The sequence below is a fragment of the Sorex araneus genome, chromosome X (assembly GCF_027595985.1).
Source record: "Sorex araneus isolate mSorAra2 chromosome X, mSorAra2.pri, whole genome shotgun sequence".
Classification (NCBI taxonomy): domain Eukaryota; kingdom Metazoa; phylum Chordata; class Mammalia; order Eulipotyphla; family Soricidae; genus Sorex; species Sorex araneus.
The window spans coordinates 158,502,280-158,641,038 of record NC_073313.1 but is presented as its reverse complement, the minus strand read 5'-3'; the positions used below and the strand labels follow the sequence as shown (position 1 = coordinate 158,641,038).

The following is a 138,759-nucleotide window of genomic DNA, read 5'->3' as shown; positions in this document are numbered from 1 at the left end:
CCCTGATAAAGTTCAAAAGGTGGCACCTTTTTCCATCCTTGGCACTACCCTCTGGCTCGACCATGCCACCCCTCTAAAGCCCCAGCTCAGTGTACAGGAAGCCTGTTCTCCCCCAGAGTTGCAGAGACTCTTAGGAGAGATTAACTGGCTCCGGGCGTGGACCCCTATCTCCTCAGGACGGCTTGCCCCCTTGTCCTCAGCACTGAGGGGACGAGAGCTGGCAGATGTTATTGAACTAGGGCCTGCGGAAAGAGCTACGCTAGGAGAAGCTCAGAGGGCTTTAAACAGGGCTTCTCTGAGCAGGTTTGACTCCAGAAAAGAGCCGGAGCTCTGGATAATAGCAGGCAAAGGAACTCTGTTAGCAATAACCGTCCAGAAAGAGGATTCCCTCCAGTGGGTACACCTGTCACTTGGGGGATGTCCCGAGTTTATTCCCCTAGGGATCAGATGGCTGACCTCTCCGACAGGGACATCAGGGATTTCTCAAGATGACTGATGGAGGTCTTGGTCCTCTCCAAGTCCTCATCGATGGCCACTTGGAGGGTTGAGAGTCCGCTCTGCTGGGTCGCGTGAAGCGATGCCGGTCCCAGCTCCTGCCAGTCCAATTCGAAACAGCGTGGCTATGGTTAGAGGCTGTGGTTAGAGGTTCCCGGAGGCTTTTCAGATGACAAACACAGGGGGGTTCCAGGGGCTAGTTGGCTGCCTGAGATGCCCCTGGGTCAGTTGTTCATCAACAAGCTCCCTTAAAGCTTTTAGTTTTTCTAAGCTTAGCGGCCAGCGAGGCAGGGACCTAGCACTTTGGCGTTATGCCCAAGAGCCACATACAATAAGTGTCCCAACTGCAGCAATGGGACACGAGGGTGCTCTTGCGAAGGTGGGAGGCACCGGCCCCTCCCGCTGCCAAGATGTGATCCCGGGGGCCGCACGTGTGTGAGGCCTCTCCGCAGCTGCACGAGCGTGACTCCAGACGCCAGCTAAATTTTTCGGCATGGGCAGCTCCTCACAGAATGTCTCCAGACTGAGAACTAAGCCGCGGCCCCATGCCCGCCCAGGAGGGGAAAGATATTTCTCTCTCTCTCTCCCCTCTTCCTTGCCGGGGGTGAAGGGCGTGGTGACCGCCATATTATGACAACCACAGATGGGGTTTACAAGCTTGCAATGATCCAATATCTGGAAGAAATCTCCATGGACTTAGTTGCTAAAGTACAGAAATCCAAAACCTCTTTTCTCGGGGCTGGAGCAATAGCACAGCCGGTAGGGCATTTGCCTTGCACTGCGGCCGACTCGGGTTCGATTCCCAGCATCCCATATGGTCCCCTGAGCACCGCCAGGGGTAATTCCTGAGTGCAGAACCAGGAATGACCCCTGTGCATCGCCAGGTGTGACCCAAAAAGCAAAAAACAAAAACCAAAACAAAACCTCATTTCTCTTCACAACAGGTCTGACTAGTGGGGATCTCCTAACAATAATAGTGAGGTTTGTGTTGAAATATTGAATGTAACCATAGTAAATAGAAAGTAAAGTGAAATTTATCAGTTACATGGCGGGGAGGTTCGGGGGGGGTGGGATGTGTGCTTTTTTTTCCTTTTTTTTTTTGGTGGTGGGATATGGGCACTGGTGAAAGGATGGTTGTTTCAGCATTGTATAACTGAGACTTAAGCCTGAAAGCATTGTAATTTTTCACATGGTGATTCAATAAGATAAAATTCTTAAAAAAAAAAATTGTCTCCTCCCGGCTTGGAGATCTGCAATGGGTAATGCGTAACAACGATAGGGTGGCAGTAGCCCTCGAAGGGTTCCAAGGAAAGATTGATTGTCACTATGGGCCATATAAATGGGTGTCCGCCTTCTCCTGCCTAGACTGGAAAGAGCTACTTGATTTCAAAACAAACCCATTAAGGGTGGTACAGAAGTGTAGGCTGATGGCGGGCAGAGAGGAGCGGCTGTTATCATTAGAGGGGCTGAGGTTATCTCTTACTCACATGAGTGCACAGGCTAAGTACAATTCAGAGAACTCTTTGCCGTGGTCCTAGCCTTACAGAAAATTCCGCAGCCAATGAATTTGCTTACAGATTCTTTATATGTGGCTAATTTGCTGCCAGGCCTACCATTTTCTTATATCCGGCTAGATGACAACCCCATTACACCACTTATGATCCAGGCAAGGACTGAATTGCAAAAGAGAGAGAACACCCTCTTTTCGTTCATCACCTAACAGGGCACCGAGGGCTTCCTGGGCTGTTACCTGAGGGAAACTCCCAGGTAGACCAACAGGCCTCTTCGGTGACGTGGCAGAATAGGCCAGGAGACCAGGCCGAGGCCCTGCATCAACTTACCCACAGCAACTGGAGAGGGCTGAAGGCGCGTTTTCCAAATATAGCTGTGTCAGAACTAAAGCGAATTGTCAGAACTTGTGCCTCCTGCAAACCTTTTTTTACAAGTCCCACCTTTGCAAGGGCCTGGGGTCAACCCATGAGGGTTCAAGCCCAACACCCTTTGGCAAACGAATGTTATGCACTATGCAGCATTTAGCAAACTAAAATACATCTTTGTGAGTATGGATACATGCTCTAAGGCCTGCTGGGCTACTGCCCACACCGGAGAGGACAAAGCACGCCATCTCCCATTACCTACAGTAATTTGCCACCCTGGGGCTACCAGCTAAAGTTAAAACTGATAACGGCCCTTGCTTCACTGATAAAACATTTCAGGATTTCCTGAAAAAAAATGGGACATTCAGCATTCTACCGGCATCCATACAGCCCACAGGGCCAAGCAATTGTAGAGCAATGTAATCAAGCCCTGAAAAACCAGCTTATAAAACAAAAAGGGGGATGGGGAGGTGGGGGTGTGGGGGGGAGGTATACTGTGATTCTTGGTGGTGGAATATGTGCACTGGTGAAGGGATGGGTGTTCGAGCATTGTATGACTGAGACTTAAACCTGAAAGCGTTGTAACTTTCCAACATGGTGATTCAATAAAAGAATAAATTAATTAATAAAAAATAAAAAAAAATAAGAAGGGGGAGCCAGTTCCCACCAGCAGTTAGGGCTTTCACTCTTCACATTAAATATATTAAATTTTTCAAAAGAAGATTCCCGCACGCCTTTTCACTGGCACTGGCAACAACAGGAGGCACGGCCAGAAATTCTGGTCCGATGTAAAGACCCCTCCGTAGGGCAGTGGAGAGACCCAGACCCACTCATTACCTCTGGCGGAGGTTTTGGTGTGTGTTCCCTATCTCTGTGTCCCAACCTATCTGGGTGCCTGCAAGGACCCTCAAATATGTAGACCCTGACAATACCCAGGGGTGTGATAGTGCCCCTGAGGAATATATCCCTTCTGCTTAATCTCTAGACGGCAATCCCCTTCTGGCCTGAGGTATTCCTTGTGGATGCTGCGGGATATCAGCCATACAATCTCACCTGGGAGCTCAGCCGAGTGGGGAGCGACAGACTGGTGGTCTCAGTCACGGAACAACATCCGGTTGGGACCTGGTTCCCCAAGAGGTGATTTGACCTGTGTGACCTGATAAAGCACACTCGAGTGGGATATGTCTATCCAAGACCCAAGATCATTGGACTATGGGTGCCCAAATCCAGGCCTAAAGTGGGGATTCAGAGGCACTATTTTTATGTGTGCCCTGGAACAAGACACCATGGGAAATGCGGGGATGTACCAGACTACTTTTGCAAAAGCGGGACTGTGTTAGTACTGGACATATACTGGCAGCCACCATACAAAGATGATCTTATTAAGGTTGCAAAGAAATGGGCTGGAAAAAATTGGGAAAAATGTAGGGACAGTGTTTAGCTGTAGAAGGGAGCTGTCCTGAGCTAGGGGAGAAGGCTGCCAGCTGGTACGTAGGAGGTCCCTGGGGACTGAGATTGTATGCCACAGGCGCTGACCCGGGCGTGGTGTCTATGCTGAAACTTAGAGTGTTACTGCTTGGATTGCTGCTAATGTTGGGCCAATAAGGAGAGTTGCCTGACCTCCAGCTCTCCCCTCTGCGTGGTTCTTTCTCGGTGTTGGCGGTGCGGGTGACCGCGGTGCGCAGGGGGGCGGGGTGGAAGCTTCTCCCTCTCCCACTCCCTCTCCTACAGGGAGTAAGTCCTGGGGGGGTCCCACCCCAGTGTGCCAGGGTCGGCTGGCCCGGACCCTGACATCCCTCTGTGCAGATGTGTGTCACACGTGTGCCCTGTGTGCAGCTCTCACACATGTGCCTACCTGCAGGTGTGTGTCAAATGTCACACATGTGCCCTACATGTAGGCGTGTGTCACACATGTGCCCTGTGTTCAGCTGTGTCACACGTGTCCCTCTGTGCAGCTGTGTCACACGTGTGCCCTGGGGCAGGTGTGTGTCCCACGTGTGCCCTCCATGCAGGTGTGAGTTCACCATCCCTGGACGTCACGGCTGACACAGGCTCACCCCCCCAGGCCCACATGGGCTCAGGAACAGCATCTGAGGGACTGAGGCCATGATCTCCTGACCTTGGGGGCTGGGTCACTCCCAGGCCTGCTCTTTCTGGGGGCTTATGGTGGTGAGCCCTGAGCTGGTGCGGCCTGGTGACCCTGGCCTCAGGATGGGGGTGGGCACGAGCCCCCCGATCCCCGTGTCAGAGGCTCCTTAGGACCCAGGAGAACCCTGGTTTCCGCTTTAACAGTCCAAGTGTCTTCAACAGACCCTGGGCTCTTCCTGGGGGGCTGCGAACTTGTCACAAAGTCTTCCTTTGTGTGACCCCAGCCTGGTCGCCCCTAAGAAGAACCCCTTTGTAGGACCCCCAGCTGGGCCTGCTGTCTCAGAGTCACACTTGGTCAATGCCCGCCCCCCCCCCCGCCACCTCTGAGGCCCCCCGTTCTGGACAGTGACTGCTCCTCTCTCCTGCCACCCCCCCGATCCCAACCCTGGCTCCTTTCCTCCTTCAGGACCCTCACCCCCTTCCCGTGGGCGTCCAGGGCAGAGAGGGTGGAGGGCCAGACGGGGCCGGCTGCGGGGGCCTTGCCTCCTGCTTCTGTGGACTGTCCGTGCTCTGCTCCCTCAGCCTCCTCCTGGTACTTCCATCCCCAAGTTTCTGCAAGTGGGGACCCCCTGCAGGGTCCTGACGGTGACTGCCCCCTACAAGCACTCCTGGGGTCAGGGGTCGCCCACCTGCTGCTGTCAGCGCTGAGGCCAGGGTGGAGGGACCTTGAATTATCTGATTAAACTGGACCCTCCCTGGTCTCGTGTCTTGGAGCACTGTGGGCTCTTCTCTCTGACCTCCAGGGGCCCAGACTTCTTCTCTCCCCCGATAGAAGGTAAAATTCCACCCTGTCCAGCAGGTGAGACTGGACTGGACTTTTGCTGCCTGTCTTGCTTTACTGCAGGTCTCGCCTTCCGTGGCCGCCCCAACGAGTTATTCCAAGTCTCTGGTGCCATCTCGTGGCCATATTGATGTACTGCACCTGGTCGCACCCTAGCAGCCCAGACACGTTCTGTTCCCGGTCTCTGCTGCCCTCCTGTGGCCACATTTTGGGATTGCAGACTTGCCTTGTCTGGGACGGAGCCTGCTCGCAGAGCAAATGAAACACCTTCTTTCCAGTTCCAGTCTAACTTGGTCTTCCCAGGTGCTGCGTCCGAGGGCTCACCCTTCTCACGTCTCACCAACACGGATGCCCTCAGTCCTCGGTGCCCCAGACAGCCACCCCTGCATGTTAAGAGTTTGCACCTTCCCTCTTCTCTGACAAGGACCCAGAGGCAAGATGCAGCCGGACACAAGCAGGTGGACCCGAGCCCGGTGTGTAGGGATTGCCACATTGTGGCCCATGTGACATGTGGATGAGGGGGCGAGGGTGGGAGGGCTTGCAGGGGAGCTGAGTTGTTGGAGAACTCTTTGAGGGAAGGACTCAGAGGGGGAGGAGAACTCTGCATACAGTGCTCCTGCCCAATTCCTTCCATGCTCTAGCTTTTTTTTTTTAAATTTTAATTTTTTATTAATGAATCACCGTGGGGTACAGATACAGGTTTACATATTCTCATGCTTGTGTTTCAGTCATATACAGCTTAAGTATCTATCCCTCCATCAGTGCCCGTTCTCCACTGATGACCCCATCATCCCTCCCACCCCCTCCCACCCCATTCCCTTCACCACCCCCCCTCTTTGGCAGAGCATTCCCCTCTGTTCCCTCTCTCCCTTTGGGCATTGTGGTTAGTAATGGAGGTCTTGGGTGGCCAATGTGTTTGGTCTATAGTCTGCTCCGTGCACGCCTCTCCCATCCGAATGGGTCCTCCCACCACATTTTTGCTTGGTATTCCCTTCTCTATCTGATCTGCTCTTTCCCCCAGCATGTGAGGCTGGCCTCCAAGCCATGGAGCAAATCTGGTACTTATTTCTGTTATTCTTGGGTGTTAGGCCTCCATTATGTTGTTTTATATTCCGCAGATGAGTGCAATTCTTCTATGTCTGTCTCTCTCTTTCTGACTCATTTCACTTAGCATGATACTTTTCATGTTGATCCACTTGTATGCAAAGTTCATGACTTCATCTTTTCTGACAGCTGCATAGTATTCCATTGTGTTAGATGTACCAAAGTTTCTTTAGCCAGTCATCTGTTCTTGGGCATTCGGATTTTTTCCAGATTTTGGCTATCGTAAACAGTGCTGTGATGAACATACATGTGCAGATGTCATTTTGACTATATCTTTTTGCCTCTCCGGGGTATATTCCCAGAAGTGGTATTGCTGGGTCAAATGGGAGCTTGATTTCTAATTTTTTGAGGAGCAAGCATATTGTTTTCCAGAAGGGCTGAACCAGTTGCCATGCTCTAGCTTTTTAAAAAAAAATTATTTTTTGAATCACCATGGGACTGGAGTGATAGCACAGTAGGTAGGGCATTTGCCTTGTGCGCGGCTGACCCGGGTTCCATTTCTCCATTCCTCTCGGAGAGCCCGGCAGGCTACCGAGAGTATCCCATCTGCACGGCAGAGCCTGGCAAGCTACCCGTGGTGTATTCGATGTGCCAAAAACAGTAACAAGTCTCACAATGGAGACATTACTGGTGCCCACTTGAACAACTGGAAGATAGTGCGAGAAGATAGTGTGACAGTGCTACAGTGAATCACTGTGAGAACAGTTACAAAGTTTTGCAGTTTAAGCCTCAGTCATACAATGATCAAACACCCATCCCTTCACCAGTGCACACTTTCCACCACCAGGAACCCCAGTATGCCCCCATCCCACCCCTCCCCTTGCCTGTGTGGCAGATGATTTCCACTTCACTCCCTCTCCACTTCGATCACATTCAATATTTGACAAAAGACCCACCATTATTATTTGCAATTTCCCCCAACAATCAGACCTGCTGAAAACACTCATTAGATAATTTGTTTTATATTGCTGATTATGAAGAACATATGATGTCACGCGGATGCAAAGCGGCCACTCGATTTTTGATTTCTGATATTTTAGTAATAAGTCTGGAGGGATTTCTGCCCAAAGCCTCCGGGTTCAGAGATTGGTCTGTGTGTCTCTGGGGTCACGGCTGTTCAGGAGCCAGGAGCCAATTCCTGGGCAGCAACTCGGGACCTCGTCTGGACAGGGAGAGGGATGGTTCCACCACCCATCCCATGAGGCCTCGAGTGTCACGTCACTGCAGTTTCATGCCTGGTTTTCCAATAGGCTCTGAAAAGGTGGTGGCCACCATGCCACCAGGGAGAAAAGGTGGAAAGGACAAACACATTTCCCCTCCTGGGATGGCACGGTGCCATAGTTTTTTTTCTTTTTCTTTTTTTTTCTTTTTGGGTCACACCTGGCGATGCACAGGGGGTTACTCCTGGCTGTGCACTCAGGAATCACCCCTAGCAGTGCTCAGGGGACCATATGGGATGCTGGGAATCGAACCTGGGTCAGCCACGTACAAGGCAAACGCCCTCCCCACAGTGCTATCGATCCAGCCCCCAAATTTCTTTTTCTTTTTTCTTTTTTTTTGCTTTTTGGGTCACACCCAGCGATGCACAGGGGTCACTCCTGGCTGTGCACTCAGGAATTACTCCTGGCGGTGCTCAGGGGACCATATGGGATGCTGGGAATCGAACGCGGGTCGGCCGCGTGCAAGGCAAACGCCCTACCCGCTGTGCTATCGCTCCAGCCCCTATGGTGCCGTAGTTTAATGGTCAGTCCAGATGCATTTCTGCCAAAAGCCTCTGGGTTCCGAGATTGGTCTGGGTGCCTCTGGAACCATCAAGCCCCAGCTTTGATGGGAGTTTGGCAGCATGTGGCTTTAGGGACGAGAGGGGCTAGTGGGTCTGTAGAACCTGGTGGCTTTTCTCTGGTCAGGGAGGGTGCCCGGTGCTGCTCTGTCCTGGCCCTGCATGAGGTCAGGGACAACATTGTCTGGTTGGTCGGGCCCTGAGCCTGTGCCACGCCTGTGTCATGCCTCCTCTGAGCCTCTGTCATCACGTTTACTAAGAGGGAGAGTGGCCGTATCTTCTCACATAATACGAGCCACATTTACAAGGAGTCAAGATGTCTCTGTCTGACCCTCCCACCCCTCCTCATCCGGAACTGGACTCTGGTTCAGAGGCCTCCTGCCAAGAGGCCTCACCAGAATTCTGGACCGAGGGGAAGAGGCTGCTTTCCTGTGTCCTTGGACAGGCCTGGTTGCCATGAGTGGACATGACCAGGGCCTGGACATGGCCAGCCCCTGACACCCCCAGGTCTGCAGTCCAGCAGGGAAGAGGGTCAGGCTGGGGGAAGGTCAGAGACCTGCGTGGCTGGAGCCAGACACTCAGCTGGGGTTGGAGCGGGCTTCTGCTTAGCTCACGGGCAGTGCTTGGGGCTCTGCCTGACTCTGAGGGCCAAAGTGTCCTGGTGAGACAGAGGCTGTGTTTCACGGTCGGGCGTCCAGGAGGAAGGACAGCAGGGAGCGGGGTGGGCAGGGGGCCACGGAGTGGCGAGGACCCTCTGTTTCCCTTAGGAGCTGCTGCTGCCCTACCCAGTTACGCTCGCACCAACATGCGGACACAAGTGTACACTAACGTATATGCTTGCACACCAGCAGGCACACACGCGCGCGTGCTCACACTCACGTACACTCACCCTCCCAAGCTCACGTGTACACACCACACTGCACGCAGACACACACTCACCAACATGCGGACGCATGTGTACACTAACATATATGCTTGCACACTAGCAGGCACACACGTGCGCGTGCTCACACTCACGTACACTCACCCTCCCAAGCTCACGTGTACTCACCTCACTGCACGCAGACACACACTCACATGTGTGCTCCCCAGTGCACACACACTCACAATTACCACTGCCCTGCCGCCCCCCCCCCACTCAGTTCTGACCCTCGCGTGCATGTTGAGGTGTCCACGCTGGTGTCTTCCCGGCCAGCCCTCAGCTTCCTGCACACACGCTGTCCTGAGCTCGCCCCGCTGGACAGAGCTTCTGATGCTGAGCTGGGCTTGGTGCTAGGGCCGAGCCTCCTGGCTCACCCGCCGCTGTCCAGGGAAGCAGCCCTTGTCTGCCTGGAAGGTTTGCAGGAGCTGCCTCGTCCCCGGCTTCTCTCCCAGGGAGGTGACCCTCCGTGTGCCTGCGTGGAAGGCTCCGGCGCTGCCTCTCCGCGCAGCCCTGGCAGAGACCAGGCTGGGATGCTCCTGCAGGCTGGAGCCAGGATGGTCCTCTCTGCCGGGCTGGGCTCTCTGCAGAATCAGCCCCAGACGCAGCCCGCAGTGCCCCGAGGGAGGGAGCCGGGGCAGCCGGGCCCTGTCCTCCGGCACGGAGGGGCTAAGGGCTGGAGCCGTCCTCTCTGAGCCTGGGACTCGGGACCAGGTGCCGGCTGCTTCCCGGGCGCGGGAGGCGGCGGCTTCCACTCCGGGTTTTGCAGCCGCCCGGCGGCAGTGGAGGCAGGGTGCGGGGCTGGTGGGTGATGCGGAAGGTAAGTGCTTTTTCAGTTCTGGTGCTGATGCTGCGTGCGCGCTGAGGTCTCTGTGGCGCAATGGACGAGCGCGCTGGACTTCTAATCCAGAGGTTCCGGGTTCGAGTCCCGGCAGAGATGGTCACTCCCTCTTTTGTTTTAGGAGCTGTGCTAACGGAGCTGCAGGTCACATTTAGCCCTCCCTGGAGGTTCAAGGAGGCGAGGAAGCCCCCTCGCCTCTTTTCTCCTCCTTCCGGCTCTCAGCTCTTCTCCACTTGCCCGTGTCCCCCCACACTGCCTTGTGCCCTGGTGGGTCGAGGGGGGCCCAGCTGCACTGTCCAGCTCAGCTACACTTTCACCCCCAGCCCTCGGCTCCTGGACGGCACCTAGCTCAGGTGGGACCTGGGGCCCGGGACTCGGACCCCAGAATAAACTCAAGGCAGCTCTAGCCATCCTGAGCCCTGCGGCGGGGCAGGTGACTTTGGAGAGGAGAGGTCAGAGGTCAGCACCCACCCCACCAGGTCCGGCTGGGCCTGTGGGGACTGTCCAGCTTCTTCCCTGGGGACAGCTGGCCTGCGCCTCCTCTGCCTGAGAGTAACGCAACCAGCTGCATCTCCCCACCTCATCCCTCCTCCTACGCGCCCCAGGGTTTCCTCAGAGGCAGCTGCCCTGTCCTCAGGGACCCCCAAACTGGCAGCACGGGGGCCTGAGGCCCGAGGGCCATTGGATGGACGCCGTGGGGGTGTGGGTTGCGGGTGGTGGAACACGAGCTTGTGAGAGGCAGCTGCTGGCTCGGCTGCTCAAAGCCACTCTCGCAGCCTGTCCTGTCCTGGCCGCCTGTCACAGTGGCCCTGGGGGTGTCCACAGGGCAGCGACAGGAAACTGGGTCCCAGGGTCCCGCCAGCTGGTGGCCACTCCTTTCTGCTTAAAAGAGGGTTCGGCCCGGGGTTCGATTCCCAGCATCCCATAGGGTCCCCTGAGCACCGCCAGGAGTATTTCCTGAGTGCAGAGACAGGAGGAACCCCTGTACATCGCCGGGTGTGACCCAAAAAGCAAAAAAAAAAAAAAAAAAAAAAAAAGAGGGTTTGGCGTGTCACGTCCAAGCGATGCAGAGACCCTGGGGTGCCAGTAAGTGAGAGTGGAGGTGGGTGGGCACGGCACGACATCGCTGAGGTGGGGTGCATGCCCCCGGAGAGAGTCCGGGTACAAGGAGGTGCAGGCCCTGGGGAGATCTCTGCTGATCTCAGAGTCCAAGGCACGAGGGGAGGTCCCTGAGTCTGAGCTCTCGGGGTCCCTGAGGGTCCCGCGGAAGCTGGCACCTGTGGGGGCAGCAGTGGCCCAGCCTGTCCAGCCTACCTTGAGCATCTCACTCGCAGGCAGGGGCAAGTTCTGCCTGTTTGGGCCACAGCCTAGACCCTCTTGAAGCAGGAGCAGAAAAGCTCTTCTGCCCTGGGGAGCCTCGGTCAGGGCCTGCAGGGATGAGGGGGTCCCGGACCCCAGAGCCCTGGCCTTGCTTCGGGGCCTGCCCCATGCTCAGGAGGGCCAGCGCCCAGGAGCAGTCCCCCAGGGATGGCGGCTCCAGTGGCCAAACCCGCCACATGTCAGGCCCAACTCGGTTGCGCCCCTGCTGAGGGGCCACATCTGGCCTCTCTCATGTTTATTTTTCCAATGGACGTGTCCGGGACAGCAAACGGGCTGGCGCAGGGCCAGGAAGTGCCAGGAGACATGAGCAGTGCTGAGCTTCAAGCTGATGGTTGGCTCCTGTGTGGTGGTCCCTCTGCCTGGGCATCACGGCCAGTGTGGTGGTCAGTGCCACGGTCAGCACTTGAGCTGAGGTCACTCACCTGGACACCAGGCCCGCATCACTGTCAGCCTCTCGGCCAGTGCCGTGGTCGGCGTTACTGTCAGCGTCAAGGTCAGGGTCAGGCTCAGCCTCATGTCAGCGTTGTGGTCAGCATCAGGGTCACTGTGGTCAGTGTCCCTGGGGTGGTCAGCATCACGGCGAGCAGAGTGCGTGGGCTGGCGGTGCTTGTGCCGCTCCTGTCCTGATTACCTTGGGAGGGGGAAGGACACTTGAGCGTCTCCTCATGTCCAGGCCCCTCCTCCCCGGCCCCTGTCCAGGCGTGTCCTTCCCTCTGACACGGCGCCCAGTGAGGGCTGTGCCTGCCCGTGTGTTCGAGCAGGTCCCTGAGCAGCTCGGGGTGTCGGGGGTCCGACTGGGAAGGAAGGGGGGAGGGCCCGCCTCAGAGGAGCTTGGATGGTGCTGGAGGAGATGGAGGGGGCGGGGCAGGGTCGCTCCTGGGTCGTCCGTGCTCTGCGGAGGGTCCCCTTGCACTGAGCACCTCTGCTGTGTCAGGACACCCCGGCCCCCAGCCTGGTGAGTGTGTGAAGCAGTGCTCTGGGACGGAGACCCCAGCTGCTGTGAGGTCCCACCAGAGGTGGCGCTTGGTGTTCTGGGTGCCCAGGGACCTCGGGGCCATCCTGGGGAGCCTTTGGCAGCATCCTGAGAGGGAAGATTCTCCCCATTTCAGAGGAAGGAGACTGAGGCCTGGCATCTGCGTCCCTCAGTGAGACTGGAACACGGGCTCCTTGAGCCCCCACCCTGCCGGTCACTCTGGTGCTGTGATAAATGCCCCAGGCCCAAGGAGTCGGTATCCATCCGCCGAAGGGCCCTCACGGGTCCCTCTCCTCACCAAGATTAAGGTTTCCTTAAGCGTCTGCCAAACGGGCAGTCAAGGGCTGGGAGTATGGGGGAGGGTAGGGTTCCGGGAAACCCACACTGGAGGAGCAGCAGGCTGGCTTGAAACTCAATCAGGAGTGAAATGTTCTAAAAAATAATTTAAAAAATTAAAAATATCGAGGCCAGAGCAATAGTACAGCGGGTGGGGCGTTAGCGTTTCACGCAGCCAACCCGGGTCCGATTCCCAGCATCCATAGGGTCCCCCAAGCACCGCCAGGAGTAATTCCTGAGTGCAGAGCCAGGAGTCAGCCCTGAGCTTGGCCGGGTGTGACCAAAAAAGAAAAAAAAAATTTATAAATCCGTTTGTCAGGGACCAGGTTGCGTCTTGGAAGGCTGGACACAGACTTTGCATGCGGGAGCCCTGGATTCTGTCCCCAGCACTTCCAGGTCCCCAAACCCCTTCAGAAAGTCTCGAGCTCCGAGCCAGGATGAGCCCCTGAGCACTGCCAGGTGTGACCCCTGAAAGCTAGAGGGAAAACCGTCCTGTCCGGATACAGGGAAAGAGCAACGGATTGGGGGGTTGGGGGGCAGGCGCTCCGCCCTGACCAAGGTGTGGTAGCTGCCTCACAGTTTAGGAGGGCCCAAGCAGTGCTCGGGGTGTCAGGGATGTGGCTCTTGGCAGTGGATCGAGCCTGGCATTGCTGGGGCTTCAGGCCTGCTGGTGCTTGGGTGGTGCCAGGGATCAGACTCAAGACCCCGTGTCCACGGCTGGTGATCCAGCCCTTGGTCCTTCTCCCTGGCCCCATCTCACAGCTTCAAAGTTCTGCTTTGGAAGGATGACGTTCCCCAATTCCCACCTTGAGAAAGCTGTGCATCAAAGATCTTATCTGATGCTGCTCTTCTCCTCGCTCAAAGCAGATGAGTCGGATCCTGTTGCCGCTCTCACAGGGGATGCCGGTCAGACGTCCGTACACCACCACTTCCATGGTGCCTGTCTTGTCCTGGACCTCATAGTAGACACAGGGGTCCCGCACAGTTTTCTGCAAGAGAGAATGGGCATCCGCCTGCTGAGCGGGGCCCCGGGGAGGAACCCATGTCTCCACAGCTGAAGGAGGGGCCACCCAGAGCTTCAACTATTTTATGGAGGAGAACCCCCTTTTTGAACCCCCAGTCATTTCCCTTTTTCTAGGTGTGTGTCTGCATGTTTCTCCAGGACTAGAGAGGAGGGTTGACATTTGCTGAGGGGCTGGGCGCAAGGGGCTGCGGGGAGCCCAGGAGAAAGGCAGGTGACGCCATCCTGAGTCGGGGGAAGGGAGGCCGTAGTGACTCCTCTGTGCTCTGCCATCTTCGCTGCGTTACTCCTTGCTCTCCAAGCTACACTGAAGCCAAGCCTCGCACCTCAGTCCCTTTGTGCTAACCGTAGCTCTCTCCTCACCAATGATGCAATAGCCTGTGTGTTCCTGCCCTTCACAGAGGCCAGAAAGGAGCAAACTCACAAGGCAGGGGACAGGCCCTCAAGGGACAGGGGAAGACAAGGCAGGGGGGCCTGAGAGACCGGCCTGACAAGGGACTGGCAAGATGCAGTTCATGCTCTGAGAGGGCTCCCCCCACCTCACAGGACTCCATGAGTCCTGTGGCTAGGAACTTAGTTCCTAGTTCAAACTTAGTTAAAACTTAGTGACTAGGAACTTAGTGAAAACTTGTGATTCTGGGGCTGGAGCGATAGTACAGTGGAATGGGTATTTTCCTTGCACGTGGCTGACCAGCGCTCTATCCCCAGAATCCCATTTGGTTTCCTGAGCACTGTCAGGAATAATTCCTGAGTGCAGAGCCAGGAGAAAACTTGAGTATTGCTGGGAAACCAAAAAGAAAAAAAGACCAAAAAACACAACAGCTTGTGATTCTGGGGCGGGGGGAGGGGTTGATGTAGTGGGTCAAACTCTTGCTTTGCTGTATGGGACTTTGATTCTCGTCTTGGTCGTGCCCAGATTACTGAGTAGAGTCCAGGGCCCTGTGGTTAGGATTTGTACCCGTCTTGCCCACGGTGGCCAAGCGAGTGCGTGACCCTTAACCATTAAAACAACGATGGGGGATGAGGGTAGCAAAGCCCTTTAGTTAGCACCATGCATCCTCCCATGACGTGAGCTAACCGCCATCCCAAAGGCTCTTAAGTCCTGGGTTCGCAGAGAAAATATTACAAAACACTGACGTGGGTTTACCTTTGTCACCAAGAACACCCCATTCACAACGGTGTATGGAGCCTCCTGGCGCAGGTGACTGATTTTTGGAGTCTCTGTGACCCTGTTGATCAGCGCTCTGGGGACCTGTTCGTACCCCACCTTCTCCACCGAGGTGCATTTGTACACTTCCAGGAACCCACGGTTACTGACGTAGTTTGAGAGGACCAAGATGTTTCCGAGGACAAACTGTGTCTTGAAGTCCTCGTGGAAGACCTTCACACGGATGATCTGATCCTGTGCCTGGTTCTTTATGGCCACGATGGCATGGAACATTCTGCAATCCTCTCGGTACCTGAAGGGCTCGGTCACGTCCAGCACCTGCATCGCCTTGTGCTGATCCTGTGGGCCCTCCTCTTCGAAAGTGCCCACAAACCTAGTTGCAGACTGAGAAGAAAGACCAGATAGTTAGCTAGAGTCCGACTTCAGGAGCAAGAGACGGGGCAGGCTGGGGATGGAGGCTGAGATGGTGGTCGTGCGGGAATGAGCCGAGGAAAGAGAGGAGACGGTGAGAACACGAAGGCCGGTGGTCTTTCTTTTCTTGTTCCCCATGTTCTTAGTTTGGAAGTGGAATGTTTTACTTTCATAAGGGTTATGCCCATTTCTCACAGAGCTCTGTGGTTGGCCTGGCAATGTGTTGGAAAGTGATTGTGAAAGAGATAAGGAGCAAAATTGCCTTTTCAGCTCCTTTGAGAAGTGAGCAAAGAGGGCAGAAGTTGGGAATCAAGCCAGAGACTCCCAAGGCCCTGAGTAGGATGCATCACATCTGCACCCCCAGCACTGCAAGGAGCCTGGAGCCTCCCAAGTCCCGAGGCAAACCCCTCTTTCCAGGAGACCCTCAGTTGAGGATTAGCAGGAGCCCCCAAATCCTCTGCAGGGGAAGGCCCGGGCAGCAAACACCTTGAGTGCGTCATGCTCTGCATGGCCGCCCTTCCCTCCACAGAACCCCCAATGCTGGGGGTCCCCATGGCAGGAGTCGGGGCTGCCAGCCATGCAGGAGGGGGGTGATGTCCTGCTCCCCAGTTACCACCCCCTAGTCATGCCAGGACCCCCTAGTCATGTCTGCATCCCCAGTAGCCCGGGGCACAGGACAAGGAGGCGGGAGCAGTGACTCTGGACACAGCTGTGTGTGGGTGCAGGGAGGAGGAAGGCGGCTCTGGGTCAGAGCTTGGCATTGGATTCCAGAGCGATGCCCAGGATGTGGCAGGGGTGCCAAGAGAGCCAGGCTGTGGCAGACAGGATTGGTGTGCAGACCCTGAGTGGCATAGGCAGGCCCCAGTGGGCTCATGGCAATGGCATGGGGGCCAAGATTTGGTGTGGGAGTCCCCACTTGTCCCTCCCAGAGCACAGGACAATGACCCTGGGATACCAGAAGCATCCCCAGCAGGCGGTGTTTCAGGTCAGACATGGCAGAGGATCACGCGACTTCATCAGAGAGAAGAAATGGAGGAGGGATGGGAGATGAGCTGTGGGCTGATCGGGGGGTGCCAGACGTGGTACCTGGGTAAAAGTTGTGCTCCCAGCTGAAGAGGATGGGCCAGGATGTGGTACCTGGGCTGAGGTTGTGCTTCTGGCTGACGATGGGGGACCAGGACGTGGTACCTTGACCAAATTCTTGCTTCTGGCTGATGATGGAGGACGTGGAGGTGGTAGTGGGGCAGATGTGGTGGTTCCGGCTGATGAGGGGGGACCAGGACACAGTACTTGGGCCAAGGTTGTGCTCCCGACTGATGAGGGTTGACTAGGATGTGGTAGTTGGATAAAGATTGTGCTCCCAGTTGATGAGGGGGGGCCAGGACGAAGTAGCTGAGTGGAGGTCACACTTCCGGCTGATGAGGGGGCACCAGGACGCAGTAGCTGGGCTGTGGTCGTGCTCTTGACTGATGGGGGGCATCCAGGATACAGTAGCTGGGCGGAGGTCGCACTGCCGGCTGATAAGGGGGCACCAGGACATGGTAGCTGGGCGGAGTTCGTGCTTCTGGCTGACGAGGGGACACCAGGACTCGGTACCTGGGTGGAGCTCGACCTCTGGGATGATGAGGGAGGAGCAGAATGTAGTTCCTGGGGGGAGGATGAACTCTGGGCTGATGAGATGGGACCAGGACGTGGTACCTGGGTAAGAGTTGCGCTCCCGGCTGAAGGGGATGGACCAGGATGTGGTACCTGGGCTGAGGTTGTGCTTCCGACTGATGATGGGGGACCAGGACGTGGTACCTTGACCAAGTTCTTGCTTCTGGCTGATGATGGGGGACCAGGAGATGGTAGTGGGGCAGATGTGGTGCTTCCGGCTGATGAGGGGGGACCAGGACACAGTACTTGGGCCGAGGTTGTGCTCCCGACTGATGAGGGGGGACCAGGAGATGGTAGCTGGAGAAAGATGCTCCCAGCTGATGAGAGGGGGCCAGGACGAAGTAGCTGGGTGGAGGTCACACTGCCGGCTGATGAGCGGGGACCAGGACACGGTAGCTGGGTTGTGGTCATGCTCTTGGTTGATGGGGGGAGGCCAGGTTGTGGTAGCTGGGTGGAGGTCACACTGCCGGCTGATGGGGGGGCACCAGGAATCGGTAGCTGGGCCGATATGCTCCCGACTGATGAGGGAGGGCCAGTATGCTGTAGCTGGGTGGAGTTTGTGCTTCTGGCTGACGAGGGGACACCAGGACTCGGTACCTGGGTGGAGCTCGACCTCTTCGATAATGAGAGGGGAGTAGAAGGTGGTTTCTGGGGGGAGGATGAGCTCTGGGCTGATGAGATGGGACCAGGATGTGGTAGCTGGGTAAAGACTGCACTTTCGGCTGAAGAGGAGGGACCAGGATGTGGTAGCTGGGTGGAGGTCGTGCTTCTGGCTGACAAAGGGGCACTCAGATGTGGTAGCTGGGTGGAACTCGACCTCTGGGATGATGGTGGGTGAGTAGGATGTGGTACCTGGGTGAAGGATGAGCTCTGGGCTGATGAGTGGGGACCAGGACACAGTTGGTGGGTGGAGGTTGAGATGCAGGCGGATGAGTTGGGATGAGGACATGGTACCTGGGCGGAGGATGAGCCCTGGGCTGATGAGTGGGGACCAGGACACGGGAGCCAGGCGGAGGCTGAGCTCTGGGCTGGTGAGTGCTGAGCAGCAGGTGGCAGCGGGGTGGAGGAGCTGCTGGTGGCAGCTGCAGGAGGTGGAGGAGGGTGATGGAGCAAGGCTGTGTCCAGGAGAGCTCTGGCCACCTGAGCAGCTGGACATGGACCCTGCCGAGAACAGAGCAGATTCTTACCCAGGGGCTCAGAATTCCCACAGGGACTTGCTGTGGGACCCACTCATCTCAGCCCCCCGGCCCCGCTGTGATGATCCCGTGACCCTGTAGGAGCTGAAGTCGCAGCTTGGGCAGGAGCTCACCTGCACAGGTGAGTGTGTCTCCTCCCACAGGGAGGCTGCGTGCAGTGGGGCTGGGGGAGGTCTTGGCCGCGGGGAAACCCATCATTCATACATGGGGGATGGTACCTCCGTCTGGGCGCTGGTGGACAGGGGCTTCTGCGGGGTCTGAATAGGCGTGGGGGTCAGGTTGGCCGTAGATGTTTCTGGAAGAGTTGAGCTCTGGGAACGCTGGCTTTTCTTTACCTGAAAGTGTTATTTTCTTCTTAGCATTTGATGAGGCTCATCTTTTCATTTCTGAAATGAATGTCGTGCTTGAAGCCCTTAGCCCAGGCACGCACTCCCCTTGCTGCCTCTGTCCAGTGCCTTCCGACAGACGGGAGACACACATGAAGCCTGGACCAGAGGGGAGACACATGTGTGTGGAGCTGTAGCCGGGCTCAAGGAAGGACACACGCGTAGCAGGGGACAGAAGGGAGACACACATGTAGTGGGGGCCAGCGAGGAGACACACATGTAGCTGAGACCAGAGGGGAGACACACGTGTAGCAGGGCCAGACACACGTGTAGCAGGGCCAGAGGGGAGACACACGTGTAGCAGACCTCGGGAAGTCCTGGCACCCGGGCCCTGCTGGAGAAAGCACTCCCGGCAGTGACTCTCATTTGGAGAACGAGTTCACTACACGTCAGAGCCACTGGGTCTGGATTTCCAGTCGTGACTCTAGTATCTGGGAAGGGGCTAGAAAGCACCTGGGTTGAGGCTGCCAAGGACACATCCGGGGCAGAGGCTGGTGACGGGGGGCTCCTGGGGGTGCAGGGCTGTACTCCAGGGGCAGAGGCTGGTGACGGGGGGCTCCCGAGGGTGCAGGGCTGTGCTCCAGTCACAAGAAGAGGGTGCTCGGGGGTGCAGTGTGCTGTGCTCCTCTGGGGCTCGCCTTGTTTTTGAGCGCACCTCTTCCTTTTCTGAAAGGTGAGAGATGTTAGTGGCTTTTGTATGGGAAGGAGGTGGCTTCCTCCTGACCGAGCTTCCTCTGGGCACACGGGCGCGACTGCACAGCTGGTACCCACACACCTCCCTGCTGACCTGGGCCCCGGGTGCCTCTGCAGCTCCTTGAGTTTCTCCTGGGCCACCGGAGCTGCATGCAGGTGCTGAGGGGCCCATCCTGTCCATCTGCTTCTTTCTCTTTGGTGCTGCTGCTGCTCCCGCTGTGAGTCTCCTACTCACTGAGACACAGGAGAACTGTCAGCACGCAGTGGTCAGGCCCCGATGGTCCCAGTATCAGGTCAGCCCAGGGAGACCACCCAGCTCCACACAAACCCCGGCCCATAGAGCTTCCTGGGAGTGAACAAGCCCACCCACCCACGTGTTCATCCTGCCACCCTTCTGTCCATCCATCCCTTCATCCGTCTTCCCACCCATCCACCCATCCATTTGTCCGTCCATCCATCTATCCATTCATTTGTCCATCCATCCATCCATCTATTCGTCCATCCATTCGTCCATTTGCCCATCCACCCATCCACCCGTCCATCTGTCCATGTGTCCATCTGTCCCTGGAGCCCTAGTCTCAGCAACCCCTGCTCCTGCCCCCTGGCCTGCCCTACAGAGCTCAGGCCCTTGGGTATCAATCACTCTGGGAATAGTGAGGAAAAAGTAGGAATTATTTCCGAGAGAAAGTTTGGCCTTTGAATTTAATATTTTGTTTGTTTCTCCAGCCCAAACCCAGAGGTTTCAAAGAGAATTTCCTCAGACCTCGGAGGAAACAATCTCACCCAACTATCTCCTTAACATCCTGGAAGGAAGAGAAGATGGATAACAGGTCTTTTTTGGGGGGCCACACCTGGTGATGCTCAGGGATTCCTCCTGACTCTGCACTCAGGAATCACTCTTGGTGGTTCTTGGGGGGCCGTATGGGATACCGGGACAGAATCTGACTGGCCACGTGCAGGGCAGCACCTTCCCCACTGTCCTCTCTCTCTGTCCCCAAACAGGTCTTACTAGAGGATGAGGGAGGACTGGGGATAGTTCCAGGTGCTGCAGTGGGGGCTCACGTGCAGGGTGCCCAGGGTCTGCCCCAGACCACGTCAGCACAAACCCACAACCGTGTCCAGATGCAGGATTGCGCACTGCCTGATGTGGTCCCGAAACCCAAAAAGAATTGGCAAAATGCAAGTATGTAGAGAAAAGAATCAAAGTTTGGTTATTTTGTTTTGCTGTTTTCAATGCTTTTTTTTTAATGTCCTGGCATCTCGGCCATTTCTTAACTCTCTTCCTTTTGCTCCCAGGCAGCCCCCACGTACCCCTCATTGTGTTTGCAATGACGCTGGCATCACAGTGGCCCAAGGCCAGGAGAAGGGCTGAGGTGCCACTGGGACGAGGGTAGAGTGTTGGGTGGGATTGCACTTACCTTCCCGCACCTGTCGCTGCAAGGACTTGACAAGACCCTCCAGTTCTCTGTCACCTTTAATGGCCTCGATGAGCATGATCACACATTTAATACCCGAGAACCGGGAAAACGTCCAATTTGTAATCTGGATTCTGTCATAATCCTCCTGCATTTTGGGCGTCAGTCTGAGAGGCGTGGCCAGTAAGGACTTGACTGTTCGGAACTGGTAATCACTGAGCATCTCCAGCCCTTTCTGCAGGAAGAGTATCTTGTACTGCGTCTCCATCTGTGTCAGAGAGCGAGCCTGGGAGAGGGACAGGGTGTCACATGGACTGGGACAGCCGGAGTCGGCCTGGCACCACCTGTTTGAGTGCTGTGGACTCTCAGGACCCAGCGCAGTGCTCACGGGGGTGTGGAAGAGGCATCAGAGAGGCTCATGCCCAGGAGACAGGCCTGGCAGAGCACCCGTGGGTGCCGACTCTAAAGTCCACCCCAATGTAGTCAGCCTCAACTTTCCAGAGTGCCCCGTGGGGGTAGGAATGGGGGCTCAGTCTCTGCCTGGTGCCCAGGACGTCCCCAGGTCTTGATGTGCAGAGGGCATCTTGCCTAGCTCCAAAATCCTCCTCTCAAAGTTATTTGCCTGCTAGAGAGGCTGCAGGCTCCTGGCTGGAAGCCTCGGGGACACCCCAACTCTGGATTGCGCCTGTGGGAGCCTGAGGGGCTCCAGGAGCCCAGAGAGGGGGAAGCTCAGAGGCCCGGAGGATTCAGAGAAGAGCTGATGGTTCTGCGCAGCCTCACAGGCAGACCTGTCCCTGCTGTCTGCTGAGGAGTTGACTCTCGCGGGCAGCAAACAAGATCCTGGTTTCTGGTCTCTTGTGCAGGGGCAGCGGTGGGTCTGGCGCTGTCATGGGTGCCCCCCCTCCCGTGACTCAGCCGTGGGGCTCAGTATGGCTGCATCTGCATCTCAGGGACTTTCAGAGGTTCCGGTCACTTCCAGGAAACCTCCTGTGGGTCCTTCATTCCGCTGCCAGCACTGGCCCAGCAGGGAGCTCAGGGCCCCTCCTCCAGCCTGAGCCCTCCCCCACGGGGGCAGAGATGACTCTTCCTGGGCAAGAGGAGGAGGCTGGCTCCAACTGGCTCCTGGCTAACAGGAGAGAGCAGAGAGTGGACAGGGCTCCTTGCCAGGCGAGAGGGCCCCATTGGCCACCACGGGGGAGTGTGGAGGGAGCGACCTCTCCTTGGCAGAGGGACCAGGGAAACAAGTGTCCTGCCCCAGACTCCTCCTAGTCAGCCCCTGATCCCTAGGAAGCCGAGTCCGTGTTCAAATGCACCCACAAGAACGTGCAGAAGGTTCAAGAGTTGACACGATTTTAAGATTTGCTTCTGCAAACAAAAGTGGAACTGAACTCCCTCTGGTAGGGTCCTGCCACTCTGTCTCAGGAAAGGGTCCCCCGATCTCCCGAAGAATTAACAAGCGGCCCTGTGGGGAGGAGCTTCTGCCAGGCTGAGCCCACTCTGGAACTGCCTTCTGGGCACGCAACGCCCCTTCTCCAGCCCTCTGCACTCTGTGCCAGCTGTCCCAGCACCCACCTGGGGTATGTCAGGACTCCTGGGCCCTCCCCCAGCCACTGAGCACAGCCCTGGGGGTCTCCCCTGCCAGCCCAGAAGGCCCAGCACAGGCTCTTCTGAGCAGAGTCTCGTCCTGGGGACAGGAGATGCTCACTGGGTCTCTCTGGCTTTGCTCTGGTCAGAGAGGTGGTCTAGGTGGGACCCTAGAGGACAAGCCCTCTGCCCCTCCCTGAGTGATGCAACCCTTCCTGCCCTCTCCCAGGAGGACAAGGGTCAGTTCCCTCTCAGTCCTGGGTCCGGGAGTTCTGGCAGGACTCACCCTCTTGTGTGTTCTGGTGCCTGGGTCCCGGGTCTCCCAGCCTGAGGAGAACTGAGTCGGCGGTGGCTGAGGCTGTCCGGGGAGGCAGGACCAGAGTCGGACAAGAGTCCTGGAGCTTCGCTTTGGGGCAGAGGAGAGAGGGAGAGAGCCAGGACCAGCTGGGGATCCGAGTTGTGCAAGACTCCAGTGCTGAGCCTCCCTCTCTGCAGGCTGACTCCTCCCCGCCTAGGGTAGAAGTTTCGGTTTCCTGGGCAGAGGGACTGAAGCGTTTCCCACAAAGCCTGCGTGGCCCGCCACCCCGCCCTTCCTGTCAGCGCTGGCTGGGCTGAGGGACGCCTCCTCCTCCTCGGTGCTGGTGCCCGGGTCCTCGTGCGGGACCCTCCCTCTCCAGGGCCTGTGTGTCCCCCGGGCTCTGCTCTGCGCCTCCTTCCCGGCTCTGTGTGGAAGGAAACGGGCCCAGGACGACAGTCCATGTCTGCGTGGGGAAGGAGGACGGGCCTGCTGCATGCTCTGCACACAGGGTTGTTCTCCCTCCGCGAGGGTCACGGGAGCAAGGGCGTCCCTGAAGCCCCTTCAGGCTTCAGCCAGCAGGGGGTCTTTCCTAGTAAGAGAACCACAGGGGGAGTGATAGCACAGCGGGGAGGGCATTTGCCCACCAGGGTTCGATTCCAGCATCACATATGGTCCCCCAAGCACCACCAGGAGTAATTCCTGAGTGCAGAGCCGGGAGTAAGCCCTGTGCAATGCCGGGGTTGACTCAAAAAGCTAAAACAAAAAAAAAGTTACCCAGAGATCCACAGGGCTTATGATTTCTGCCTGGGCTGGAGCAGGCTCTGACCCTGGTGTGGCTGCTGGACAGATGTGAATACTCTTATTGCTACTAGGGTCCCCTCACTCTTTTACCTCACCCGCGTGCCCCTCTTCCCGTGGTCTCAGCTGTGCCCCTCACATGCCCCTTACTCTGCCTTACTCCTGGATACCTCTCATGTGCCCATGCCCTCACCATGCCCCCTCTGCCCTGTGCACCACACAGTCACTGTCACTGTCACTGTCATCCCGTTGCTCATTGATTTGCTCAAGCAGGCACAAGTAATGTCTCCACTGGTCCCTGTCGGTGCGAGTGTAGCCCAATGGCGTCTGCTCTCTCCAGGAGCATGAAGAGTCTCCAGCCATTCGTTCAGGGTCTTGACAAAGAAGTCTGACCATCGCGTAGGTGGGCGGGCAAGCGTTCTTTTGACGTCCCGTGGTCTCATCTCGGTCAGTCTAATGACGTCGTACTTGATCTTCTGCTCTTGCACTATCAGGTCCTCAATGGATGCTTCTGAGTCCAGTGTATGTGCACAGACAGTCATTTTAGTCCTTCTTCGTTTTGGCAGCCTCGCTCGGCTCTGAGATTTTAGCAGTCTCTCCTTACTCGTCCTTCCCAAGGCTGCCATGTTGGGGGCTCTTTCAGAGTCAGGAAAATGAGGCCTGTTACTGTTATTGTTATCGTTTTTGGCATGCTAGAGCGATTCCTCCGCCCCTCTTGGAGAGCCCGGCAAGCTACCGAGAGTATCGCACCCACACGACAGAGCCTGGCAAGCTCCCCGTGGCATATTCGATATGCCAAAAATAGTAACAATAAGTCTCACATTGAGAGACATTACTGGTGCCCGCTCAAACTAATCGATGAACAACGGGATGACAGTGACAGTGACAGTGATTGTTTTTGGCATGTCAAATATGTCACGGGGAGCTTGCCAGGCTCTGCCACACAGTGTGCCCCCACTATTTCCCCCTGTGACCACTCGGGGCCCCAGCTGCCTCCTCCAGCCACTCACTCTAGTCCAAGAGACCAAACACTCGCCTTTTTAGTTAATTGATTTATTTTTTTGTTTGTTTTTGGGTCACACCCGGCGATGCTCAGGGGTTACCCCTGGCTCTGCACTCAGGAATTACCCCTGGCGGTGCTTGGTGGACCCTCCTGTGCCTGAGATTTATGCAACCCGCTGCACTCCTACCTCATCCCTCCTTATACCTTCCCCATGGTTTCCTTGGAGGCAGCTGTCCTGTCCCTCAAGGAACACCAAACTGGGAGCACGGGGGCCTCAGGATTGAGAGCCAGTGGGATGGACGCTGTGGGCAGGTAGTCTGCGGGTGGTGGGAATGCGAGCTTGTGAGAAGCAGCTGCTAGCTCGGCTGCCCAAGCCACTCCCGCAGCCTGTCCTGTCTTGGCCGCCTTCACAGATGGTCATTCAGCGGTCCATGGGGCAGAGAAAGGAAACTGGGTGCCAGGGCCCCTCAGCCTGTGGCCACTCCTTTCTGCTTAAAAGAGAGTTTGGAGTGTCACATCTAAGTGATGCCTGGTGTTAATCTTCTGTCTGGTGCGTGGACAGCAGAGACCCAGGGGTGCCCAGGGGTGATTCAGCTGGAGGTGGATGGACACAGTATGGCACTGCTCGGGGATGCATCCCTCCAGAGAGAGGCCAGGTACGAGGAGGTGCAGGCCCGGGGGAGAATTCCGCTGATCTTGGCTCAGAGCCAACGGCACGAGGGAGGTCCCTTGGGAGCCCACCTGGGTCTGAGCATTGGGGGTCCTGAAGGTCCTGCGGAACCAGGCACTTGTGGCGGCAGTAGGGACCCAGCCTGCCCAGGCCCACTCTGAGCATCTGACTCGCAGGCAGAGGCCAGTTCTGCCCGTTTGGGCCACAGCTTAGCACCTCTCGAAGCAGGAGCAGAAAAGCTCTTCTGCTCTGGGGAGCCTGGGGAGGATCAGGCAGGGCTGAGCCTCGTCAGGGCCTGCAGGGACGAGGGGATCCCGGACCCCAGAGCCCCGGCCATGCCTCAGGACCTGCTCCATTCCCTAGAGGGCCAGCACCCAGGAGCAGCTCCCCGGCAAAGATCGCTCGGTGGCCACACCCAACACATGTCGTGCCCCGCTGACGGGGCCGCATCTGGCCTCTCTCATGTTTAGTTTCCAATGGACGCGTCCGCATCCATGACACCAAATGGCTGGGGCAGTGTCAGGGTCCTGGCCAGTCGACACCAACAAACTGGAGTATGATCCCCCAAGCCACCGGACTTACTCCATATGGGAGAGGGAGTGGGAGAGGGAGAAGCCTCTGCCGAGCCCCTCTGCGCACCGCGGACACCCCACCGCCGCCACCGAGAAAGAACCACGCAGAGGGGGGAGAGATGGAGGTCAAGCAGCTCTCATTTTATTAGCTCTCACACAAGATATTTATACACAAATTTCAGGGTGGCTTAGATATCCTGAAAACCTGGTCATCACGCTCGTCACGTACACTTTGCCGGGCCATTACACATGTTTGCTAATGATTTCTATTTCCCGCTCTCAAGGCCGGGTGTGTTAGCTCAGACAAGTGGTGACTGTCAGGTCTCTCATCCCAGTATCTCCTCAACCAGAGCGTCTTTCTGGGTGGAGTGCCGGCACAGGGCCTTAGGCCCCTGTGAATAGAGTCTGCTCCTGTGTCTAGGGGCAGGGGACGTGACCAGGGTCTCAGGCTGGCTGCTGAGACCCCAACAGGGCAGGGCCAGGAAGTGCCCAGAGACATGAGCAGTGCTGAGCTTCAAGCTGATGGTTGGCTCCTGTGCGGTGGTCCTTCTGTCTGGGCATCACGGCCAGTGTGGTGGTCAGTGCCACGGTCAGCACTTGTGATGAGGTCCCTCTGCCTGGACACCAGGCCCGCATCACTGTCAGCCTCTCGGCCAGTGCCGTGGTCGGCGTTAGTGTCAGCATCAAGGTCAGGGTCAGGCTCAGCTTCATGTCAGCGTTGTGGTCAGCATCAGGGTCACTGTGGTCAGTGTCCCTGGGGTGGTCAGCATCACGGCGAGCAGAGTGCGTGGGCTGGCGGTGCTTGTGCCGCTCCTGTCCTGATTACCTTGGGAGGGGGAAGGACACTTGAGCGTCTCCTCATGTCCAGGCCCCTCCTCCCCGGCCCCTGTCCAGGCGTGTCCTTCCCTCTGACACGGCGCCCAGTGAGGGCTGTGCCTGCCCGTGTGTTCGAGCAGGTCCCTGAGCAGCTCGGGGTGTCGGGGGTCCGACTGGGAAGGAAGGGGGGGAGAGCCCGCCTCAGAGGAGCTTGGATGGTGCTGGAAGAGACGGAGGGGGCGGGGCAGGGTCGCTCCTGGGTCGTCCGTGCTCTGCGGAGGGTCCCCTTGCACTGAGCACCTCTGCTGTGTCGGGACACCCCCGGCCCCCAGCCTGGTGAGTGTGTGAAGCAGTGCTCTGGGACGGAGACCCCAGCTGCTGTGAGGTCCCACCAGAGGTGGCGCTTGGTGTTCTGGGTGCCCAGGGACCCCGGGGCCATCCTGGGGAACTCTTGGCAGGATCCTGAGAGGGAAGATTCTCCCCATTTCAGAGGAAGGAGACTGAGGCCTGGCATCTGCGTCCCTCAATGAGACTGGAACACGGGCTCCTTGAGCCTCCACCCTGCCGGTCACTCTGGTGCTGTGATAAATGCCCCAGGCCCAAATAATCGGCATCATATTACACCTACCGAAGGGTCCTCAGAGGTCCCTCTCCTCACCAAGATTAAGGTTTTCTCAAGCGCCCGACAAAGAGACAGGCAGGGGTGGGGGGGTGAAGGGAGGGTGCCAGGAAGCCTGCACTGGTGGAGGAATGGGTGTTAGAACCTTGTATAGCTGAAATTCAATCACGAATGGCTTTGTAATGCTCTAAAAATTAATGACAAAACAAAATTAGGGCAGAGCAGTAGTACAGCGGGTATGCTGTTTGCCTTGCACGTGGCCAATCCGGGTTCGATCCCCTGCATCCCACAGGGTTCCAAGCACCCCTGCATCCCAAACCGCCAGCATTAATTCCTGAGAGCAGAGTCAGGAGCATTGTCGGGTATGACTCAAAAAGAAAAAGTAATTTAAAAAATCCTTTTGTCAGGACCCGGGTTGCGTCTTGGCAGACTGGACACAGACTTTGCATGCGGGAGCCCTGGATTCTGTCCCCAGCACTTCCAGGTCCCCAAACCCCTTCAGAAAGTCTCGAGCTCTGAGCCAGGATGCGCCCCTGAGCACTGCCAGGTGTGACCCCTGAAAGCTAGAGGGAAAACCGTCCTGTCCGGATACAGGGAAAGAGCAACGGATTGGGGGGTTGGGGGGCAGGCGCTCCGCCCTGACCAAGGTGTGGTAGCTGCCTCACAGTTTAGGAGGGCCCAAGCAGTGCTCGGGGTGTCAGGGATGTGGCTCTTGGCAGTGGATCGAGCCTGGCATTGCTGGGGCTTCAGGCCTGCTGGTGCTTGGGTGGTGCCAGGGATCAGACTCAAGACCCCGTGTCCACGGCTGGTGATCCAGCCCTTGGTCCTTCTCCTGGCCCCATCTCACAGCTTCAAAGTTCTGCTTTGGAAGGATGACGTTCCCAATTCCCACCTTGAGAAAGCTGTGCATCAAAGATCTTATCTGATGCTGCTCTTCTCCTCGCTCAAAGCAGATGAGTCGGATCCTGTTGCCGCTCTCACAGGGGATGCCGGTCAGACGTCCGTACACCACCACTTCCATGGTGCCTGTCTTGTCCTGGACCTCATAGTAGACACAGGGGTCCCGCACAGTTTTCTGCAAGAGAGAATGGGCATCCGCCTGCTGAGCGGGGCCCCGGGGAGGAACCCATGTCTCCACAGCTGAAGGAGGGGCTGCCCAGAGCTTCAACTATTTTATGGAGGAGAACCCCCTTTTTGAACCCCCGGTCATTTCCCTTTTTCTAGGTGTGTGTCTGCATGTTTCTCCAGGACTAGAGAGGAGGGTTGACATTTGCTGAGGGGCTGGGCGCAAGGGGCTGCGGGGAGCCCAGGAGAAAGGCAGGTGACGCCATCCTGAGTCGGGGGAAGGGAGGCCGTAGTGACTCCTCTGTGCTCTGCCATCTTCGCTGCGTTACTCCTTGCTCTCCAAGCTACACTGAAGCCAAGCCTCGCACCTCAGTCCCTTTGTGCTAACCGTAGCTCTCTCCTCACCAATGATGCAATAGCCTGTGTGTTCCTGCCCTTCACAGAGGCCAGAAAGGAGCAAACTCACAAGGCAGGGGACAGGCCCTCAAGGGACAGGGGAAGACAAGGCAGGGGGGCCTGAGAGACCGGCCTGACAAGGGACTGGCAAGATGCAGTTCATGCTCTGAGAGGGCTCCCCCCACCTCACAGGACTCCATGAGTCCTGTGGCTAGGAACTTAGTTCCTAGTTCAAACTTAGTTAAAACTTAGTGACTAGGAACTTAGTGAAAACTTGTGATTCTGGGGCTGGAGCGATAGTACAGTGGAATGGGTATTTTCCTTGCACGTGGCTGACCAGCGCTCTATCCCCAGAATCCCATTTGGTTTCCTGAGCACTGTCAGGAATAATTCCTGAGTGCAGAGCCAGGAGAAAACTTGAGTATTGCTGGGAAACCAAAAAGAAAAAAATAAAACACAACAACTTGTAATTCTGGCAGCGGGGGAGATGTGGGTCAAACTCTTGCTTTGCTGTATGGGACTTTGATTCTTGTCTTTGTCGTGCCCAGATTTCTGAGTTGAGTCCAGGGCCATGTGGTTAGGATTTGTACCCGTCTTGCCCACAGTGGCCAAGCGAGTGCGTGACCCTTAACCATTAAAACAACGATGGGGGATGAGGGTAGCAAAGCCCTTTAGTTAGCACCATGCATCCTCCCATGACGTGAGCTAACCACCATCCCAAAGGCTCTTAAGTCCTGGGTTCGCAGAGAAAATATTACAAAACACTGACGTGGGTTTACCTTTGTCACCAAGAACACCCCATTCACAACGGTGTATGGAGCCTCCTGGCGCAGGTGACTGATTTTTGGAGTCTCTGTGACCCTGTTGATCAGCGCTCTGGGGACCTGTTCGTACCCCACCTTCTCCACCGAGGTGCATTTGTACACTTCCAGGAACCCACCGCGGCCAATGTACTTTGAGAGGACCAAGATGTTTCCGAGGACAAACTGTGTCTTGAAGTCCTCGTGGAAGACCTTCACACGGATGATCTGATCCTGTGCCTGGTTCTTTATGGCCACGATGGCATGGAACATTCTGCAATCCTCTCGGTACCTGAAGGGCTCGGTCACGTCCAGCACCTGCATCGCCTTGTGCTGATCCTGTGGGCCCTCCTCTTCGAAAGTGCCCACAAACCTAGTTGCAGACTGAGAAGAAAGACCAGATAGTTAGCTAGAGTCCGACTTCAGGAGCAAGAGATGGGGCAGGCTGGGGATGGAGGCTGAGATGGTGGTCGTGCGGGAATGAGCCGAGGAAAGAGAGGAGACGGTGAGAACACGAAGGCCGGTGGTCTTTCTTTTCTTGTTCCCCATGTTCTTAGTTTGGAAGTGGAATGTTTTACTTTCATAAGGGTTATGCCCATTTCTCACAGAGCTCTGTGGTTGGCCTGGCAATGTGTTGGAAAGTGATTGTGAAAGAGATAAGGAGCAAAATTGCCTTTTCAGCTCCTTTGAGAAGTGAGCAAAGAGGGCAGAAGTTGGGAATCAAGCCAGAGACTCCCAAGGCCCTGAGTAGGATGCATCACATCTGCACCCCCAGCACTGCAAGGAGCCTGGAGCCTCCCAAGTCCCGAGGCAAACCCCTCTTTCCAGGAGACCCTCAGTTGAGGATTAGCAGGAGCCCCCAAATCCTCTGCAGGGGAAGGCCCGGGCAGCAAACACCTTGAGTGCGTCATGCTCTGCATGGCCGCCCTTCCCTCCACAGAACCCCCAATGCTGGGGGTCCCCATGGCAGGAGTCGGGGCTGCCAGCCATGCAGGAGGGGGGTGATGTCCTGCTCCCCAGTTACCACCCCCTAGTCTCCTGACATGCCAGGACATCGGTCTGCATCCCCAGTAGCCCGGGCACAGGACAAGGAGGTGGGAGCAGTGACTCTGGACACAGCTGTGTGTGGGTGCAAGGAGGAGGAAGGCAGCTCTGGGCCAAAGCTGTGCATTGGATTCTGGAGCGATGCCCAGGACGGGGCAGGGGTGCCAACAGAGCCAGGCTGTGGCAGACAGGATTGGTGTGCAGACCCTGAGTGGCATAGGCCAATGGCATGGGGGCCAAGTTCTGGTGTGGGAGCTCCCAATGTCCCTTCCAGAGCACAGGACAATGACTCTGGGATACTAGAAGCATCCCCAGCAGGCGGTGTTTCAGGTCAGACATGGCAGAGGATCACCCGACTTCATCAGAAAGAAGAAATGGAGGAGGGATGGGAGATGAGCTGTGGGCTGATCGGGGGGTGCCAGGACGTGGTACCTGGGTAAAAGTTGCGCTTCCAGCTGAAGAGGATGGACCAGGATGTGGTACCTTGGCCGAGATCTTGCTTCTGGCTGATGATGGGGGACCAGGACGTGGTACCTTGACCAAATTTTTGCTTCTGGCTGATGATTTGGGACCAGGAGGTGGTAGTTGGGCAGATGTCGTGCTTCTGGCTGATGAAGGGGGACCAGGACACAGTACTTGGGCCGAGGTTGTGCTCCCGACTGATGATGGGGGACCAGGAGATAGTAGCTGGATAAAGGTCGTGCTCCCAACTGATGAGGGGGGACCAGAATATGGTAGTTGGATAAAGGTCGTGCTCCCGACTGATGAGGGGGCGCCAGGACAAAGTGGCTGGGTGGAGGTCACACTGCCGGCTGATAAGGGGGCACCAGGATGCGGTAGGTGGGCCGAGGTTGTACTACCGACTGATGAGGGAGGGCCAGTATTCTGTAGCTGGGTGGAGGTCGTGCTTCTGGATGACAAGGGAACACCAGGACTCAGTTCCTGGGTGGAGCTCGACCTCTGGGATAAAGATGGGGGAGCAGAATGTGGTTTCTGGGGGGAGGATGAGTTCTGGGCTGAAGAGGAGGGACCAGGATGTGGTAGCTGGTTGGAGGTTGTGCTTCCTGCTAACAAGGGGGCGCCAGGACGCGGTACCTGGGTGGAACTCGACCTCTGGGATGATGAAGGGGGAGTAGGATGTGGTTTCTGGGGAGACAATGAGCTCTGGGCTGATGAGTGGGGACCAGGACACGGGAGCCAGGCGGAGGCTGAGCTCTGGGCTGGTGAGTGCTGAGCAGCAGGTGGCAGCGGGGTGGAGGAGCTGCTGGTGGCAGCTGCAGGAGGTGGAGGAGGGTGATGGAGCAAGGCTGCGTCCAGGAGAGCTCCGGCCACCTGAGCAGCTGGACATGGACCCTGCCAAGAACAGAGCAGATTCTTACCCAGGGGCTCAGAATTCCCACAGGGCCTTGCTGTGGGACCCACTCATCTCAGCCCCCCGGCCCCGCTGTGATGATCCCGTGACCCTGTAGGAGCTGAAGTCGCAGCTTGGGCGGGAGCTCACCTGCACAGATGAGTGTGTCTCCTCCCACAGGGAGGCTGCGTGCAGTGGGGGCTGGGGGAGGTCTTGGCCGCGGGGAAACCCATCATTCATACGTGGGGGATGGTACCTCCGTCTGGGCACTGGTGGACAGGGGCTTCTGCGGGGTCTGAACAGGCATGGGGGTCAGGTTGGCCACAGATGTTTCTGGAAGAGTTGAGCTCTGGGAACACCAGCTTTTCTTCACCTGAAAGTGTTATTTTCTTTCTTAGCATTTGATGAGGCTCATCTTTTCATTTCTGAGAATGTCGTGCTTGGAAGTGCCCAGGCGCGCACTCCCCTTGCTGCCTCTGTCCAGTGCCTTCCGAGACCATCTGCCCACCGGCTCAGCAGGACCTGAGCAGGTGTCTCTGTTCCCACGGGACAGCCTCCTGCTCTCTGGCATCACTTTCCACGAGGGCAGGTGCCTCAGCTCCTTGCCCTTGGCCAGCTTGAGTGTTTTCCTCTATTCAGATGGGTTTGGAGTCTTCCCCAAGCCAGAAGAGAGCCTGCAGCTTGGACTTCTCTCAAGGATGGGACCACGTGGAAAATCTGGAATGCTTGATTGGGTCTAACACTCATGGAAACTTGGATTGGGTCTCCTGAGGTGTATTCACTCCTTGGCACTTGGCATCACCACAAAGCTCCTGACTTGCGATTACTACCTGGAATTTGTCCCTGGGCTCTTGATAAATTCTTTTCTTATTTAGAAGCCACAGAGATAGTTCTGGGGTGAGAGTGTTTTCCTTGCCCTTTGGCTGACTTTCAATGCCCAGTTCTGCCAGGGGGAGCTCAACCCCCCCACATATTTTTCCAGTTAGGACAGACTGTGGGCCCTTTTAAAGCCTAGAAAGTTCTTTCAGAACTTTCATGCTTAAGGGGCTCGAGCAGTAGTTCAGCAGGGAGGGCATTCACCTTGCATATGGCTGATCCTGGTTCGATCCCAGCAACCCACATGGTCTCTGGAGCACCGCCAGGAGTAATTCCTGAGTGCAGAGTCAAGAGAAACCCCTGAGCACTGCCAGGTGTAACCCAAAAAAGATCAAAAAAGAAAAATTTAAAAAAAGGCCAACTTTGTGCTTAAGCTCATGACAAGCTAGGTTTCTTTTTCTGCTGCATTGTTTGGGGGATGCAGAAATCCAACTTTTCTAAAGCCACCACTGAATTCCCTCCCAGGAAGCAATTGTCTCAGTTTCTGTTTATTTATTTTATTTATTTTTTTTTAGAAGCAGCTTCAAGTTTTATTTTTGATAAAAACATGCATTAAAAAGCACTATAGTACTGTTGTCCCATTGTTCATTGATTTGTTCAAATGGGCACCAGTAACGTCTCCATTGTGAGACTTCTTATTACTGGTTTTTTTTTTTTTGAGGTACCAAATTATTTAATATTTTTTTTGAATTCCAAACCAATTACTTTATTTGAATATAGCCATTAGCTAACGTTTCTAATTAGCCATTAGCTAAAATGAAATAATTTAGTATTGAGTGGAAGTCCTTTTTACTGACTCATAGGTGTTATTTTTCTTGATATAAGTGGCATTGTGCTTTTTTTTTTTAATAATTTATTTATTTTTAATTAGAGAATCACCGTGAGGGTACAGTTACAGATTTATACACTTTTGTGCTTATACTTCCCTCATACAAAGTTCGGGAACCCATTCCTTCACCAGTGCCCATTCTCCACCACCCGTAAACCCAGCGTCCCTCCCACCCTCCCCAATCCCATCTCCCCCCCAACCCACCCTGCCACTGTGGCAGGGCATTCCCTTCTGTTCTCTCTCTCTAATTAGCTGTTGTGGTTTGCAATAAAGGTGTTGAGTGGCCGCTGTGCTCAGTCTCTCGCCCTCATTCAGCCCGCAACTCCCTTCCCCCACATGGCCTTCGACTAAAAAGCTTCTGCACCGCAAGAGATACAGTGACCAGAATACAAAGACTATCCACAGAATGGGAAAGGATATTTACACAATACCCATCAGATAAGGGGTTGATATCAATGGTATATAAAGCACTGGTTGAACTCTACAAGAAGAAAACATCCAACCCCATCAAAAAATGGGGCGAAGAAATGAACAGAAACTTTACCAAGGAAGAAATACGAATGGCCAAAAGGCACATGAAAAAGTGCTCTGCATCACTAATCTTCAGAGAGATGCAGATCAAAACAGCCATGAGATACCACCTCACACCACAGAAATTAGCACACATCCAAAAGAACAAAAGCAACCGCTGTTGGAGAGGATGTGGGGAGAAAGGGACCCTTCTTCACTGCTGGTGGGAATGCCGACTGGTTCAGCCCTTCTGGAAAACAATTTGGACGATTCTCAAAAAATTAGATATTGAATTCCCATTTGACCCAGCAATACCACTGCTGGGAATATATCCCAGAGAGGCAAAAAAGTACAATCGAAACAACATCTGCACATGTATTTTCATCGCAGCACTGTTTACAATAGCCAGAATCTGGAAAAAACCCGAATGCCCCAAAACGGATGACTGGTTGAGGAAACTTTGGTACATCTATACAATGGAATACTATGCAGCTGTTAGAAAAAAGGAAGTCAAGAATTTTGTAGTTAAGTGGATGGGCATGAAAAGTTTCATGCTGAGTGAAATGAGTCAGAAAGAGAGAGACAGACATAGAAAGACTGCACTCATCTATGGTATATAGAATAGCAGAGTGGGAGACTAATACCCAAGAACTGTAGAAATAAGTACCAGGAGGTTGACCCCATGGCTTCGAGGCTGGCCTCACGTTCCGGGGAAAGGGCAACTCAGAGAAGCGATCACCAACTACATTGTAGTTTTTTTTTTCTTTTTGGGTGACACCCGGCAATGCACAGGGGTTAGTACTGCCTCATGCACTCAGGAATTACTCCTGGTGGTGCTCAGGTACCATATGGAATGCTGGGAACCGAACCTGGGTCAGCTGCATGCAAGGCAAACGCCCTCTTGCTGGGCTACCGCTCTAGCCCCTTGTCTCAGTTCCTTACTTTTGGTTTTGGGGCCACACCTGGCAGGGCTTGGAGACACAGGGTGTCTGGGACAGGCCCTGGACCCCTGCACAGGGGGCTCAGCCCTTGGTGCCGTGCCCCCAAGCCCAGGCATTTGTCCTGCTCACCTGGATGAAACTGTCCTCCTCCGAGTGCAGTTCTCTCTTCTGCTGGTGGATTCTCAGTCGGAAGCCGAAGAGCCTGAGCTTGTCCCCCCTGTGGCAGGACAGGTCATGGAACTGTCCTCTGCATACCACGTCCATGACCCCCGTCTTGTCCTCGATTTCATAGATGGTCTTGGTCCTCTTCTTGGATTTCTGCAAATCCAGCATGCCCTTGGGACCTGGACGGCGGGGGAGAGGCGGGGTGGGAGAGGCGGAGGGCAGGACTCACCTTACTCAGTGTGAAGAGGCCACTCAGCACTGTCCCTGATGTCAGCGTGTGCAGGGTGCGGATCTGGGGGCGTAGCTTGGCTTTTTCCAGAATAGCCTTTGGGACGCTGACTTCTTGATTCACTTCAGTGACTGAAGACTCTTCTGTGACCTCCAGGAAGCCCTTGACCCTGATGTAGTGGGATATGCACAGGACTTTCTTGCAGATAAATTTGCCCTTAAGCTGGGGGTTGAAGACCTTCACGGGGAAGAACTTGGCCGTCGTGGCCACAGTGGTGTGGAACAGGCGCCTCTCCTCGCCACTCGGGGCCTTGCTCACAAACAGCTTGGAGACTTGCAGGACCTTCGCCAGTATTGGGGTCTCCTGGAGGACGTGGCTGTTGACTTTTGCCTTGGGGGGTGCCTGGGGTCTTGCATTCTGGGGGGAGTAATAAGGAAAAGGAAGCCTTTGCATTAAGGAGCAAAGACTCCAAAATCTGTCAGCAACCTCAGGGGCAACCCCGGGACCCTGGCCACCAGATGCAGGAGAGGGACAGCAGAAAGGACGTGGACAGGATCAGGAGGAGGAGCTGGAGCAGGAGGAAACAGCTTAAGGGGCAGCGCCAGATGCAGCCCCAAAAGTCAAAAAGTTAAGAAAAAGAAAAAAGAAAAAGGACTGAGAAGCAAGAGCGAGGAACAGGAACGTGAGACAAGAACGGAGAGCAAGAACAAGGGGTGAGAAGAAGGAGCTTGAGAGACTGTGCAGGGCCACAAGCAAAGTGCAGAGAGCCAGGTCACGAGAGATACATAAGGAGCAGAGGCCAGTGGGAAGACACACGTGTAGTGGGGGACAGAGGGGAGACACGTGTAGCGGGGCCAGCGGGGAGACACATGTGTAGTGGGAACCAGTGAGGAGACACACATGTAGCGGGGGACAGAGGGAGACACACATGTAGCAGGGCCCAGAAGGGAAACACAAATGTAGCTTGGCACAGGGGAGAGACATACATGTAGTGGGGCCCAGAGGGAGACACACGTGTCGAGGGGCAGAGGGAAAATCCTGGCACCCGGGCCCTGCTGGAGAAAGCTCTCCTGTCAGTGACTCTCATTTGGAGAACGAGTTCACTTCATGTCAGGGCCACTGGGTCTGGATTTCCAGTCGTGACTTCAGTATCTGGGCAGGGGCCAGAAAGCACCTGGGCTGAGACAGTCGAGGACAGATCTGGGGCAGAGGCTGGTGACGGGGGGCTCCCGGGAGAGCAGGGCTGTACTCCAGGGGCAGAGGCTGGTGACGGGGGGCTCCCGAGGGTGCAGGGCTGTGCTCCAGTCACAAGAAGAGGGTGCTCGGGGGTGCAGTGTGCTGTGCTCCTCTGGGGCTCGCCTTGTTTTTGAGCGCACCTCTTCCTTTTCTGAAAGGTGAGAGATGTTAGTGGCTTTTGTATGGGAAGGAGGTGGCTTCCTCCTGACCGAGCTTCCTCTGGGCACACGGGCGCGACTGCACAGCTGGTACCCACACACCTCCCTGCTGACCTGGGCCCCGGGTGCCTCTGCAGCTCCTTGAGTTTCTCCTGGGCCACCGGAGCTGCATGCAGGTGCTGAGGGGCCCATCCTGTCCATCTGCTTCTTTCTCTTTGGTGCTGCTGCTGCTCCCGCTGTGAGTCTCCTACTCACTGAGACACAGGAGAACTGTCAGCACGCAGTGGTCAGGCCCCGATGGTCCCAGTATCAGGTCAGCCCAGGGAGACCACCCAGCTCCACACAAACCCCGGCCCATAGAGCTTCCTGGGAGTGAACAAGCCCACCCACCCACGTGTTCATCCTGCCACCCTTCTGTCCATCCATCCCTTCATCCGTCTTCCTACCCATCCATCCATTTATTTGTCCATCCATTCATCTATCCATTCATTCGTCCATCTGCCCATCCACCCATCCACCCGTTCATCTGTCCATGTGTCCATCTGTCCCTGGAGCCCTAGTCTCAGCAACATCTGCTCCTGCCCCCTGGCCTGCCCTACAGAACTCAGGCCCTTGGGTATCACTCTGGGATAGTGTGAAAAATGTAGGAATGAGTTTTGAGAGAAGTTTTGGCCTTTGAATTTAATATTTTGTTTGTTTCTCTAACCCAAAAACAAAGGTTATAGAGAGAATTTCCTCATATCTCAGAGGAAAAATCTCATCCAACTATCTTCTCCAAATAATCATCCAACTATCTCCTCAACATCCTTGGAGGAATAGATGATGGAGAACAGGTCTTTTGGGGGCCACACCCGGTGATGCTCAGGGATTCCTCCTGCTCTGGACTCAGGAATCACTCTTGGCGGTTCTTGGGAGGCCGTATGGGATACCGGGACAGAATCCAGAGTGGCCACGTGCAGGGCAGTGCCTTACCTACTGTCCCCTCTCTCTGTCCCCAAACAGGTCTTACTAGAGGAGTGAGGCAGGACCTGGGGACAGTTCTGGGTGCTGCAGTGCGGGCTCGCGTGCAGGGTGCCCAGGATCTGCCCCAGACCACGTCAGCACAAACCCACAACCGTGTCCAGAAGCAGGATTGCGCACTGCCTGATGGGGCTCCAAAACCCAAAAAGAATTGGCAGAATGCAAGTATGTAAAGAAAAGAATCAGTTTGGTTATTTTGTTTTGCTGTTTTCAATGTTTTTTTTTTTTTTAATGTCCTGCCGTCTTGGCCACTCCTTGACTCTCTTCTGTTTGCTCCTCTCATCGTGTTTGCAATGACGTTGGCATCACAGTGGGCGGGCTCAGGGTACACTGGGACGAGGGTGGAGAGTTGGGTGGGATTGCACTTACCTTCCCGCACCTGTCGCTGCAAGGACTTGACAAGACCCTCCAGTTCTCTGTCGCCTTTAATAGCCTCGATGAGCATGATCACACATTTAATACCCGAGAACCGGGCAAACATTCGATTTGCAATCTGGATTCTGTCATAATCCTCCTGCATTTTGGGTGTCAGTCTGAGAGGCGTGGCCAGTAAGGACTTGACTGTTCGGAACTGGTAATCACTGAGCATCTCCAGCCCTTTCTGCAGGAAGAGTATCTTGTACTGCGTCTCCATCTGTGTCAGAGAGCGAGCCTGGGAGAGGGACAGGGTGTCACATGGACTGGGACAGCCGGAGTCGGCCTGGCACCACCTGTTTGAGTGCTGTGGACTCTCAGGACCCAGCGCAGTGCTCACGGGGGTGTGGAAGAGGCATCAGAGAGGCTCGTGCCCAGGAGACAGGCCTGGCAGAGCAGCCACGGGCGCCAACCCTGCAACCCACCGCAATGTAGTCAGCCTCCACCTTCCAGAGTGCCCCGCGGGGGTAGGAGTGGGGGCTCAGTCTCTGCCCGGTGCCCAGGACGTTCCCAGGTCTTGACGTGCAGAGGGCATCTTGCCTGGCTCCAAAATCCTCCTCTCAAAGTTATTTGCCTGCTAGAGAGGCTGCAGGCTCCTGGCTGGAAGCCTCGGGGAAAACCCAACTCTGGATTGAGTCTGTGGGAGCTGGAGGGTCTCCGGGAGCCCAGAGAGAGAGAGAGAGAGAGAGAGAGAGAGAGAGAGAGAGAGAGAGAGAGAGAGAGAGAGAGAGAGAGAGAGAGAGAGAGTGGGCGAGTGGGGTGGGGGCTCAGAGACCCGGGAGGACTCAGAGAAGAGCTGATGGTTCTGCGCAGCCTCACAGGCAGACCTTTGATGTGTGGGCGGACAGTTGGTCCTCAAATTCCTGTTATCTGGTCACTTGTGCAGGGGCAGCGGTGAGTCTGGCACTGTCATGGGTGCCCCCCCCCCGTCCCGTGACTCAGCCGTGGGGCTCAGTAAGTACTGCTGTGTCTGCATCTCAGGGACTTTCAGAGGTTCCGGTCACTTCCAGGAAACCTCCTGTGGGTCCTTCATTCCGCTGCCAGCACTGGCCCAGCAGGGAGCTCAGGGCCCCTCCTCCAGCCTGAGCCCTCCCCCACGGGGGCAGAGATGACTCTTCCTGGGCAAGAGGAGGAGGCTGGCTCCAACTGGCTCCTGGCTAACAGGAGAGAGCAGAGAGTGGACAGGGCTCCTTGCCAGCCAGAGAGCCCCATTGGCCACCACGGGGGAGTGTGGAGGGAGCGACCTCTCCTTGGCAGAGGGACAGGGAAACAAGTGTCCTGCCCCAGACTCCTCCCAGCCAGCCCCTGGTCCCTAGGAAGGCGAGTCCCTGTTCAACTGCACCCACAGGGATCTGCAGAAGGTTCAATAGTTGACAGGATTTTAAGATTTGCTTCCTGTAAACACAGATGGAGCTGAACTCCCTGTGACATGCCCCTGTGACCCGGGGTCAGGAAAGGGTGTCCCGAAGGATTTACAAGCAGCCTTGTGGGGAGGAGCTTCTGCCAGGCTGAGCCCACTCTGGAACTGCCTTCTGGGCATGCAACGCCCCTTCTCCAGCCCTCTGCACTCTGTGCCAGCTGTCCCAGCACCCACCTGGGGTATGTCAGGACTCCTGGGCCCTCCTCTACCACCTGATCACAGCCCTGGGGTCTCCTGTGCCCCCTGAAGACACAACACAGGCTGGTCTGAGCAGCCTCGTCCTGGGGACAGGAGATGCTCACTGGGTCTCCCTGGCTCTGTTCTGGTTGGAGGGGTTCTAGGTGTGGCCCTAGATGGGGTGGGGGCAGAGACAGCCCCTCTGCCCCTCCCTGAGTGATGCAACCCTTGCCCCTCCCTTCTTGTCCTCCCCCAAGGAGGACAAGGTCAGTTCTCCCCTAGCCCTGGGGTCCGGGAGGTCTGGCGGGACTCACCCTCTTGTGTGTTCTGGTGCCTGGGTCCCGGGTCTCCCAGCCTGAGGAGAACTGAGTCGGCGGTGGCTGAGGCTGTCCGGGGAGGCAGGACCAGAGTCGGACAAGAGTCCTGGAGCTTCGCTTTGGGGCAGAGGAGAGAGGGAGAGAGCCAGGACCAGCTGGGGATCCGAGTTGTGCAAGACTCCAGTGCTGAGCCTCCCTCTCTGCAGGCTGACTCCTCCCCGCCTAGGGTAGAAGTTTCGGTTTCCTGGGCAGAGGGACTGAAGCGTTTCCCACAAAGCCTGCGTGGCCCGCCACCCCGCCCTTCCTGTCAGCGCTGGCTGGGCTGAGGGACGCCTCCTCCTCCTCGGTGCTGGTGCCCGGGTCCTCGTGTGGGACCCTCCCTCTCCAGGGTCTGTGTGTCCCCCTGCTCTGCTCACTGCCTCCTTCCATCTCTATGTAGAGGAGAGTCCATGTCTTTGAGGGGAATGAGGACAGGCCTGCTGGACAGTTCTCTCTGCACACAGCTTGTTCTCCCTCCGTGAGTGTACCAGGAGTGAGGGCGTCCCCCAAAGCCCCTTCAGGACTGTGGACAGCAGGGGGTCTTTCTTAGTCAGAGGACCACAGGGCTTATGATTTCTCCCTGGGCTAGAGCAGGCTCTGACCCTGCTGTGGCCGCTGGAGAGATGTGAACACTCTAATTTGTGCTACTAGGCTCCCCAAACCCTTTTACCTCACCCTGTGCCCCTTAACCCGTGTTCTCAGCTGTGCCCCTCACATGCCCCTTACTCTGCCCCACTCCCTGGGTACTTCACCTTGTGCCCACACCCTCCCAGTGTCCTTTCTGCCCTGTGCAATACCTCCAACACCCAGTATGCCCCCACTATTTCACCCTGTGACCACTGGGGACCCAGCTGCCTTCTCCAGTCACTCACTCTAATCCAGGAGACCAAACACTCACAAATATAATAAATAAATAAAATATAAATAAATGAATATAAATAAACAGTTCTACAATGAATTTGGCCATATCATATTCAATCAAAGGTTTTACCTGACCTATGTCGCTGTTGTCCCAAAATTCCAAATGGTATCGGACCACCGTCTCCTTTGTGCAAAATTCTACTCACAGAGCGGGGAGAAAGGTCTGCAAAGTTTAAGTTTAGAAGAGAACTCCCTGAATGACCACCAACTAGGAGCTCTTTGGCACTATTGTGGCAACTGGGAAGATGCTGTCCTTGACAACATCGACGAGGAATACAATCGACTGGTTCAGCACCTTCATAACTGCATGAATGATGCCGAGAGTGGGAAAGCCACAAACAGATGCCTGTCTTCGGAAACTCTCGAGCTCATTCGCCAACTCGGTTTGGCACGAGTCTCAGGCAACCACAAGTTAACATCTGAGCTCACAAAGCTGTGCAAAGAAGCGATAAAGGAAGACCTCAAAGAGAGAACAGCAGCAGTGTTGGCTGATGTGGCAGAAGCTGGGAAAAGTATTCGCCTGTTCTTCGCCAAGTACAAGACCAAGATGACTGTCCTCTGACATTCTGATGGATCTATCACATCTTCCAGAAGGGCAATGGAGAGGATTATTCATGACTTCTGCTCAGATCTCTTTGACAGCCATGTCCACCTGCCCACATATCAAATTCCGCAGGATGGATATGTCATTCGCAATGTCCTCCCGTCTGAAATCCGACATGCCATTTCGTTGGTAAAGATGCGCACAGCACCTGGTCCAGACAAGGTCAGACCCGAACACCTGAAGAATCTGCCTCCAGTACTCGTCAATACACTGGCTCGACTCTTCACACGCTACCTGTCTGAATGCAAGGTTCTGTCCCATTGGGAAACCAGCAGGACCGTTCTGTTGTACAAGAAGGGAGACATTCATGACATTGGCAACTATCGCCCAGTCTGCCTGTTTTCTGTCGTCTACAAGTTGTTCACTCGAGTCATCCTGAATAGAATATGCAGAACACTAGATGAAGGACAACTGTGCAAGCAAGCCAAGTTCCGAAAAGGATTCAGCATGATTGACCATATCCACAGTGACCAAATTCATTGAAGTTTCGAGAGAGTTCAAGATGCCGCTCTATCTAACGTTCATCGATTTAAAGAAGGTCTTCAATTCTGTCGAGACTGAAGTGGTCATCAAAGCCCTAGCCAAACAGGGCATTCAAACTCAGTACGTCAAGATCCTCCTTGAGCAGTATTACGGATTCACCACCAGGATCTCACTATTCTACAAGGAAGTGATGTAAAGAGAGGGGTTCAGCAGGGTGATACCATTTCACTGAAACTCTTCAGTGCCATCCTCAAGAATGTCATGCGACGATTGGAATGGGAAGGAATGGGAATGAAGATAGACGGTCGGCGACTACACCATCTCTGCTTCACTGATGACATTGTTCTCATAACACCAAACATTAGCCAAGCAGCACAAATGCTGGCTGACTTCAACCGCGAGTGTGGAAAGGTCAGACTGCAGCCGAATCTCAGCAAAACGATGTTCATGAAAAACAAACCAGTCCCTGACATTCCACTTGCTCTAAATGGCATGAACATCTGCGAATGTAGCAGCTATGTGTACCTGGGTCGAGAACTCAACATGAGGAACGACTTGACGCCAGAACTGCACAGGAGGAAGAGAGCAGCATGGAACACCTTCAAGAGCATTGAAGAAGTGGTTAAGAGAATGAAGAGCCTCCGGCTCTGGGCACATCTTTTTTATTCCACCGTTCTTCCTGCACTAATATATGCCTCAGAGACCTGAGCCCTACGCAAACAGGATGAGAATGCTATTCAGGTATCCCATAGAAGAATTGAAAGAGCTATGCTTGGATTATCACGTTTCACTTAAGTGAGAGAAGGAATCAGGAGTTCCGACCTCCGTCGATGGTCAAGAATCAAGGACACTGTCTCTTTGCCAAGGCATCAAAAGTCAGATGGGCCAGATGTAATGCGATTCAGAGATGACCACTGGACTAGAGCTGTTACTGACTGGATTCCACAAGATGTCAAAAGACCGCGTGGCCGCCCACCAATGAAATGGTCAGACTTCTTCATCAAAATCCTGAATGAACGGTTTGAGGCTCTTCCTGTTCCTGGAGCAGATATTATTGGGCTACACTAGCACGCGACAGGGATGAATGGAGATACTACTGGTGCCCGCTCGAGCAAATCAAAGATCAACAGTGTGACAAGTGATACAAGTGATTATTTATTTATCATTTTTGCTTTTGAGTCTCATTTGGCTATGCTTAGGGTTACTTCTGGCTTTGAACTCAGGAATTACTCCTGGTGGTGCTCGGGGAACCCTGGGAATGCTGGGAATTAAACTTGGGTCGGCCGTGTGCAGGGCAAATGCCCTCCTGCTATGCTGTCGCTCTAGCCTTAAACTCTCACCTTTTGCACAGAAATTTTTTTTATTGTTTTTTTTTAAATTTATTTATTTTTAATTAGAGAATCACCGTGAGGGTACAGTTACAGATTTATACACTTTTGTGCTTATACTTCCCTCATACAAAGTTTGGGAACCCATCCCTTCACCAGTGCCCATTCTCCACCACCCGTAAACCCAGTGTCCCTCCCACCCTCCCCAATCCCATCTCCCCCCCACCCCACCCTGCCACTGTGGCAAGGCATTCCCTTTTGCACAGAAATTTTAGTCCAAGTTACTTCCTGAGGCTGGAGCGCTAGCAGGCAGGCATCGGGCAGGGCCCTTGCCTTGTGGACAGCTGACCCGAGTTCAATCCCCTGCTCCCACACGGTCTCCTGAGCCCTGCCAGAAGTGATTCCTAACACAGAGTTGGAGCCCTGAGCACCACTTGCGTGACCCCCACCCCCAAATTCAATTCACTTCCCGAGCTTGATGGAAGCAAACGCAGAATGCATAGAAAAATACAGACAAAAAGAAGAAAGGCTTTTATTAAAAAAAGAAACACTGTGATCAGGAACTAGACTGCCCATAGCACCGCCTGTCCCCAGGGACACAGCAGGGAGGCTCGGTGACTCAGGGACCCTTGTGGCCCTCATGGGGCGACGTCATCAGCTGGACCTGCATGTTGATTGTATCCTGGCACCTTGTGTTATTTTTTTCAAATTTTGCTTTTTGGGTCACACCCGGTGATAGGTGGGGTTACTCCTGGCTTTGCACTCAGGAATCACTCCTGGAGGTGCTCGGGGTACCATATGGGATGCTGGGAATCGAACCCGCGTCGGCCGCCTGCAAGACCAACGCCGTACCCACTGGACAATTGCTCCAGCCCCCGCACACTGGGTTCTTGGTCTTCTTACTCTTGACCACCTGAGGAGAAACGAGAAGACCAATGAGAGCTTGTTGCTGCCTGGGCTCTGCTGACCCCTGTCCACCTACAAAGTCCCCTTCCCCCGCTGACCCCTTCTCCTCTCTCCCTACGCCCTCGTAAGCCTTTGCCCCTCTCTCCTTTCCTTCTAGTTAGAGTCCTTCACTCCATCATCTGGAGCCTGGTGTGCGTGTGTCCTATGTCCAGTTCAGGAAGGCGGTGGCTGGCCTCCAGGGCTGAGCATTGGGAGAACCCTAAGGCCGAGCTCAGCAGCTCCCTCCTGATTGGGCTCCGGGGTGAGGGTCACGAGGTGTCTGTGTGTTGGACCCACAGCCCCCTGTCGCTGTGCCATGCATGCACGTGGCGGGGTTCTGGTGGAGGGATTGCTGGAATCTTTGTTTGGATTCATGGCTTGAACCCTCCCGGGCACCCTGACTGTGTCTGCGTGTCCTCACTGCCCGCGTGCCTCCTTCTCTCTGGCAGCCGGCACGCAGCAGGGGAGCTGCTCCGTGTGAATCACCACCCGTCTGCAGCCCGGACCCGAGATGCGTGTCTACCTCAGCACCCAGGCCCTTGTCCACAGATGAGTTATTTTCTGAGCTCAGCGTATGCTTCTTCTTTACCTTGGTCTCCCTGTGTAGGATAACATTGGTTTGTCCTCTCTGCCTTGCCGCAGGGAGCTTAGGTTTATTGGGTTACTCCCATCATAGTGCTCCCATACCTCTGTGTTTATTTGTAACTTCTTTCTTTGTGCTCTGTTAACTTGGAAATATTGTTTTCCTCTTCTCCTGAGTCCAATAACTTAATTAAAATCTTAACATCTACTTCTTAATATTAGTTATTTTTGTATGGGCACAGTAAGAGATACATTGAGGCTTGTAGGGAGGCTCTCCCGGGAACATCTTGTCACGAACTCAGACTACAGTGCTCAAGCCAGATTAATCTTTCCTAACCCTAGCAGGGTCCGAATTAGTTATTACTTTTTTGGACCATGACAGAATTTGTCCATAACCATGCTCTTAACTTATACTTAAGCATTATGGCACTTTGGCCAGACCCATTTTAATGCCAGGGTAGCACATAGCTCACTGCTTGCCCGTGGGTTCATTCAGTCCCTCATTGGAACCCTGCTTTTGGGCTGCTAGGAAGTAAGGGCAATTGAGGCTTAAGTGGAGAGAACAGATGTCCAGGAGGTAAATACCATTCAGAGTCAGTTGACTCCCAAGTTACTAGAGTATACCATTAACTGTCTTCCTTTGTCCATACAAAAAGGACATTGATCTGAATTAACTATGCAAAGGACTTAAGGAGAAGAGAAAAACAATACAATATTTCCAAGTCAACAGAGCACAAAGAAAGAAGTTACAAATAAACACAGAGGAATGGGAGCACTGTGATGGGAATAACCCAATAAACCTAAGCTCCCTGTGGCAAGGCAGAAAGGACAAACCAATGTTAACCTACATCTCTGCACTTTCTGGAATACCCAGAGATGATTCATCCCTCACTCTGTGTGTGTGTGTGTGTGTGTGTGTGTGTGTGTGATTAAGGCATGACATGCAAGAATTTGTACAGATTGAAGCATCCCTGTAAGAACCTTACTTGGTCATGAACTATTTTCCTGATATGTTGCTGCATTTGATTCGCCCAAATGTTGAGAATTTTTGCATTGATATTTATGAGAACTGTTGATCTGTTTTTCTTATGTGTGCTGTTAGTAGACTAACGGCTGTAGTGTTTAGGTAACAGTGTGAGAAAGTGTTCTTCAGTGTGAAATCTCCCACAGAGTACTTGTCCCATGCGCTTACTTGTGACAAAGGTGGGTCTAGGGTCCCACCTCCCATCCTGGCCCCTGACCCTGCAGGCAGAGCACCGCCTACTGCTTGCGCCCTGCTGGGTACCCTGTGCCTTCCCCATGGTCTCCTCCAGAGCCCTCACCTGCTGGGTAAACAGTCCTTAGATACTGCCTCTGTGCTGGGGGTGGAGATGAGCGCGGACCCCCAGTAGCTCCAACATGCACCTGGGCTGTGGAGGCGCCAGGAAGCTGGACCCTGACTCTGGGCATCGGGAGGGAACTGAGCCTGCTCTGATCATCCATCTGAACTGAGCCTAACTCCTCAACAACTCCTCAAAAATGAGTTGAGTGTACTGCACACATTAGATGTCTTCAAATATTTTCTTTTCTCTCTCTCTTTTTTTTTTTACTGGAAAGATTTTATAAATGGATGGGGGCTGGAGCAATAGCACAGTGGGTAGGGCGTTTGCCTTGCACGCGGCCAACCTGGGTTCGATTCCCAGCATCTCATATGGTCCCCTGAGCACTGCCAGGGGTAATTCCTGAGTGCATGAGCCAGGAGTAACCCCTGTGCGTTGCTGGGTGTGACCCAAAAAACAACAAAAAAAAATTTAAAAAATGGAATCACTGTGAGATAGGCCCTTATGAAGCTGTTCATGATCGGGTTTCAGTCATACAGGGTTCCAACACCCGTCCCTCCACCAGTGTACGTTTCCCAGCATCAGTGTCCCCTGGTTCCCTCCCATCACCCCCCTCCCCTCCCAAAGCCTGCCTCTATGGGAGGCACTTTTCTTCCCTCTTTCTCTTTCTCTCTCCCTTCCCCTCTCCCTCTTCCTTCTTTTGGACATTGTGGCCCTGCAGAATCTTTTTCAAACTCCCTGTAGGATGGGAACTGGAGGTCTGTGGACAGACCTTCTGATACCTAAATACCACCATTGCCTCCCCGGAGAGCCCTCCCAAAGCATCCCCACCTGGATGAGGCTGTGTTTCTCGCATGTCAGGATCGCCTTCTGTTTGATGGTTCTCACTCGGAGGCAGAAGAGCTGCAGCTGGTCCCCCGGCCCACAGGGCAGCTGGTGCCACTGTCCGCTCCCCACCACGTCCATGCTCCCCGTCTTATCCTTAATCTCGTAGATGGTGTTCTTCTTGTTCTCTGTCTTCTGCAACAGAGCAGGACATTGGTTTCTAGGGGGCAGTAACCTCCCTGTGTATGAGGAAGAGGCGCCTGTGAGGCAAACAGTCAGAGCGGCTGTGAGACGGGGGGACTCAGGCTGTCTTCCTCACACACTTGCGTCTTGATTTTTTTTCTGCTGCCATTCTAGTGTTTCTATCTGCTAATTCTTAATTTTTTTTCTTTTTGGCTTTTTGGGTCACAACTGGCGATGCTCAGGGGTTACTCCTGGCTCATGCACTCAGGAATTACTCCAGGCGGTGCTCGGGGGACCATATGGGATGCTGGGAATTGAACCCGGGTCGGCCGCGTGCAAGGCAAATGCCCTACCCGCTGTGCTATTGCTCCAGCCCCATGCTAATTCTTAATTTTCCTACTTCCTGACTTCTACCCAGGGGAGGCTGGTTCCTGAAAACCAATCAGGGGAATTAGAAACTCCTGGAGGTGTCTTTGGTGCTTGCCCCTTTGCAGAGATTATTGGGCTACAAGCGTTCATTCGGCAGATTGATTGCAAGAGTTCCTAGACAAAGAAGGCCCACGGAGATTCTTCCCCAGCCTCTTCTGCCCTCCGTCCCCTGATATTTATCCTTTTGGCCAAGACCTGTGGGTCACATTTCTACCTTACTGAAGCTGTCCCTGATCAAGTTCATGAGAGAGTGTGGGGTGGGAGTGGATGGCGGTTAAGGACAATGTCGAAAAGCGGTGGAGAGTGACAGTCTCTCGGGAGACAGAATGAGGTTGGTGCAGCGGGTCCTGTGTGAATGAGTGGTGGTGTGTCTGCTTGGGAGGATTAAATATATCCCACTACCTTGTACCTTGCATGTGAGCAAGTCAGTAGCACTCTTGGCCTTTTTTCTTTGGGGGGGAATGGGTGAGGTTTGACCTCACCTGATGGTGCTCAGGGCTTACTCTGTGCTCGGGGATGACTTTTGGTGGTGTTTGGGCATCAAACAGGGTGGGCTGCATGCAATGCAAGTGCACTGCTCACTGTGCTATCTCGCCAGCCTCCATCTTTTTGCCTTTATATTTTGGTAAACAAGAGAATTTGCAGGGGCTGGAGCAATAGCACAGCGTGTAGGGTGTTAGCCTTGCCAGCGGCCAACCCGGGTTCGATTCCCAGCATCCCATATGGTCCCCTAAGCACCACCAGGGGTGATTCCTGAGTGCAGAGCCAGGACTAAATCTTGTGCATTGCCAGGTGTGACCCCAAAAAGAAAAAAAAGAAAAAAAGAGCATTTGCAGAACATAGATCTGAACTATCACGAAGTTCACTACTTTTCAGTACTCAATCACCTGATCATGAAGAATCAGAGAATGAGTGTGTAACGGTGACAGTATCAAAAAGCTGTGCCCTGTGCTTATCTGTGAGGGCACAGTCCAGTCTGCCCAAAGTCCCACCCTAGTGGTGACTGAGACCGGGCAGTTTAGACACTGCACCCCCGGCCTGGCACGTGCTCTTAGGAGCCGTCTCCGTCCTGTTTGTGCAAGTGGAGACAGGTCACCAGAGCAGGCCTTGACCCAGTAGATCTTTTGCAATAAATTCACAGGGAGGCAGTCGTGTGCCCCATGAGAAGTCTTCCCTCCCGTCAGGAGGGAGCAGAGCGTGGCCGGGAGACAGGCCAGCACAGGTGTTGCTGGAGGCGGCACAGAGCCCTCAAGCACTTACCTTGACCACCTTGAACCGCCCGTATACGGGCGTCCCTGACACAGCCTTGCACAGGTCGTCAATCTTGGGAGACTCGCATGCCCTCTTCATGACGCTGTTTGGGACCTGGATCAGGTCAGAAGCGGGAGACACTAGCGAGGTCCCACTGACCTCCAGGGTCCCTCTGCACTCAGAGTGACCAGAGATGACGAGGACCGAGCCCTCTTTGAATAGGTCCCACAGATTGGCGTCAAACACCTTCACCCGGAAGAACTGACTGGCAGTGGCCACTGTCGCGTAGAACATGGCAGCGTGGGCCTGTTCCCCAGACTCGTAGCTGAAGAGCTGGCTATGTTCCAGCACCAGGACGGTCACGGAGCTCGGGGAGGGGTTTCTTCTGTCTTCAACGACTTTAGCTGCAGATGACGGCCCCTGAATTTGGGATGGACAGAAACAGAACAATACACCTCCGGGCTCGAGCAGAGATGCAAGTTTGCATTTCTGCTCGAGCAATTTGGAGCTAGAGCAGGTAGAGGAGGGGGAAGGGCTGGCAGGTGGGGACTCAGAGCCTGATCTGAGGGTCCCCGTTTCAACAGAATCAGCTCTGAGTTAACAGGGGTACCAGTTAGAGCCCGTGAAGAAGGGTGAGGCCCACCAAGTATCAAAAGAAGAGTCAAGCAGGGGCTGGAGCGATAGCACAGCGGGGAGGGCGTTTGCCTTGCACACAGCTGATCCAGGTTCAATTCCCAGCATCCCATATGGTGCCCTGAGCACCGCCAGGAGTAGTTCCTGAGTGCATGAGCCAGGAGTGACCCCTGTGCATCACTGGGTGTGACCCAAAAAGAAAAAAAAAGAATCAGGCATACTGACATGAGCAGACACCCTGCCAGTGGGAGATCCAGGCTCGATCCCTCCCATGAAAGGGCACCCCAGTACTGCCGGGAGTGACCTCTGAAAACAGAACTCTGGGGCTGGCCCAGAAGAGTCCCGGAGAACTTCCTGAGCAATGTTGTTTGGAGGTGGCCAACCCAAGGGACCAATGACCCTGACTGAGTCCCCATTCCCAAGCAGCTTGACTTACACCTGGGGAGTCAGGCCTGTGTCACTGTCCCTGGGTCTGAGGGAGATGGATGGATATACCTTGGTCAAGGATCTGGAGGGTGTCATGGACACTGAGCTTGGGGTGGCTGGTGGGACACTTGGCGCAGCTACTGGGACCCTGGGCGTGTCAAGTTGGAAGATCAAGTTGGCTGTTGAGAATTTTTTGGTGTCTGGTGAGAAGTGTTCGGTGGCCATTTGGGTTCCTGCAGGGCTGGCACCAACAGGACAGGGGGCCTTGCTGGACTTCTGGGCTCCCTTATTCCTTTTCACATCTTTTTCTCCTTCCATGTTGTGTTTTCTTTTCTGGAAGTGATGACATTTTCTCATGAATAGTTCTCAGCTCTAAAAGCACAGAACTGGGTGCTAGTACAGCAGGGAGGGCATTTGCCTTGCATACAGCTAGCCTAGGTTCAATCCCCAGCATCCCATATGGTCCCCTGGGCACTGCCAGGGCTTATTACTGAGTGCAGAGCCTGGAGGAACCCCTGAGCATCGCCAGGTGTGACTACCACCAAAAATAAATAAAAGCGCAGGACTCTGATTTCACTTTGTGACGTTTCTCTTGGACAAACTTGAGATCCACTGTGGGGAACCCTACCCCATCCCCAGGGGAAGCCTAGGAGAGGGTCACAGAAACAATTGGGAAAGGGGCTGCCTAGAGGGCTCTTGGTCCCCCCACCCGTCTGCCATGCAGAAGGCACCGAGCTAAGACAGCGTCTAGGTGTGTGAACAGGGCTCACTGCACAGCTGTCTCCTGAGGGCCTCCCTCAGCCTCGACTCAGACCCAGGCCCAAAATCATATGGCTGTCTCTGCTCTCTCTGGGCTGTTGGTCTGTCTGTCTCTATCTATGTCTGAGTCTCTCTATCTCTGTCACTCTCTCTGTCTTTGTCTCCTTGTCTGTCTCTCTCTCTCTCCCTGTCTCTGTCTATCCATCTGTCCCTGTCTCTCTCTCTCTCTCTCTGTTCCTATGTATCTCTCTGTTGTCTGTCTGTCTCTATGTCTCTCTATTTCTGTCTCTCTCTCTATGTCTGTATCTCTCTGTCAGTCTGTCTGTCTCTGTTTCTCTATGTATCTCTCTGTCAGTCTGTCTCTATGTCTCTATTTCTCTGTCTCTGTCTCTATGTATCTCTCTGTCTATCTGTCTCTCTCTATGTATCTTTGTCTCTCTCTCTCTGTTTCTATGTATCTCTCTGTTGGTCTGTCTCTATGTCTCTATGTATCTCTCTGTCTCTCTATGTCTCTATGAATCTCTCTGTCAGTCTGTCTGTCTCTATGTCTCTATGTATCTCTCTATCTCTCTGTCTCTCTCTGTCCTTATGTATCTCTCTGTCTCTATATCTCTATCTCTCTGTATGTCTGTCTCTATGTCTTTATGTATCTGTCTGTCTGTCTCTGTCTCTCTCTATGTCTGTCTCATCTGTATCATCAGTTAATGTCTGTCTGTTTCTGTACCTGTCTCTGTTTCCCTGTCTCTGGCTCTGTCTCTCTGTCTCTCTCTGTTTCTTTATCTATCTCTGTCTGTCTCTGTCTATTGCTGTTTTTCTTTGTGTCTCTCTGTCTCTGTGTCTCTGTCTCTGTTTATCTGTTTTTTTCTGTCTCTACCTGTCTCTCACTGTGTCTGTCTTTCTGTTTGTCTCTATTGCTGTTTCTCTGCCTTTCTCTCTGTCTGTCTGTCTCTGGGGTAGTGTGTGGGAGGAGATGCTCCACTGAGATGTCCCTAGCCCTGAACCTCTCCTGCCAGGTGTGGGGAGCTGGGCCCTTGTTCCTCTGCTTGGTGTCCTGTGCTGTGACTGCCCTCCTGGGGACCCGGGGATACCCCCAGGCTGACCTGGGCCACAACGTCCTCTGCTGCTCCCGGGGGTGGCCGTGGGCCAACTGGGCTTCTCAGAGGTGCTGAGGGCCCCGCTCTGTTCTGCTGCTGCTTGCTCCTTGCTTTTAGTTCTGCAGTCTTCAGTCTCCTTGAAACTGACAACGAGAGGGCAGGTGAGCGTGGAAGGGGGCAGCCATGGTGATCTCCGTGTCGGCCAGCTCAGCCCCAAGGGCTGTCTACCCCCAACTTTCTATCTGGAGCCCAGGCACACCTGCCCGCCCTCTGCCCCGCCCTTCCCCACTCAGGCCCTGGTGCTGCCAGAGATCCCACCGCAAAACCTACCGAGAGCGGAAACCAGTGGGCGGGCCCTGCTGCCGATGCACGGGGACCCCTGGGGACCCCGGTTCAAGCATGCAGCCAGACCTCAAGCTCAGCGGCCTTCCCTTCACCCCAAACACCCACACAGCATCCCGACACAGCCGGTTCCAGGGCCACTGTCCCACCCGAGGCTGAGCTGTTACGATGACCCCCAAGTCATTGCACCTCTCGCCCTCCCCCACACCTGCCCCCCTATATGAGTGGGGTGCAGGAGGCTCCGTTACCGTTTTGCTTCTCCTTTCTCAAGGACTCCACAAGCTCCTTGAGACTTGGATCTTCCTTGATGGTGTCGATGAGCTTGACCACAGATTGGGCGGCTGGGAACTTGGAGAACATCTGGTCTGCAATCTTGATTCTGTCTGCGTCATCCCTCAGTTTTGCAGTCAGCCCTAACTCATCAGCCAGTAAAGATTTGACTGCTCGGAACTGGTAATCAGTGAGGCTCTCCAGCCCTTTGTGCAGGAGGATTTTCTTGTACTCTATCTCCATCTGTCACAGTGAGCGAGCCTGGGAGAGGGACGAGGGTGTCACGGGGACTGGGACAGCCTGAGCCGGCCTAGTGCCACCTGCCCTGGATTTTCAGGACCCAGCACAGCCCCTTGCAATGACGCTGGGAGAGGCAGCAGTGAGGCTTGTGCATAGGAGATGGGCCCAGAGAGCACCCATGGGCGCCAGGGCCTGCACCCCCGCCGGGGTTGAGACTGAGTTCTGGGGTAGAGTGGAGGGGCTCTGTCTCTGCTCATGCCCAGAATGTCCCCAGGGGTCTCCGCAGCCCTCAGGGACTGACTGGGTACTAGGTCCCCTGGTCCCTCTCCTAAGGACAGATTGCTCCTTGACATTCCCCCTTGGCAGCAAGGACGCCTGTCCACTCTCCACCTCTCTCCTGTTTGCATGGAGCTACTTTGAGCAAGCTCGTCTTTACCAGAAAGTGTCATCTCTGCCACCAACCTGAGTCCATCCATCAGGACCATGGACTCAGGGCTCGATGGCCCAACCTGGGCCACTTCAGGACCTCGCCGTGTCCCCACTGTGAAGGACATTTCTGTGTCATGGGGTTCCTCTCCCAGAAAGCTTCCTTCCCACCCTGACGCAGGATATGGCCCTCAGAGCAAATAAATTAGCATTTGGCCCAAAGGGCTGGTTCCAGACTAATATTTGGATAAGCAGAATGCTCGGAAATCAAACTGAAAACCAGGTTCACTGACCGGGAGCCAGGAGGGCTTAGGAAAGAGAAAATGCTACCCAAACAGAGAGGGTCAACAGTCAAGGTCCATTGCAGAGCAGAAGTTGCCCTGTGTTTGCTAAAGGAGACAAAGTGCCTAATGGGAGGGAGAAAGGGCCAGTCCTCCCAGACGGAGCCCTCCCCCCTTTCCTCTGGCCCTTGGGTGGGCTCCGTCTGGGAGGAGGGGCTCTGGGCTCCCAGCTGGAGGCAGAGGGAAGGACCCACAGGCGGTTTCCTGGAGGGAACCGGAACCTCTGAAAGTCCCTGACACAGCAGCATTGGGCCCCATGGCCCAGTCACGGGAGAGGGGGTGCCCATGACAGTGCCCAACCCAACGCTGCCCCTGCACAAGAGACCAGAAAACAGGATCTTGTTTGCTGCCCACGAGGACCAACTCCTCGGCGAACATCAGGGGCAGGCGTCTGCCTGTGAGGCCGCGCAGAACCACCAGCACTTCTCTGAGTCCTCCGGGCCTCTCAGGCCCCGCCCCACTCTCTCTCGGGGCTCCCAGAGCCCCTCCAGCTCCCACAGGCTCAATCCAGAGCTGGGGTGTCCCCGAGGCTTCCAGCCAGGAGCCTGCAGCCCCTCTAGCAGGCGGGTAACATTGAGAGGATTTTAGAGCCAGTCAAGATGACCTTTGCATGTCAAGAGCAGGAATAATTCTTTTCTGATGTTCATCAATATGGTGAAAAGGCACAGCCTGCAATGGAAGACTCTTTGGTACGGGGGTTATTATGATGTTTTTTAAAGGCAAACAAGATCAAAATTGCTTAATACTCGTGCATCAGGAAGAGAGTAAGGAGCTGAGTTGGCTGGTGTGCCTATCCCGCCCTGAGAGAAAGAACAGGATGTGAGCCTCTGTGAAAGAGAAAGCTTCAATAAACTTTGGCAGAGAAAGCAAGTCGAAGCCCAGATAAAGTTTTGCAAATGAAGACAGAGAGACAGAGAGTGAAGAAACTGGATGGACCCAGGGGAGAATTCTACAAAGCCGAGTTCCTGTTCAAATGCACCCACAAGAATCTGCAAGAGGGGCTGGAGTGATAGCACAGCAGGGAGGGTGTTTGCCTTGCGTGCGACCGACCCGGGTTCAATTCCCAGCATCCCATATGGTCCCCCGAGCACTGCCAGGAATAATTCCTGAGTATATGAGCCAGGAGTAACCCTTGTGCAATGCTGGGTGTGACCCCCCCCCAAAAAAAAACATGGGGCTGGAGTGATAGCACAGCGGGTAGGGTGTTTGCCTTGTACTCGGCCGACCCAGGTTCGATTCCCAGCATCCCATATGATCCTCTGAGCATGGCCAGGGGTAATTCCTGAGTACAGAGCCAGGAGTGACCCCTGAGCATCGCTGGGTGTGACCGAAAAAGCAAAAAAAAAAAAAAAAAACCCAAAAAAAAAAAAGAATCTATAGGAGATTTAAGGGTTGACACAACTACAAACAGAAATGAAACTGAACTATCTTGATGTGTAGCTCAAAGTGGACCCTGGGCAGAGCCCAGAAAACTGCCCGTTACTGAGGTGACCCTCACCTCATGCCGAAGTGCATGCTCCAGTGACTTGGGCTCAGGAAAGGGTCCTCTGGCCTCCCGAAGATTTACATGTGGCCCTGTGGGAAGGAGTTTCTGCCCCCCCCCCCCGAAAGGCCCAGCACAGGCTGCTCTAAGCAGAGTCTCGTCCTGGGGACAGGAGATGCTCACTGGGTCTCTCTGGCTCTGCCTTGCTGGGAGAGGGAAATTCTAGGTGGGACCCTAGCGGTGTCGGGGCAGAGACAGCCCCTCTGCCCCTCCCTGAGTGATGCAACCCTTGCCCCTCCCTTCCTGCCCCCCCCCCCAGGACAAGGGTCAGTTCTCCCCCCAGTCCTGGGTCCGGGAGTTCTGGCAGGACTCACCCTCTTGTGTGTTCTGGTGCCTGGGTCCCGGGTCTCCCAGCCTGAGGAGAACTGAGTCGGCGGTGGCTGAGACTGTCCGGGGAGGCAGGACCAGAGTCGGCCAAGAGTCCTGGAGCTTCACTTCGGGGCAGAGGAGAGAGGGAGAGAGCCAGGACCAGCTGGGGATCTGAGTTGTGCAAGACTCCAGTGCTGAGCCTCCCTCTCTGCAGGCTGACTCCTCCCCGCCTGGGCCAGGAGTTTCGGTTTCCTGGGCAGAGGGACTGAAGCGTTTCCCACAAAGCCTGCGTGGCCCGCCACCCCGCCCTTCCTGTCAGCGCTGGCTGGGCTGAGGGACGCCTCCTCCTCCTCGGTGCTGGTGCCCGGGTCCTCGTGCGGGACCCTCCCTCTCCAGGGCCTGTGTGTCCCCGGGCTCTGCTCTGCGCCTCCTTCCCGGCTCTGTGTGGAAGGAAACGGGCCCAGGACGACAGTCCATGTCTGCGTGGGGAAGGAGGACGGGCCTGCTGCATGCTCTGCACACAGGGTTGTTCTCCCTCTGCGAGGGTCCCCGGGACTGAGGGCGTCCCCCTAAGCCCCTTCAGGGCTGCAGCCAGCAGGGGCTCTTCTTTAGTCAGAGACCCCCCTGCAGGCTGTGCTCAGCTGTTTGAACTTGCTCATTTAGTCTGCTTCTTATTCTGTCCTCTAAACCACGGGTGGGTTTCTGCACTGCACCACCAGGTGCCAGAACCTCCACCCCCCCATCACCCACGTTTCATCCCCCCTCTCCCCTGAACCCCCTTTCAGGCATTTTCCAACTAGGGTCACAGCCAGAGGAGCTTCTCTAGGAAGCTCAGGGTCTTTGGTGTGACCCCCTTCCCTGGCCCCCTTGGCGGTGGGTGGAGACCCCGGGGACACAGTAAGTGGGAACTGTGTCACTGCAGAATGCCCTCGCATGGCTGCGGTCTGGCCTCATGCTCACCTCCGGGGCTGTCAGCGGTGGGTGAGGGAAACTCGATTTTGCAGAGGGACTCCTCCCACTCCCAACCCTCCCACGGGGGCCCCTGCTGGGCCTGCACCCAGCCCCCGCCTACTTTCAGGGGCCCCCGCTACCCACCTAGGCTTCCAGGAAGATACAGGCCTGTGCATTTATGGAAAATCTAGCAGATTCTTCAGCAACTGTTTTGTTATTTTGGATTTTTGGATGTGCGGGCGGGGTCCTCTCGGGAGCTTGCCGGGCTCTCCGAGAGGGATGGAGGAATCGAACCCAGGTTGGCCACGGGCAAGGCAAACGCCCTACCCGCTGTGCTATTGCTCCAGCCCTAGAAGAGTAGAAGAAATGAAAATAGGGGGAGATGCATCTGGCCTCAGCCAGCAGAGCCTCTGTTCCCCAGGCTCTCCAGGCAGGACAGCAGCCACCAGGCGTGGCTCTTCCGAAAGCAGGGGAGTGCATGTGGTGACTGCTGGGACGGGACATGGGGACACAGGGTAGAGCAGACGTCCAGGGTGACGTGTACAAGCGGGACATGGTGTTTCCCAAAAGCCTCCCCTGTCTTGGCAGAGAGAAGAGCTCTCCTGGGCAGAGGCAGCAGGTTGAAGGTGGTCCTCTGACCAATCCGCAGGGCAGAAAAAGGCTGGGAACGGGCTCTGGCTTGCTGACCTGCTGGGTTCCCCTTTTGGATTAACTCAGGGACTTGGACTCGCTGTTTCTTCCAGGACTCTGGAAAGATAGTTACTGTCTGCACGGGAAGGAAGAATAGCCCCACCTGCTGGCCGGCTCTGCAAAGTGCAGCCGCTCCCAGACATCTGGGGACCAGATGAGCTTTTCCCAATCTCTGGACCCTTCCCAGGCAGCTTTGCTCCTGGTGGGGAGGGGGGCTGTGACTTCATTGACATGGTTAGTATCAGTCACCCTACATCGGTGCCACCCGCGGCCCCCACTGTGAGCGGCCAGCGGAGCCAGCAGAGTCAGCTGACACAGCATGGGCTCCCACAGCCTGGCTCTGCACTCGGGGTCACTCCTGGCAGTGCCCAGGGCACCCCACGGGATCCGGGTCAAACCTGGGTCAGCTGCGTACAAGGCAAATGCCCAACCCATTGTACTATCGCTCTGGCCCCTCATGACAGAATTTGTCCACAACTGTGCTCTTATTATAAGTTTTATGACACTTGGCTTGTCCCCTTTCAATGCCAGGGAAGTGTACCGCTTGCTCTGGGTGCCTCCAGTCCTTTAGTTGGAACCCTGCTTTTGGGGTGCTAGGAACCAAGGGCAAGTGGGGCTTAAGTCGAGTAAATATGACATGGCAGGAGTAAATATTATTTGGAGTTAACTAAGTCCCAAGTCACAAAAGCATAGCATTTACTGTCTTCCCGTGTCTACACAGAAAGGACATTGCTCTAAAGGAAACTATGCAGAGGAAAAAGGGAAAGAGAAAATCAATATTTTACTTACAAATACGGAATCCAGAGTCCTCAGAAGGATCCGACCCTACAGGTCACAGGGCCTGATTTGGGGATCTAGTGATTAACAGATAGGGGAAGCAGAGCACAGAAGAGAAGTTAAAGATAAACGCAGAGGAATGGGTGTGCCTCGGGAGCACTGATGGGTGCGACCCAGTTACCCTAAGCTCCCTGAGAAAGGACAAACCAGTGCTCTCCTAGAGCCCGGAAAGTGATGTCATGGCTCAGGTGTGTGGGGCAGGAGAGCCTGGACAGTGGCTGGCAGAGCAGACTCTTTCTACAGAGACGTCGGTTTTCCCTAAAAGAAACAGAGGGTTGCAAGGTTTGAATGGTGAGAGAACGGTGGTACTGCTTCCTGTGTGTGTTTCGTGAGCACGGTGTCTGAGTACATGAGCACCAGGTGAATGAGCCGGGTGAGCACTGTGTCAAGGCATATGGGTACACTGTGTGAGCGGGAGGAGCACTGTGTCTGAGTACACGAGCACCCTCTGAACCGGGAGGAGCACTGTGTTTGGAGCAGCAGTGCTCCCTCTCCTAGGACAGGTGCTCTCTCCCCCTCTCTCACTAACTCAGAGGTCCCCCGGCCCCTTTTCTGTAGAATCCGGCTCCGCTCTTCCCCTGCTCTGCCAGGTGTGGACGGGCCCCACACAGGCCATGAAGCAGGCGCCCTTGGAGCGGGTGGCCATCAGGAAGCCCACCCAAGTGCCAGCAGGTGTCCCCGCCATCCCAGCCCCAGCCTCCGATGCCTCCTGAGGAGGAGGGGCGCTCCCAGGAGGAGGCTGGTGACTGCTGGTGACCTGGCCAGAGCTCCTTTTGTTTTTTTTTGGTGGTGGGGGAAGGGCTTTCCGGGACACACGCCGCAGTGCTCAGGGGTTCCTCCTGGCTCTGCACTCGCTCAGGGATCACTCCTGGTGGGGCTCGGGGCCCCATATGGGATACTGGGTATCGACCTGGGCCAGCCCCGTGCAAGGCAAACGCCCTCCCGCTCTCTGTCGCTCTGGGCCAGGGCCTCAGGTCCCCCGTTAGTACTCACCGAGAGGGAGATGGAGGGAAACAGCCTCCCCGGCCTGCTCCCAAGTCTGTGGAGACCTGCAGTCACTGAGGCTGAGGCTGAGCCTCTTTAGGGGCCGCCCCACGGGGCAGCCTCGGCCCCAGCCGTCACGCCCCCTGATGGCGTGTTTCCTTCTCATTAGCAGCCTCCTTACCTGCCTCCAGGGAGCTCCTGAGAAAAATTTCCTGACCGCTGCCGAGATGTGACCCCGGGGGCCGCACGCGTGTGCGGCTCCTCCGCAGCTGCACCCACGTGAATCCAGACCCAGCTGAGCCAACTACAACACGGACTGCTCTTGCAGATTGTTTCCAGCCAGAGAACTAAGCTGCGACCCCATGCCCGCCCGGGAGGGGAAAGGTATTTCTCTCTCTCGCCTGTCCCTTCCCGGGGATGAAGGGCGTGGGGACTGCCATATTATGACGACCACAGATGGGGTTTACAAGCTTGCAATGATCGAATATCCGGAAGAAATCTCCCTGGACTTAGTTGTTAAAGTACAGAAATCCAAAACTGACCTCATTTCTCTTCACAACAGGTCTGACTCTAGTGGGGTGCTCCTAATAATAATGGTGAGGTTTGTGTTGAAATATTGAATGTAACCAAAGTAAATAGAAAGTAAAGTGAAATTTATCAGTTACTAGGCGGGGGGGGGGTGTGGGGGTGGGCGGGATGGGAGGTGTACTGTGGTTTTTTGTTTTTTGTTTTTGTCTTCGGTGGTGGGATATGGGCACTGGTGAAGGGATGGTTGTTTCAGCATTGTATGACTAGGACTTAAGCCTGAAAGCATTGTAATTTTCCACATGGTGATTCAATAAAATAAAATTAAAAAAAAAAAAGAAAAGTTTCCTGACGGCTGCCGGCCCCTCCACCCTGTGGGATGGGCGGAGTGGGCCATGGGGCCAGGGGGTCTGTGGGTCTACTTCTGGCTGGGGTGGTAAGCTAACCCCAGGGGGCTGCAGCCGGGCCAAGGAGGGTGGCTGGACTCGACTGACCAGACACTGTCGCAGCAGTCAGAGACTCAGGAGCGGCGGGAAGGTCTGAGTGACACTTCATGTCGCTGTGGGAATGACATGCTCGCAAAACAGTCCCCACCTCAGATTCACCCCGTGGGCCCAGCAGAGAGGGTGGGAGCTGGTGTGAGGTCTGAGCCCGCCTTGGGTGCCACAGTAGACCCGCTCACAGCGCCCAGTGACAGACAGTTCCAGTCACACCCCCACTGCTGGCCATGAGACCGAGGTCTGAGGAAAGTCCCCGAAGCAGCGCCTTGAGACACGGCTGTCGGGCCACACACAGCCCAGGAACTGGGTGATGGTCAGAGGTCAGCACGGAGGATTGCAGCTGCTCTGTCCTGGGTGCTTCGCTTAATGATTCACTGGTGCTGGTGCTGGGACTGTTACTGGGACTGTGGGTGTCATCTGGGACCAGGGTGCCGTCACTGGGACTGTGGGTGCCATCACTGGGACTGTGGGTGCTGTCTGGGACTGTGGGTGCTGACACCAGGACAGTGGTTGCTGTCTGGGACTGTGGGTGCTGACACCAGGACAGTGGTTGCTGTCTGGGACTGTGGGTGCCATCACCAGGACCGTGGGTGCTGTCTGGGACTGTGGATCCCAGTGACCCACAGAGTTTGCTGAGGAAATGCACCTTAGACTTTGCTTAGTAAGCGGTGCAATTTTCTCTTTCTGCAAAACAACAACAACAACAACAACAAAATCACATTCAAAAATGAAAGAAAGAAAGAAGAAAGAAAGAAAGAAAGAAAGAAAGAAAAAAGAAAGAGAGAAAGAAAGAAAGATAGAAAGAAAGAAAGAGAGAAAGAAAACCTCTCATTTCAGGCAGCTTCCTAATAAGATTTATTCATAGCATTTATTCAAAGCACTTATATCCCTACCATCTTAGCATACCTGCCCACTGCCTGGGCATTGCAGTTCTGTGCATTGGTTCTCGTGAGTACCAAAGGCTGTACGGACCCCGACACAGACAATGAGTAAATGTAGTGCCCAGTCCCTGAGCAGTGGACATGGAAAGAGAGTGGAGATTCCAGGTTTTAGAATTACAGATGATATGGTATTTTGAATCAATAATGATCTAAAATCATGGTCATTAGTAAAAGTGCGCGCACTCTTCCTAAGGAAGCTACACCTAAGAATCTACTTTACAGAATTGGAAATTAAAACCCAGAGAGACGGGTTGGCTTTTGAACCACAAGGTTAGTTGGGGCCTCTGGTAAGGAAAAGCGTCTTCAGCCTCCAGGTGGACCCTTTGGTCCTTGATGGCCTGAGTGGAGCAGACAGACAGACAGCCCTGCTCACTGGAGTCAACCCCAAAGGCAGGCTCGTACACTGGGGCTCACCCCGGGCAGAGATTGGCCCCACAGGGCCCCCATGCAGGACTCACAGAGCAGGAAGGCCTGCAAAGCACGGAGCATCTACAAACTGCAGATAATTTGTCAGAGAACCACAGACTTACAGATCTTACTAATGTCTCTGAACACGGGAATCTGAGGAACAAAGGGATGATTCGGGAAGAGGCTGTTGAAAAGAGATTTGCATCAACAACGCCTTTTCTCGCCTTGCTTATTTTGTTTTACCGACCACAGAAATAGATTCATCCAAATCTATGACACACAAGGACAGAGCTTAGTGCAGCTGAGGAAAAAAATAGAATTTTCAGGGGCTGGAGCAATAGCACAGCGGGTAGGGCGTTTGTCTTGCACATGGCCGACCCGGGTTCAATTCCCAGCATCTCATAGTGTCCACTGAGCACTGCCAGGAGTAATTCCTGAGTGCAGAGCCAGGAGTAACCCCTGAGCATCGCTGGGTGTGACGCAAAAAAAAAAAATAGAATTTTCAGAGACCCTTAAGTCAATGATGGTTGGAGGGCTCACTTGGGATGGGAGATGTGTGCTGAAAGCACACAAAGATTCAAACATGACGGCCTCTCAGTATCTGTATTGTAAACCATAATGCCCCAAAATAGAGAGGGTAAGAAGGAAAGTGTCTACCACAGAGATAGGTAACGGGATGTGTTGGGGATGGTGGGACATTGGTGATGAGAAGGTGCTCTGGGGGAGGGATGGGCGTTTGGTCATGTATGACTGAAGCTCAATCATGAAAGCTTTGTAACTGTATCTCATGGTGATTTGACCAAAAACATAATTGAATTTTCTGAGCACACCCGGCAGTTCTCAGGGGCTGCTCCTGGCTCTGTGCTCGGGGCCACTGGGGTCCATCAGGAGAGTGTGGTCTCACCCATCACCCGGAGCTCAGGTTTGCTTCACAGCAGAGCTGGCATTGTGGTCAGAGACTGGAAGCTGGTGGGCCGCAGGAGGCTGAGCTCGCTGGTCCCAGGGGGCCCCAAGTGCCATTTCCCAGACTCCCGCCCTCAGACAGAAGCTCCAGCAGGAACAAAAGGCCAGGAAAGGAATTTCAGAGACCACTGAGGACTCCCCTTGGTAGCCTCCCTAGCAACAGACTCTTTCCTAGGTAGAAACCCCACCGGGGGGCAAGCGGGAAAAACTTGCTACTTGTGCCCGCATGGCCAACCACATGTGTGGCCTGCACTTGAGGAGGCCTCTTGAGGAGGGGACTTTCCTATCTAAAGCTGGCATGTGTGTAGGGGCTCTTGCTGCTCTCAGAGGCCCGGGTTCTTTCTCTTTTTGTTTGTTTGTTTTTGGGTCACACCCGGCAATGCACAGGGGTTACTCCTGTCTCTGCACTCAGGAATTACTCCTGGCGGTGCTCAGGGGACCATATGGGATGCTGGGAATCGAACCCGGGTCGGCCGCAGGCAAGGCAAATGCCCTCCCTGCTGTGCTATCACTCCAGCCCCCCCCCCCCCCCCCCGCCGGGTTCTCTCTTGAGCACGTTGCTCTCTCACTTTCTCTCCCTCCTTCCCCTTCCTTAAAAACCTCCGAATAAAAATCTGCTTTACTTCACTGCTTGTCTACTCCTGTAGTTCTTTTCTGGGAGGTGAGAAAAGAACCCTCACCCCCTGGGTCCCAGGTGGCAGAGGCAGATTGGAAGAAAGTGACAGTTTCTCTCCTCTCTGCCTCTCCTCCCCCCACCCGTGGGGCCTACCAAGCCCCCTCTTGGGTGACACCGGAAGCCAGATGGGGGATGGGGAGCAGGAAAGGCAGGAAGCCCAGGGTGGGTGCAGGGCTGAGGCTGACAGTGGGAGTGTCTTCACGCCTGCCTTTGCTCAGGGACTGAGGGAGTCAGAGTCCTGTTGACTCACTGTCTGTGGGCACACTGCCCTGGGCTGGTGTGGACAGTTGGGATCAGCCTCAGGTGCAGATCAGAGTATGTCTCTGGCTCTGCCCAGAAATCACGATGATTTCACAGCCCATGGAACTCCAGAAAGACCTTTCTCAGTGTCAGGGTCTTGGTATTCAAGCAGATCCGCATTCTCCCCAAAGCCTAAAGCTTGGCTACTTCCTGCCTAGTTATTCCGATTTCTTCATTTAGAAGATTTGGGATTCTTGCCCCTCAGCCCAGAGGAAATTGTTCCCTAGCTTGGGGCAGCCCTGCAGGCTGCAGAGAGGCTGGAAGCTCTGAATCCTCCCTGCCAGCACCCTCTCTGCCTTTGTGGACTGGGTGGCTTCCCAGGAGAGTGTTGATCCCAGCAGCTGGGTCCCCAGAAAAAGGCTCTTCTCTGCCTCTCCAAGGGACAAATTATGGGGAGCAGGTCCCATTCCAATTAGCAGATCCCTCAGGGGGATTTCCTGGGGCTCCAGAGGTTTCCCTGCACACTAGGAATCTTGCCTCTCTAGAGGGTGGAGAGCTTGGTTAGCACCCACGGGAGCTAATCAGCATAGCCCTGGGGACATGTTGTCCCTAGCCCTCTGCTGTTTCCCCTGCGGACAGCATAAAACTTTCTATGTACATTCTCTCATTTGGTTTTTGTAAATATGATTTTTTTAAATTAAAATTTTATTTTATTGAATCACCATGTAGAGAATTACAATGCTTTCAGGTTTAAGTCTCAGTTATACAATGCTGAAACAACCATCCCTTCATCAGTGCCCATATCCCACCACCAAAAACAAACAAACAAACAAACAAACAAACAAACCCCAGTATACCTCCCATCCCGCCCCCTTCCTCCTGTAACTGATAAATTTCACTTTACGTTCTCTTTACTTTGATTACATTCAATATTTCAACAAAAACCTCACTATTATTGTTAGGAGTTCCCCACTAGAGTCATACCTTTTGTGAAGAGATATGAGGTCTTGGATTTCTGTACTTTAGCAACTAAGTCCAGGGAGATTTCTTCCAGAGATTGGATTGGATCATTGCAAGCTTGTATCTCTCTTCTGTGGTTGTCATAATATGGTGGTCACCACGCCCTTCACCCCAGCAAGGCAAAAGGGGAGGGAGAGAGAGAGAGAGAGAGAGAGAGAGAGAGAGAGAGAGAGAGAGAGAGAATAGAGAGAGAATGCAGGTTTCTCCAAGAGTGGAGAGAGAGCCCCTAGACACATCCCAGCATGAAAGTACACAGCTCAAGAGGGGAGATGCAGGTGACACATGTGCTAGGGTACCACATGTGCTCGGGTACCACATGTGCTCGGCTACATGGGTGCAAGCAGCAAACGGGCTCAGGCAGCATATGAGCGCCCTTCCTTTGTTCAAGGTGTCTTCCTTTTTTATATTTTTTTGCTTTTTTTAGTTCACTTCCGGCGATGCACAGGCGTCACTACTGGCTCTGCACTCAGGAATTACCCTTGGAGGTGCTCAGGAAACCATATGGGTTGCTGGGAGTCGAACCCTGGTTGGTCGCGTGCAAGGCAAACACCCTACCTGCTTTACTATCACTCCAGCCCCTCAAGGTGTCTTTTATAGGCTCTTGTCTTCTTGCTTTCTTGATCAGGAAGTTCTGGAGTCTTCTGGAGGCTGGATCACATTTTAACAGATTGAGGGAAAGATCCAAGAGGGTTTGAGGAACTTTATGGGGAGGGGTCCAACTTCCTCAGGGTCTGCTGCTGAAGGTCTTATCAGGTCTCTGTTTTCTGTATCCACAGAGTTGATCAGCCTTAGAATTTTCCTCCCAGAAGTTTTGCTGACCTAAGTTTCATTGCTGAGGGCTTTTCCCTGTCTACCTGTGTAGGGAGCCACTTTACAGAGCCTGGCTTTTATCTTCTGATCAAACAGAGGCTTACTTAAATTCCCTGTAACAAGGTTGCCACTACTGATCTTATCGCTGTTTGTTTCTTTCTCGAGCTGAGGCCCATGCCTGATCTGCATTTTACTACTGTTTGTATGGGGGTCCCAGCATGCATACCATACCACCTCCTCCCAGCAGAGAAGTATAGTACTGTAATTGCCAGTAGAATAAACTCTCTCTCCTCTCTCCTCTCTCCTCTCTCCTCTCTCCTCTCTCTCCTCTCTCCTCTCTCCTCCCTCTCTCTCTCCCTCCCTCTCTCTCTCTCTCTCTCTCTCTCTCTCTCTCTCTCTCTCTCTCTCTCTCTCTCTCTCTCTCTCTCTCTCCCTTCCTCCTTCTTGCTGCTTTCTGGCTCTGTGTCTGCTCATTTGGCTGCGTCCCCTCCTCAGCCCCATGAAGGGTCCTCCCTGCTGGACAGGACGGGACCCCCACATACCTGCTACATATGCTTTGATGTTCAGTCTCCAACTGGATGGTCCCCCGAGCACAGAGTCGAGTAAGTCCTGAGCACTGAAGAGGTGCTCCCCTGCCCCTCTTATTATTAACATACACAACTTGGTAAGTTTGAACACATGTATGGATTTTATAAAGATCGATAACTCTATTGCAAATATAATAATAAGGTAGACTCAATGTCCTTGTATCTTAAATAATCTTAAATAATGTGCTACATAAAATGCTAAACATATACAAACTCTTTTTGTGCAAAGTGTGGTTTTTGATTCTGTTGTATATTTCTATCACTTGCTTGGCAATCTTACCGAGATTAAAAGATACTAAGACACTACTAAAGGGCTAGAGCGATAGCACAGCGGGTAGGGCATTTGCCTTGCATGCGGCTGACCCGGGTTTGATTCTTCTGTCCCTCTCAGAGAGCCCGGCAAGCTACTGAGATTATCTCGCCCACATGGCAGAGCCTGGCAAGCTACCCGCGGCATATTCGATATGCCAAAAACAGTCACAAGTCTCACAATAGAGACGGGGCCCACGTCCTCAGGGCCCTCAAAGATATGGGGTGGCTCAAGTTTCCGAGGGATATCCTGGTATAATTGATCCCAACCATTCTCAAAGTGTTAGAGCCCTGATTGAGTCTCCTCGAGGAATTATTGCCATCAGCCCAGGGGACCCTGTTGCCCGTTATTCTCCTTCCCACCCTGGGTGGACAGACATGCAATGGTAGAAGAGCTTTTAATCAGGAATAAACTGAGGGAGCTTTTCTTGCTTTAGGTATGCATACCAGACCCATGATGCAATTAATAGTAGAAGGAAAAAGGATCATGGGACTTCTTGACACTGGAGCAGACCGCAGCATAATAGCCACTAAGGATTGGCCTCCTGCCTGGCCCACGCAGGCTTCTGCTCAGCAGTTGCAGGGCCTGGGGTACCTCAGTACCCCAGAAGTGAGTGCATGTCACCTCACCTGGAAGGATGACGAGGGACACCGGGATAGCTTCCAGCCCTTTATACTTAATTTGCCTTTTTCCCTTTGGGGATGAGATGTTCTAGCTAAGATGGAAGTTAGGCTTTGCACTTCTTCACGTCCTATTCCTGTTCCTACTGATCAAAATTTATTATAGGGGCCGCTGTGGAAATCATCCCCCTAACATGGTTAACAGAGGAACCGGTGTGGGTTCCACAGTGGCCTTTATCCTATGAAAAATTAGACGCAGCTGAAGCCTTAATTAATCAACAATTGTCAGCTGGACACTTCCTCAAAAGATTACTCTTCGGCTTGACCATTTACACACACTTAATGACTTTCAATGTTTGTTGGGAGACATTAATTGGATAAGGGGATACCTTAAATTACCTAACTATGACTTAAGACCTTTATTCAATATACTCCAAGGTGATCCTTCTCTTTCCTCCCCACGGACTGTCACACCCGAAGCTAGAGAAGCCCTTTGCAAAATTGAGCAAGCTCTTACTGCTGCTGGCAATACACGTGTGCAGCCTGAGTTTCCCATTTTGCTTTGTGTGCTTCCAACATATGGGCAACCTACTGCAGTCCTATGGCAGGAGGGACCCCTTCTGTGGATTCATCCTAGGGTCTCTCCGGCAAAAGCCGTGGAGTTATACCCTGCAGCTGTAGCCTGTTTGGCTATGATTGGTATTCAGAACTGCTTGCAATACTTTGGAGGGCTTCCAGATACTCTTATAGCCCCCTATAATTTCACCCTTAAAGCATGCTTAATAAAACAAAAAGGGGGAGTTGGCCTGGGACGGCCCCCTCGAGAACTCTAAATTTTTTGATTATTGATGATAAGGACACCTCCCCTGCAGACAGGCACTCTTCAAAGATCCCTGTGTGCCAAGGATATGTTAAATGGAAGGATATCCTTTCTGGTGAATGGTGTGGCCCGGACCCCGTGTTAACCTGGGCCAGGGGTTCTGTTTGTGTTTTTCCGCAGGACAGGGCAGAACCAGTGTGGATTCCTGAACGCCTGACAGGAAGACTGAGCCCCCAGTAGACCAAGATGTGGAAACTGGTGCTCCTGCTCAGCCTGGTTCCTGTGTCAGTACGAGCTGAAGAAGCAGCTTTCTGGGCCATTGCTACAACATGGCCTGCTTTAATCCCTTCTTTACCCATCTTAATAAGACCAGAGTAGAAGTCCCCTCCATTTCTTCAAAGAGTGGGCGGGGGTGGGAGCAGTACTATCCTTATTGCTTCTCACTGCTTTGATTTTTGCCTGGTGTCTATACAAAATGCAGCAAGAACAACTATTTACAAAGGCGTGATATTTACAGGCATTCGAGGCCCTGGAGGCACAGCAATCCACGTAGCTTTGGCTTGCAACTTTGAAACAATAATCTCGCTCAGAACAATCAGGTCTAGCTGGATGTAGCAAAGGTATTATGCAGCTGAGAGCCCTTAACTGCAGGGGACTTCCTGTAGTTGAGGAGTTTGGAAGGGTGCACTATACCCCACCTGACCCTTGGACCAACCTAATACAGGGACCTACAAGCGAGAGGGTTCCCAATGAGGGGTAAGGCCAAGGGGGCCGAGGTCGCTACACAGACTTGCTGTTCTAAAACAAAAAGGGGGAACTGTGGAGAGCCTCCACTGACCGTGCTTCGTGAACACCTGTTTCTTGTTGATTGCACCGTGCTTCCTGGACAACACCTGATGGGGAATCAGGATGTCTTGTCACGCCCACAAGTTGTGGCTAGTTTATCAGCTGCAGACACTTGGGGGCAAACGAGCAGGGAGAAGTATATAAGGGAGGAGGCTGCCTAGCTAGGGGGTTCTCTGGGTTCCCCCTTAGGTTCTCCCTCGTTCTTCCTCCTCGTTCCCGTTCCCCTTCTTCCCGTTTCATGGAAAGTCCCTGAATAAATCTCGGCAAGAAGGATCTCCGAGTTGCGTGTTTCTTCGCTGGTCGAAGCGGCGCGCGACAAGGCCCGACTGAAAATAGCAGGTGAGCAGATTGAAACTCTTTGGTGGTGGCTTTCAAGGCTTTGGGGAGGCTTCTGTCTGGCAGAAGAGGAAGGAAAGCCGCTGGTCCCATGGAAAGCTGCTCTCCCTGAGATCCCGTTCAGGTACCTTGACGCTCCTGGAGATCCTTTCCATACTCTTCCAGCCTCTCCCAGGAGGCCCTACCAGAGCGAGACCTGGGAAAAGTCCCAGGAAGGTCGTAATTGATCTGGGAGGCTGAATTCTGGCTGGTGCTGTGGAGTCAGGGGAATGGTCCTTAAGGGGTCCAGAGGGATGGGCAAATACGATGTCTCCTGCAGAGATGGACTCAGATCCAGGAAGGCAGCATGGCCTCGCCGGGTAAGAGGGGAGGCAGGGGGTAGGACTGAGAGAGAGCAGGAGTAGGAATGTGGGAGTATGCGGGCAGATTCTCTGTCTCTGTGCCCTTAGTCACAGCCTTCAGGTGGCTCTGAGCAGTCTGGGCCAGAGGGGGTGTGGGGGCTCAGCCGTTAGGGGCTCCACGCATGGCAGTGAGGGATGAGGGGAAGATGGGACCAGTTTCCCCATCTCTTAGTGCCCTACAGTTTGTACCCCACCACCCTGCACTGTACTTGCAATCAAAATTAGTTCTCCCGTGTCTCCTGATTGTGAGTGCCACACATTACACAAGCAGATTCATGTATCTATATTTATGGGCAAGAAGCGCCATAAATAGCAGAGAAACCAGCTGACACTGGAAGAACAATAACATTTGCATATATATAAATAACATTTGCATATAACAATAACATTTGCATATAACAATAACATTGGATTCCTTAACAGAAAATCTTCTGTTAAGGAAGGTATCCAATAGATTTTCATGGATGAGAACAATGAACAAGTCTTAAATCTCTGTGGATTTGACTTGGCTTTTTCTTTTTTTTCATTTTTTCCAATAACATTTTTATTTATTTTTTTCCTCATCAATTTTTATTTTAATTTTTTAATTTAATTTTGCTTTTTAAATTTTTTAATTAGTGAATCACCGTGAGGGTACAGTTACAGATTTACACATTTTCGTGCTTGTGTTTCCCTCATACAATATTCGAGCACACATCCCTCCACCAGGGTCCATTCTCCGTCACCAATGAACCCAGTATCCCTCCCACCCCCCCACCCCTCTCTGTGGCAGGGTATTCCCTTTTGTTCTCTCTCTCCTTTTGGGTGTTGTGGTTTGCAATAGGGGTATTGAGTGGCCATCGTGTTCAGTCTCGTCTACTTTCAGCATGCATCCCCTTCCTGCGTGGGATCTCCAATCACATTTTATTTGGTGTCCCCTTCTCTATCTGGGCTGCCTTTCCCCCAGCATGTGAGGCCAGCTTCCAAGCTATGGAGTCAACCTCCTGGTATTATATACTACTAATCTTGGGTGTTAGTCTCCTACTCTGTTATTTTATATTCCACAGTTGAGTGCAATCTATGTCTGTCCCTCTCTTTCTGACTCATTTCACTTAGCATGATGCTTTCCATATTGATCCACTTATATGTAAAGTTCATGACTTCATCTTTTCTAACAGCTGCATAGTATTTCATTGTATAGATGTACCATAGTTTCTTTAACCAGTCGTCTGTTCTCGGGCACTCGGTTTTTTCCCAGATTCTGGCTATTATAAACAGTGCTGCAATAAACATATAAGTGCAGATGTCATTTTGACTATACTTTTTTGCTTCTTTGGGATATATTCCCAATAGTGGTATTGCTGGGTCAAATGGGAACTCAATTTCTAATTTTTTGAGAAGCTTGACTTGGCTTTTTCAAAGCTACCAAAGCTATTATCTATTTGATTTAACAGCCATATTTAGGAGTTTGTAATAGATTTACATTTTCTTTTTTTGGTTTCTTGGCCTACCAAACTGAGGGATCGCTCATGTGGTGCTGAGGAATAGAACCAGAGGGTTCTGCATGCAGAGCTTGAGGTCCAGCCCTTGGAGCCATCTCCCTGGCCCCTATTGATAAAATTTCCCCCAAGATTTATACTTTGTTCCGTGATGAGAGCTCTGAAAATACATCAAAAGGAGGCAATATCAAATGTTAAGTTTCACATTAGTTTTCTTTGTGAGTAACTTCTTGGTGAATACCTCAGCTCAGGTGAAAAGTTGGCTTTTTGCCCCAGGAGTTCAAATGGTTAAGTCTCCAATCCCCAGAGAACCTCTTCCTATGCTACCTCTTGGGTCTCTAGCATCCCTGCTGTTCTAAACATTTTTTGGGGGGGAGTCACACCCGGAGATGCAAAGGGGTTACTCCAGGCTTTGCACTCAGGAATTACTCCTGGCAGTGCATGGGGGACCATATGGGATGCTGGGAATCGAACCCAGGTCGGCCGCGTGCAAGGCAAACGCCCTACCTGCTGTGCTATTGCTTCACCCAGGAAACTGGGTATGTTCCAGAAAATGCAGAGTCTTGGGGCTGGAGCAATAGCACAGCGGGTAGGGCGTTTGCCTTGCACGTGGCCGACCCGGGTTTGATTCCCAGCATCCCATATGGTCCCCTGAGCACTGCCGGGGGTGATTCCTGAGTGCAGAGCCAGTAGTAACCTCTGTGCATTGCCAGGTGTGACCCAAAAAGAAAAACAAAACAAAACAAACAGAAAATGCAGAGTCTATCCTCCCTCTAACTCTGGAGGGAGCACAGAGTGAGTGAGAGCTTCGAGGGCCTTGGGGCGGAGACTTGCTCTGGTAGGGGACTTGGAAGGACGTGGCACCTGCTTCGCTGTAAGCCAGCAGAGGTGGCACCCACTGATTCATCAGGATGAGCTGTGCTCCCCTGGGACGATGCGGCCATGCTGAGATGGAACCTCTCAGACACGGCCACGGAGCTAGTTTTTCTCCTCGGGAATCTTGTAGTTTCAAGAGAGCAGCCTTCTGCTCTTCATCCCACTGCTGGCCAACTCCGTGTTCATTGCAGGTGGAACTCCGACTGTCTCTGCGATGTGGACCCCTGTCTACACAAGCCCAGGTACGACTTCACCAGCTTCTTTTCCTTCCTGGAGATCTGGCACACCGTGGCCACCATCCCCAAGGTGCTCACCAGCCTGGCCAGTGGGCAGAGGGCCTCTCATTTCTCGGCTTCCCCCCGCCTGTGGATGGACTTCTTCCACTCATTGGGAGAAATGAGTCTTGCTGACTACGCTTGGTACTCTTGGCCACAGACAAGTACATGGCCATCTGTGGCACTACCCAACCATCGTGACCCCAGGACCCTGGCCCAGATCTCCTGTCTCTTAGTGCTGCTCCCTGAGTTACATCGATCTCCACACTGCCCTTCTGTGGCCCCTGCCAGATCCACCAGCCATTCTGTGACCTTGAGCCTTTGACCTGCACAAACATGTCCATGATGCTGGTGGCAGACATCTCCATGCCATCGCCATCAACTTCTCAGTGCTGGTCATAGCCATCGCCTACATCAGGGCCGTGGCTGTGACCCAGCGCATCCCCTCCACGGATAGCTGCCAGAAGGATCTTTGTCCTGTTCTGTGGTGCTGACTCACTCACTGACTTGTGCTTCTCTGCCACGGTCCTGTCTGTCCTCTGCAAGGTCACTGCACGGATGTCTGCAGTCCTGCCTCCCTTCAACCCCATCATCTGCGACTTAAGGACAAAGGATGTGAAGACTGTGATTAAGAGACTCCTGTGCCATCGGAAGGTGCTGAGCACGTCTTCAGGTCAGTGATTGTGCAGGTCCCTGCACAGATTGTCAGCTGGGACAGAGAAGCACTTGGTTCTTCCAGTCACAGTTTCTTCTGCTTCCTTCCCCCATGGGCCTGAGCATGGTCTTTGCACATACTCCATTAGTGTATAAGTAAGCACCAGGGAGACTTGCACAGACCAATACAGGAGAGAAAGGAAACACAATGTCTAAGCTTTAAACACACGTTTTTTTTGAGCATGGGTTGTAACTGTGTAGCTATTATTACTAAAATCAGTTACCACAGATTAGAAAATACAGTGGTTCAGACTATATGGAGTCTGGGCCAGGGAGAGGGATGCAAGGGCTGGAGCAGAGGCTCTACGTGTGGAAGGCATGGGTGTGACCCTCAGCATGGGATAGTCCCCAGACCATTGCCAGAAGCAACATCTGAGCACAGACAGCCCTGGGAGAAACTTCTGAGCAGCACTAGCAGAGGTGAAAAAACCCAAAGACAAAACAAAAGGAAAACTGAAAAAGAGCACAGGATTCGTGGGCAAGGAGGCTCCCCTCTCACTGGGAACACACACTGCTTTTGTGAATTGTAGAGGTCAGGGGTTGTAGCGATAGCACAGCGGGTAGGGCGTTTGCCTTGCATGTGGCCGACCCGGGTTCGATTCCCAGCATCCCATATGGTCCCCTGAGCACCACCAGGAGTAATTCCTGAGTGCAAAGCCAGGAGTAACCCCTGTGCATCGCCAGGTGTAACTCAAAAACCAAAACCACAAAATGTAAGGGCCAGGGTGATAGTACTGTGGGTAGGGCTCTTGCCTTGCATGTGGCCAACCTGGGTTCAATTCCAGGCACCCCGTATGGTCCTCCTGAGCTCAGCCAGGAGTAATCCTTGGGCACAGATCCAGGAGTAAACCCTGAGTGCCTCCAGGTGTTAACCTCTGCCTCCAAAAAATAATTATTTATGGGGCTAGAGAGATAGTACAGTGTGAAGGGCATTTGTCTTGCATGAGACTGACCTGGGTTCAATCTCTGGCATCCCATATAGTCCCCTAAGCACTGCTAGCAGTGACTCCTGAGTGCAGAACCAAGAGTCATCCCTGATAATAGCTGGCAGCCCTAATCCCCACTCTCCTCTGTTCTCAAGCCCATCTCAAGTCCAGGAGTTGCAAAGTCATGTTTTAAAATCAGAATCCTGATGCTGATGGGGTGTCAGGGAACTTGTGTCCCAGAGATGGGAAACTCAGGCTTTGAGGACTTTGGGGACAGGGCAATGCCTACCAGCTTAGCTTTGTCCCAGGAGGGCAACGCTCTGCTGAGGATCGCGGCATTGAGGCTAGGAGGGGCACCACACGTTTCACCTCCTCAACTCCCCGATGGAAAGGGACTGGACTCAGGTGAACTTTGCAAGCAGCACATTGGATTTCCATGCTTACCTGGACATTTCCTACACAGGGGAGGTAAAGGCATTTTTTTTTTAGTTTATTTTTAGAGAGTCATCGTGAGGGTACAGTTACAGATCCATACATCTTTGTGCTCATGCTTCCCCCATACAAAGTTCGATAACCCATCCCTTCACCAGTGCCCATTCTCCACCACCCGTAAACCCAACATCCCTCCCCCCCTCCCCAGTCCCGTCTCCCCCCACCCCACCCTGCCACCATGGCAGGGAATTCCCTTTTGTTCTCTCTCTCTGATGAGGTGTTGTGGTTTGCAATAAAGGTGTTGAGTGGCCATTGTGTTCAGTCTCTAGTCTGTATTCCGCCCGCCTCACCCTTCCCCCACATGACCTCCAACCACATTTTACTTGGTGGTCCCTTCCCTGAGTTACCCAGAATGAGAGACCAGCCTCCAAGCCATGGAAACAATCTCCTGGTACTTATTTCTACTATTCTTGGGTGTTAGTCTTATAGTCTATTATTCTATATCCCACAGATGAGTGCAATCTTTCTATGTCTGTCTCTCTCTTTCTGACTCATTTCACTTAGCATGATACTTTCCATGTTGATCCACTTATATGCAAACGTCATGACCTCATTTTTTCTAACAGCTGCATAGTATTCCATTGTATAGATGTACCAGAGTTTCTTCAACCAGTCATCTGTTCTAGGGCACTCGGGTTTTTTCCAGATTCTGGCTATTGTAAACAGTGCTGCGGTGAACATATAAGTGCATATGTCACTTCGACTATACTTTTTGGCTTTTCTGGGATATATTCCCAGCAGTGGTATTGCTGGGTCAAATGGGAGCTCAACCTCTAGTTTTTTGAGAATCGTCCATACTGTTTTCCAAAAGGGCTGAACTAGCCAGCATTCCCACCAGCAGTGTAGAAGGGTCCCTTTCTCCCCACATCCTCTCCAACAGCGGTTGCTTTTGTTCTTTTGGATGTGTGCTAGTCTCTGTGGTGTGAGGTGGTATCTCATGGTTGTTTTGATCTGCATCTCTCTGACGACTAGTGATGTAGAGCACTTTTTCATGTGCCTTTTGGCCATTCGTATCTCTTCCTTGGTAAAGTTTCTGTTCATTTCTTCGCCCCATTTTTTGATGGGGTTGGATGTTTTCTTCTTGTAGAGTTCAACCAGTGCTTTATATACCCTTGATATCAACCCCTTATCTGATGGGTATTGTGTAAATATCCTTTCCCATTCTGTAGATAGTCTTTGTATTCTGGTCGCTGTATCTTTTGCGGTGCAGAAGCTTTTTAGTTTAATGTAGTCCCATTTGTTGATCTCTGTTTTTACTAGATTGCTTAGTTCCGTGTCGTCTTTGAAGATACCTTTATCTTCAATATCCTGGAGGGTTTTGCCTACCTTGTCTTCAATGTACCTTATGGTTTGTGGTCTGATGTTGAGGTCTTTAATCCATTTTGATCTGACTTTTGTGCATGGTGTCAGATCGAGTTCTAAGCCCATTTTTTTGCATGTGGTTGTCCAGTTGTGCCAGCACCATTTGTTAAAGAGGCTTTCCTTGCTCCACTTCACATCTCTTGCTCCCTTATCAAAGATTAGATGATCATACATTTGGGGTTGTGTGTAGGGATATTCCACCCTGTTCCATTGGTCTACAGCTCTGCCTTTGTTCCAGTACCATGCTGTTCTAATTGTTACCGCTTTGTAGTAGAGTTTAAGGTTGGGGAGGGTGATGCCTCCCATCATCTTTTTCCCAAGAATTGTTTTAGCTATCCGTGGGTGTTTATTGTTCCATATAAATTTCAGGATTGCTTGCTCCGCTTCTTTGAAGAATGCCATGGGTATCCCTATAGGGATTGTGTTAAATCTATATAATGCTTTGGGGAGTATTGCCATTTTGACAATGTTTATTCTCCCTATCCATGAGCAGGACCACTAACAAAGAAAACTATAGACCAATATCCTTGATGAACACCGATGCGAAGATTCTCAACAAAATACTAGCAAATAGAATCCAACAACTCATCAAAAAGATCATACACCATGACCAAGTGGGATTCATCCCAGGGATGCAAGGATGGTTTAACATTCGGAAATCAATCAACATAATCCATCACATCAACAAAAGTAAAGATAAAAACCATATGATCATATCCATAGATGCAGAAAAAGCATTTGACAAGATCCAACACCCATTCATGATAAAAACTCTCACCAAAATGGGTTTTGGAGGAACTTTTCTCAAGATAGTCAAAGCCATCTACCATGAACCTATGGCAAGCATTATCATCAATGGAGAAAAACTAAGGGCTTTTCCTCTAAGATCGGGGACAAGACAAGGATGTCCACTCTCACCACTTCTCTTTAATATAGTACTGGAAGTATTAGCAATAGCCATCAGGCAAGAAAAAGATATTAAGGGGATTCAGATTGGAAAGGAAGAAATCAAGCTCTCACTATTCGCAGACGATATGATACTATACCTAGAGAAACCTAAAAGCTCTAGTAAGAAACTCTTAGAAACAATTGACCTATACAGTAAAGTCGCAGGCTATAAAATCAATACCCAGAAATCCATGGCCTTCCTATATGCAAACAATGAGACAGAGGAAAGGGACATGAAAAAAGCAATCCCGTTCACAATTGTGCCCCAGAAAATCAAATACCTTGGAATCAGCTTAACTAAAGAAGTAAAGGACCTCTACAAAGAAAACTATAAAACGCTACTTCATGAAATAAAAGAGGACATGAGGAAATGGTAAAGGCATTTTTGACCTTTAACCCCATCCCTTATGGAAAGCATTTAGAGGCTCAGAGACAAGTGCTTGAATCCAGAGGACTGTGTTTGGGATTTGCGGAACTGAGCTCTGCACTCAGTGGACATCAGGTCTTGAGCCAGGACCAAAGTGAGGAAGTTTGGCATCCAACAATTGTGTTGATTGGCAAGTTTGCACAGGCAAACTAAACAGAACTTTGTGTAAAGGGGTTGCATGCCCAAGGATCCCACAGTCAGGTCAAGGGCAGGAAGCCTACCCAGTCACTGGTCTTGATTCCCAAGATCACCTGCCAGGAACTCGATCCAGACAACCACTGATCTCAGGCTTTTTCTCAGAACCTATGGTGATGCACCGGGTCCAAGGAAGGTCATTCAAAGGCTCAGGCTGGTACAGTTTTATTTCTGGGGAAATGAACTTGTACTCCTTCTGTCCCAGAGATGCTGGCTCTGGAAAAGCGGCTCCAGGGCCAGTGAGAACATGGTTATTCTCCCACTCGGCAATTGCTTATTGACCCAGGAGGCACAGAGATGCCTCATTTATAGGTGCTCACCCACTCAGCCATTCTGATGCTGAGTCTGGAAAGGGGTGGAAGGCATTGTCACCGGGACACTTCTGCTTGTGTGTGTCAGTATGTGTGAACTGCAACTATTGGGAAGGTGCTTCCAATGCTGGTTGTGAGTCCCAGACCTAGCCAGATGAAATATTAAAGTTTTCTTGCCAGAGAGCACTGGAAAAGGAGTGAAGGTCCCTAAGGTGTACCAAGGAAAGCTGATCTCTCAGTTATATCTTTGAGGAATTGTTCAGACATCTCTGACTTGGCTTGGGTAATTTCACAGAAGACGTTGCTACGTTTACCAGGATGGCAGTTCCTCTGTGATGCACACTCTAGTCTGGACATGCCTTGGTGGCCCCACTGCTATGGTGAAAAGTGACGCCTTGCCCGTGGAACGTCAGTGAAGCTAGCTGATCTCATAGCTTTGCTCAGAGCCCTAGAGTTCAGCGAGGGCAGATCAATCAGTGTAAACCTACACGCCAAGTGTGCTTTCTGGGATGCTGCATGTCCGTGCAGCCACTTGGAAGGAAAGGGGATTTGTGATCGCCAAGGACAGTCCCATTAAGTATGGCGCTCAGGAGAGGAAAGTGTGAGTTCACAAAGTAAAATGTGGGGGCTGCTGCGATCCCCAGGCCGCCCCAACAGAGACAGAGATGGGGAGCAGGGGGACCACATCTTGGTGGTGAAAATGGCCCATTTAATTCAGAGCTGCTTGCATACTTACAGACATCTGAGGGGGCTTGAGATCAAGACATGGGTGTGGTTGATCATTTACATAGATAAACATTTGTTGTTATTTATTTATTTTATTTTAATGAACCATCAAGAGATACATTTACAGACTTATATAGACTTTCATGATTGTGTTTCAGTCAGACAATGTTCAATACCCATCCTCCACCAGTGCCCATTCTCCACCGCTAATGTTCCAGTATCCCTCCCGCCACCCCCACCCCATCCCACCTCCTGTCTCTATGGCAGGCATAATCTCTCTTACTTTCTCTGTCCTTTGGGTGCTACGGTTTGCAATACAGGTAACAAGCAGCCATCATGTTGGGTCCATAGTCTACTTTCAACATTCATCTACTATTCCGAGTAATTCCTTCAACCATCATTTATTTAGTGCTCCTCTCTCCATCCCAGCTACCTTTTCCCCTGGCTCATGAGATCCGTGAAAAATAATTTCTCTCGAGCTCCTATCTTAGTGCCTCTGACTGAATGAATATTCACACAACAGGCTATCAAGCTGTGGGGCAGTCCTCTTGACCCTAATTTTAACTGTCCTCCTTATGGATAAAAAGTCAAGAAGGGGGCTGGAGTGATAGCACAGCAGGGAGGGCGTTTGCCTTGCATGCGGCCGACCCGGGTTCGATTCCCAGCGTCCCATATGGTCCCCTGAGCACAGCCAGGGGTGGTTCCTGAGTGCAGAGCCAGGAGTGACCCCTGAGCATCGCTAGGTGTGACCCAAAAAGCAAAAAAAAAAAAAAAGTCAAGAAGACCCTCTGTCTCCCAGGGACTTCTACATTGCTTTTATCTTTCCCTCTAGTAGTATGTTATCAATCCTCACAGTTGTTTGGATAAACACAGTAAGGGACTAGGATCCCAACACTTAGTTCTCTGGGCTCTGAGAGCAAGCAAGGCTTTTAACACTTAGTTCTCAGACTTCTGAGAGTAAGCAAGGCTTTTACCGTAAATCCCAGACTAAGTCCTCGGGCCAGTTCAGCTTGTCCTTCCCCATGGGGGCCCTGTCTTTTAAGTCATAACAGCTTGCATCAAGACCATGCATTTATGCTTTCTAGAATGTCCCATTTCGATGCTGAGGTAGCTTTGCCACTTGCTCTGGGTTCATCCCAGTTCCACAGCAGAACCTCCCTTTTAGGGTGTTAGGAGCCTGAGTCAAGTAATTTTTACCCAATAATTATGCCTTGGAGTAGATATACTTCAGAGTCAATCAAGTCCCAAATATTAGGAGCTTTATTTGTCTTTTTGTGCTTAACCAAAGAACATTGCTCTGTAGTAAAATATACAAAGGCTATAAGGGAAATAGAAAAGCAGGTGCAAATACACAGCACTTCAAATACAAAGCATTACAGACACAAAGTTCAGAATTACTGGAAAGTTTTGTCTATAAGTAATCAAGACTGACTTGGGGAACTGAGACAATGAGAGGTAAAATACAAAGGAAAGGTTAAGATAAACTTTAGCTAAATTGGGGATGGTAGCAAGGCACAGTAAATTTGTCTGGGAAGAGGAAATGGGGCAATTCGCTGATTAAGCCTAAAACACTTAGGGTAATATCCAACAGAAAGGAAGGGTGGTTTTGGGAGGTGACACCCTGCATTTACCCAGTCTCCCCAGTGGAAGGCCATAAGCAGTCAAATGATTCTTGTCATTTACTAAGACACAAGGTCCCTCTCCTGAGTGGTTCTGTCTTTAGGTGGCACAAATTAAAGGCATTAAAAAATCAGGACTAACTCTGAAGAAACAAGTGCTTTTTAAAAGAAACTAATAATAATGGACCTCGATTCCATAGGGGGGGAATTAGTTTCAGATTAAAGTTAAGAAAGTTTTCTTCGTTGGCGAGAGAGCTGAGGAAGTTGGATACTGAGATTTTGGGTATCCCCAGAAATGTTGGGGGCTTTGAGCCACACCCAGGAGCACTCAGGGGTTACTCTTGGTTCTGCACTCATCCATCCATGAGGACCATGTGGGATGATGGGACTGAGTTCATGGAAGGAGGTAAGTCAAGAGCCTTATTCGCTGTACTTTCTCTCTGGCCCCAACCCAAAATTTATTTTATTTTATTAATTTTTTAATAGAAAGCATTTATTGGAGTTTACGAGTCCAGGAGAAGATATGATGATAGAGCCCAGGCAAACTGAGCAGTGTTTCTGGGGCTGGTGTCTGAAGGAGCTCTGTGTTAAGCTGATAACCGGAGCCACAGGCAACGCCTACAACCCCTCCCCTAGACAGTCCCAGCACAAGGCCAGCAGGCCTAGAAGCTGACAGAAAGGACCTCTGGCACCCTGTGGCTCAGCCTGACCGATTGACGTGCAGTCCAGCCACTGCACAGGCTCCACAGCTGAGGGGTCACCTTGTACCTCAGCATCACCCTGTTCTATGCCTGCACACGCGCCTTCCCCTTTCTGATCAGCACCTGGGCATGACTAGGGCCAAGGAGCAAGGCTGGAGACGAGGAATGGGCAGGAAGGCTTGCGCCAGGCTGCACTGAGAAGTTCATGCTGAGCTCTCAGGGGCTTGCAGAGTCAGACAGAGGCTGGAAGACCTAGAATCCCTTCTTGGCCTGTGATTCTCAGACATAAGAGATAAAACTTAGGGGCTGGGGTGATAGCACAGCAGGTAGGGCCTTTGCACGGGTTCGATTCCCAGCATCCCAGATGGTCCCCTGAGCACTGCCAGGGGTAATTCCTGAGTGCAGAGCCAGGAATAACCCCTGTGCATCTCCGGGTGTGACCCAAAAAGCAAAAAAAAAAAAAAAAAAAAAATCAAACTTAGCGTGGTCTTTTCTATTCACCCACCACAGGGCGTTGTGCTCTGATTTAGCGTTTAGAAACCTGTTAGTGAGAAGATGGAGAAGCAGTGGAACCTCCCTCCAGCCCCCCCTCCACGGAGTCCGCTAGTGATGGGTACCAAGTGTGTTTCTGGAGATAAGGTGCCTCCAGCTGGTGGGCCCCTGGCCTCGGAGCAAGCTTGTGGCTGTGCTGACACCGGAACAGTCCTCTCGTCTCTCTGAACCCAGCGAGACGGTTCCACCTGAATTCTCTCTTGTGTCCTTGTTTGTCTGTGATCCATCTCCTCCTGCCAGCCTCTCCGCTTCTCCAGAAGGTGCTTGTTTCTGCAGGAAACCGTGAGTCCAGCCGTGGTGAGTGTCCTCTTACTCTCTGGGCAGGACCATGAGGGACAGCTCCCTGGCTTCTGAGAATCAGAAGTTTTACTTTAACTCTCTTTTCCCAAGTGTCTCCCTTTCCAGTTCTTCCCCTCCAGTTTGGGCTCCCAGAGTGAACTAGCAGGAATCTGGAGGTGAAAATGATATACCTCCAGAAGTGGTTTGGTTCCCTGGCTCGGCAGTGTCCTCGCCATGGGCTGGTGTCCCGGAGGCAGGTGCTGAGAGCGGGGATGTAGGGAACAGGCGCAGCATCTCGGGAGATGGAGACCTGGCCCTGTGGTCCCGCTGCAGAGAAGAGGTACCCAGGACTGGCTGGCAACCATGCGCTTAGACCTCAGAGGCTTTTTTTTTTCGTTTTGCTTTTTGGGTCACACCTGGCGATGCACAGGGGTCACTTCTGGCTCTGCACTCGGGAATTACCCCTGGTGGTGCTCAGGGGACCCTATGGGATGCTGGGAATTGAATCCGGGTCGGCCCCATGCAAGCCAAATGCCCTCCCCGCTGTGCTATTGCTCCAGCCCCCGACCTCAGAGTTATTGAGGTGGTAATCCTTAGACACTTGTAGTAATTGGGAAGAAGATGGAGGGCTTGTGGAGATAGGGGAAGAAAGGGTCAAATAATTCACAAGGAACTATTCCCAAATGTTTATGCTTTCTCCTTGATGTTAATGAGACATTGGCACTTTTTTTTTTGCTTTTTGGGTCACACCCAGTGATGCTCAGGGGTTACTCCTGGCTTTGCACTCAGGAATTGCTCCTGGCAGTGCTTGGGGGACCATATGGGATACCAGGGATCGAACCCAGGTCGGCCGCATGCAAGGCGCCCTACCCGCTGGAGACATTGGCACGTTTTTTACTTAACTTTGCTCAAGTGATTAGCACATAACTTTGGAAACGTCACACTTCCCTGCAGTGCTCTTCCCAGCTGAAAACTGCCTGCAGCCTTTCAGGCAGACTGGTTCTCTTGCCAGGCCATGGAGACCGGGGGCCCCAAGGTTCTGGAGACGGTGGAGGAGATCCAGGAGCGGCGCCAGGAGGTTCTGGGCCGGTACCAGAGGTTCAAGGATCTGGTGGCAGAGAGAGGCCAGAAGTTGGAGGAGTCCTACCACTACCAGGTCTTCAGGAGGGACGCCGATGACCTGGAGAAGTGGATCCTGGAGAAGCTGAAGGTCTTGGAAGACAAGAGTTATGAGGAACCCAGCAACATACAGGTCCTCAATGCCCCGGCGGCCCGGGAGCGTCAGGGCGGGGAGGCTGCCCATGGAGCTTATCTGATGGCTGTCAGTCGGGCGGGAAGTGGAGCGCCACTATCTGCAGAGCACAGAGCTGGGCCTCCCAGAGCCGCCCCTCCTTGACGCACAGTGCCCTCTGCAGGGACGCCCACTGAGGGGGTGCCTGGAGGGGTCTCACCCTCCCAAGTCCGGCTGCGGGCCAACAGGATGGAACAGTGGTGTGATGTCCTGAGTGTGGGGGTCTCTCCACAGCACTCCTCAGAACACTGGGGGCCGACCAGGAGCTTCCTGAGTTCACCCGAGTAGCCCTTCATGACCCTGAATTCCAGGAGCAGTCCTGGAGTGGGCTTGGCAGAAGCTCTGTCCCCTCTTGGGGACACAGTCAAGAACAGAGGGAAGGGGTCTCTACCCACATGGGGAACCCAGGCATGCCAGAGTGACGCCTTAATGCCATGTAAAGCCATCACCGATGCCACACCTTTCCCTGCCCAGAGGAGGCGCTCTCTGTCCTCCACTCAGAAGGGGGCGGGCCTGGTCTTTCCTCCCCAGAGGAGAAACTTGACCCTCTAGAGCAGTGACGGGTTTCTGGGCCCTGGCAGGAGGCACACCTCACCTGTGGCCCTCGTGAGGTGTGCCCAGGGGGACCCTTTCCTGTGTGGTGTCAGGAGCTGGGCAGGGAGCAGGGTGCTCCGCTGAGGGCGGGAGGCCTGGGGATGCAGCAGCAATGCTTCCTGCCTCTGCAGGGGAAGTACCAGAAGCACGAGGCCCTGGAGGCCGAGGTGCAGGCCAAGTCGAGGGTCATCCCCGAGCTGGAGGAGATCAGGACCGTCCGATTCGCCGAGGGCCACTTTGCCCACGAGGACACTAAGGTGAGGTGTGGTCAGCTCTCCGTTCTGGTAGGTTGTGACCTCACTGGGCTCCTGGAGCCTCTGGCTCCCAACAAGGAGACCGCCCCGTGTCACATCACTCCTGCTATGGTGGGACCCCCAGTCCCTGCCCCTGGGAGAATCGACACAAGACCGTGGCCCCGCCGCCCCTCCCCCAATGGGCCCCAAGTCAGGACTTTGCCCGATTTTGTTTCTCTCTTTCCTCTGGGCCATCCCTGATTCTCAGGGCAAGGGTGGGCCTCTTGGGGGATGTTCCCTAACACCACGCCCTCACCTCTAAGGCGCATGACCTCACCTGTGGCTCACACCTCACCTCCATGTCATTCTCACCTCTGTGGCTTATGCCCTCACCTCCATGCTATTTTCACCTCTGAGGCCTCGAACCCTCTCAAGCTCAGGGACTCCTTGTGCGAGGTCAGCTGAATGGCTGCTTTGCCCTTCCCGGGGCAGCCCCTACTCAGAACAGCCTCACCGGCGCTGCAGGTGCCTCTCGGGGTGTCTGCAGGCCAGTGCTGGCATGAGCCACTCTCACTCCTGGCCGAGCTCTCCTTGAGGGGAGGTTGGGCTTGGTCCATGTCGGTCTCCATCCTTCTGAGCGCTGAGCTGGGCTTGAGCGCCCAGCACAGCCCTGCAGGGGCCTGAGGGTCCTGTCCGCCCCCCACCAGGCCCATCTGGAGGAGCTGCGCCGCCTGTGGGACTTCCTGCTGGAGCTGCTGCAGAAGAGAGGGGCCCAGCTGCTGCGCGCCCTGCTCCTCCAGCGCTTCCTGCAAGAGTGTGCCGACATCCTGGAGTGGGTGGCAGACAAGGTGGGCCTCACAGTGGAGACAACACAGCTCTTCCCTCAGAGTCTCTGACTGGGAGGAAGGCGGCACCAGGCTGGAGTCGGGGGTCTGGTTAGGTCTCATGAGATAGGGAGTCCCTGCCCACTGCCAGCACTCACTCTCCTTCTCTGGGCTGGGCTGAGAACCCCCTGCCCCACCCGGCCCGGACCTCCAGGGTGGACTCTGCTCGCCTCACAGTTCTCCTGTGCAGGGCCGGAGCTGTGAGGGGTGCGGTTGGGTGGACCCCGGAGCCTGAGGTTCTCGTTCCAGCTCAGGTGGCGGTTCCCTGTGTACCCCTCCCCTCTCGCATCTGAGGGAGGCCTGACCCTGCATCCTGCTGGGGACACGGTGCGACCCCAGAGCCTTCTGGTGACCCACTGTGGCGCCAGGATGTGGGGTGGGACTGGTAAGCTGGTGACCGACTCTCTGCCCCCAGGAGGCCATCGTGACGTCGGTGGAGCTGGGGGAGGACTGGGAGCGCACAGAGCTTCTGCACAAGAAGTTTGAAGAGTTCCAGGTGGACCTGGGTGCACGCAAGGGCAGGGTGGATGGTGTGAACCAGTACGCTGAGAAGTGTGGGCAGGTGAGAGCGACTGCCCCTCCCCAGTCTGGTCGTCCATGTGTGTGCGGGAGTGTGGGGCATGATTCCATACACAGCGGGGTCCTTCTACACATATGACATCCATGATTCCATCCACAGCGGGGTCCTTCTACACATATGACATGCATGATTCCATCCACAGCGGGGTCCTACACACATGACACGCATGATTCCATCCACAGCGGGGTCCTTCGACACACATGACATCTATGTGTGACAGAGGTGGGGCTTCATAGTGTGCATGACACCTTACATCTAACACCTGTGGACCTTTGACATGCTAGGTATCTCCTATGCGATACATGTGTTCTTCAGTAGCACACATGATGTACACATAACAGACCCAGGAATCCTTTATAACATACACGATGTCTCACATGTCACACAAGTGGAATCTGTATACATGTCACACATGTGATATGTATGGTGTCTTGCGCGTGGTAGACGCGTAGCCCTCCATAACATAGTGACGTCTCAATGTTACACATGGTGGGACATTCACAACCCACGTGCGGCTTTACCTGAGCTTCCTGGGAATCACTGTACCGGCCAGGCTTCTCCTCTGTTCCTTGCTGTCCACTGACAGTGTAGGAACCCCCAGGCAAGCACAGTGGGGGCTCTCAACGAGATCCCCGGGCCAGTACCTGTGTCGTGAAACATTCTCCACCACTTTCTGACTCCCCCCTGCCATCCAGCCCATGCTCCCCCACATTGAGTCTGCTCTGGGCAAGGGGGTTGCGGAAGACAGAATCACAGGGGCTGGAGCAATAGTACAGCGGAGAGGGCATTGGCCTGGCACGAAGCTGACCTGCATTCAATTCCCAGCATCCCATTTGGTCCCCTGAGCACTGCCAGGAGTAATTCCGTCATCCCATTGTTCCTTGATTTGCTCGAGCGGGCACCAGTAACTTCTTCATTGGGAGACTTGTTACTGTTTTTGGCATATTGAATATGCCATGAGGAGCTTGCCAGGCATTGTCGTGTGGGCGGGATACTTTTGGAAGCTTGCCGGCCTCTCCGAGAGTGACAGAGGAATTGAACCTGGATCGGCCGCATGCAAGGCAAACGCCCTACCCACTGTGTTATTGCTCCAGCCCAATAACAACAACAACAACAACAACAACAATAATAATAATTGTATCAAGTCATCCCATTGTTCATTGATTTGCTCAAGCAGGTACCAGTAATATCTCAGGGAATGAGGCCCATTACTGTTACTGTTTTTGGCATATCGAATACACCATGGGTAGCTTGCCAGGTTCTGATGTGCAGGTAGGATACTCTCGGTAGCTTGCTGGGCTCTCCAAGAGGGACGGAGGAATCGAACACGGGTCGTCCATGTGCAAGGCAAATGTCCTACCTGCTGTGCTATCACTCCAGCCCCTGAGTGCAGAGCCAGGAGTAATCCCTGAGCATCTCTGGGTGTGAACCAAAAAGCAAAAAAAAAAAAAAAAGAGAATCACAGAGTCACACCTTACACAAACAAGCTTCTCTTTCTCATCAGGGCTCAGTATGTTTAGGGGACAAGCCAGGGGAGGCCCCGACATGGTATTGTGAAGGGGGCAGGTTTGGAGTGGGTGAGGTTTGGAGGGGGCTGCATGGGCAGGGCATTTGCTTTGCATGCGGCTGACCTGCGTTTGATCCCTGGCACCTGATACAGTCTCCCAAGCTTCCAGGAGGGATTCCTGAGCACAGAGCCAGGAGTGATCCTTGAGCACAGAGTCAGGAGTGATTGCTGAGCAGGTGCGCCCCAAACCAAAGGAAACAGTAGTGGGGAAAGCTGGCAGGAAGGCCGGGAGCTGGCTTGCATGTTGCCAGGGGGAGTGTCGTGAGGATGGGCCCAGCAGGAACAGTGGCAACCACCCGGGTCTGGGGGATACCAGCCGTGCCTGAGCGTAGCCTGTTCCCGCCCTCAGGAGAACCATCCAGAGCTGCCCCTGATCCGGGAGAAGCAGGCCGAGGTGAACGCCGCCTGGGACCGTCTCCACGACCTCGCGCTCCAGCGACGGAAGACCCTGTCCAATGCAGCGGACCTCCAGCGATTCAAAAGGCATGGCGTGGCACCCTGGGGTGTGCAAAAGGCTTGGTGTGGGCACCCCCAGGGGTCAGCAAAAGGCTTGGTGTGGGCACCCCAAGGTCACAAAAGGCCCCTATTTGTACCGGGTCTGTTTCTACGTCTGGCCGACTGCCAGCACCCAAACTGAATAACATGCCACCCTGACTATGGCGGGTGAGGGCAGTAGCACCGCGCCTCCCTCTGACCAGTGGGAGCAGGTCAGCGGCACAGCCGTGGGTGCTGGGGGGCGGCAGAGCCCGGGGAGGTATGGCACAGGAGCCCTGGGCCTGGGCAGGCCTGCTGACCACTCCCTCCCGGGGAAGCGTGGGCATCGCCGTGGGTGCTGCCTGGGCCCGTGTCCCTGCCTGGCCCACGGCCCCGTGGAGCACTCACTGCGGCCGTCTGCAGGGACGTGACGGAGGCCGTGCACTGGATCCAGGAGAAGGAGCCGCTGCTCCGGTCCGAGGACTGTGGCCGGGACCTGGTGACCGCCGAGGCGCTGTTCCACAGTCACAAAGGCCTGGAGCGCAGCCTGGCCGTCATGGACGACAAGGTGAGGGCCACCCCGTCCTCCTGGCCCACAGACTCCCTCCTGCAGTGCTCGGCTGGCTCAGGGCCCCCCCCCCCCCATCCACCACTCTGACAGGGATCTTCCCCCTGGGGTTGGTGAAGCTCCCTGAGTCAGAAGCCAAGGAAGTAAAGATGCTCCAAGGGGGTGCCGACCACCCCAAATCTGTGCCCTTTCACCCCACACTCTCCTCTCCATGCTTGGACTTTTCCAGTCCCTCTGACAGCCAGTCTATGACACTTCCACACCCACTGGCAGTGTGAGTACTGTCTGCAGAGTCTTCCCCAGGCAGGATTTCTTTATGCTATTTCTTTGTTATTTCTGTGACCAGAAATAACAGCTCAGGGGCCGTGAGGAGCAGGCCTGGTGTAAGAGGAGTAGAGGAAGAGGCAGGCCCTCTTGTTTTTGTCTTTGCTTTGGGGCCACACCCTGCAGTGCTCAGGGCTCACTCCTGGTTTCTGCACTCAGGAATCGCCCTGCCAGGCCCAGGGTACCATACCCGGTGCCGGCCTTGTGCAGGGAAAGCATCTGCCCACTGCCCACCCAGGGACTCTCTTTAGAGGTGGTTCATTGGCAGGACCACGTGTCCTGGCCAGGGCTGCAGCGCGGGGCAACACTATGCGGCCACAGTCGAGTTCCCCAGAAGCGCCCATGGGGGTGGGGCGCTAGGAGCCGCCTTTGCCAGTGTGCCCTTCTTCCAGGTGAAGGAGCTGTGTGCCAAGGCCGACAAGCTGTCCCGATCGCACCCCTCGGAGGCCGCCCACATCCAGCAGATGAAGGAGGAGCTGGCGGCCAGCTGGCAGCATGTGCGGGCACTGGCCACCCGCAGATACGCACAGCTGCAGGCGTCCTACTGGTGCGAGCCCTCTGCAGGCCACTCCGGGCAACTAGAAAGGGGGCTTGGTGGATCCGTGGGGACCCAGGTTGTGCTCACCCACCTGGGAAAGCTGCCCAGCAGTGGGTGACCACAGCTGTACTGGGTACCGGGTCCCCACCCCTGTTGCAGGTCCCCACCCCTGTTGCAGATCCCCACCCCTGTTGCAGGTCCCCACCCCTGTACTGGGTCCCCACCCCTATTGCAGGTCCTTACACCTGTACCGGGTCCCCGCCCCTGTACCGGGTCCCCGCACCTGCACAGGATCCCATCAGCACCCCTGGCTGACCCTTCCCTCTACCCATCCCTCCTGCCTTGCAGGTACCAGCGGTTCCTGTCTGACTACGAGGAGCTCTCGGGCTGGATGAGAGAGAAGACGGCTCTGATCAACGCGGATGAGCTGCCCACGGACGTGGCCGGTGGGGAAGCCCTGCTGGACAGGCACCAGCAGCACAAGGTTGGGGTTGGAGTCGGGGCTGGGAGGAGGGGGGGTATGGGGCCAGGGGGACAAGAAGTGGGGTTAAGGGAGTGGGGCAAGAGGGGGCGGGGTGTGGGCGACCAGGGGATGGAGTGTGGGAAGGGGCCCAGGAGAACAGGATATGGGGGCAGGGAGGCTGGGGTGCGGGGTGCGGGGGGCCGGGTGTGGGGGTGGGGGCTAGGGTGTGTGCGAGGGGCCCGGTGTGGGGGTGGGGGCTAGGGTGTGTGCGGCGGGGGGGCTGGGGTGTGGGGGCAGAGGGCCGGGGTGCGGGGGCCAGGTCTGGGGTGCGGGGTCAAGGAGCTGGGGGCATGGAGGGCCTGGGGGACGAGGGGGTGGGGCCTAGGTGGATTGGGTGTGGGGGCGGGGCATGGGGAGGGGTGACATCTCCCTTCCTGCTGCCTCTCAACTGTTGTGTCTGTGGCCACAGCATGAACTTGACTCTTACGAGGACCGATTTCAGTCTGCGGACGAGACTGCCCAGTCTCTGCTGGATGCCAATCACGAAGCATCTGAGGAAGTTCAGGAGAAGGTGGGGACAGCTTGTGTGTGTGTGTGTGTGTGTGTGTGTGTGTGTATGTGTGTGTGTGAGTATGTGTGACTGTGTGTGTGAGTGTGTGTGGGGGTGTGTGAATGTGTGTATGACTGTGTATGTGAGTGTGTGAGTGAGAGTGTGTGTGTGTGAGTGTGTATGTGTGTGAGTGTAGAAGGAGGGACACTGCTCACAGAGGTGCTCACCACACTGCTGTCACCAGTGTGTCTGCATCCCACTGCCACCACAGCGTGGCCTCAGCTCCTGCGAATGTGGCTCTGCCCACAGGATACGTGTTACTGTGCCCAGTTAGTGCCCATGGAGCCATGGGCACCCTGACGCAGCCCCACTCTGCCCTTCTCCTGGGTGTGCAGGGGGACAAGGGGCCCGTCAGCTGAGCGCACCCTGACACCCCTCTCCCTCCGCGAAGATGGCCGTCCTGGCCAGCAGCTGGGCGGCGCTGCGGGCGCTGTGGGACAGACGGCAGCAGCAGTATGAGCAGTGCCTGGACCTGCACCTCTTCTACCGCGACAGTGAGCAGGTGGACAGTTGGATGAGCAGGCAGGAGGTACGAAGGCTGCGGGGACGTCAGGGTGTCCCGGGTACCAGGGTGGTCTGGGGGTCAGGTCAGGCTGTTCCAAGGGTCTTAAATTCCGCCGAGCACTCCCGTCTGTGCCAGATAAGGCCACTGAGGGGCCAGGGAGTGAGGTCGGGGTCGTCAGGGCTGCCCTCAACTGGACGGTCCTCACGAAGCTCTGGTGTCTATACCAGGGCGAACACATGTGGACAGACGGTGAGCTGAGGGGCCAAAGGTCGGGGGTGTCTGAAGCCCCTGTGGCTGGTCTCTCCCCACTGCCTGGAGGTGGGTTTCTACCTGCCAAGCTCCCTGCTGCCTGTGCGGCGGAACCCCCGGCTCTCGGTCCACCCGAGTCCAGCAGGACAGTGTCTGAGCGCCCTCTGTGCCCACAGGCCTTCCTGGACAACGAGGAGCTGGGAAACTCCGTGGGTAGCGTGGAGGCTCTCCGGCAGAAGCACTCGGACTTTGAGAAGGCTTTCTCTGCACAGGAGGAGAAGATCACGGTGAGGGGCCCGCCCTGGAGGGCTCTGCACACCGTGTGGGATGTGTGGGTCACAACCTGCCCTGGAAACAGCCTTCCAGTCTCTCTCTTTCTTTTTGGGTCACATCTGGCGATGCACAGGGGTTACTCCTGGCTCTGCACTCAGGAATTACTCCTGGCGGTGCTCGGGGGACCATATGGGATGCTGGGAATCGAACCCGGGTCAGCCGCGTGCAAGGCAAATGACCTACCCGCTGTGCTATTGCTCCAGCCCCAAGCCTCCCAATCTCAGCGAGCCTCAGGGAGGCTTGCAAAAATGCAGGAAGATGAGGGTTCTGCAGTGAACAGAGAATGTTGGTCCAGTCCCACATGGACTCTCCCCGAGGGTCAGTGGCCACCGCACTGCCGGGGTTCCCTCCCTCTGTCTGCCCTTGGCTCTCCTGTGAAGCCTGATTCTCCAGGCCCCCTGTCCCCTATGTCCTCACCCTGATGTGTGCTCCATGGGCTTCCCCGGCACAGTGGCTATGTCCCTCACGATCTCATCCACTCTTTTTTTTTTGGGGGGGGGTCACACCCAGCGAGGCTCAGGGCTGACTCCTGGCTCTGCACTCAGGAATTACCCCTGGCGGTGCTCAGGGGACCATATGGGATGCTGGGTTTCGAACCTGGGTTGGCTGCGTGCAAGGCTGACACCCTCCCCACTGTGCTATCGCTCCAGCCCCTCATCCACTCTTGCTCTGCTAACCGTGTGGAGTCATATTATAATTTACGGAGTGTGGCCATTTAGTTTAGATCCTTTTCCAGCTCTGATAATGAAGAGGGACAGCCCCCTTTGATGCTGACCCCTCCTGGAGCTGGTGGGAGCAGCCAGGGGTGCACCCGAGGTCCGAGGGACAGGCACATGAACACCAGCCTCTAGATAGAGTGGACAGGCAGATGAACACCGGGCCTGGGTAGAGTGGTCATAGCAGGCTTCCACCTGGGGCGTTGACATTCTCCTCTAGCAAATCCAGGATTCACTGACTGTCGACCGTGGTGGGAAGAAGCTCTCTAGCGGTTCATAGCAGAGATGGGAATCGTGATCCGGGTCAGCTGACCTCACGCTGTCCCCCCTCCACTCCCTGGCTCCCTGGCTCCCTTTTGAGTGGTCTTCTCTGTTTTGCAGACTGTGGATGAGACGGCAAACAAGCTGATTGATAACGGCCATTATGACTCAGAGAAGATCGCTGTCATCCGGGACGGGGTTTGTCACTGGCCCCTCTGAGAGTCCCAGGGCCTGTGTCCAGGCTGGGTGGGCAGTCTGTGTCCATGACCCGTTTGCAACGAGCCTCTGCTTGTTTCACAGCTGTTGGCTCGGCGGGACGCCCTGCGGAACAGGGCGGCCACGCGACGTGATAAGCTGGAAGCATCCTTGCTTCTGCAGAAGTTCTACCAGGACTCAGATGACCTAAAGAATTGGATCAACAAGAAGAAAAAGTTGGCAGATGAAGACTACAAGGTAGGCAGCAGCGCCCAGCCCTGCATGCGGCTTGGTGAGTCAGCCTTGGAGCTGACGGCTCCAGGGCATAAGGCTGGACTCAGAGGCCAGCAAGCCTGCTCAGAGCTGAGAGCCGCTTTCTGGGCTCTCTGCTTCCAGTGCACCCCCCACTTCTCACCAGCCCTCGCATGGTGCTGAGCACGACTCCCCAATCTGCTCACCCTGGCAGGGCTGTAACTGGTCCCACAGAACACCCAGATGTGACAGTGAGTGGACAAAAGCGGCAGTTGCAGGCTACAGTTGTAGCTCATTGATCTCGGGGTGTGACTTGGGAACTCAAGAGCCCACAGTGGTCCTGTAAAGGTGCTGAGTGCACGGTTGGGGCAGGCGAGTGCCCTCAGTGATCTGACTCTAGAGGTGCTGAGCTCAGGGTTGGAACAGGCATTCTCTGCTCAGGATCTGGGAGAGAGTCTCGCTCTTCTGTCCAGTCTGTACCTCTGGAAAATGGCTGAATTGTCACAGGAGTGGTGTAAAGCACTTACACTTGTGGCTTTAAATGAACAGCTGCAGAAACACAGACACACAACCACACACGGACACAGATACACAGAAACGGACACCAGCATAGACACACAGCTCCAGACACATAGATATACACACACAGACACACATAGATATACACACACAGAGGTACACAGAGACACAGAGACAGAAAGACAGACACACACACAACGGCCAGGGACAGGCTGGAGAGACCCCCTCCACCCCCAATAGCACTGGACAGAGACTCAGTGCCCCGTGGAAGAGACTTCCCCTCATCCTCTGATGGAAGAACAGTGGGGAAGGGCTGGGGTAGTGCTCGTGGCTCCCGGGGTGGGGGGAGCCTGTGAGCTTATGGGGGCCCGTGTGCCCTGGGAGAGCTTGTGTGCCATGGAGCTTTGCATCCTCAGTGGGTCGTGCTTACTGCAGGGAGCCTGTGTAGGTGGGCTGGGGAGTGGGCAGAGCCGTGTCCCTCGTCTGGCTCAGTCTGGCCTCAGGTGGCCTTCCAGGCTGCTCCCAGGACATGTGGGTCCGTGTTCAACACTCTGCGGCATCAGCTCTTTGTCTAGCCGTTTCTCTCCTGTTTTCACGCCTCCTCCCAGGAGACGCAGAACTTGAAGAGCCGCGTTCAGAAGCAGCAGGTGTTTGAGGAGGAGCTGGCAGACAACGAGAACCTTCTCCACAGCTTAGAGCAGACTGGCCAGGAGATGATTGGGAAGGGTCACTACGCCTCGCCCCAGGTGGCCGCGCGCGTGGAGGAAGTCTTGGGGCTCTGGAAGGAGCTGCTGGAGGCCACAGCACAGAGAGGTCAGCACAGGGATGGCCTCACTGGAGATGTGGGGCTTTGGAGTGGCAGCAGGGATGTCCACTCTGCAGGCGTCCCTGGAGACACTCCCAGCGTGGGTTGGGGCAAAGAGGGCAGCACGGTGGTAGCAGGAATCCTGCCCACCACACTATGTTCTGCAGGAAACTCAGAGCCCACTGGAGTGGCACAGATATTTGTGGCATGCCACCAGCTAGAGAATGTGTGGAAATATGGAGAATTCTAGTTTTTTTTTTTCTTTTGGGTCACACCTGGCGATGCACAGGGGTTACTCCTAGCTCTGCACATAGGAATTACTCCTGGCGGTGCTCAGGGGACCCTATGGGATACTGGGAATCGAACCCAGGTCTTCCACGTGCAAGGCAGATGCCTTCCCCACTGTGCTATCACTCCAGCCAAATTCTGGCTTCTGTTGAAAGAAAAAATGGTGAGGTTGGTTTGTGTTGAGGACAGGCAGGAGTCAAGCTCTGAGAAAGACATAGCTAAAGGGCTGCTTCAAGATTTGAAGCTGAGCCAAGCCCAGGTTCTCGAACCCTTGCAGAAGCAGTGTCTGGAGTGTCTTTGGCAAAGAGCACGGCAAGCAGACATCTCTGAGAGGATGGCCATGTAACTCTACCGGGTGCCTCACCTGGGGGAGCACTTTATTTTTTTTACTTTTGGGTTATATCTGGTGATGCACAGGGGTTCCTCCTGGCTCTGCACACAGGAATTACTCCTGGCAGTGCTCAGGGGACCCTATGGGATATTGGGAATCGAACCCGGATCTGCCGAGTACAAGGCAGATGCCCTCCCCGCTGTGCTATCACTCCAGCCCTGGTTGGACTCATGCTTGATCTCAGGCGCGAGAACCAGATTCCATCTACTTTATCCAAGTCCAAGGGGCTTTCCTCACCACAAGAGGCCACCGTGTGTCCTCTCATCTGTGCCCTCATGCTGGCGGGCTCATGTGGCGTCTGCTCCCAGGGACCCAGCTGCACGAGGCCAACAAGCAACTGCAGTTTGAGAACAACGAGGAGGACCTTCGGCGCTGGCTGGAGGAGGTGGAGTGGCAGGTGGCTTCCGACGACTACGGGAAAGGCCTGGCCGACGTGCAGAACCTGCTGCGGAAACACGGCCTGCTGGAAACAGCCCTGGCCACCCGCCAGGTGGGCGTCCCTGGCAGGGGCTCCAGCAGCTGGTCCTCACTGCTCAGGGCCTCGCAGAGGGCCCCTCCCCTCCCCTCCTGCTCCTCTGGCTCGGTCGGGGTCCTGCCACTCCCCACGGGGCTGAGGTCTCCAGGCCCCAGCTCCCCTGCCCCTGGGGTGACGGGCTCTCCGCCTCCCTCAGGGCCAGGTGGACACCCTCACAGACCTGGCGGCGTACTTTGAGGAAACCGGTCACCCCGACGCTGCGGACCTCCAGGCTCGGCAGCAGGCCCTGGCGTCTCGGTTTGAGGCTCTGAAAGAGCCGCTGGCCACCCGGAAGAAGCGGCTGGTGGATCTGCTATGCCTGCAGCAGATCTGCAGAGACACTGAGGACGAGGAGGCCTGGATCCAGGAGACCGAGCCCTCCGCTGCCTCCAGCCACCTGGGTGAGGCCAGTCCCCCCTAACACCTGCTGTCAGCCCACCGGGTGCAGGTCTTGGAGCCTGAGAAACTGCTGTGCCCCAGAAAGGGGGTTCTCAGTGCGGCCCCCAACCCTTCAGGAGAAGGCTCAGACCATTTCAGCTGGAAAGTCCAGCTGTCAGACAAGCATATGCTGGCCCCTGGGTCCTCAAGGGCCTTGAACCAGAGGTCTGGATGAGTGTCTGGGGGCCAATGCTGTGTCCAGCTGATTGGTGGCCCTCTTCTAACAGTCTGAGCCAAAGGGTCACACAGCAGGTTGAATTCTGGCATCTGTCCTTGACCGGGTGGGGCCTGAGACTCGTGTATGGAAGCACAGAGGTGGGCTGGGCCCCCGTGGGCATACAGGTCCTGGGCCCCACTGTGTGTACATAGAGCACGTGAGTCTCAGAGATGCCAAGGGAAGGCTGGGAGCTCCTAGGTGGGAGAAGTTCCATGTCCCCTGGAAGGCACCAAACGCTGTGGCATTGGGAGGGCCCCAACCACAGCGGGATGCCTAGAGACTTAGAGGAGGAGAGGTGCTATGGAGACCAGAGCATGGACACGGCGGCATCTGTATGTGGGATTGTGGCCCCGGGATCTTTGCTGGGTGCGTGTTGGAGAGCCATCGTGTGCTGTTCTTGGTCCCACCAAGACCCCTTAAAGGGAGCAGCAATGCCACTAGACTGCATGGTTGGACAGTGGGCTGACCGGGGGATCTAACTGCTTTCTGAGGCGACAGACAGAGCAGGAACCCTGAGGACCCAGGGAGGTCCCCAAACCCCGATTTCCCGTCTCTGCAGGCAAGGACCTGATTGCCTCCAAGAACCTTCTCAACAGGCACCAGGTCATCCAAGCCGACATCGACAGCCATGCGCCGCGCATCCAGGCCATTACGGAGCGGGGCAACAGGATGGTGGAGGAAGGTGTGTGCAGCTGTCAAGGCTGGTAGCTCAAGGTGGCCTCCGCTTTCTTCTGCTGGCCAATCATTAGGTTCTGGGCCTGCCCTATGAAAACTTTGGCCTGGGAGCTTCGTATGGACACTAGAAACCACAGCAGGCCCAGGTCCCCCTCCCTGCAGGCACTGAACACTGTGGGCTAGAGCTAGGAATGCCAGGAGCTCTGCTCCTCTGTCAGAAAACCACGTGGGCTCACTTTGCCTGTGGGTTGGTGTTTGGGGCTGGGGAGAAAGCACTGTTACCCGAGTCCTTCACGGGCAGCATGGACCTCCTGTTTCGGGCCCTCCTGCAACCTTCCGTGCCTGGGTCTGTGCGGTACCAGCCCCACGCCAGCCTGAATCCACACGACTTCCACAGACTTGTCGGCTTGGGACAGCCGGTGTCAGGCCTAGTGCCACTCACTGTCTCCGGGATGCCTCCACAGGACACTTTGCTGCAGAAGATGTGGCCTCTCGTGTCCAGAGTTTGAGAGAGAAGATGGAGTCTCTGCAGGCCCGAGCGACGCGGCGTCAGAAGGACCTGGAGGCCAACGTCCAGTTCCAACAGTACCTGGCTGACCTGCACGAGGCTGAGGCGTGGATCCAGGAGAAGGAGCCCATTGTCGACAGCACCAACTATGGGGCAGATGAGGAGGCGGCCGGGGTGAGGTGGCAGGATGGTGTTGGGGCCGGGTCCTGGGAGACTGGGTTTCCCATGATGATGACCTCTGGCCTTTGTTTACTGGGACGCCCCCAGAGTTGACCAAAGAGACTTCCTGTTTCCCTAATGCCACAGACATCTATAGATTTCTTGGAGATGATCTGGATTTTTAAAATTATTATTTCATTTTATTTTTTGGCTTTTTGGGTCACATCTGGTGATGCACAGGGGTTATTCCTGGCTCATGCATCCAGGAATTACTCCTGGCGGTGCTCAGCGGACCATATGGGATGCTGGGAATCGAACCTGGGTCGGCCGCATGCAAGGCAAATGCCCTACCCGCTGTACTATCGCTCCAGCCCTGGTCTGGATTTTAAAGGGCTTGGCCAGAGCTCCATTCCTCTCTTGGCTCACCCCAAATTCCCAGAGTGGCCCTCAAATCTGCCAGCCTTGACTTTAAGGGAGGAGCTGTTACTCTTGACCAGAATCCAGAAGGCGAGTCAGCTAGGTCGCCCCATCCCCAAGCTCACACTCCCTTGCATCTCCCTTTGTTTTGGTTTTATCCTTGTACCCTCCTTGTTCGTGGTCCTGCACAGCCCTCAGAAATGATTGACACGGGCGTCTGTGCTAAGTTCTGTGCAGAGCACATCATGGCAGCATCCTCTCAAGTCTCATGTGTACTCTAACCATCACACCATTTGAACTTTACCTTGATATTGGAAACTATATTCAGATTGCTATTCTTATTGTAACTTCTATTCTTCTTATCCTTGCAAATTGAGGCTTAAGGAAGCCTTTTAGGGGCTGGATCGATAGTACAGCGGGTAGGGCATTTGCTTTGCATGTAGCTGACCTGGGTTTGATTCCCAGCATCCCATAGAGTCCCCTAAGCACCGCCAGGAGTAATTCCTGAGTGCATGAGCCAGGAGTAACCCCTGTGCATCACCAAAAGCAAAAAAAATAAAAAATAAATAGAAGGCTTTTAAAAAGTAAAAGAAAAAAATGTAAAATAAATGGAAGGTTGGGCCCATGAGAGAGTCCAGGGGTTAAGACACATATCTTACATATTGCTGACTCCTGTTCAAGCACTGTATGGTCCCCTGGGTACTCCTGGGAACAACCCGTGAGCACAGGGGCTGGGAGTGGCCCCTGAGCACTACCCAGGTGTGCCCCAAACTGCCTCTTTCCAAAAACAAGTGTCTCAGACCAGGGATTAAGGTGACTGGCCAACCCAAAGGCAGTGGAAAATTCAGGTGTACATCGTGTTGTGCCTGAACTTCTCACCCACAACCAGGCTCTTCTGAAGAAGCATGAGGCCTTCCTCGTGGACCTCACAGCCTTTGGAAACAGCATTCAGGCCCTTCGGGAGCAGGCAGACGCCTGTCAGGTAAGGGGACAGAGATCAAGGCGGGGCTTGGTTCATCTCCAAGGGAAGGGAGATGCTTCTTTTCCCTTTCTTTCCTTTTTTTTTTTAAACTTGCTTTTTAGATCACGCCCACCAGTGCTCAGGGATTGCTCCTGGCTCTGCACTCAGGAATTAATCCTGGCAGTGCTTTGGGGAACATAAGGGATGCCGGGGACTGAACCCTGGTCGGCCATGAGCAAGGCAAATGCCCTCCCCACTGTCCTATCGCTCTGGCCCCAGGGGAGCCGCATTATGTCTGGTTCTCTCGCACACAACCCTGGACGCAGCCTCAGCAGTAGCCGAGTGAGTTCTGTGACCTGGTGTCAGGAGCGCAGCCTCTTCTCTCTGGATCACATGCTCCTGCGTGTGTTTCTATGCAGAGCCACGGCTCCACGTTCCTTCCTCCTGTACATCCATGCTCGGTCTTCCTTCCTGGTCCTTCCTCGGGACTGTTTTTCATTTCTTTGTTGCTTATACTAACATTTGTCAAATTTAAGACACGGATAAGTAAACCACGGAAGTATAACCCTAGATTTTATGAAACCTGCAGTGGGTCAGGGGTCAGAGGTCTTTCCAAATGGCACTAAACTGAAGGACAGGAGAGGAAGGAGTTGACTGTCTCTGGGAGCAGGGACAGGACAGGGTCCTTAGGGCCTCTGAAGCCCCTTCACTGGAATCATGTCTTTAATGGGGGCACATGTGTTTGCCTTGTGTCATGTATGTGTGCTGATCACATGCATACATGCATGTAACTTGGGCGACTCACCTATGCAATGGGACACACTTAAGGTGGGGAAGTTGTGTGTGCACAAGTTGTCCTGTGCTTGCTTGCGTGTTTGTGCACATGTGAAGTGAGGAAATACCACATGTTTCCTGTGCTTGGGTGAGCAGGTTTGCTAAGGATTGTCTAGAGTCTAGATGTAATGTGAAGAGGTTGGGGCGCAGGCGTGAAGAGGGAGGGAGGGAGGCGGCTGCTCTGGCCAGTGACTACCACTAGCACTTTCTGCTTCTCCGGCAGAGCCTCCCCTCCCCTCTCCAGGCTCTTCCTTGCCTGCCCGGCAGAGCTGGCACCCCGGTGATGGCTGTGTTTTCCCCACTTTGTTCAGCAGCAGCAGACGGCTCCAGCGGAGGGGGCTGCCCCCGAGGAGAGGGTCGTGGCTCTGTACGACTTCCAGGCTCGCAGTCCCCGAGAGGTCACCATGAAGAAGGATGACGTCCTGACCCTGCTCAGCTCCATCAACAAGGTGACACCTGCCACTGGTGTCCGGGGTGCCGGCCTTCCTCCTGAGCCAGTGCCAGGCAGGGGGCAGCCTCTTTGCTACAGAAAGGAAGTAGCAAGTTCTGTTCAACCAGGCCCTGGGACCTTGATAGCAAGCCCTGTGGCACCCCTGTTGGCGGGAAACGTGCCCTGTTTCACAGGACCTGCCCGTCCCTCTCTGTGCCCATGCTCCCAGGGGCAGCATGCCGGTGGCCCAACAGCCACTGTGGTTCTGTGAGGTCGTTGGGGGCAGGGGCAACAGGCTACGGTGTCAAATCCTGTTTCCCCCTTGTATTTGGGCCGCGCTGGGTGATACTCAGGGGTTACTTCTGGCTCTTGCACTCAGAAATCACTTCTGGTGATGCTCAGGGGACCCTAGCAGGTGCTGGGGATTGAAGAGGGTCAGAGCGTGCAAGGCAAGCACCTTAACTGCTGTACCACTGCTCTGGCACCCTCAATTCCAGTTTTCTAGCTCAAGCAATTTTCATACCTAATATTTTCAACACTCATAGGGAGGAAGAGAGTTTAGGATGGCTCCTTAGAGGCCGGGGAATGTTGAAAGGCAAGCTTTTCCATGATGCAGTCACAACTCCTGTCTCCCTTTGGGCCTGGCGCCTCTGCCCCACAGACTTCTGAGGAAACGGATTCCAAGACTACTGTGCAAGACCCTAAATACAGCCAGCTGAGCATAAAGTGCTCTCTGGGGCTGCATGCATTTGAGGTCTCTGGGTGAGGTGGCTGGGGAGCCCGGGACTCGTGTGGCTCTACGGGTCTCTGTGGTTCCTGGTGGTCTGGGTTCCACCACGGAAGAGCCAGTGGCAAGAACCAGAGCCCTGCCTGGCAGCTCTCTGGCCGCCTTGAGTCCAGGCACTCAGGCGAGATCTACACATGGCTGCTGGGCCATCGGCTTGGCGCTGCCCACAGCCTGGCACCAGCAGTGCTGTCTCCCCAGGACTGGTGGAAGGTGGAGGCTGAGGACCACCAGGGCTTCGTGCCCGCAGTGTACGTCCGGAAGCTGGCCCACGACGAGCTCCCTGGGCTCCCCCCGCGGCGGCGCGAAGAGGTCGGCAGCATCACTCAGCGCCAGGAGCAGATAGAGGACCAGTGAGTTCAGTGCTGTGGGCTGGGCTGTGGCCCTGTCTGTCCCTCAGACCGCTCAGGGTCCAGCAGCCACTTGACAGCTACTCTGTCAGCCGTGTAGCTCTAAGCGCAGCTGACTCCCTCTGCTGAGTAGAGCGGGGACGGTTGGGTGGCACACGAGTGGGTCATCACTGCTCATTGCCCCTGGGACCACTCTTTCCTCATGGCCTTCTCCCTCATGCTGGGAGTCCTCTCTCCTGCCCTGCCTTTCTCTGCCTCTGGCTCTCTCCTTCTCTGGGCTCCTGCACCCTCTCCTGCCTCAGCTCTGTCTCTCTACCAGGTACCGCTCCCTCCTACACCGGGCAGAGGAGCGCAGACGTCGACTCCTGCAACGCTATAAGGAGTTTCTGCTGGCCTACGAGGCCGGGGACATGCTGGACTGGATCCACGAGAAAAGGGCAGAGCACAGTGGGGTGGAGCTGGACGATGTCTGGGAGCTGCAGAAGAAGTTTGATGAGTTCCAGATGGTGAGCCAAGTCTCCTCTCCATTCTCCTCCAGTTTCTCTGGGTGCCACTGCTTGCTCTCATTCCAACTCACCCCCTGAGCTACTCCTTCCATCAAAGATGTACTAAGTACCTTCCCCAAGGCTCTGGAAAGGGCCACAGTTCAGATCTCCCTCTGGGCACTGGAGGTGGTATGAAAAGGCAGAGGGAAGCAGTCACTCCAGCTTTCAGCTCCCTCCCACCACTTAGTTCCCTCTCCCCAGTCCCTAGGGAGGCTGGTCTCCCAAGCTCTGCAAAACCTTGCACCCAGCAGCCCTGAGACACTGGTGAGAAGGGGCTGTTGTTGGACTCTGAGTACAGTCTATATGGGCAGAAGCAGAAGTGGAGCGGAAGGGAGAGGATCAACCAGACTGTGCCACTCAGCAATCTGAGTTGCTACTGAGCAAGTCCCTCAGTACCTTCCCACCCACATCCTCCATTCTCCTAATTCTCCCTTCCTTCTCATACTCTTAGTTAGCAGCCATTTAACCCCTTCCTTCCCATCCTCTTAGCAGTGATTTTAACCTCCTTCGTTCCCATCCTTTCCTCTTAACCGCGGTTGAAAACTCTTCCTTCCCATCTTCATTGGCAGTGATTGTAAACTGCTTTCTCATCTTAGCAGTGGTTGTTAACTCCTTCCTTCCCATTTCAGTTGGCAGTTATTATAAACTGCTTTAGCATCTCAGTTAACAGTGGTTGTAAACTCCTTCCTTCCCATATTAGCAGTGGTTATAAACTGCATTCTCTTCTTAGTTAGCAGTGATCGTAAACTCCTTCCTTCCTGTCTCAGTTACTAGCGATTGTAAACTCCTTCCTTCTTTCCTTTTTTCCCATGATGTGTTTCCCATGGGCGTCATGGTGACGGTTACATCATCAGGGTAGAGACAGCTGATAAAGATGTGTAGATGTAGTTTAGGAGAAAAGGGAAAGGAAGAAACAGTATGAATGAATGACGAGATGTTAAAATATGACATAATAAAAGTCCTAAAAGAGCTCCTAAAATAATTTCTGATCATTGCCCTTATTTCGGGAAGATGATCACTGAGTCCAGGACATTGCGCAGAAGGCAGAGGGGCTGTGTTGTGGAGAGCACGCAGAGCAGCTCAGACATAGGACCCTTAGTGGTGTGACTAGGAGAAATGCTTAACAGATCTAGGGATTTTTTTTGTGCCACACTCCAGGTAATACACCCCCTGCCCCCAACTGACTCAATACTGGTTGGGTTTGGAGGAGCGTCAAGGCACTTGAAACTGTCCCTTGAAGCTGGCAGATGTGAGGTTACAACCAGTTTTAATATTTGGCCAAGCAGGAGTGAGGTGAGTGGGAAGTGTGTCAAAGTTTACCCTCCTCTCATGAAACTTTCCACCCAGGACCTGAAGACCAATGAGCCTCGACTGAAGGACATCAACCAGGTGGCAGATGATCTTCTGTATGAGGAACTTCTAACTCCGCAAGGAGCTCAAATCCAGCAGGTAGCCAAGGCCTCTCCTACTCCCCACTCCCGGGGGGACCTGTGGGGGTGCTCACAGGCATCTGAGTGGATCTTCCCAGCTCCACTGGGACAGGCAGGAGGTGTCAGCCACACTGAACTGGCACAGAGAAGGTCAAAGACAAGGGTCCGAATAGTTCTGCCACGTGCACAATTGGACAGACCTGAAATCCTTAAAATACTGCCCCTCCTCCCCTCCCCAGACCATAAATCCAGGCTCCACTTGGGCCTGTACAGAAAACACAATGGAGGAGCAAGGACAGTGGTGAGGGGGTTGCCTGACAGAAGAGGACAGGCCGGACACTCAAGGGTGATCTAGACATGACTCAGACCAGAAATGGAATGAACATTAGCTACTCTTGGTCCAGCTCTCTGGGTTATCTGGGTTATTGGAAGGCTGCCCTGATGCCACAGGGGGAGGCATGTGCCCTCGATCAATTCATCGTCCACATGTGCTCTGAGAGGTGACCGGCATTCTACAATCCAGAGGTGGGAAGGGGCCATTTCTGCTGGAGAAGCATTGCAGTTGCCACCTGCTCAGCACACCCCTTCATCTCAGTCAGTATGGTAGTCTCAGCCATGGAGATGGGTTGTATTTCTGGTTTAGTTTGGAAGAAAAGAGTTTCATAACACTGTCCCGAGCTCAAGTTAGCCCAGAAAGAGAGGAAGGGTGTGATTCTAAAGGCGATGCGTGAGACTGTCTGACTATCCTTGACCCAGCCTTCAGACACACAGTTATCTGTGCTAGCTCCCTGGCCTCAGCCTGACTCTTGCTTCTCTCTCTGCAGGAGCTGAATTCCCGCTGGGGCTCCCTGCAGAGGCTCGCTGAGGAACAGCGCCAGCTGCTGGGCAGTGCTCATGCTGTCCAGATGTTTCACAGGCAAGAATTCTAGCCTAGAAAACAGCATTGCTATAGAACCAGTTCAAGGGGTCCCAGGTCTAACCACTGTCTTGACTCGTCACTGTCTGTGCAGCCTTCTCCCTGACAGACAGAGATAGAAACAAGGGGCTTATTTGATATTTTTGAACCATAAATGCACAGGAGAGAGAGAGAGAGAGAGAGAGAGAGAGAGAGAGAGAGAGAGAGAGAGAGAGAGAGAGAGAGAGAGATCACATAGACTCTAACCACTGACTCAATACATTTTTATGTTTTCACACCTGTATTCATACTAAGCAAAACACCCAGGTAAGTAAGCAAATAAACAGAGAAGGGAAAGTCCAGAAGCAGATGGCAGGTCATGTGTATGTGTACATAAGCATCCATGCAAGAATCCTCGTATGGAAAGCTGTGCAGATAATTGTTGGCATGTACCTATGCAGCTAGAAGACAAGTTTGAAAGTTCCACCATTCAGCAGTCTTGGCCTTGACAACTTTGCATTTTTAGGGTTCAGTTCCTCTCATTAAAAATGGGGAATCGCGGCACTGGAGCAATAATACAGCAGGTAGGGCTTGCATGCAGCCAACCTGGGTTCAATCTCTAACATCCCATATGGCCCCTAAACCCTGCCAGGAGTGATTCCTAAGTGCTGCTGGGTGTGGCCCCAAACCCCCAAACCTCGCCCGCCACAAAAAAAAGGAAATGGTATTGCCTCAAGATGTTTAAGGATTGGGGGCTGAAGCAATAGCACAGCAGGGAGGGCATTTGCCTTGTATGTGGCTGACTCGGATTCAATTCCCAGCATTCCATATGGTCATCCAAACACTGGCAGGAGTAATTCCTGAGTACAGAGCCAGAAATAACCCCTGAGCATCCCTGGTGCGACCCAAAAAGCTAAAAAAAAAAAAAATGTTTAAGTATTGGCCGGACCTGAGGTCTGGTGCTGAAGAGGATGGAGACAATAATAATGGCATCTATTATGTATTCAAAAATAGTGTATGGGCTCTCTCCCACCATGTGGGTTCGATGGCCATGAGCTTCTTCCCTACCCCGGCCTGCAGCTGCCGCCAATAGACACGTGATGGAGGGAACAGGGCTGCCAAGCTGGCTGGTGAGAGTTGCAGTTTATTCCAATCTTCGCCCCGTCATTTATTCCATTCTCCCCACATGCATATTCCAGCCTCACACTTGTTAAGTACAGTGCAGTGCCCAAGCCCACCGGTCATCTAGTTGACCTACATGCCCAGCGCCTAAGTCCGAACAGTCATCTGGTTGACCCGCCCCATCCCACTGGGCATATGGTCAACCCAGCACCGCGATGGGGCATCTGGGTGACCTCCTGGGTGCCCAAGTCTAGCTGGGCATCTGGTTGACCCACGTGCCTAGAGCCCAAGTCTGACCAGTCATCTGGCCGACCCGCCAGGTTGGGCAGCTGGTCAACCCGCCGGGAGCTGGGGCCTACTTCCCTCCATGCTACTCACCCTTAGACCAACCACCGAGTTGGGGGTAGCAGATACACCTAGATCAGATAGCACAGCCAACATATGTAAAGCCCTTCCTTTCCTTCTAGAGAAGTTCTTCTAGGAATAAGACCTCATTCTGCTAGAAGATCCCCTTAAGGGCAGGATTTCATCTAAGGACATACTTCTCCTTTCCTTAGTTCATAAACAATCATCTTAGATTTAGTTCTTAATAATCTTTCTAGTATTTTTGGGGGCTGGAGTGATAGCATAGCGGGTAGGGCGTTTGCCTTGCACGCGGCCGACCCGGGTTCAAATCCCAGCATCCCATATGGTCCCCTGAGCAACGCCAGGAGTAATTCCTGAGTGCAGAGCCAGGAGTAACCCCTGTGCATCGCCGGGTGTGACCCAAAAACCAAAAAAAAAAAAAAAAATAATCTTTCTAGTATTTTTGTATGGACACAGTAAGAGATATATTAAACTTATAGGGTGGCTCTCCTGGGGACATCTCGCTATAGATCCCAGACTAAAGTGGTCAGGCCAGATTAGTCCATCCTAACTCTAGTAGGGTCCTTGTCCAGTCACTTCTCTTTGGGTCGTGACAGAATTTATCCATGACTGTGCTCTTAATATATTTTTTTATGAGACTTGACCTGTCCCATTTTGATGGCAGGGTAACTTACTGCTTGCTCTGGGTCTGTCCAGTCCTTACATCAGGACCCTGCTTTTGGGGTGCTAGGAACAAAGGGCAACTGAGGCTTAAGCCGAGTAAATATGACAGATGCCCAGGAGTAAATATTATTGGGAGTCAATTAACTCCCAAGTTAGAAAGCATAGCATTAACTCTCTTCCTGTATCTAAACAAAAGGGACATTGCTCTAAAGTAAACTATGCAAAGGACATAAGGGAAAGAGAAAAGCACTATTTAACTTAGCACTGTAGCACTGTCGTCCTGTTGTTTATCGATTTGCTCGAGTGGGAAGCAGTGAGATTTGTTACTGTTTTTGGCATATCAAATACTCCAAGGGTGGCTTGCCAGTCTCTGCTGTGTGGGTGAGATACTCCCGGTAGCTTACCGGGCTGTCCAAGAGGGACAGAGAAATCAAACCTGGGTCGGCTGCGTGCGAGGCAAATGCCCTACCCATTGTGCTATCGCTCCAATTCACTATTTAATTTACAAATACAAAATCCAGAGTCCTTAGAAGGATCTGACCTTACAGGTCACAAGGTCTGATTTGGGGGTATAGGGAAAGCAGAACACAGAGAAGTTAAAGATAAATGCAGAGGAATTGGAGTGCCTCGGGAGCACTGTGATGGGTGTAACCCAATAAACCTAAGCTCCCTGTGGCAAGGGAGAAAGGATGGAGGAGAAAGGACAAACCAATGTTAACCTACAACCTGTGCTAATGATGGTGATGCTGCTGCATCTATCCATGACAGCAGTGGTCTTGGGGCAGGTGAAGATGATGGTGATGATGGTGGTACTGGCGGTGGGGATCACGTCCATGACAGCAGTGGTCATGGGGCTGACATGTTGCGGTGGCCTGTGGTAATGCCCTGAGGATCCCAGCTTGCCTGACTCAGGTCCACATTTTCACTCCTGCTCTCTTGCTTCTGCGGACAGAGAAGCAGATGACACAAAGGAGCAGATAGAGAAGAAGTGCCAGGCCCTGAGTGCAGCTGACCCTGGCTCGGATCTGTTCAGTGTGCAGGCCCTTCAGCGGCAGCACGAAGCCTTCGAGCGAGACTTGCTTCCCCTGGGAGAGAAGGTGACACACGTGACACTGTGTGTTTGTCCTTACACTGACCTCTTCTTTGTTTTTGTGTCCCAGCCCCTGCTCTTTATCTTACTCCACACTATTTATTTATTTGCTTTTTAGGTCACACCCGGCGATGCTAAGGGGTTACTCCTGGCTCTGCACTCAGGAATCACCCCTAGCGCTGCTCAGGGGACCATATGGGATGCTGGGAATTGAACCTGGGTTGGCTGCGTGCAAGGCAAATGCCCTATCTGCTGTGCTATCGCTCCATCCCCCTACTTTTTTTTTTTTTTAAAAAGAGAAGGACTTTTAATTGCTGTTTTGTTTGTTTTTTGGGTCACATTCAGCAGTGCTCAGGGCTTACTCCTGGCTCCGTGCTCAGGGATTGTGCCTGGTATTGCTTGCGGGACCATATGGAGTGCCGGGGATCAAACTTGGGTTGGCAGTGTGCACTTGCCCTCCATGCTGTGCTATCACTGTGATCTTGCACTTTTTATTAACTCCTGTCCATAAGGTAAGCTCATGTCCCAGGACCACTCATGTGGAGGAAAACTGTTAACCTGGAAACCAGTTTCCCAGCATCCAAGTGCAGAAGTGGTGGGAAGCCACCAGCCCCAGGTGGAGAGGGCGTGGCTCTCCCATGTGGCAGGTCAAATTCTGAGCCTGGGACAGCACTTCCTTAACAAGGAAGCCAGACCTGAATCTGAATTGTAACTTCCAACCAGAGTGAACCTAGGGCTGGAGCCAAAGCACAGCAAGTAAGGTGCTTGCCTTGCACACCACCAGGATTATCTCACCAAGGAGCGATCCCTGAATGCAGAGCCGAGAGTAACCCCTGAGCATTGCTAGGTGTGGCCCCGAAACAAAAAAACGAACAAGAGCAGACAGACTTTCTCTGGGCTGGAGCAGAGCTGTGGTGTATTTGGGGTTATCTAGCACAGCAAAGAGAAGCACAGAGGTTGTTGTTTTTTTAACCATGATTTTTACAATGAAAATCACGGATTCTTCATTGCTGCTGCTGCTATTAACTATGTGGCCCGCAACCTCCTTGCCTCTGCAAGGAAGTGCCGTGATGCGGAACTGTTTCACAGCGGCCCGTGTATAGCCAAAGTTCACCATCGCTTTATAATGCAGCAAGAGTTCTGGGACTCCCCTGACCAGCCGAATGGCATCGGGCTCTGGACTCCTTGGCTAGAAGCCAGATGTGGCTCTGTAGGCTGATTCCCGAGATCCTGCCCCTCCTCAGGTGACCGTCCTCGGGGAGACGGCAGAGCGACTTATCGAGTCCCACCCAGATGCCGTGGAGGACCTGCAGAGACAGCGGGTAGAGCTGAACGAGGCCTGGGCTGACCTGCGGGGGCGTACGGAGGATCGCAAGGAGAGCCTGAGTGAGGCCCAGAAGTTCTTTCTGTTCCTCAGCAAGGCCAGGTGAGGCTCTAGGTGAGGCAGGGTATGACTTCTTACCTGAGCGTCTTCTGGCAGTGGGACGGGCTGCGTTGGAGTCCACCTTCGTCCAGGCCCTCCCTCTGCCACACACTATATAAATCATGGGACTCTGAAGGACTGGGAGGTATGGCCCTGGGGAGTTGGGGGACTTGGGGTTTCCATTTGTCGGGGAAGCCAAGAACATGTGTGCCCTGAGTAGATCCCACTCCAGCTGCAAACCTACATCCTGATAAGTGGAGGGATTCACTCAGACACAGGCAGAAGCAGCAGAGCTTGGCTGTGCCAAGGAAATGAGAGGGCAGGAAGGAAATGGAAAGTAAGGATCAAGTCTCAAGGACCTTGAGGCACTCGCTAAAGAGCCTGCTCCTGTCACGGGGTATGCTCTTTGTCTTGAAACTGTTCCCGTTCTGGGTCAGTGTACCATCCGCCTGTCAGGGGAACTTCACCTGTTGAGGGTCTATCCAGAAAGTAGGCTCTCACACCGGGAGCAAAGGAGGCAGGAGTTGGTAGGTGGCTACACTTACTTTCTCGCTCTTGACTTCTTCAACGTTTTAATAATGTTTTCAATGTTTCAATGTGTTTTATTGAAACAGTGTTTTTAATGTGTCAGTTTTTCACAGGTTTCAATCTTTCAATGCAAGGCAGTTCTTGTGAGGGTGGGAGGATAGATAAGAACCAAGGACTAGAAGGGAGGGAGGTAGTGAGAGAGAGACACAGAGGCAGAGGAGAGAGAGAAGAGAGGGAGAGAGGGAGAGAGAGGGAGGAAGAGAGACAGAGACAGAGGCAGAGGAGAGAGAGAAGAGAGAGAGAGAGGGAGGGAGAGAGACAGACAGAGAGGCAGAGGAGAGAGAGAAGAGAGGGAGAGAGAGGGAGGGAGAGACAGAGGCAGAGGAGAGAGAGAAGAGAGGGAGAGAGGGAGAGAGGGGGAGAGAGGGAGAGAGAGGGAGGGAGAGAGAGAGAAGGAGGGCGAGGGAGGGAGAAAGGGACAGAGGAAGAGAGGTAGAAAGGAAGAGAGAGGAAGAGAGGGAGGGAGCGAGAGAGACTGATTGTGTGAGCCTGGGGGAAGTTTCTTCAAGGGACAATCCCAGGACAGACAAGTCTGTGCCAGGCTATCCCTACTACACTGCCCCAACACTCTTGCTCCTCTAGGGACCTGGAGAACTGGATCAGTGGCATCGGGGGCATGGTGTCTTCTCAGGAGCTGGCTGGTGACCTGACAGGCACAGAGATTCTGATGGAGCGCCACCAGGTATGGCCAGAAGCCTGCCCACATATTTGATGAGGGTGTCCGGCCTTACTCACCGTCCTTTATTCCTGCACAGGACCACCATGCTGACATGGAGGCAGAGGGCCCCTCCTTCGAGGCCTTAGAAGACTTTGGCACAAAACTTATAGACAGTGGGCATCGGTCCAGTCCTGAAATTGAGGATAAGCTTCAGGCTGTCCGACTTGGGAGAGACAGTTTGGAAGAAGCTTGGGGGAAACGCAAGAAGATGCTGGATCAGTGTCTGGAGTTGCAGGTACCAGCTGCTCCCAACCCAGGCTGCGCCTCGGGCTGCTCTGCAGGTTCCCAGAGTCCGGCTCTCCTTACCTGTCTGTCAGCCTCGGCACTGTTCTGAAGAGCTTTCTTCTCGTCTTAGACCAAACAAGATGGGAGTGGTCCTGGGCAAGAAGAGGCATTCCCTGAGCGATTGATGAGGGGGTGCCTGGTGCTTGCTGTGTGTTTAGTGAATCGCACCCCTTTTATTAAGCAGTAAAGTCAGGATGTGTGGTTGTCTCCACAGTCCAGTAAGATGATGATGATACAGAACATGTTAGACAATTCTGAGACTCGGGCACAGCGGGAAGGGGTGAGCAGCTTATAGGGACCTGTGAAGACCTCGAGAACACCAACCGCCAATGTCACATGTTCGGGGAAGATCTTAGAGGAATGTTGCTGGGGACACGTCAAGGGGCCCTGTAGTGAGACTCCGGGGAAGAGTAAACCCTGCCTCTGCCTGACGGAATCTGACTGTGCCTCCTCCCCCTCACAGTTGTTCCAAGGGAACTGTGACCAGGCAGAGAGCTGGATGGTGGCCAGAGAGAATGCCCTGAGAGCAGAGGACAGGGGCTCGCTGGACAGCCTGGAGGCTCTGATGAAGAAACGCGATGATTTGGACAAAGCCATTGCCGCCCAGGTGAGCCGACCCCAGGAGCGGCCCACCTAGCTGAGCCCGCCTGCAGGGGTTGCTGTCCGCTGGGCCTTCACCTCACTGCACGACCCTCCCAGACAGGCCTCTGTTCTTCTAGCCCGCAGGAAGGGCCCTTCCACAGCTGCCCACTCCTGTCAGCGCTGGCCTATTTGCTACTGACCACGAACGCTGCTTTTGATCCTTTCATGAAGCCAAAAGGCCTCAGGGTGCTGCTGCAAGGGGGGTGGGGTAGCCCAGCCCCCCTAACTGGCCTCTTCATGTCACCCTAGGTCCTGGGTCACAGCAGGCCATAAACTCTGGCCTCTGGCTGTTCTTTCTCCTTGTCCAGGAAAAGAAGATCACGGAACTCGAGCACTGTGCTGAGCAGCTCATCGCTGATGACCACTATGCCCGCGAGGTTATTGCGGCCCGACTGCAGCGTGTGCTCGACAGGTGCGGCCTCAGGAAGCCTTGGTGAAGAGGAGATAGAGGGGATGCTGAGCGCTCCTCATTGCTGGGTGCCCAGGGCTGCTTCCACATGCAGGGGAACTCCGGCCTGGACCCAGAGGTGACAGATGCAGCCGTTACCTCAGAAGTCACCGGGGAACATGGCTCTCATGTCGGGAATAAGACCCAGTGTACACAGTGTAGACGGAACCAGGTTGTGCATAGGATCCAGCACCCACAGTGTAGAGAGAACTGAACTGTGCATGTGACCAAGCACCCACAGTGTAGCTGGGATTGACATATGCATGAGGCCAGGTACTCACAGTGTGAACCAGACCGAACTGTGCATGACACCCCGTACACACAGTGTAGACAGAAACTGAACTGTGCATGACACCCAGTATGCAGAGTGTAGATGGGACTGAGTTATACATGACACCCAGCACCCACAGTGTAGATGGGATTGAACTGTACATGACACCCGGTACCCACAGTGTAGATGGGACTGAGTTATGCATGACACTCAGTACCCACTTTGTAGATGGGACTAAACTGTGCATGACACCCAGTACCACAGTCTAGACGGGACCAGGCCTTGCAGCCATATCGGTGCTGAGCTTGACTGTACGAAGGCAGGTCATGGGGCAGGAGAGTGACGGAACGTTCTCCCCCGACAGGTGGAGGGCTCTGAAGGCACAGCTGGCCACTGAGCGTACGAAACTGGGGGACTGTGCTGACCTGAAACAGTTCTACCGGGACCTGGAGGAACTGAAAGAGTGGATCAGCGAGAAGCTGCCCACGGCCTGTGATGAATCCTACAAAGACCCCACCAACATCCAGGCAAGCCCTGAACCCCGAGACAGCAGCTGGTGGGAGGCAGGAGGAGGGATGCGGGAGGTGGGTGTTTGAGTGTAGGAGGGAGGTTGTCCCTGGGCTGGCTTAGGCGGAGAACATGGTCCCCTCCCCGGGACTGTGAGCTCCTCTGGGTTCATTGCTTGGTTAGGCCAGAAAAGTCCCCCTCCGTCCTGGCACGAGGGCTATGCTGTACTTGTCCCCGTGCAGAGGAAGTACCTAAAGCACCAGACCTTTGAGAACGAGGTCCACGGCCGGGCTGAGCAGGTGGAAGGGCTCCTCAACTTGGGGAACTCCCTGATTGAGCGGAGAGCGTGTGACGGCCAGGAGGAGACCGTGAAGGTGGGTCTGCATGGGGAGGGGGAAAGGAGCAGGGGTGGGGAGAGACCATGGAGGTTGGTTCTGCAAAGGGCGGGGCTCCTAGAGCAGGAGGACTCTCCACTCCTCCCCTGCTGCCATGCAGGATGGGACTCCAGGCCCGCAGCTCATGACTGTCCCTTCTTGCATGGTGGATGGGGCCGGTGATGCTCAGAGCTAGCCTCTGCCGGCACACCAGGGCCCAGAAACTAGGGCAGTGCCCCTGCTTGCTGAGTTTCTGCCCCACCGCGAAGGTCTGAATGTGACTCTTCTAACACCCTGCACCTGCACCCTTCCAGATAAAGCACACCTTTAGAATAGGCGGCCTTTCAATATGGGCAGCTCTGACTGGTTAGTACGTCCATCCTTTGCGAGTGGCCAAGAACTCTGGCCCTGCTGACCACACTGTCAATCTCTCTTGGATAGGGGCAGCTGGAGGAGCTGGAGAAAGAGTGGGACCACCTGCTGGAAAGAACCATCGACAAAGGGCAGAAGCTCAACGAGGCCAGCAGGCAGCAGAGGTTCAATACCGGTGTCCGGGACTTCGAATTCTGGCTGTCAGAGGTGAGGGTCCTGGGGAGTGGGACACTCAGGGCTGGACACACATGGTCACTTGCCACCTGACCACCAGCACATTCTGAGATGTCCGGGGTGGTTGGTTGCCTTTGTGTGCGAAGAGTCATTCTCAGTGAGCCCCTCCACTAGGGGGTCTGACCCACTGCACACGCAGGCTATGTGTGGCCCACTGGGACCTTCAGGTACACTCACCACCCATGTGTGCCGAAGCGGTGAGAGGCTGTTTGTGCTGGGGGGAGATGCAGATTCATACCTGACTCCTGCCTCCGGCCTCACTCTCCTGAACAGGCCCCATCTGTTGGCCTGACTGCCTCTCCCTAACCACAGGCAGAGACCCTGCTGGCCATGAAGGACCAGGCCAGGGACTTGGCTTCAGCAGGAAACCTGCTCAAAAAGCATCAGCTCCTGGAGACGGAGATGTTGGCGCGGCAGGTAAGAGTGGGCCCCCTGCCCGGGCTGAAGGGCTGGTCTGGCATCCCGCTCCTGTCTCAGGGGACCGTGAGAAACCACACATGTCCTCCATCAGTGGCCACTCTAAGTAGGCTGAAGCCATGAGCTACACAACTCCTGGATCTGCCCATCAGTGTCTATTCGACTGAAGACTCTTCGATAGGAAGGAAGCAAATCTGAAAAGTCCCTTTGCTCACTTACTGACAAATACCTCTGAACTCATCATGCTCCAAAGCTGTGTGCAAGTTTCCTTCCTAATATTAGAAAAGTGCTCAGAAGGGACTGTGTGGAGGGAGGTCAGCCGTGTTGTGTTTGCACTTTGGACTTTTGTGTAGAGAATGTTGGCTGCTCTGGGCAGAGGCAGTATTAAGTGTTCAGAACTGATAATGTGATGGGTTTCTTTGCAGCTATCCCCGGGACAGGATGTCAGAGTCCCTCCCACTGGGGTCAGCACTGGAGGCTTTGCTCTGGGATAGCTCTAGAGGGTGAAGTTAGGCAGGACAGACCCAGGAGATCTGTTGTGTTCACCTGAGAATGTGGCATCTTCAAGGACGCTGTCCACATGGGCCAGACAGAGCTTCTATGGGACATCCTGTGTGGCCCCCAGAGCTCACCCAGCAGCCCTGTTCCCTGGTTGAGCGGGGAAGAGCAATGACACAGGGGAGGAGTGTGTGTAGGACACAGCTGCTGCCAGGCTGCCCATACGCTGCCCTGGCTGCCTAGCAAAGAGGCTGTGATGTTCAGTCCTCCCCAAGGCACCCCTGCGGGCAGAGCCCTAGACACTCACTTCATCCACTGGGTTTTCCAGGATGCGCTCGAGGACCTGAATGAGCTGGCTGCTGAACTGCTGTCCAGCGGGACCTTCAACACTGAGCAGATAGTGGAGAAGAGGGATGCGGTGAACCAGCGGTTCCTGAACGTACAGGACCTGGCCTCTGCCCACCACGAGAAGCTGAAGGAGGCCCATGCTCTGTTCCAGTTCTTCCAGGACCTGGACGATGAGGAGTCATGGATCGAGTACGTATGGCCACCTGGCCCACACCTCACGAGAGACGGTCCTGTCTGGGGTCTCTGACTGTCCATGCTGGGCTGGTTTCCCTGATCCCCGACACTGAACTCACCTGCTGCCGCCGCTGTATCACTTCGTGGACTTGGTGCTGGAAAACACCACTGACGCTCACAGGGACCCATATTCCTGCACTCCCGTTTGCCCAGCGCATATGGACCTACTGGTCACACGGATGGCATGTGTGCGAGGGGTATTTTCTAGAAAGGAAGACTAGTGTGTTCTTGAGCAGACAAGGGAGATGCCTGGGGGAACAGGCAGAGGGGCTGTGGGGGCCGCCTAGGGCCGCATCCTTACCTGGCTTCACTTGGCCCTTCTGCATCGTGTGTTCCACCAGAACCTTCGGGTCCCCACACCAGAGGGTCGTCAGTGCCTTCCGCTCCAAGCCTAGCACCCTTTGACAGAAGCTCATTCCAGGGGCTGGAGTTAGTAGGGCGTTTGCCTTGCACACGGCCAACCTGGGTTCGATTCCTGCATCCCACATGCTCCCCTGAGCACCGCCAGCAGTAATTCCTGAGTGCAGAGCCAGAAGTAAACCCTGTGCATTGCTGGGTGTGACCCAAAAGCAAAAATAAAAAAGCCTCATTCCAAGGTGCCGTCTGATACCTCACTGTAAACCCCATTTCCTTCCTCTGTCGAGGGAGAAGCTGGTGCGTGTGGGCTCCCAGGACTTTGGGCGGGACCTGCAGGGCGTCCAGAACTTATTCAAGAAACACCGACGGCTGGAGGGGGAACTTGTCGCTCATGAGCCTGCCATCCAGGTAGGACTCCCGAGACCCTTGGGCCCACATGCCCCCGAACCCGGTAGGACTCACCTGCTTGAGACAAGAAAGGCAGAAGAGAGTCCCACCTGGGGACACAGATGAGAGGGACGTGCCCAGCTAGCCTTGGCCACAGCTGTGTGGTGTTGTGGACTTTGCTTTTTCCCGGGTAGGGGCACAGGAAGCCCCAGGCCACTGCTGGGAGCTCGGATTCAGGATGTGGAAGAACCATCTGGGGGTTGAGCAAACTGGCACCATGGCCACTCTGCGCACTGGGGTTGGGGGACACAGGATGCCTGAGACCCCAGAACACTGCAAGTGGAGTGATCTCTCCTGTCTCCCACTTCTTGGCCCCCTGAATCCTTGGGGTGGTGGATGTCTGTAAGAGGAGAGGTTGGGGACAGTGGTGACGGGGGCAGGGGGTGTTCCCCAGAACGTGCTGGACATGGCGGAGAGGCTGGGGGACAAGGCTGCCGTGGGCCGAGAGCAGATCCAGGAGCGGCTGGCTCAGTTTGTCCGACACTGGGAGGATCTGCAGGCGCTGGCCCAAGCTCGGTGAGTGGGGAGCAGGTGCTGAGGGCAGGGGCTGTGAGCAGCAGAATCTGGGTCCCGGCGCCCTCTCCTCTCCACCTCCCTGCTCAGAGGCGCCTCTGACTCCAGGCAGCAGGAGCTGTGCTGGGAGTCTCCCTGGTGGGAGGGGGGCCCTCCTGGGCTCTTGGGGAAGAAGACCCAGCTGCATGGGGCTGCTCATCAGCGTCCATTTGACCGCAGACTCTTCGATAGGAAGCAACTCTGAAAAGTCCCCTTTGCTTGCTTGCTAACAAATACCTGTGAACTCACCATGCTCTGAAGCTGTGTCAAGTTTACTTCAGAGCATTAGAATTGCCAAAGTGCGGTGCAGATCCCACTGCCTTACCAGCCCCCCCCTCCATCTTGGCATTTCCTCTGATGGGTTGGGGACAAAGTAAACCATACATTGTTTAAGTGACCAGTTTGCACTTTCAAAGACCCTAAAGGTCATACACACTCTCTGGGGCACGACAGAGACGAGGGTGTCCTCCAGAGTTCTATTTGAGACCAGGGTCACCTCCTTTGAGGGGCCGCTGCCAGGGGTCAGGATTAAGGGTGCCCTGGATGGCTCTGTCTTGGGCTCACTGACCCGTCCCGGTCTCCTGCTCACTCACTCACACGCTGTCTTGTCCCCACTGTGCCACCTTCCCTGAGCAGGGGGCAGCGGTTAGCCGAGTCCCTGGAATTCCTGCAGTTCATGGAGAGTGCAGAGGAGGAGGAGGCCTGGCTCAGTGAGAAGGAGGCTATGGCAGGCCGAGGCGATTCCGGGGACACGCTGGCTGCCACACAGGTGAGCAGGGTAGATGCTTCTCCCCACGGGGAAACTCTCCTCTCGGGGTCGCCGAGAGTCAGTGTGTTGGCAAGAGACCAGAGCGCTGCTCCAGCCTGGAATAGATAGTGGCCACCATAGAAGCAAGTGGCAGGAAGGGTCTGGAATCACCAGAACAAACAGCCTGTCTCCAACGGGCCATGTTACGGACTCTAGACAGCGTCAGGAACAGGCTTGGGCTCGGGCATGGCTCCCAGGGCTGGAGCACTTGCTTGGCATGTGTTGGCCCTGGCACCGCGTGGTCCCCCGAGCTGGCTGGTCCCTGGAGATAGGTCTTCAAGGGAAACAGCGTGGGCGGGGCAGGGGGCTAGTGGCCAATTCCCACTGGCCTTCTCTGCAGAGTTTACTGAAGAAGCTCGAAGCCTTGGAGAACGACTTTGCTGTCCATGAGACCCGTGTGCAGAGTGTGTGTGGCCAAGGAGAGGACATTCTGGGCAAGGTGAGCCCCTTCCAGGCTGCAGGCCCTATGCCGTGTGGAAGGGGATTGTTGAAACCCAGGCCGGAAGTTATGGTTTGCATGGCCACGCCCACATGGCTTCTGAACCTCTTCTGAGCAGTTCCGCTGTCCTCAGAAAATCATTATCTATCCAGAGCTTCCTGTTGGTGCCTTCTGGCCTTTCTGGAACCCTGGTTGACCCTCCTTCTCTTACCCTGGGGGAACACAGTGTTTGTCAAGATCTTGTCGCTGGCCTTGGGCAGCCAGCGCTATGAGAATCAGAAGAACCCAGCATCCCATATGGTCCCCCGAGCACCGCCAGGAGTAATTCCTGAGTGCAAAAGCCAGGAGTAACCCCTGAGCATAGCCGGGTGTGACCCAAAAAGCAAAAAACCAACAACACACAAAGAATCAGAAGAAATGCCTTAGGAGCACTCTAGTGAGGACCCTTGCTTGTCACTTCAGAATCATCCTTTTGTGTAAATGCTGGTTTTTCTGAAGCCCCATTTGCCTTAGTGCTGTGTCGAGACAGAGACAGAGGCGATTCATGCCTTCTAGGTGGACACATTCAAGCGGACAATGTGCGGGGCCGTCCAGAAGGGGGCGGAGTGACCAACTGGGGAGTGGGTAGGGCGTAGAGGGGGAGAGGGACGGCCTTCCCAGGGCCCTTGAGCACACCACCCCTCCTGGGCGCTCACTGACCACTGCCCCCTCACCCACCCCCGGGTTCTCATGTTCCAGGGAGACTCTCAGCACCAGGACAAGATTTCTGCCAAGATGCAGGCTCTGAAGGCCAAGGCTCCTGCTCTGTCCCAGGCGATTGCAGCCTGGAAACTGCAGCTGGATGATGATTACGCCTTCCAGCACTTCAGCTGGAAGGCGGACACGGTGGAGGCCTGGATCGGTAAGAGGGTTAAGCCCAGGAGCCCGGGAAACGCTGAACCCTCCCTCTTACAGAACCTTGCAGGCCTTCTCGCTCACGGTGGGGAAAGATGGCACTTTCACCTTTCACCTTCATCCCCCTGAGACGTAATCACACCTACACAGAGATACACATGTTTCTGCGTGTGCACCCTACACATGTGTATGTGCGTGTGCATATGCACACAGATGCACATGGGCACAGCACCACCGTTCTGAGCACACATGCTGGGAATGGTGAGTGTCCACGTGACCATCAAAAAAACATGACATCAAAAAGCGGGTCATGGGGCTGGAGCGATAGCACAGCGGGTAGGGCATTTGCCTTGCACGCGGCTGACCCGGGTTCGATCCCCGGCATCCCACATGGTCCCCCAAACACTGCCAGGTGTAATCCCTGAGCATCTCTGGATGTGACCCAAAAAAGAAAAAAAACACACAAACGTGGGGCATGGCAAGTGCCCGGGGACACGAGTGGCTTTAGAATCCCGTGCTGGCCACACTTTCCCAGATTCCAGGGCCCGACTGCCAGGAGCCAAAGCTTCTCCCCAGTGTCCGAGGCGCTGAGGGAAGCAGCGAGCCTTCCCTGATGCAGAGCTCTGGCTACCTGCTGCCTCTTCTGACACGCTCTCTCTGCTCCTCAGCTGAGAAGGAGGCCAGTCTGAAGATGGGGGGCAACGGCACAGACCTGGATGCCTTCCTCACCCTCCTGGCAAAGCAGGTGAGCTCAGCCCCCCATGGAGAGCTGTGAGGAAGCACCTGCTCTTGCTGAGCACAGTAGCCACCCTTCCCTGGTTCTGGGCTGTGGTCTCTGGGCCCTGGGAGCCGCCTCATCCTCTCCCTCCTGACAAGGATGGTTTTCTGGTTTCCTCCAACACCCGCCAGCTCTTCCCACCCATGTTCTAGGTTTATGGGGAACCTAGAGGGAAATCCCCAGAGCAGTTTGGGCTCAGCTCCTGGCTCTGCAGCTCTGAGACATGGACCCGGTGGGCCCTGGGACGTGCAGCTCAGGGATCCACTAGAACCTTGAGGAGTCATGCAGGAAGGGGGGGCCCTGCTTTTCTGCTGATGCTCATGGCCTTAGTCATGCTCCCTGTGGTCCAGAGCCAGTCTGTCTCTTTAGTGCTGGGGGGTCTCCCTTCCCTCTGAAGCTGTGCCCCCACAGGGGACTCCCACATGCGCCTTCCAATCCCTCTCAAGGGGCCGTGCTCGCACTCTGACCCAGTGGAGAAAGTCACTCTCCAAGGTCTCGCAAGCACCGACTCCCTGTTGGCCTCTCCAGTGATCCCGAGCTCGGCACCTGCTCAGAGCTGCACGTGTGCTGGTGGCCTGGCTGGTGTGCACGCCTCTAGGCATCCAGGTGGTCCTTCCCAGCAGGAACTCACGGTGGCCTGTGGCATGCTGAGGCCTGCCCAGATCCCGGGCGGAGGGATGGGTCAGGTTGCATTCAGTCTGAGGTGTGTTGTGTTCCCAAACCTGGTTCGTCAGTGCTCAGCTACTCTGTCTTTCTTTCCCAGGACACACTGGATGCCAGCTTGCAGAGCTTCCAGCAGGAAAGGCTGCCTGAAATAACGAACCTAAAGGACCAGCTGCTGGCTGCCCAGCACCACCAGGCCAAAGCCATTGAGGACCGCCACGCCGCCCTGCTGCAGCGCTGGGAGCTCCTGCTGGTGGCCTCCGCCTCCCACAGACAGAAGCTACTGGAGAAGCAGCTGCCCCTGCAGAAGGTGCGACAGAAAGAGAATGGTGACGCGTCCTGACGGGTCCACCTCCCAGCCCAGGGGCCCACAGACACATGGTCCCAACTCCTGTTTTGGACATCACGGACAACTGAATGCCCTGGAGATAACTAGCAGACCAAGGGTGTGGGTGTCCCTCTTTAGTCACCTGTTTCACAATGACATATTGATCCTGATATTAACAATTTCCGGGCTGGAGCGATAGCACAGTGGTAGGGCGTTCACCTTGCATGCAGCCGACCCAGGTTCGATTCCTCCACCCCTCTCGGAGAGCCTGACAAGCTACCGAGAGTATCGCGCCCGCATGGCAGAGCCTGGCAAGCTACCCGTGGCGTATTGGATATGCCCAAAACAGTAACAATAAGTCTCTCAATGAGAGACATTACTGGTGATGGCTCGAACAAATCGATGACAACGGGGTGACAGTGACAGTGACATTAACCATTTCCAATTAACTGTTAATTAACAACATCAGTAATAATAATAATAGTATTATTATTTCAGTAATACAATAATAATACAACACAATACAATAATTATTTTATATGCAATATATTATATACATTGTATACATACAATATTCACATACACATATTTCATTCTATACATATACAATGTACATTCTATATTATAGATAAAATATAATATAATTTATAATAAAATATAAAGCATAGCACTGCACTGTGGCACTGTCATCCAGTTGTTCATCTATTTGCTTGAGTGGGAACCAGTAATGTCTCTATTGTGAAACTTGTTGTTACCGTTTTTGGCATATCGAGTATGCCATGGGGAGCTTGCCAGGCTCTGCCGTGTGGGCGAGACATTCTCAGTAGCTTGCCGGGCTCTACGAGAGGGACTGGAGTATCGAACCTGGGTTGGTCGCATGCAAAGCAAATCCCCTACTCACTATTGCTATTGCTCCAGTCCAATACAACATAAGAATACAGAATTGTTATTATTATTAATGCACTAATAATACAGCGGTTGGGTGTTCGCCTTTCACGTGGCTGACCCAAGTTCGATTCCTCCGCCCCTCTCGGAGAGCCCGGCAAGCTACCAAGAGTATCGAGCCCGCGCGGCAGAGCCTGGCAAGCTACCCGTGCGTATTGGATATGCCAAAAACAGTAACAATAAGTCTCTCAATGAGAGACGTTACTGGTGCCCGCTCAAACACATCGATGAGCAATGGGATGACAGTGACAGGGACAGTATTATATGTAATAGGACGATATTAGTAACAACATTGACTGCAGTTTCCTGGGTTCCGGGAGGAGCCAGGTTTAGAATAAGAGAGTGAGGGTATTGAGAGTGACTCCTGGGCTTCTTAGCACGACCGCCCTCAGCAGTCCCCACCCACAGGTGCGCCGGTGGTTCCCAGGCTCCCACACTGTTCCCGTATTTTCCCTGGAGACCAGACCATGGGCCGGTTTGCTCCTGTGGGGATGGCGTTTGGGCAGCAGGGGCTCCTTTCTGCTCTGTAGGCCCAGGACCTATTCATGGCATTCGCACACCAGGCCTCGGCTTTCAACAACTGGTGTGAGAACGCTGAGGAGGACCTGAGCGAGCCTGTGCACTGCCTCTCCCTGAATGAGATCCGGCAGCTGCAGAAGGACCACGAGGCTTTCCTGGCCTCCCTGGCAGGGGCCCAGGCTGACTTCAACCACCTGCTGGAGCTGGACCAGCAGATCAAGGCCCTGGGTCAGCCCTCCAGCCCCTACACTTGGTTAACTGTGGAGGTACTGGACAGGATCTGGAAACACCTGCCCGAAATCATCAAGGTAATCCCTCGTGTGGCCTCATTTTTTTTTTTTTGCTTTTTGGGTCACATCTGGCAATGCACAGGGGTTACTCCTGGCTCTGCACTCAGGAATCACCCCTGGCGGTGCTCAGGGGACCATATGGGATGCTGGGAATTGAACCCGGATCAGCCACATGCAAGGCAAATGCCCTACCTGCTGTGCTATAGCTCCAGCCCTTTGTGTGGCCTCATTCTTGTGCTTCAACTGGAGTGCTTTGAGAAAGGAATGGACATCTCATGACATCATATGGGGACAGCCATCATGGACCAGAACCAAGGGAAATGGGGCCTGTGTTTTCTCGCATATACAGGCAGGCTTGCAGGCACTGGATCAGGATAGGGCAAGCTGACTCAAAGCAGCTCTCAGGATGCACGAGAAACTCTTGAGCTTGTTCCTTTGTTCAGTCTGTATAACCCCGCCGCCTGCACTGTTTTCTTTTCTTTTTTGCTTTTTTTGGGTCACACCCGGCCATGCACAGGGGTTACTCCTGGCTCTGCACTCAGGAATTACTCCTGGCGGTGCTCAGCGGACCATATGGGATGCTGGGATTTGAATCCGGGTCGGCCACGTGCAAGGCAAATGCCCTACCCGCTGTGCTATCGCTCCAGACCCCATGCACCATTCTCTTTTTAAAAAACACCTTCACATGCTTTTTTGTGGGTTTATCTTTAGCATCTTTTTTTGTAATATTCTTGATCGTGGACAGTAAGGGGAAAAGCTGATCCCAGGAGCTGGTCATTTCGTGATAAATGAGTTTCTTATGCACACCATGTTTGGCTTGGTCTTGTAGGAACGGGAGCAGGAGCTGCAAAAGGAAGAGGCCAGACAGGTGAAGAACTTTGAGATGTGCCAGGAGTTCGAGCAGAATGCTAGTGCATTCCTTCAGTGGGTCTTGGAGACCAGGTGGGCCAAACCCCCACACTCCCTGTCCCTGTACCAATGCCCCATCAGCAGAGGGTGTAACACACCTGTGCCAGCAGGTACGGATTCTCAGGTCTGGCTAGCTCTGTGCTAGGAAAGGGCTGCTTTTTGTATCCACTTCTGCCCAAAGACAAACCCGCCACCCTGCCCATCCATGACTTGCTGTGTTCATTTCTTCCTGATGCCTATCATCAAGGCCAGGCTTATGGGTCAAAACACTTTGCTCTGCACAAAGAATTCTGTATCTTGGGTTGGGGAAAAAATGGCTCAAATGACAGGGAGCACTTGCTTTGCATGATGGAATCCCAGGTTTTATACCCAGTACTATGTAGTCATCTCCACACAGAGCTGAGAGTAGCCCTCAAGCACTGCTGGGTGTGGCCCCTGGCATGCAAAGCCAAGCAAATCTGTGTATAAGATTCTCCATCCAGAGGGGCTGGAGCAATAGCACAGCGGGTAGGGCATTTGACTTGCATGCGGCCGACCCGGGTTCAATTCCCAGCATCCCATATGGTCCCCTGAGCACCGCCAGGAGTAATTCCTGAGTGCATGAGTCAGGAGTAACCCCTGTGCATCACCGGGTGTGACCCCCCCAAAAAAAAGTTTAAAAAAAAAGATTCTCCATCCAGAGCAGCACCGACTGCCTGTGACTGAGTGTCACCAAGTGTGCACAGGCTCAGGAGATGTGTTTCCCTGGCAAATGGGAGACAAACCTGGTGTGAACACCCAGTAAGGTTACTGAGACTGATGAGAACCAAGGACATAGTCTGTGGCTGTTGCTTTAATCAAATGCAAAATATTCTACATGTCAGATGTCATGGGACCGGGAAATGTGGAAGGTGTTACGGGCTAGGAGAAACTGTCCAAGCTGGTCAGTTGTCCTGTAGGTGCCGGAAGTGCAGTTTTGAGAATTCATGTGGGGTGTGACCATCTGTGATGGAGCGGTGGGCTTGTCCCAGACAAGGGTGTGCCATTCATGAGCCCAGAGATCCTGGGAGACAGAGGCCAGGGGGGCACAGCTTAGAGGTACTGCTAGTCTAGATTCCTGTGCCCAGCCTGTGCCCCAAGCCCCGTCCCTGATTTATTTGTCCCAGAGCAGGGGCTGAGGGTTACTGAGCTTCTCAGGGGGACCCTGGGCAGAGCAAGGTGTTTCCTTACAAAGCATCCAAGTGTCTTATACACCTGGACAAGCAGTATTGTGCGTGCTTACTAACTCACATTTCCCTTTTGTCTCCTCGGACTCCTGCCTGGACCACCATGCCCAGGGCCTACTTCCTGGACGGGTCAGTATTCTGCTCTCGTGTCTGCTGTGCTGTCTTATCCGGGAACCTCATGCTGAGGCCACCTAGACTGGATCAGCTCAGGAGCAAAATTGGGCTGGGACCATGAGCCAGGCTCTCGCCCAGACCCGGCCCCCCGCCAGGTGGGGGCCTGCTGGTGGCTGTTTCCTGCCAGGCAGAGTAGAGGCCCCTTTGCGGAGCTGAGCTGTCTCTGGGAGTGCGTGTGGGCAGAGGCTGGGCTGGCTCCCAGAGGAGTCTTGGCAAGTGGGGCTACGCCAGGGCAGGGGTCTGTGAGGACTGGGAGCTGTTTCCTCTCAGGGCACCTGTATCTCTGTCCAAAGCGCTGGCCTCCGAGAGTCATGTTTTTCTCTCTTCTTCATTAGGTCTTTGCTCAAAGAAACAGGGACGCTGGAATCTCAGTTGGAAGCCAATAAAGTGAGTTGGTGTGCATTCTAGAGATGAGGAGATTATACAAGGAATTCAAGAAGGGGCTGGAGTGATAGTACAGCGGGTAGGGCATTTGCCTTGCATGCGGCCAACTCAGGTTCAATTCCCAGCATCCCATATGGTCTCCTGAGCACCGTCAGGAGTAATTTCTGAGTGCAAAGCCAAGTAGTAACCCCTGTGTATCGCTGGGTGCCACCTAAAAAGGAGAAAAAAAAATAAATTCAAGAAGCCACTTCAGTGCTCTTAAGATACTTTAAGCTGTTCCCCATCCTGAGTGCCTCCCTATCCTGAGGGGCTCCCCATCAGGAGCCCTCTGTCCTGAGGGGCTCCCTGTCTCGAGATGCTCCCTGTCCTGAGGACCTCCCTGTCCTGGCTCCCAGGGCTATGAAGCCTGGGGTTCACACAGGCCCTCCCCTCAGACCCACGTCTCTGCCTCCTTGTTCAGAACACTGGGAGAATGCAATTAGGGGACCCCTGCTCAACTGTTCTTTTTATTCTGCATGGGAACCAGTGTGGGGCTGGTTCCCGATCTCTCTCATCTGTCTTTCCAGAGGAAGCAGAAGGAGATCCAGGCAATGAAGCGGCAGTTGACCAAGATAGAGGACCTGGGGGACAGCCTGGAAGAGGCTCTGGTCCTGGACCTCAAGTATAGCACCATCGGCCTGGCCCAGCAGTGGGACCAGCTGCACCAGCTGGGGGTGCGGATGCAGCACAACCTCGAGCAACAGATCCAGGCCAAGTAGGAGGGCAAGGAGGTGGGCGGGTGTGGGGGATGCCGAGTGCCTGGGGGAAGGGAGTGGGGGCCTCACTGCTGGGGGAGGGTGCTGGGCTGGAAGCAGTTTCTTCCTCTCCTCTGACCACAAAGGACAATTCTCTGCAGGGGAGTCATTCTAGACCCTGGGATAATAGTCAGCTGTCCACTCTTCATTAGCCCCTCATGTGGTGCCCCCCCAAAAGGTTTCATTGGAGAATTCCTCTAAAACACAGTGTGGAGACCCTAGGGACAGTCCCAGCTGGTAACAGCCAAATCCATCCCTTTCTCCGTCCATTCAGATCATAGTGGCTCAGGTCGGGGCTGGAGAGATAGCATAGTGGGGAGGGCGTTTGCCTTGCACGCAGCCGATCCGGGTTTGATTCCCAGCATCCCATAGGGTCCCCCGAGCACCGCCAGGATAATTCCTGAGTGCATGAGCCAGGAGAAACCCCTGTGCATTGCCGGGTGTGACCCAAAAAGCAAAAAAAAAAAAAAAAAAAGTGGCTCAGCTAGGACAGGGCCAGCTACTACATCAGGATGTGGCAGACTTCTCCTCAGAGCGTAGTCAGTGAGGTGGCCAGGAGCTATGTGGCTCAGGGGTGACCAGCTGTGTGCTGGGGTTACCTGCTGGTGCACTGATCTGAGGGGTGTTTCCTTGGAGACTCTGATCCTCAAGCTCCTTGTCCTTTGGGTATGATAAATGCTCTTGAGTGGTTTTGTTCAGCTCTGCAGCATTGTGACATAATTCACAGCTCATGGACCTAAGAACCCCTCCCCCTGGGCACTCGGCCTCTGTTGAGTATTGGGCTCACATGTGCTTTCTCTCTCAGGGATACCATCGGTGTGAGCGAGGAGACCCTCAAGGAATTCAGCACAACCTACAAGTGAGCATGGCTTCCATTGCTGCTCTGTCCTTTCTAGACCTTTCTCATAGATCTCTGAATCACAGGGTTCCCCCCACAGTGGCTCAGTGGGATCTTAAGCCAGTATCTGGACAGGATGGCTGCAACCCTGGATTTGGGGGGCTCTGTTTTGGGGTATAGTTTCCATTTTCTTTGTCTTCAGTTCCTTAAGTCTTTAGCTGCTTTCCACGTGTTGTGGTGGAGGTCTTGAGGGAGCATCTATAGATCTCAACTGGATGAGGGCGTTTGGTTCTTGTGGACTTCATGAGAATGACTCCTTAGTACCTACTGTGAATGGCACAGCACACACCATAGTGTAACTGCACATGCAGTTTGGGAAACATCCCAGCTTCAGAAATGCTTGCTTTAGAAATGTCCCTCACAGCTGCAGCAAAGTTAATAGCCCTGTCCTTGGGCACACACTGGCTGCAGCTGGTGCAGCAAATGGGCTGCATGTGCTGGGACTTTTTTTAGCGCCTTTGGTTCCTTCATATTTGGTCATGAATGAGAAGAGATGAAAGAGCTGCAGCTCTGGCTTTTGAGGCCTGGGTCCCGGCATTCACATCTCCGGAGAAGCTGCAGCTCTGCTCTGCCGAGCCATGTAGCCCCTGGGCTCCCTCACCCCCCCCCAGCTGCTCTCCCCTTCCCCATGTGGCTCTCCTTCCCATCCCGATGAAGCTGTGCATCAATCCTAAGGGCCGTGCTTCTCCCTCAGACACTTTGATGACAACCTGACGGGGCGTCTGACTCACAAGGATTTCCGCTCCTGCCTGAGAGGCCTCAACTACTACTTGCCCATGGTGGAGGAGGGTGAACCCGAGCCCAAGTTTGAGAAATTCCTGGACGCCGTGGACCCGGGAAGGTAGGAGGGCCTTGCCCTGCAGTGGGGATGCAGGAGTGGGCAGAGTGGGCTGGACCACTGGAGAGAGACCACAGAGCCAGGAAACTCCGAGAGTGGGGCTGAGGTCTGGTGCAGGAGGTGGGGATGGGAGCAGCTTGTGACTCGGGTTCAGAGGGATGGCGACTCTGTCTGGGGAGCTGAGGGTGCCTGACCCACTGTGCACAGGAAGGGCTATGTCTCGCTGGAGGACTACACCTCCTTCCTGATCGACAAGGAGTCAGAAAACATCAAGTCCAGCGATGAGATCGAGAGTGGATTCCAAGCCTTGGCAGAGGGCAAAGCCTACATCACTAAGGAAGACATGAAGCAGGTGGGGGTCCGTGTGCCCGCGCTGATGTGCTTCACCCAGTCGCCACCCCAGTCTCCTCACCCCAGGACTGCCCCCCTCCCCCCACACCTACCCTCTGTCTGCTCACCCGTCTCTTCACCCCAGGACTGTACCCTCTTCTCCCACACCTACCCTCTGTCTGCTCATCCCGGTCTCCTCATCCCGAGACTGCCTCCTCTCCCTCCTCATGTACCCTGCTGCCCACGCTAGTCTCCTAATCCCAGGACACTGTCCACTGTGTCCCACTTTCAGATTAGACAGGCTTCTATTTGCTCTGCTCAACACTTTGATTTGACTGAGCAGGCGTAATCAGAAGACATGGTTTTTGTTTGTTTGTTTGTTTGTTTTATTTTATCTTATTTTTTATTTTTGGGTCACACCCAGCAATGCACAGGGGTTACTCCTAGCTCATGCACTCAGGAATCACTTCTGGCGGTGCTTGGGAGACTTATGGAATACTGGGAATCAAACCTGGGTCAGCGCATGCAAGGCAAACGCCCTACCTGCTGTACTATTGCTCCAGCCCGTTTGTTTGTTTTAAACTTTTTGTGCCCACCTGGTTTTGTTCAGGGGTTACTCCTGGCTTTGCATTCAATAATTACTCCTGGCAGTGCACAGGAGACCATGTGGGTGCCAGGAATTAAAGGCACTTTGGCCATGTGCAAGGGTAGTGCCCTTCCCGCTGTGCTATCACTCCGGCCCCTCAGATCGGAAGACCTGGATTCAAATCCAAACTTTCACTCAGCTTGAAGGCTATTTCTGACGCTGTGTATTTAGGACTTGTAAGAAAGTGCGGCTGTGTCCCTTAGGCTGATCTGCTAAAACTTAGGTGATGAGAAAGTGCTATAGGGACAGGATTGGCTTCTTCTCGAAACTTCTTGCTCCTCAAGTTCAGGGTGTATGAGAAGTGTGGCCCCTGGTCGTGGTGACCCTGTTTTCTCTTTTGGTTTCAGGCTTTGACTCCCGAGCAGGTGGCGTTCTGTGCTTCGCACATGCAGCAGTATGTGGACCCTCGGGGCCGAGGCCACGCAGCTGGCTACGACTACGTAGGATTCACCAATTCCTACTTCGGCAATTGAGAGCAGCTCTTTTTATGTTGGTGTTGCTATGGGAAGTCTTGGATGTGTTGATTTGGGCTCAGTGGAGGGTGGCAGAAGGTCCGGTGTGGGTTTCCTCATTGACCTTCGTGGCAATCACCAAAGCCCAAGTCCTGGTAGGAGTGGAGTGAAGGGGTTCTACCTTCTGGGTCTGTCTTTACCTTCTGGTTCTACATGTAGTTATTATCTTGAGTTGACTATAGAAAAAAATTGATAATTTCCTTTAAAATATTATTTGGGTTTCTTGAGGGAGAGCCCAGTGGGCTATAATATATGCTTTGCATTCTGGAGACTGGATGTGATCTGATGTGTTCTGCAGTGTTGCATGATTACCAACTGTATCCCCTGTATCTCAGAGAGAGACTTAAAAGCAAGCTCTCAGAAGAGAGTGATGCAGAGAGTCTCTTGTCCGCACGCCTGGCTGTCTTCCCTGGGGCCCCTCGGAGGGGATGGGCTCCAGCTTCCCTCCCCACCCCGAGCAGAGCTCCCGGCAGCCGAAGACCACTGGAACCTAGCTACAGCCATGCTGGAGGCCCCTCTCCACAGGTTCGGACAGGCCTCATGCATGAAGGTACCGGCAAAGGAACCCAGGTGTGTGTAATCCCATCAACGGCCAACATCCAGAGAGACTTAAAAGCAAGCTCTCAGAATAATAACTTTAGCCTACTTCTTCCTCTGGGAGAAACTGGCAATCTTCTGAGAGTTTCCTGCCCACATGGGACAGCCTTGCAAACTTCCCATGGTGTACTCATATGCAAAATCCAGTAACAAGCTGGATCTCATTCCCCTGACCCTGAAGAGCCCCCAGTGCAACATCGTTAGGAGGGCCGAATCGAGAGAGACTTCTAAAATCTCAGGGAAAGGATGAAATGAGATGTTACTGAGCCCGCCCGAGAAATCGGTGATTAATGGGATTTTGTGATTCATGATTTTCGTGATCCCCTGTAAAAACCCAAATACACTTACTTACTTACTACAAAGCACTTACTTTTAAGAATTTCTTTTTGTGGGGAATTTGGAATGAGGTATTGTTACTGGGTTGGGTCCAAGTGGCCGAGAGCTTGGTGAGTCAGGCCAGGGCCGGCAGAGATGTGACCCCCAGGTACTCGGTCACCCAGAGTTTCTCTTGGGCTATGGGTCCCTCAGTCAATTGACATTGAAGATATTTGATTATCTTCAATGTGGTGGAAACATTCCTTCTGTGAAACGGAACCATGGAAAGGAACAGCACAAGGATGGTGATCTCTTCATACTCGGTAGACATCTACTCTGTGAGGTACTGGGTATATAGCCCACGAAGTGCACACTGCAGCCCTTTGAGCTAACTGCCCAGCCCACAGCTGCTCAGCTCTGCAAGAGTATTTCGTCATCTACATTCCCATTATGGCTGGGATGGGATTCCTTAGGCTTTCTTTTAATTCAGGACCCTGAGCAACTTGATTTTATTGTGGATCTATATAGTGCTTGATTTTCAAGGAATTACAGTGCTTGTCTGTGAGGGACATCTTTCTAGTGAACACTGACCTGTTTCATTTCCTCTTGAAACAGACATTTAAACTCCCTTGAGTGCCCAAGCACTAAAAATAAAATATACGGACACCCTGATTAGCAATGTGGGTATAGAGTTCTTATCACTTGCAGGATAATATTGGCCAGTCCTTTCTCCTCCACCATGAGGAGCTTAAGTTTACTGTAAGTAACACTCATCACAAAGCTCCTGAAGTGCTCCCATTCATATTTAACTTCCCTTTGTACTGCTTCCCCTGTCTGTTAATCGTTCATCAGACCCTGTGACTTGTAAAGTCAGTCTTCAGAGATCTCTGGACTTTGTAAGTGAAATACTGATTTTCTCTCTCCTTTATGTCCCTTTTGTATAGACACAGGAAGACAGTTGATGCTATGCTCTTGTTACTTGAGAGTTCATTGACTCCAAATAATATTAACTCTGGGCATCTGTCATATAGGCCTTCTATTTTTATGGAAATTACAATACCTGTTGGGCGATTTAACTTTTGTGGAGAGGTTTTGCCACACCTGGCAGTGTTCAGGGACCTACAGGTCCACACCCAGCCTTGTAGTGCCAGGGATTGAACTGAATCAGGGCTGGGGCTATTCTCCATCTTTGCCTTAACTGCTTTACTATCTCCCAGCCCCCTGATTCTTTTATTCAAGTGGAGCTTTTGTGCCAGACCCACGGATGCTCTGTGAACCCTGTGTAGTGCCAGTCATTGAATGGAAGGCAAACATATAAACCCCTGTACTATGTTCCTGGCCCTCTTTTTTGGGGGCATGAATTTTTTTAAAGTAAAAAAAATAATTACAGGGGCTGGAGCGATAGCATAGCGGGTAGGGCGTTTGCCTTGCACGCGGCCAACCTGGGTTCGAATCCCAGCATCCCATATGGTCCCCTGAGCACCGCCAGGAGTAATTCCTGAGTGCAAAGCCAGGAGTAACCCCTGTGCATCGCCGGGTGTGACCCAAAAAGCAAAAAAAAAAAAATAATTACAGTGGATTCTGAGTACTTTATCACATCTATTTGGAGTCAAATATTAATGTATCAGTGACCCAGAAGTACAGTGATGTGTTCCTTTATAAAATGAATTAATAAATATCAATAAGAATATTTTAGGGAGAAATTCATACTAAAGGAAATGCAGGGATGGTAATGGCGACTGCTGACTCTCTGACTGATGCAGACGGTCAGAGGGATGGGAGAGGCAGCACTGGAGCTGCTGAAGTGGCGGCAGCGTTGTCAAAAGACAACGGCATCTGTTATTTTCAGAATCTTTTTATCCAGATTTTGCTCCTGGAGACAGGAGTGATACCATTTCTTTTTGATCACTAAGTGGAACCTCTTTTGAAAGAAGCCTGTGTTATGATGCTGTGGAATGACATCAAATTTTGGACATAAGGCCCTTCATCTCTTTTTTTTTGCCGCATCTCACCTCTTGAGATGTGGACTTTCATGCTTTCCTGTCTAGTTCTGGGATGTGTGTGGCTCTCTCCACCCTTAGAGAAGCCCAGTTCTCTCGAGAATGACACTCTCCACTCTCTCCCACTTTCTCTTCCTCCTTCCCTTCAAAACCTCCAAATAACATCTGTTTTACTGCTTGTCTACTCCTGAAATTCCTTTCTGCAAGGCGAAACAAGAATCCCGAGAACCCTGAGTAAAGTCTGGAAATGGTTCCTCCTTTCCTGCAAAGAGCAAATCTTTGCTCCAGCCTGAGTCCATGGCTCCTGGAAGAATTGGGTGTGGAGGGATCAACTCCCGTGCCTGGCAGACCAAGCGGCCTTCAGGTGTGGCCTGACGCCCACCTTATGGGACTGGCAGGGCTCAGCCCGGGCCAAGCAGGGGCTCATCACAGACTTTATCAGTCCCAGGCTTCCCAGCGGGTCCCGGGTGGCAGAGACGGAGTGGGAGAAGGTGACCATCTTTCTCTCCTCCCGACTCACTTGAGGCACCTGTGGGGTCCACTGACATCACCTTTGTCTAGAATTTTCTGCTGGAGGTGGGGGTTTGATCAGATACCGTCACAAAGGGCCAGTTCTGAAGTTTCCGGTGAGGTGAGTCTCCTAGTCTTTGTAGTTCTTTTTTATAAGTAGATTTTTTTTTTTGCTTTTTGGGTCCGACCCGGCGATGCTCAGGGGTTACTCCTGGCTTTGCAGTCAGGAATTACTCCTGGCGGTGCTCAGGGGACCCTATGGGATGCTGGGATTCGAACCTGGGTCGGCCGCCTGCAAGGCAAACGCCCTACCCGCTATGCTATCGCTCCAGCCCCTTGATTGTAGTTCTTATCTCACTGAAGTCTGCCACCTCTGTAGGGGTCCGGCCTTCTCTGGGTCTGTTACCAGTGCCAGGTGAAACCTCAGTTGGCTTTTGCAACTTCAGGGCTATCAGATATTATTACTTCCCAGGAGTTTTATAGCCATTGCCTTGGGATGGGCCCTTCCCTATCTGCCTGCCTACATCATAAGTACTGGGCTGCATTGGATTGATAATACAGTAGGTAGGGTGCTTGCCTTGCATGTTTGATCCAGGTTTGTTCCCCAGCACCCTATATGGCTCCCTGAGCACCACCTCGCAAGAGTAATCCTTGAGCACAGAGCCAGAAATAAGCTCTGAGAACTGCTGGGGTGACCGAAAACAAAAAGTACCCAAAGTATTGACTGGAATAGTAGCCCAATTAACTTGACTTTTAATAAAGAACTAAATTGTACAATTGTAGGGAGCCATTTACAGAGCTTGGCTCTTATCTTCTGATTAAACAGAGGCTTACTTAAATTCCTGTAGCAAGGTTGCACTCCTGATCTTACTGATCTTATCCTATCGCCATTTGTTTATCACTAGCTAATGCCCATGCCACACCCTGCATTTTACTACTGTTTGTATTGGGGGTCCCGGCATGCATACCATACCACCTCCCCCCAGCAGAGAGGGATAAAAACTGCAACTGCCATAGAATAAACGCTCTCTCTCTCTCCTCCTCCTCCTCCTCCTCCTCCTGGCTCTGCGTCTGTTCATTCGGCTGCGTCCCCTTCTCAGTCCCACGAAGGGTCCTCCTTGCTGGACAGGATGGGACCCCCACACCTGTCTACATCATAAGTACTGGGCTGGATTGGATTGATAATACAGCAGGTAGGGTGCTTGCCTTGCATGTTTGATCCAGGTTCCCCAGCACCCTATATGGCTCCCTGAGCACCACCCCGCAGGAGTAATCCTTAAGCACAGAGCCAGAAATAAGCTCTGAGAACTGCTAGGGTGACTGAAAACAAAAGTACCAAAGCATTGACTGGATAGAAGCCCAATTAACTTGATTTTTAATAAATAACTAAATTGTACAATTACTTCTTTTTGGGTCACACCCATAATGCACAGGGGTAACTCCTGGCTCCGCACTCAGGAATTACTACTGGCGGTACTCGGGGGACCATATGGGATGCTGGGAATTGAACCTGGATCGGCCGCATGCAAGGCAAACATCCTATCTGCTCTACTATCACTCTAGCCCGACAATTACTTCTTTAGTGGGTTCACTGTATTACTGTCACTGTCATACCGTTGTGCATCAATTTGCTCAAGCAGGTACCAGTAATGTCTCCATTGTGAGATTTGTTGTTACTGTTTTGGGCATATCGAATATGCCACAGGGAGCTTGCCAGGCTCTGCCATGTGGGTGGGATACTCTCGGTAGCTTTTTGTTTCTGTTGTATATTTCTCTTGGAAGCCACCGAGAGAGATATACAACAGAATCAAAAACCACACTTTGCATTAAAGATTTTGTGTATATTTAGCATTTTATGTAGCATATACTTAAGATTATTTAAGCTACAAGGACATTGGGTCTACCTTATCATTACAATTTTTAATTTTCAGTAGACTTATCGATCTTTATAAAAACCATACATGTGTTCAAACTTACCTAGTCGTGTATGTTAATCATACACAACTTGGAGGGGCGAAGGAGCACCTCTTCAGTGCTCAGGACTTACTCTTGACTCTGTGCTCTGGGGACCATCCAGTTGGAGACTGAACATCAAAGCAGATGTAGGCAGGTAGACAGGGAAAAGCTCTCAGCAACAAAACTTAGGTCAACAAAACTTCTGGGAGGAAAATTCTAGGCTGATCTTAGAAAAGACTGATCTACCCTGTGGATTCAGAAAACAGATCTGATAAGACCTTCAGCAGCGAACCCTGAGGAAGTTGGACCCCTCCCCATGAAGTTCCTCAAACCCTCTTGGACCTCTCCCTTATTCTGATTAAAATGTGATCCAGCCTCGAGAAGATTCCAGAACTTCCTGATCAAGAAAACCAACAAGAGGGGCTGGAGTGATAGTAGAGTGGGTAGGGCGTTTGCCTTGCACACGTCCAACCCGGTGCCAATTCGATTTCCAGCACCCCATATGGTCCCCCGAGCACCGCCAGGAGTAATTCCTGAGTGCTAAGCCAGGAGTAACCCCTGTGTGTCGCCGGGTGTGACCCAAGAAGCAAAAAAAGAAAAAGCAAAAAAAGAAAACCGACAAGATCCTATAAAAGACACCTTGAGGGGCTGGAGGGGCATTTTCCTTGCGCGTGACTGACCTGGGCTCCTTGTCCTTCTCTTGCTCTCTTCAGGTTCAGAAACAAATAGATAGGGGTAGATAATGATCCAATTTCTGAGAACCAGATGTATCACTGGATCATTCCAACAACTGAAATTTGATGCTTTGGGAGGAAAACAAAAGAGCCAAATTAGTCTTGGGGTGGAGAAGAGGACTTCTTGGAGAAAAACTGTGTGTGTATGTGTGTGTGTGTGTGTGTGTGTAGAAGAAGGGCAGCACTGGAGTTCTAGGAAGGCACGAACAGGAATGATGACCAAGGGAGGGAGCTGCTAGCTGTGTGGATGCTGAGACCACAGGAGGAGGAGTTGGGATGGACAGAAGGGTGAGAGAGGAGTGAAGTTCTCCATGTCTTCTCTCCTACCTTCTTTCTCTAAGACTGACCAGAAGTTAGGAAATGACAGCTTTCATAAGGACACCTGCTGGGAACTAAGCCAGGGAGGCAGAATCAAAGGACAGTTAAAGCTGGTCTGGAGCTTAGGGACAAAGCAAGGACTCTGCATGGTGGAGGATAGTCCTCAGAGGAAGCCCTCAGCGCGCCACAAACCAGGGCGGGGTCTTGTCACACCAGAGGTGCTTTTCACCAGAGTTGAGAAGTGGGCCCCAGCAAACTCACCCCTTTCTTGCTTTAGAAATATATTTACGGGGCCGGAGCTAGAGCGCAGCGGGGAGGGTATTTGCCTTGCACGCAACTGACCTGGGTTCGATCTCCAGCATCCCATAGGGTCCTCAAGTACCGTCAGGACTAATTCCTGAGTGCAGAACCAGTAGGAATCCCTGAGTATCACTGGGTGTGACCCCCCCGCCCCCCCCCCAAAATCACATTTACAAAAACCAAGTGAGAAAATGTGCATAGAAAGTTTTATGCTGTCCGAAGGGGAAAGAGCAGAGGGCTAGGGACAACATGTCCCCAGGGCTATGCTGACTAGCTCCTGAGGGTGCTAACCAAGCTCTCCACCCTCTAGAGAGGCAAGATTCCTAGTGTGCAGGGAAACCTCTGGAGCCCCAGGAAATCCCCCTGAGGGATCTGCTAATTGGAATGGGACCTGCTCCCCATAATTTGTCCCTTGGAGAGGCAGAGAAGAGCCTTTTTCTGGGGACCCAGCTGCTGGGATCAACACTCTCCTGGGAAGCCACCCAGTCCACAAAGGCAGAGAGGGTGCTGGCAGGGAGGATTCAGAGCCTGCCTGGAGGGCTGGGCTGGGCTTCCAGCCTCTCTGCAGCCTGCAGGGCTGCCCCATGCTAGGGAACAATTTCCTCTGGGCAAAGGGGGAAGAATCCCAAATCCTTAGCACTTCTAAATTAAGAAATCGGAATAACTAGGCAGGAAGTAGCCAAGCTTTAGGCTTTGGGGAGAATGTGGATCTGCTTGAATACCAAGACCCTGACACTGAGAAAGGTCTTTCTGGAGTTCCATGGGCTGTGAAATCATCGTGATTTCTGGGCAGAGCCAGAGACGCACTCTGATCTGCACCTGAGGCTGATCCCAACTGTCCACACCTGCCAAGGGCAGTGTGCCCACAGACGGTGAGTCAACAGGACTCTGACTCCCTCAGTCCCTGAGCAAAGGCAGGTGTGCAGACACTCCAACTGTCGGAGCTGTCCGTCTCAGCCCTGCACCCACCCTGGGCTTCCTGCCTTCCCTGCTCCCCACCCCCCATCCTGCTTCAGATCGGTGGGTCCCGAGAGGGGGCTTGGAGGGACCCACGGGTGTCTTATGTGAGGCACGGAGGAGAGAAACAGTCACTTTCTTCCAATCCGCCTCTGCCACCCGGGGTCCAGGGGGTGAGGGTTCTTGTCTCACTTCCCAGAAAAGAACTTCAGGAGTAGACAAGCAGTGAAGTAAAGCAGATTTCATTTGGAGGTTTTTAAGGAAGGGGAAGGAGGGAGAGAAAGTGAGAGAGCAACGTACTGAAGAGAGAACCCGGGCTTCTGAGAGCAGCGAGAGCCCCTACACACATGCCAGCTTTAGATAGGAAAGCCCCCTCCTCAAGAGGGGAGATGCAGGCCACACATGCGGGCACAAGCAGTACTCGGACTCAGGTAGCAAGTTTTTCCCGCTTGCCCCCAGGTGGGGTTTCTCAGACCCTAGGTAAGAGTCTGTTGCTAGGGAGGTTACCAAGGGGAGTCCTCAGTGGTCTCTGAAATTCCTTTCCTGGCCTTTTGTTCCTGCTGGAGCTTCTGTCTGAGGGCAGGAGTCTGGGCTTCTCTGGGTCTGTTGCTGACCTGGTGAAAGTCTTATCAGGCCTTAGTTCCTGTTTTCTACAAAGTTGGCTTTCTGCAACTTCACGGCTACTGATATTACTATTTCCTAGGAAATTTATTGTCTTGCTTGGTGGGGGTGGGGGCTTCCCTATCTACCTTCCTGCCTACATCCCTTTCTCCCACCTCCTTCAGGGTCTGGCTCCCCCTGCCCCACCGGCCCCGCCCTGCTGTGCTGAGGCAGGTCCCGGAACAGACTTCTCTCCATCATCCCTTCCTTGCAGGGCTGGAGAGCGGGTGCGGGGGAAGGAGGGGACGCTTGGCTGTGCATCCTCCTCCTTTGGTCTGCTCCCCTCCTCCCTCAGAGATGCAGGGCAGCGACTTCCCTGGAGTGAAAAGAGGGAGTGGGAGCCCAGAGTAGGGGGCAGAGGTGGACCCTGGCTCCCGTGGACTAGGGGCAGGGCGCACAGTGCCCTTCTGAGAGGTGCTCAGACCCAGCTGCCGACTTAAAGGGAGAGCTCTTAACTGTGCTCCCCTGGGCCCCCTCCGCACTCCCTCTGCTCCCTCCTTCTCCCTGTGTAATCCCTCCATGCTCCCTCGGTGCTCCCCAACAAGTTTCCAGTCATGCTCCTTCCTTGCTCCCGACCAGAACCATGAGAGGAAGTGATGTCGGTGGGCCCCACGGGTGACTTAGGTGAAGCAGGGAGGAGAAAGACGGTCACTTTCTCCCCAGCCGCCTCTACCACCTGGGACCCAGAGTTACTGGGTTCTTGTCTTCGCTCGTGGAAAAGAATTTCAGGAGTAGACAAGTAGTGAAGTAACAAATTTTATTTTGAGGGAAGGAGGAAAGGATAAGTGGAAAAGAAAAACAGTAGGAGTAATGCACTCAAGAGAGAACGTGGGCTTCTCCAAGGGTGGAAGAAGCTCTACACACATCCAAGCACTGGACATGGAAGTATGAGAGTACACATCTCAAGAGGGGAGATGCAGGCGACACATGTGCTCGGCCACATGGGCACAAGCAGCACATGGGCTCAGGCAGCATATGCGCGCGCTTCCTTTGTTCACGGTGTCTTTTATAGGGTCTCTTCAACCTGCCCCCATGTGGGGCTTCTTCCCAGGTAAAAGTCCGTTGCTAAGGAGGTTACCAGGGAGGTTGGGAGTTGTGATGGTCTTCTTTAGGCTGGATCATATTTTAATCAGATGAAGGGAGAGGTCGAGGGAACTCGGAGGAACTTCATGGGGAGGGGTCCAACCTCCTCAGGGTCTGCTGAAGGTCTTATCAGGTCTGCTTTCTGTATCCACAGGGTGGGTCAGTCTCAGGATTCTCCTTCCCAGAGACTTTGTTAATCTAAGTTTCATTGCCAAGGGCCTTTCCCTATCTATCTGCCCACATCAGAAGGAGAGGCAGAATAGTGAGGAATGTTGGGAGCAGGTTTAGCACTCTCCTGGCAGCTGCTCCCATCTCTGCCAACAGGGGTGGGGGTGGCGGGCTCCTCCAGCTCTCAGACTTGAGGAGCAGCGGAGTGGGGTGGCCCTGGGACTGAGGCCGTGCCATGGACATGGGCTGCACGCTCCTACCACCTCCACCCAGGCAGGCTTTGATCCCTGCGTCCTAGTGGACGGTTTCACTCAGGCCCCACATTGGGAACGAGTCACTCCCCACCAGTGACCGGTGTCCTTGCATCCCCACAGCCAACCTGGCAGATGGCCGGCGGGAACTGGACCCTGGTGTCTGAGCTTGTCTTCTCGGTGTTCCCGCGCCGGCACGAAGGCAGCCTCTACTTCTTCGTGCCCCTGCTGCTGGTCTACGTCTTCATCGTGGCCGGGAACCTGGCCATCTTCCTGGCGGTGCAGCGGGACGCAGCTCTGCAAACGCCCATGTACTTTTTCATCAGTGTGCTGTCCTTCCTGGAGGTGTGCTACACCACCACCACCATCCCCAAGATGCTGGCCAGCCTGGCCGGCGAGCACAGGGGCATCTCGCTGGCGGGCTGCCTGCTGCAGATGTACTTCTTCCACTCGCTCGGCATCTCCGAGGGCTGCGTGCTGACCGCCATGGCCGTAGACCGGTACGTGGCCATCTGCCACCCACTGCGCTACCCCACCATCGTGACGCCGCGGCTCTGCGCCCAGCTCACTGCCGGCTCCTGCCTCTGCGGCTTCCTTCTGGTGCTCCCCGAGATCGCGTGGATGGCCACACTGCCCTTCTGCGGCTCCAACCGCATCCAGCAGATCTTCTGCGACTTCACCCCGCTGCTGCGCCTGGCCTGTGCAGACACGTCGCTGGTGGTCATCGTGGATGCCATTCACGCGGCGGAGATCCTGGCCTCCTTCCTGGTCATCGCCCTGTCCTACGCCCGCATCATCGTGGTCATCCTGCGCATGCCCTCGGCCGAGGGCCGGCACAGAGCCTTCTCCACCTGCACTGCACACATTGCCGTCTTCCTGCTGTTCTTCGGCAGCGTGGCCGTCATGTACCTGCGCTTCTCAGCCACCTACTCTGTGTTCTGGGACGTGGTCACGGCAGTCGCCTTCGTCATCGTGGCTCCCTTCCTGAACCCCATCATCTACAGCCTGAGAAACCAGGACATGAAGGACGCCATTCGGAGGGTCTTCTGCTCACAGCTCAGGGAGGGCGGGCTTGGGAAACGGCACTAGGGGCCCCCTGGGACCAGCTAGCTCAGCCTTCCGCTGGTCCCACCAGCTTCCAGGTTCTGTGGCCACAATGCCGGCTCTGCTGTGAAGCAAACCTGAGCTCCGGGTGATGGGTAAGACCTCAACGGTGCCCACATCAGTCCTCCCACACAGCCCCACATTCTTCAGATGGACCCTAGTGGCCCCGAGCACAGAGCCAGGAGCAGCTTCTGAGAACTGCTGACTGTGTTCAGAAAATTTGATTTTTTAAATTAAATCATTGTGAGAATCAGTTACAAGCTCTCATGATTGAGCTTCAGTCATACATGATCAAACACCCATCCCTCCCCCAGAGCATCTACTCATCAACAATGTCCCACCATCCCCAACACATCGCGTTCCCTGTCTCTGTGGTAGACTCTTTCTTACTCTCTACTTTGGGGCATGATGATTTACAATACAGATACTGAGAGCCCGTCATGTTTGAACCTTTGTCTACTTTCAGCACACATCTCCCATCCCGAGTGAGCCCTCCAACCATCATTGATTTAGGGGTCTCTGAAAATTCTATTTTATTATTATTATTATTATTATTTTGCTTTTTGGGTCACATCTGGCGATGCACAGGGGTTACTCCTGGCTCTGCACTCAGGAATTACTCCTGGCGGTGCTCAGGGCACCATATGGGATGCTGGGAATTGAACCCGGGTCGGCCGCGTGCAAGGCAAACACCTTACCCGCTGTGCTATTGCTCCAGCCCCTGAAAATTCTATTTTTTTCCTCAGCTGCACTAAGCTCTGCCCTTGTATGTCATAGATTTGGATGAATCTATTTCTGTGGTCGGTAAAACAAAATAACCAAGGCGAGAAAAGGCGTTGTTGATGCAAATCTCTTTTCAACAGCCTCTTCCCGAATCATCCCTTTGTCACCTCAGATCCCCATGTTCAGAGACGTTAGTAAGATCTGTAAGTCTGTGGTTCTCTGACAAATTATCTGCAGTTTGTAGATGCTCTGTGCTTTGCAGGCCTTCCTGCTCTGTGAGTCCTGCATGGGGGCCCTGTGGGGCCAATCTCTGCCCGGGGTGAGCCCCAGTATACGAGCCTGCCTTTGAGGTTGATGCCAGTGAGCAGGGCTGTCTGTCCATCTGCTCCACTCAGGCCAAGAGCCTCCACAGGACCGTGCTTAGTAAACAACACCTGTTCTTGTTAATTT

General features: G+C 53.9%; 6 protein-coding genes and 1 non-coding gene across 7 annotated transcripts; 4 read left to right on the top strand and 3 right to left on the bottom strand.

Moving 5' to 3' along the window:
* Positions 1-9,970: 9,970 nt before the first annotated feature.
* On the top strand, positions 9,971-10,044 carry TRNAR-UCU (transfer RNA arginine (anticodon UCU)). The gene has a single exon. It is a non-coding gene; the product is annotated as a tRNA-Arg (tRNA).
* Positions 10,045-11,057: 1,013 nt separating this feature from the next.
* LOC101542654 (interferon-activable protein 204-like) lies at positions 11,058-16,999 on the bottom strand. Its single transcript, XM_055123238.1, has 4 exons — positions 16,321-16,999; positions 14,803-15,207; positions 13,441-13,623; positions 11,058-11,956 (listed from the first exon to the last, which is right to left on the bottom strand). Exons 2-4 carry the CDS (start codon positions 15,145-15,147, stop codon positions 11,900-11,902), a joined length of 585 nt encoding a protein of 194 aa, XP_054979213.1. The 5' UTR covers positions 15,148-15,207; positions 16,321-16,999; the 3' UTR covers positions 11,058-11,899.
* An 8,712-nt stretch (positions 17,000-25,711) lies between these two features.
* Positions 25,712-55,385, bottom strand: LOC101543325 (gamma-interferon-inducible protein 16). Its single transcript, XM_055121197.1, has 15 exons — positions 55,186-55,385; positions 52,300-52,582; positions 51,716-51,852; positions 49,926-50,189; positions 48,807-49,217; positions 46,941-47,129; positions 44,036-44,176; positions 37,940-38,212; positions 35,147-35,653; positions 34,882-35,070; positions 31,853-31,969; positions 30,678-31,598; positions 29,181-29,585; positions 27,833-28,015; positions 25,712-26,331 (listed from the first exon to the last, which is right to left on the bottom strand). Exons 2-15 carry the CDS (start codon positions 52,562-52,564, stop codon positions 26,275-26,277), a joined length of 4,059 nt encoding a protein of 1,352 aa, XP_054977172.1. The 5' UTR covers positions 52,565-52,582; positions 55,186-55,385; the 3' UTR covers positions 25,712-26,274.
* On the bottom strand, positions 36,183-40,050 carry LOC129400109 (gamma-interferon-inducible protein 16-like). The gene is made up of 4 exons (XM_055123239.1): positions 39,886-40,050; positions 37,930-38,212; positions 36,655-36,794; positions 36,183-36,533 (listed from the first exon to the last, which is right to left on the bottom strand). Exons 2-4 carry the CDS (start codon positions 38,192-38,194, stop codon positions 36,252-36,254), a joined length of 687 nt encoding a protein of 228 aa, XP_054979214.1. The 5' UTR covers positions 38,195-38,212; positions 39,886-40,050; the 3' UTR covers positions 36,183-36,251.
* Positions 53,614-71,955, top strand: LOC129399851 (olfactory receptor 6K3). Its single transcript, XM_055121195.1, is given in 5 exon segments — positions 53,614-53,777; positions 71,191-71,324; positions 71,525-71,635; positions 71,638-71,740; positions 71,742-71,955. Coding segments are annotated over 5 exon segments (726 nt in total).
* Positions 71,956-81,541: 9,586 nt separating this feature from the next.
* SPTA1 (spectrin alpha, erythrocytic 1) lies at positions 81,542-126,604 on the top strand. The gene is made up of 50 exons (XM_055121194.1): positions 81,542-81,778; positions 82,543-82,668; positions 83,352-83,492; positions 83,944-84,090; positions 86,025-86,158; positions 86,573-86,717; positions 87,434-87,588; positions 87,928-88,063; positions 88,512-88,613; positions 89,044-89,181; positions 89,583-89,693; positions 90,837-90,914; positions 91,017-91,169; positions 92,291-92,495; positions 93,475-93,656; positions 93,838-94,081; positions 94,895-95,017; positions 95,475-95,692; positions 96,984-97,076; positions 98,204-98,338; positions 99,305-99,456; positions 99,773-99,959; positions 101,346-101,447; positions 102,253-102,344; positions 105,427-105,571; positions 106,809-106,990; positions 108,158-108,257; positions 108,331-108,528; positions 109,042-109,185; positions 109,529-109,632; positions 110,304-110,495; positions 110,691-110,820; positions 111,262-111,399; positions 111,739-111,843; positions 112,670-112,878; positions 113,568-113,688; positions 114,122-114,243; positions 114,916-115,048; positions 115,428-115,526; positions 116,265-116,427; positions 117,089-117,165; positions 117,962-118,171; positions 119,665-119,961; positions 120,773-120,885; positions 122,567-122,618; positions 123,182-123,369; positions 124,215-124,268; positions 125,002-125,148; positions 125,353-125,497; positions 126,469-126,604. The coding sequence occupies exons 1-50, from the start codon at positions 81,542-81,544 to the stop codon at positions 126,592-126,594; spliced, it is 7,230 nt and encodes a 2,409-aa protein (XP_054977169.1). The 3' UTR covers positions 126,595-126,604.
* Positions 126,605-136,617: 10,013 nt separating this feature from the next.
* On the top strand, positions 136,618-137,571 carry LOC101543840 (olfactory receptor 6K6). Its single transcript, XM_004613931.1, has one exon. It carries the CDS (start codon positions 136,618-136,620, stop codon positions 137,569-137,571), a length of 954 nt encoding a protein of 317 aa, XP_004613988.1.
* The last annotated feature ends 1,188 nt before the right edge of the window (positions 137,572-138,759 follow it).

Excerpts from the sequence above, each read along its gene's own strand:
- LOC129400109 (XM_055123239.1), bottom strand. The coding sequence starts at position 38,194 with ATGGAGACGCAGTACAAGATACTCTTCCTGCAGAAAGGGCTGGAGATG. Across the intron at positions 36,795-37,929 it reads GCAGCGACAGGTGCGGGAAG|TGAGTAGGAGACTCACAGCG; the intron begins GTAAGTGCAATC and ends CCTGTGTCTCAG. Across the intron at positions 36,534-36,654 it reads CAGAGGCACCCGGGGCCCAG|AAAAGGAAGAGGTGCGCTCA; the intron begins GTCAGCAGGGAG and ends CTCACCTTTCAG.
- SPTA1 (XM_055121194.1), top strand. The coding sequence starts at position 81,542 with ATGGAGACCGGGGGCCCCAAGGTTCTGGAGACGGTGGAGGAGATCCAG. Across the intron at positions 117,166-117,961 it reads TCACCCTCCTGGCAAAGCAG|GACACACTGGATGCCAGCTT; the intron begins GTGAGCTCAGCC and ends TTTCTTTCCCAG. Across the intron at positions 125,149-125,352 it reads GACGCCGTGGACCCGGGAAG|GAAGGGCTATGTCTCGCTGG; the intron begins GTAGGAGGGCCT and ends CACTGTGCACAG.
- LOC101543840 (XM_004613931.1), top strand. The coding sequence starts at position 136,618 with ATGGCCGGCGGGAACTGGACCCTGGTGTCTGAGCTTGTCTTCTCGGTG.
- LOC101543325 (XM_055121197.1), bottom strand. The coding sequence starts at position 52,564 with ATGGAGATAGAGTACAAGAAAATCCTCCTGCACAAAGGGCTGGAGAGC. Across the intron at positions 28,016-29,180 it reads GGGTGTTCTTGGTGACAAAG|AAAACTGTGCGGGACCCCTG; the intron begins GTAAACCCACGT and ends TCTCTCTTGCAG. Across the intron at positions 26,332-27,832 it reads TGATGCACAGCTTTCTCAAG|GTAATCAGGACAGGAGCGGC; the intron begins GTGGGAATTGGG and ends CCCCCTCCCAAG.
- LOC101542654 (XM_055123238.1), bottom strand. The coding sequence starts at position 15,147 with ATGCAGGTGCTGGACGTGACCGAGCCCTTCAGGTACCGAGAGGATTGC. Across the intron at positions 13,624-14,802 it reads GGGTGTTCTTGGTGACAAAG|AAAACTGTGCGGGACCCCTG; the intron begins GTAAACCCACGT and ends TCTCTCTTGCAG. Across the intron at positions 11,957-13,440 it reads TGATGCACAGCTTTCTCAAG|GTAATCAGGACAGGAGCGGC; the intron begins GTGGGAATTGGG and ends CCCCCTCCCAAG.